General features: G+C 41.2%; 1 long non-coding RNA gene across 1 annotated transcript; it reads left to right on the top strand.

Annotated features, from left to right (window-relative positions):
* Nucleotides 1-44,518: 44,518 nt before the first annotated feature.
* Nucleotides 44,519-105,182, top strand: LOC117353475. Its single transcript, XR_004537951.1, has 2 exons — nt 44,519-44,650; nt 104,945-105,182. It is a non-coding gene; the product is annotated as an uncharacterized LOC117353475 (long non-coding RNA).
* The last annotated feature ends 38,997 nt before the right edge of the window (nt 105,183-144,179 follow it).

The following is a 144,179-nucleotide window of genomic DNA, read 5'->3' as shown; positions in this document are numbered from 1 at the left end:
GCAAATCAAAAATAACAAATTTAATAAATTTGTGTGTGTGTGAAGTGTCCAGAACTCCTGCAAACGAGCCGCTAAAGAGTTATTGTAGGGACCATCATCACACTTTCATCTCCCCTGTTATTCTGTGAATATATTTATGGAATCATGGTCTCAGTTTGTAGAATACTGACTATGGGCAGTTTCATGCGTAACTGCAAATTAGTAACCCTAATACAGATTGTGATGCAATAATAGAACATTATTTATGTCTCTGGGGCATACATAGTAATGACAAGAAATACATGCACATACATATAAAGCATACATATAAAGCTCATTGTTATGTAAATCCTGTGGTTATTTTACCATTCTGGAAGGATTGGGCTGAAAATCTGTGGCCTAAGATTTCTGGGCCACATCTTAAAGAGGCTAGGCCAAGTTACATCAAGGAGGTACACCCACCAAGTTCCCTATAAGCACAAAACCTCACAAGAGGTTCCCTCCCAATCCATGTCCCCCAATCTGAAGACCCCCAAAGCTGAAGGGCCCTTCAAGTCTAATTTGCTCTACCTGGAAGTGACTCCTTCACCAGAAGCCTTCCCGCAGGTCATACAAGGGGATGCTGAAAAGTTCTCAGACCAATCAACCAACTTCCTAAATTCTGAGCATTATTTTGTAACTGAAGAGTGCCATCTTATTTCATTAAGTTCCAATTTGCAGAATCAAAACACTTACATTTTGACATTGTTTCAGGTCATTGATTGAATCATATCCACATCATTCTCTTCTTGGTTGGGTTGAGAACATTTCATCACCCCCTCAGAAGTCCTCCACCATCAGGACCCTTCCACCATCCTGAAGGCCTCCTCCGGCTTACCTTTCAATATCTCCAGTTCATAATTGGACCAGGTAAGAGCAATCCTCTGTCATTTCTGCTCTAGCTATGCCAGGTTTAAAATGGCATTAGCAACTCTTAGCAGTAGTCTTGAGGTACCACCGCTAGGGCTCACATTTCAGTAACATGGGTGGTTTGAAAAGTTTGTTAAAAAAGCAAGTTAAACAAAGTAGTCTCCATCGAGGGCTATACACTTAGTCCAGAGAGTTTCCAGTTTTTACATATCATAGAAAAAATAGCTTACAAAAAAAAAATATAATGGAAACGTGCTAGATTAAGTGTATAGCCCTCGATGGAGACTGCGTTGTTCAGCTTGCTTTTTTTTTCTAAACTTTTCAAACCACCCTTCTAAGTGCTAGATAAATCAAAGTGCAGTAAAAGCCTGGCTTACCACACCTTGATAATGTCCCACTACAATATTATATCTATGATAAATTTATAGTCCAAATCTTAACATATTTCAACTGTCCATACCCTGGTTTGATTTGGAAATCTATTAGGAGGGGTTGTATTTTTGTTTTTGTTATGAATACAAGTTATAATTCACAGAGTGTGCTGGGGTGGAAAGAGTGAATGGATCTAATTAATATGTAATATACTGCATCCCCTATTTTTGAAACAAAGCTATCTTAAAATGATATTTGAATTTATTAGGTTGGTTATTCACTTATCCCAGTTACTCCATAAATAATCCCTTCCTTAATTCTCAGAAATAATTAAAACAATTAAAAAGACTATCCAATTCACAATGTATTATGCAAATGAATGTCACATTTCATCATTAATCAAACCTGTTTATTGAATGCTATTGAGAACAATGTAAACTGGTTTTAGCGATGAATTTGGCTAACACTGTACAGTAGAACTTTATTTTGAAAATGTCCTAAATCCTAGAAATGACTGATGGGGGTAGCTATTAAAATGCAGGAAAAGTCAGGTCTTTCTTGTGGAATCCACTAGCCTATGGTATCTCAGCATTGCAAGGTAGTAACTCCCACAGTGCAATAAACTTCACAAGCGGCATTATTCATACTGCCTGGTAACACCAGGTGCTTAATCCATGGCCCAGTGCTTCCAGGCTATATCTTAAAGAAGCTGGGCATTAAAAGAATTTTCCCCTTTCTTCCTGAAGCCTCCTTGAACATCCTCCCAACCCTCCCAAAGACGTCCCTTGAAAACATCCTTCTTCCCAAAATCCGCCCATCACAACACCCCTGATGAGATACTACTATGAATTATTTCTATAGTGTTACTAGGCGTACGCAGTTTTGTAGACATTATATGCAGGTACTATCTCTGTCCCTAGCGGACTCACAATCTAAGTTTTTGTACTTGGAGCAATGGAGTGCCAAGTGACAGGTCGCAAGGAGTCTACAGTGGGTACTTTAGGGTGAGGGGGTTATGACTTAAAAACAACTTGATAAAGTGGGCTTTTAGTCTGGACTTGAATACTGCCAGGTACATGGCTTGACGTACCGACTCAGGCAGTCTGTTCCAGGTGTACGGAGCTCCCCGTTCCCCTGAATACAGCCTCTCTCCCATAACCTCCCATGACCCTATCTATTCAATTATTTGGTGTCTAGAGGTTCCAGGGTAGGAGTGATCCCCAATCTCTTCCCCCCCCTACCAAGACTAGGCTCAAAATGGCACTTGCAACTTCCTAGTGGTAGTCTTGCAGTACCTCAAGGGTTCAAGCTCTTACCAAGGTCTGTTTTATGATTCCCTCTGTGAGAAATTCCCTAACCCCTAATTGTACCATTTGTCTGTTTTGATTAGACTGTAAGCTCTATCGAGAAGGGATTGTCTCTTACATGTGTAATGTACAATGCTGCATATGTCTGCCAGCACTACAGAAATGTCAAGTAGCAGTAGGCCAAGCTGTTGAATAAGGGATTTTTTAAATTTCCAGTCCCTTTAAAATGTCCAGCTTCTTTACGGTTCACCAGCTTTGAACCAGCATTATTTTTTTCAGGAATAATACAGTTTGCAGTGTTCACGATTAAAGCTGCATGATTAAATTTTCATATTAATAAGGTTTTTCATGTTTCTCAAGTTTATTTAAAAAATTGATTAAATCATTTTTCAAAGCGATGTACAATAAAAAAATCAGGATACAAACAACACTCAAATCACACCAGGCATGGAAAGTACTAGGCGTACATAAGGTGGGTGGTACTACAATAAATTAAAGGAAAAGAGACACATAGGGCTCCTTTTACGAAGGTGCGCTAGAGGTTTTAGCGCACGCACCGGATTAGCACACGCTATAGTGCACGCTAGCCGAAATTCTACCACCTGCTCAAAAGGAGGCGGTTGCGGCTAGCGTGCGTGGCAATTTAGCGTGCGCTATTCCGCGTGTTAAGGCCCTAGCGCGCCTTTGTAAAAGGAGCCCATAGAAGGTTAGAACAATAGGGAAAGTAATTGTTTTTAATTAAGTTTCTTTTAAGAAGGAAGTAGCCTCAAAAGGTTTCAAGATTCAAATGTGTCCTTATAAAGTCAACATTTTTGTGATCCTTTCAACCCGTTAAGTGTTTTTTCTTCCCTAATATAGGATGGCAGCGAGGTCCATATTTGTGGAGCTATGACAAAGAAGATTGTATTTCTCTGTGTGTTAATAAATCTCAAAGATGGGATCTATTAGGAGCGTAAGGGATCAAGTATCTTTCTAGAAATACAGGGGCTTTGACTGTTAGTATTTTGTAAGTTAATGCTATTTTATGAGAGATTCTGGGCTCCTTTTATCAAGCTGCGGTAGGCGGTTAACGCGCGGAATACCGCACGTTCAACCGCCTGCCGCGCTAGTCGCTAACGCCTCCATTGACGAGGCGTTAGTTTTTTGGTGTGCCGCAGGGGTTAGCGGGTGATGAAATGTTTGACGCGCTAACCTCCGTAGCGCACCTTGATAAAAGGTGTGTTATAGGTAACCAATGTGCTTTCTGTAGGAGTGCTGTAACTTGATCAAATTTTTTACTCTTTGTGATTATTTGGATACTTTGCATCATTATTATTGACATGGTTATGGTAATATACGAGAGCACATTATTATCGTTTAATACATGTTACAGGGCAATAATATGCGTCATTGTTGTTATGTAGCTTAATAATTACTCCCTTGTCAGTCTAAAGCTAGACTCCCATATGCGATTCTTTTTTTACTAGAAAACAAATTATTCAGGGTGATCTGAATAATTCAACTCTGAACCCCAGATGTATCTTTATGTATACCGTCAAATTATTAGACTACGAACTGTAATATTCAAATGGAAAAACTGATAACAAATAATAAGGTCAATATTCAAAATGGGGGTCTTTTACTAAGGCGCGCTAAATGCTAATGCATCCATAGAATATAATGGGTGCATTAGCATTTAGTATACGCTAAATCAGCTAGCACACTTTAGTAAAAGACCCCCAGTATTTGATGCAGTTAACTTTGGAGTTAACCACGACAATCATTTGGGTTGAACAATGCCAATACTGAGCGTTATCCAGAAAATCTGATCTATTTATGGCAGATAACATATTCATTTATGCATAAAAACCACATGTTTGCAGGTCCCACTCAAAGGGCTCCTCTTACTAAACCGCGATAGAGCTTTTCACCGTGGGCCGGTGAGGTAAATGCTTCGATGCTCATTCAGTTCCTATGCATGTCGGAACCTTTACCTCACCGGCCCGCGGTAAGAAGCCTGCGTAAGTTGGCCAACAATATTCTTAAAGATATCCAGATAACAGATCCAGATCTCTTTAAGCAGTAACTGCCCACGGAATATTTTCGCTCATTTTATGTTTTTCAACTGTATTCCAGATAAGAAAATGGAAGCTATTAAAAAAATTTACACCGTGTGGCTCCAAATGCATAAAAGCAATAAACTCATACCTTATATATTTTCACATCTAATTTGCATGTTTCAGTTAAGAAGAAAGCTGCACATTCTACTGTAGATTTAAGTAGCTTTATGCATTTTGGACCTCTTTTAATAAGGTGCGCTAACCGATTAGCGAACGCTAATCGATTTAGCGCGCACTAACCGCTAACGCGTGCATGTTAATCTATGGACGCCGTTAGCGGTTAGCGCATGCAAATTCGATTTGCGCACCTTAGTAAAAGAGGGGGTTTGGTCGTTAATAGAAAGGTTTCCTTTTCTTTTTGCTTATGTAAATAAGTGCTGGTTGTTCTTAAATGACTTCTCTATCACCTTTCATAGGTATGATACAAGAAAGGGAAGATGGAGAAAGCAGAGAACACGGTTCATATAGTGACACTTAACAGCTCAAGTCAGGAGATAAGCCTAGAAAGTAGGACTTCTCTGAATGACCCCCCCCCCCCCCCCAATATATCTATTTTCATTCTTTAAATACTGACCTTACTGTATATCTCAGGGCCTTCAATAACATACTTTTGTTTTTGCCCTTTTCATTTTTAAAAAGGATACATTAGGCTAATTTTCTGTTCTTCACAATTTATCTGTGCTGACTTGGAAGAGTGTTGAGTGGGAGAAGGTTTCATTGTCCGCTACTGCCTTATGGCTGCTCAACACCCACCACTCCTGCCTCATCTCAAAGAAAAGCAAATAGGTTTATTAAATAGCTGTCAGACCAAATGATCCTGTACAGAGAACAAACGCAGGGGAAATTGGATTAGAGGCAGAGGACATGCCACACTAAGCAAGCCTACAGATTTACAACCTTTTCTGTACACTTACACAAGTTGTTCTTAAGGCGGTTGCAAGAGATTTGACTGGGGGCCGAGTAGACGAGCAGGAAAAATGTTCTGGATTACACACCGACTTTTCACCTGTAGTGTGAAGAATTCAAACATCCATAAACACGGGAGCCAGAAATGAAATTAAATCACAGGAACCGTTAAAAGTTGTATGAAAAAATAGTTTTACTCGTATAACTTTGCATCAGCTCCTTGAAAGATTTTTTTTTATTTTTTTTAAGTGTTAGAATGTTGTTTCACTCTGGAAATCAAACTGAATGTTTCTGACCTATCCACAAATGAAATGAATAAAAATTAAGCCATATTTTAAAAAGAAAACCTGAAGGGGGTGGGGTTATTCTGTAAATATATTCTTATTGAATCCTAGAGTGACTCATACTGGTAGTGACATGATCTGGTGTTAGTGTCACCTCAGCCCGGGCAAGATCTAGGCATTCTGCCAGCTTAGGGAACCTGGAAAATGTACACAGCAGTCCCAGTCAATCACATAATAAAGAGTTATTGAAACTGAATAGATAAGCACAAGCCTAAGTCACTTAATAAACAGCTCAGTTCATAAGAGTTGAATGAGAATGTCAGGCTCTTCTAATCTTCCAGAGTCAGACTGAAGAACAAGGCAAAAAAAGCATGTCTGACTTTACAGTTAGGCAAAATTTACCATCTGTTCTGGGTATGTGTCTGAGATAGAGAGTTGCGCAGGGACAGAAATCCCACCCATCCCCACCCGTCCCCGCCAGGATCCTCTCCGTCCCCACCCGTCCCCGCCAGGATCCTTTCCGTCCCCATCAATCCCCGTCAGGATCCTCTCCATCCCCACCCATCCCCGCCTGTCCCCATATAAAGCAGCAATTACTTCTGACAGGATCATCAATTCCACAGTTTCTTTTGTGTTTGCGCTGCTGTTTTCCTTGTGGAATCTCTTTGATGGAACCCTTTTTTTGTTTTCTGTTCAGGTAATTAACTTATAAACCCCCTCTTTTACTAAGGCTGACGTGTCCATTATATTATATGGACGAACCCTGCTTCCAAAGCCTTCCATCCCCGTGGGAGTCCCATTGGCCAGAGGGGGGTCCTCGTGGGAGTCCCATGGTTAGGGGGGATTTCCGCAGGACCCCTGCGGGACCCGCGGGATTCTCACAATCCCCGTTCCCGTGCAGACCTCTAGTCTGAGATAGTAGCACATGATCCTGGTAGGCGAGGCAGGTGGACAGGGTGGACAAGGCTGCTCAGTATAAATAGCCCTAACCTCGTGGCTCATACACTAGCACTGTGGGGTCATTCTGTAACTCGGTGCCTCCATTTGGGTGCATAGATGCAGCACACAGTGTGTATTCTATCACAGTATCTGTGCGCACAGATTCCATGATAAAATACTAGCATTAATCGATAGAAACATGTGTGGATTTAGTCGTGCCTACTTACGCCAGGTCTGTGGCAAGCGGACAGGTGTGCACTCAAGTACAGCCCTTAAGAGCATAACTTACAGTAGTGTGAATGTAGTGTGAGCTAGTGGAAGATATGACCATGCTCCACCTTTGTGTACAGCCCCTTTCATTTACGTGCTAAGGCGATTGTGCAAGTATGTTATAGAATACTGCTGAGTGCACAGCTTAAACTTCCTGTATGTCTATAGTATTTGCACATAAGTTCTGGTCTTTTATATTATATACTCACTAATAGTGCCTAACTTTAGGCACTTTGTCAAAGAATGAAAGGGTGGGCCTGTAGCATGTTACATCCATGTTATAATACTAATGTGTTGACATTGGTATGTCTATGTTTAGATGTGCCCTCTTACACCATGTCATTGGTAGGTTAAGTTGGCATGCCTAAGTGCACCATGTGACATATACAATTTGTACAGTAGTATTGTATAAACTATGCGTGTAACAGGGAGTCATGCCCATGGCCCCCCATGCCTGTCCAAATGTACACCCCCCACTGAAGTTAGGAACTAAGGCCACGAGTCTATAAACAGTACCTAAAAACATAGGGGCTGAGGAACGTGGCACTTATCTCTTGTCAATCTTAAGTTAGGCATTGTTTATAGAACTGCACCTAAATTTAGGCACTTGCTATTTATGTCAGGGTTTCTTTGACCTAAATACGGGTGCCAAAGCCCAGTTTGGGTGCCTACATGCAAACCAAGCCCAAGATCTGAACCTAATCATGCCCATTTTCTGGTAGGCACCTACTTGAAAGTCACCCAATTAATTTTAATTTTTGCCAATTATGAGCTGCTAATTGCTCATTATCGATGTTAGGTTAAACACTGTTGTTTCTCCCCAGCTATTAATAAAAAAATGTCTCAACATTAATGTGTAATAATGCTAATATCCAAACTAAAAATCATATTTGCTACATTGAAGGTAAATGGAATCTATTCAACATTGTACTTGGTAAATTTGAATGTTCCATCTTGAATACATATGCACCCTCTGTTAATGGACTAATCCATCTCATTGAAGAATTGAAACTAAAAGATATATGGAAAATCCACCATCCCAAGTCAGAAGAGTTTACATTTTGTTCCACTGTACATAAATCATTTTCAAGACCTGATATGTTCTTAATTTCTAAGAACTTTGGCCTGGATTCTCTGTAGGGCGCTGATATTAGTGGCCACCTATAAAGCAACCACCGATCGTATGTCAATCACTCAAAGAGAACAAGGAGCACTAAGAAAATTACCTTGAGACAATTTCAAGGTCTACTTGGCTTATTGTGTTTTGCTACAAGGGTTATCCCCATTGAGAGGGGTTCTCCAGGAGACTGGCTAGAGCCACAGTAGGGATGTGCAAACTGCACCACCACATTAGGGTGACAGGCCCCATTGGGGAGGACCTGAAGGTATGGGAAAGTTTTCCATTAGGATTTAATGGGTTTGCATTTTGGCAGGAATTACCTGTGGAGAATGACACTTTGGAACTGTTCACAGATGCTTCGGGGGGGGGGGGCATTGGGGGGTTGGAATCTATTTTAAAGTTGCATGGTGTAATGGGAAGTGGCTCTGATTGTGTTCTGAGGCAGATGCGACTACAAATATTACCTTCTTGGAACTGTTTCCAATTATGGCCACATTCCACATCTGGGGTGCACATAGTGACATAATGGTAGTGGAAGTTCTGAACAATCTGTACTCAAAATACACTTCCCATAATTAATTTGGTAAGGGAGATTGTTTTACAATCACTTTATTGTTTTACAATCGGGGCACAATATATACCAGGAGTCAGAAATATTATAATGGATGCTCTTTCTTGTTCAAAGATGGAAGCGTTCCAAGCATTGGCCCCAGAGGCGGAGCCAACACCTACCCCAATCCTGGAAGCTGTATGGAGATTTGCCCCCCCCCCCAAAGTATGGGATATGATGTTGTCCTCGCTTGCACACCAGACTAGAAAAAAAGATATATTCAATTGTTATATGATTATAAGAGAGCCTCTCACGTGACAGGTTTGATGAACATTTTTCATGTTAGCTCTGTTATACAGTTCATAATATGAAGCAAAGGGCAGGGGGTTGCAGCATTACTCTCTAGTATTAGCTTATTTGCTAAGGCTCTAGGCCTACCGAATCCTATACAACACTGCTGCTACACGCATGTTGAGGGAGTGGAACCAAATGAGCAGGCCCTTGGCAGACCAGAGACAAACCATCACACAAGAGTACCTGGGGTGCCTCTGGGAGGTTTCCTCCTTTTCGAGGACATGTCCAGGGGTCTGGACAGCTTTTCAAAACCTGGCACTTTGTCCGGGTTTTGAGAAGCTTCCCTCAAAATCGCATTGGAAAGGGGCGTCCGCGCAGGTGCGGATGCAACGCGGTGATGTCACGCGCAAGCAAGCGTGCGTGTGACATCATTGTATCACATCCGCACCTGCGTGGATGACATCTGGGGCGGGGCTGGGGGCAGAAAGGGGCGTGCCACCGGCAGAACAGGGCAGGCCTGGGGGTGTGGCAATGGGTCCAGATTTTCCTTTGGGAAAGTGTTACATCGGGTCTGTTTCAATGACCATGAGGTTTTCCTCTTTTGATGCACTTTCTCTCTAGCCTTCCATGGAGCCATGGGGGGGGGGGGGCAGGGGGAGCTTGTCTCTTGTTTCAAGCATGCTGACCCTCTCAGGGTTTAGCCCTGTGTGATGTCTTAATAGTAAATGATCACTTAAAAGTCTTCATTCAAAAATCCATAACAGATCAATTGGCCAAGGGGGCTACAATTTGGCTTAAAGCCTAGGAGGATGATTTAGCCTGTCTTGTGTGCAACTTTTAGGCATACATGATACACAGACTGGCAGAACCCTCTCTCATGCTAATTTGCAAAGATAAAACTCTGCTTACAGAGTTTCAATTTTCAAGAATTCTGCAATGATGCCTTGAAAGTTTAGGGCTGCAATTGATAATATTTAGACTACATTCTTTCAGAATATGGGCAGCCACCACAGCAGCAGCCCAGGGGCTCAGTAGAGAGCAAATCATGGCCCTAGGATGATAAAAGTCTAATGCATTCAAAAGATATATCAGACCTGAGCCATCAGTGAATGGCTAGGCATTCCCATCAATCTACTGTACATATGTATTTCAGGTATTCAGGGGAAGCAGAGGCACTTATGGATCTGTGACCACTCATTTGTACATTGGGCACAGAGAAGACCACAATCAAGGCTATTGGGAGAAAATTTGGGACTACCAGGGACAAGATATTGGTGGTATGATGGATGGGCCTCAGGGGGATAGTGTGGGACCAATTAATGCCATCAATTCTTTGGACATTGTGGAGCCATCCAGTTCCACATGCCTTGATAATATATTTGGGGAGGGGGGGAATGATATCACTTCCATTAATAGAGATTTATTGGTTAAGAAAATTCAGAATAATCTTTTAGCCCTAACAAGCATTCTTCCTAAGACTTTGATAGCATGATCTCACATCATCTCTAGAAGAATATGGAAGGGGGTAGGTGCAAGATCCCAGAGTGCCATTGAAAAAGTAAGAAAAAAGATAAATAAGTGGATGCAAAAGTTTATGGAAAAGATCAGGAGTTCATTCATTTTGCCCAGGTCTATACAGGTAGGATATTTTTTTTTTTTTTCAGTTCAATAAAATTTATTGGTATTTTTTGTGTAAAAACAAAAACAAACAATATAACTTCAACAGCAAAAAACATCTGAAATTACATCCGTCGTCTGTGTATAAAAAGCAATATTATGAGACAGGTAAGACATCCAATACAGCAATTTACATTCAAGCAATAACAAAATAGTATTGTACAAGAGAATAAGGTATAGCAAAGGTGATTAAGTAATAAGGGGCTGAATAGAGTTGTATATATTGTTAATAAAAGCAAATTATGAGCAAAGAGGCAATAGGTCATATTATTCATCCATAGAACACAGCTGCAAAACAGGATCCCAGATATTGTGGAAATGGCGCATGGAGCCCATCTTTTGTGCATAAAGAGATTCATATTTAACAATAAGGGAAACATTAGCCCACCAGGCTGCATGTGACACAGCAGTTAAATTCTTCCAATTAGAAAAAATGATCCGAAGGGCCATCAATAAGAGGGCTCGCAATAGTAAACCCTCAGGGATTGTGAGTGAAGATTTAAGTGCATAAGTTCCCATAATTAGTATAGCAAAGGAGAAGCCCTCAGTAATATGGAGTATCCCACATATATCTGACCATACCAATCTCCAAAAGTTTTGCAGCATCGGGCAGTCGAATAGCATGTGTCTCAAAGTTCCATCATGCATATTACAAGACCAGCATAATTTAGGTTTGCACGCATCTATTTTCGCTAATCTGCAGGGCGTCCAATAGGCCCTATTAAGTAGAAAATAAGCAGATTGAAGCATGGAAGAGGAATGTATCGCTTTACCAGCCGACACCCATAATTGTGCCCAATCATCCTCGTCGATAATAATGGAGAGCTCTCTATGCCATACTTCTCTTGTAGCCAGATCCGGTGTATACTTATATCTCTGAATTAGTTTATACCATTTAGAGGCTTCCTTATCCGACGCTGCAATAGAATCACATTGAACTAGATAGGTGGGTAAAGCTATATTGAGAACATTAGCTACCATAGCCTTTTTAATACAGTGAGTCAGTTGAAGCCACCTAAAAAATTGAGTGGGAGGTAAATTGTGCGTTCTGAATATTGTTTCAAATGAATACCAAGTTTTACCATCATACAATTGTGAGACACTCCATATACCAAGATTCTGCCATAATCTCCAGGACACCATTTTGTGCTGAATCTTGAATCTGGGGTTATTCCATAATGGAGCATTCAAGGATGAAGCCCATGGAAGCTCAGTTAAATTGTCTAGGGTTCTAATTGCTGTGAGAGTAGAGTGTATCACAGGGTGTTGTTCTAGTTCTGATTATCCATGCATAGCTGGAGCATATTTTAGGAATAGAGGGTTATCATTCATTTCAAGTGATACCCATAGAGGGGCACGATCAGGTAAGGGTGAAACAGACCACATCACGCTTTGTCGTAATATGAAAGCCAAATGGTAATCATAAATACTAGGGAAGTTCACTCCACCATTCGATTTAATACATTTGAGTTTTTGGATACTGATTCTGGGAGTTTTACCATTCCACAGGAAGGAAATCAAAGTGTTTTCAATTTTCTTATAATCTTGTTTCGCCAGCAGACAGGGAAGCATAGATAAAGTGTAATTAATAATTGGAACAAGCATCATTTTAATTGTATCTAGATGACCCCACCATGTAAGTTTGAGAGGCGACCATTGGGATGTTAGCCGTTTGATCTTAGTCATCAGATGTTCAATATTATACGTCACCGTCTCCTCTAATGTTGGCCCAAAGAAAACTCCCAGGTATTTAAATTTGAGAGGGGACCATGTAAATCCGAAACGTATTATATCGTCTTTCAGTTCTGGGCAGTTTTTCTATGCAAGCTGATGTAATTTGGGGGGAGGAGCCAGCAAACTAAAAACCGCGAATAATCGAAACCGCGATTGCTGAAACCATGAATACGGAGGGAGAAGTGTACTCTAAATCTCTCATTTCAAACTACAATAAATATTTTTTTCTTTGCTGAATATCTCTTAAATATTTGTTTTATGTGGAATTTACTATTTGATTTTTTTTTGCTCTATTTCACTTCCAGGACCAAAAAGGTTTATTAGATATTTATATACCGCTTAGCAAGGTTACCTATGTGGTTTACAATCAGGTAGTCAAGCATTTTCCCTATCTTTCCCAGTGGGCTCACAATCTATGTAATGTAGATGTATCAACACACACAATATTAATGGGAATTATAAATATATAAGTCTAAATTCTCTTATTATAATAAATACCTTCTTCAAGAAAGAGAAAATATAATATTCTAAAACACACAAGTATAAATATTAAGTTAGTAGTGGTCAGTGAAAGCCATTCTGGACTGCAAGGCATGAAGAGCACGGGACTCTGCCAGTTCTGGCTTAAATCCATCATAGCACTCCTCCCTTCCTACCACTATAACTTTTAAAGACTCAAAGAAGCTGAAAATAGAGCTTTAAAAATATGTAAGTAGAAGAGTACTTATCTCTGCTGATGTACTTTGCTGTCATAAAGCCCCGGCTTCTGCTTCAAGTCCAATTTAGTGCTCAGTGTTCCTCTATCACTCTCAACAATGTCCACACGAAAAAAAAAAAATTAAAAAAAAAAAATATATAAGAAAAAAATCACAATCCAATCCAATCCATTAGACAAAATCCATACGATATTCTGTTAGTTCTTCTACTTTCTCAACTTCCTCGACACAGTATTGTAGTCCAATACTTTTTTAACACAATATGTGTTTCCCCTTCAGCTTTTTCAAGAGGAAGATTAGCTCAGCACTCTGGAAGAAGCAGCCCTATATCAATAAACTTTCAAAACTCACACACTGCTTTTAAATACTTTAAAAATTATTAAAACTTACTTCTTATGATTGTATTGGACTGGTATTGACAGACTACATAAAACATTAATACGAGAGCAACTTCATTCTGCTACTCTTTTGGAGCATTGTCACATTCAAAGAATCCCACCTAGATTCTTGAATAATTCAGCCTATGTTGATAGATGGAATTGAGTTATTACTCAATGCTCGCTTGATTTGATGCTTTTGACAGTGGATATTTTGGAAGAAACTATTGGAGAACTTGCTAAAGAACTTGAGTTTAAATTGGGTGCATTGCAAGAAATTGAAGACGGGGAAGAATATGACAAACATTATGCTGAGCATGTGCAGCAGATGGAATACTATAAACAGGGTATTCGGGCTCAGAAAATTGCTAAGTTCCATTGAGATGATTTAGATTATACTAAAGGGTATGTTTACCCATGGATGGACCGTCATAGAAAATCCCGTAGAAACCGACCTAATAATAAAAAGATCAATTTTATTAATTCATTGAGTGAATCATCGGTTGATGAAATAGGAAGTAAAACTCGATCCACTCGAAGCAGAAGCCGGGGCTTTATGACAGCAAAGTACATCAGCAGAGATAAGTACTCTTCTACTTACATATTTTTAAAGCTCTATTTTCAGCTTCTTTGAGTCTTTAAAAGTTATAGTGGTAGGAAGGGAGGCGTGCTATGATGGATTTAAGCCAGAACTGGTAGAGTCCCGTGCTCATGCCTTGCAGTCCAGAATGGCTTTCACTGACCACTACTAACTTAATATTTGTACTTGTAGTGTTTTAGAATATTATATTTTCTTTTTCTTGAAGAAGGTATGAAGATGCATCACCCACAAAGGGACTTAGGGGTCCTTTTCCTAAGGTGCACTAAAGGATTTAGTACACACTAACAATTAGCACACACTAAAGCCCATATTCTATAAATAGTGGCTTATGTTAGGCACCATTTCACCCCCTTTTATCAAGCTGCACTAGAGGCTAAGAAGTAAGTGCTTCGACGTTCATAGGAATTCTATGAGCACTGGAGCATTTACTGAGCTGGCCTGCACTAAAAACCTCTAGCGCAGCTTGATAAAAGGTAATATTAAGTGGAAAATGCCATTTAAAGATGATCATAATCTTATTTTTTTTAAAGTAGGCACCTACCGGTGCTTCGAAAAATGGTGCCTGTATCACGGCTACAGAGATGCTTTATGATGCCTAACACCACTGTAGGCATGGCTAACACCGGAAGTGGCATTAGGCATCGTAAAGTGCCTTCATAGCCGCAAATTCATGTGTAAAGGTAGGCACTGAAAATGTAGGCCTTTAAAATCCTGGCCTACCTTTTGCAAAGCTGCAATTCTATAAACATCACCAATGAGTGATTTGACACGCAATCAGTGGCAGTCTTTTAGGTGGCTGCTGCCGGCACTGTTTATGAATCTGGCCCTAAATGCTAAAAAGCCTATTGTATACCTTTGGATTTAGCACCCCCTAAATCCATTAGCACACCTTAATAAAAGGACCCCTTATTCACCTAAATAAACAGATACCACGTTTGCTTGTAGTGACCTTCAGTTCTGACTATATTTACTCCTGATAAAATATGAGATTTTTCTGGCAGGCGTGAGGTTGCATGTGTGCATTTCAAGCTATGAATTATGGGCATTCTTTTTACGGTTTATAGTTTATTATTATTTGTAACCCACCCTTAGACAGAGCAGGCAACATGCATAATAAAAATATTCCACACTAAAACACTAGGTGCTATGGGCTGAGGGGCCCTATGTTGGGCAACAGTGACATAGTGAAGCCGCACACCGTGTGGGAGAAGGCAATGGTAAAAAACATTCCTGTACTCTGCTGTCAGAGGTTGGTAGCTGATTCAGTGGCATAATCTATCCATTTATTTATTGGAATTTATTAACTGACTTTCTCCCCCTTTTATGAAGCCATGCTAGGCTTCTTTATCACCAGATGTGGCAGTAAAAGCTCCATACCACTGCGGCTGGTGATAAAAGAGGGACTTTAAGAAGAGATTCACTGATACTTCAGCATGCTGCCTTGCAATAGTCCAGCATGGTTTCCAAATACACATTTATAAATCTTCATGCTCTTTTTTTTTTATTACAAAAAAAAAAACCAACAACAAAAAAACTCAGAAACAAAATCCAAACAAAACAGCAACAGAAGTGCTCCATTTCAGTGCAATCTCACTGTAACATAATACAAGATCCAAGATTTTTGTATGTCTTTGGGAATTTTTTTTGCATCTTATATTCTCTTGTAAAGTTTGTAATTTCAATTGTTGTCTTGTGCTTTCATCCCGCCAGGGGTGGATAATATGATAACCTCACTTCCAGCTATGGTCAAAACACTACTTCTAGTAGCTTACTGAGGATTATAGATACTTTTTCATCCTCCATATCTAGCATCCACAATTTAAGAGGATACTCATAACATCCCATTCCATGCAAGAAACAGTACACAAGATGGGACCCACTGGCATTGATGCGGCGTCAAAACTTGATCAGCACTTTGCTATATACGCCTGGGTCCTATCTGCTGATTCATGATTACTTTAATGAATCAGCTAAACAAATGAAAAGGGATTAATTATTTTTACTCATATTTCACCTCTCCTCTTATATCACTTTTTGTTCATTCTCTCTTTTTCTATTTTTATAGTCATAGTTTTTGAAACAAATATATAAATTCTTTTAATTTCAATGCTAATATTTTACATAGTAGGTTTAATAAAACAAATTAAAGACCTCTTTTATGAAGCCGATTAGTAACTGCCCAAAAACCTATAGGGATTTAGAACTAGATGCACTAAAGTCAGCGATCGTCGCTAAATCTCAGACATCAGCGATCCATAAAAACATAGAAACTGACGGCAGAAAAGGGCCACGGCTCATCTAGTCTGCCCACACTAATGACCCACCCCCTAACTTCCTCCGTGAAGAGATCCCACTTTCCAATCCCATTTTTTCTTAAAATCTGGCATGCTTCTGGCCTCAATTACCTGTAGTGGAAGACTATTCCAGCGATCAACCACCCTTTCGGTGAAGAAATATTTTCTGGTGTCACCATGAAATTTCCCACCCCTGAGTTTCAACGGATGCCCTCTTGTAGCCATGGGACCTTTAAGGAAAAAAATATCTTCTTCCACCTCGATACGGACCGTGACATATTTGAACGTCTCGATCATGTCTCCCCTCTCTCTGCGTTCCTCGAGTGAGTATAGCTAAACCTCAGACATCAGACATCAGGCCTTAGGCCACGCCCTGTATATCACATGGGATACAGAGGGAGGAGCCTAAGGCCTGATTGGCTCAGACACCTAAGGCCCCTCCCAAGGCCCCAAGGGGAGGGGCCTTAGGTGTCTGAGCCAATCAGGGCCTTAGGATCCTCCCTGTGCATCACATGGTACACTGGAGAGGGGAAGACCCATCATTTTTGACAGGCAGGACTGAGAGCTGAAGGGACTGTGCTTTCCTCCAGCTTCCAATATTTAACAAAGGTTTGGGGAGGGGGGTTCAGGGAGTGAGGAGTATGGGGGAGCATCCTGTGGCAGGAAGGAGTGGGCATCCTTCCTGCTTTTTTTCGGAAAGAAGGGGAGGGTAGGAGATGGTTGGGTGGGTTGGTGGTGCAGGGGGTCCAGACCAGGTGGGGGCATGGCATGGCATGGCATGGCATGGAGTATTTGGCCAGGCAGGAGGGAGTAGGCATCCCTCCTTCCATTTTTGCTGTTGTGAGGTGGGGGGGTCGCGGTGTCGGTTCATGGGGGGGGGTCGTTGGGAAGGGTCATCAGTGCGGGGGACTTTTTTCTTTTTTTTAATGGGGCAGATTGTGTGTGTGTGTAACACATGCACATCCGTGCCATTAAGAAAAATAAACCCTAACAGCAGTGTCAATTTCTCACTGAGTGATTGATCTTTCAAGTTTGCATGCAAATGATTTGTACCGCCTTGCAAATCATTTGCATACAAACTTGGTAGTGCATCGATCGCTTGTCCAGAATCGGCCATCAGCGATTCATTGTTATCTTTAGTGCATTCAGGCCTTAAAGGGCTTTGGGCTTTTGCTGTGCAGTTTTATAAAAGGAGGGGAGGGGTGGTGGTGTTAAAATGACACAAATTGAAATACCCCAAATTTTAAAGGTGTTCATACTTGTGCATAGTTTTATGCTCTGAAATCGACATTTGGCAAAATATGCTCTTTGACGTAACCATTTTTTTTTTTTTTTGCAGTGGTAAAGGGGGGAAAAGCAGTTTACTTGTTTTGTTTAGTAATTTTGTAAGACAATGGTGGTGTAAGAACAAAAAAAAAAAAATTGCCATTGGCAGAGACATATCTTTTAGGATATTTTTTTGAGAGCTAAGAACATGGATAAATACAGGCTCTCAAATAAGATTAGTAGTTGTGGATTAACACAAACTAATTTTAGTTGGACTTTATGCTTATCTATTAACATTCTCTCACTAGGCTGCCTTTTCAAAGTTTTAAAGACTCTGTCCACTTCCAGTTACAACAACAAAGTCAGTCAGTTAAGGAAGCAGATAAAGGATGAAAAGATGGCTCGAGGACCTGAAAACATTCTTCCATAAGGTCAAGAGCATGCAACTTGAAGAATGCAATATAATCATGACTGAGCAATAAAACTGGCAGCAATTAAGCAGACAATGTGGTTAATAAATTGTAACGAATCTTGTGTTTCGTGTTTGTATGGATGAGGGCGAAGGTTCTGCCCAGGCAGTTCTTCTAGCAAATACCCACGGTATCTGGCTGCTCTAGAGACATTTCTCCTTAGGCATAAATACCGGGTGCTCAGCTGAGCGCTCACGTCACAGGAAACAGAAAAATTATTGATTTGAACTAGGTACCTCGCCTACAGCGCTGAGAGTTTGGTATGACTTTGGACATTCATTACATTTATACTTACGTGCATCATGTCCTTCTGTTTTATTTAGGACAAGCTTAAATGGAAGATTGTTAGCGGGTTCTCTGAGGAAGCCAGTGCGGCGAAACGCGTCAGGACCCAGCCAGACTAACGCTAGCAGCAATCTCCAGCTAAGTCATCATTTTTGAATCATTTATAGCCGGAAGTCACTTTAAAGCTTTGCAAGTCATTAACGATTAAAAATTTAGAATCAATTCATTAAGAGCTTCAAACAACCTTTTACAGTAACCATGGTGCAATGATAGATACCATAAGAGTTCGGGTAGGGGTTTCTCCCCCGCTTTGAGTTCTTAATTTCCATCTTGGATTCTGAGCACCGTCCAGGGTTAAAAGTGTTTTGAAGTATTTTTTAGTTCCTCTATCAGTTCATTAGTTGCTCTAGAGATAAGACATTAGAAATATTCTTGTGCAGCTCTTGAATGGAGCACTTAAGTCAAACTCTCTTTCTTATAGGGCTCCTGTTACTAAGCTGCGGTAGCGGTTTTAGCGCACGCTTAGCACGCGCTAAATTGCCACGTGCGCTAGATGCTAACGCCAGCATTGAGACGGCATTAGTTCTAGCTGCGTAGCGCAGGTTTAGCACGCACTAAAATTCTGCATGCGCTATAATCGCTATCACAGCTTAGTAAAAGGAGCCCATAGTATGTAGGCAGTCTGCCTGTTTAAAATATATAATGAAGGTTGACAGCTTTGATAGAAGTGTCATGCAACGTGTAATATTTCCTGATCTGGTTTTTTTTTTTTTTTTTTTTTTTTTTTTTTAAAAGCATGTTTAATTTATATTAATACAGAGGCTTATCAGAAAACCGATAGCTTTAGCAGATAAATATGATTGTTGGTAGGAATTCCATTTTTATTAAGCTACCGTATTTGCCGGCGTATAAGACGACTTTTCAGTACCTTAAAATCCTCCCCAAAGTCGGGGGTCGTCTTATACGCCGGGTACTGTTTACATGCCCTTACTTTACATGCCCTAACATCTCCTTCCTTACCTCCTTACGGTGCTTACGGTACTAGTAAACCTGCCGGGACATCAGCGGGGCCATGGCGGGACATCAGTGTGACAAGGGTGCCAGCTCCTTCATCCTGCGCAGCGGGAAGCAGCGGCGCTCTGGCCCCACCCCTTTTCTCTTTACTACGTCTCTCGCACATGCGGCCGTGTGTGGAGTCTAGCCCTTAAGGAAGTTGCGGGGGCGAACAGGAGGCTTTTGAAGGCTTTTAAAGGGAAACTGTCATGCCAGCAAACTTGCTAGGGACTTGCCCGGCACTTGCTCTCTCCCTCTATGTGTTATCTTCCTTCTATCATTGACAGTTTCAGTTTGGTTAACAGTTTAGAAAACAAATAGCATGGCAGCTCCCATGGGTTTATTGTTCTATTCAGCTTTAGTGAATTAATTAAAATTGTTGAAATAAATTCTGATGTTCTTTTAAGTTTTATTTGTTGTGCAGAAAGTGTGCGGAAGAAGGGGTAGTCTTATATGGCGAGTATATAACAAACTCTATATTTTAACTGTAAAAGTTGGGGGGTCGTCTTATACGCCCAGTTGTCTTATACGCCGGCAAATACGATAGTTTTTCTTTACCTTTGGTCCCAAACTCAGTACACTTAAAATCATTCCATGTAAATTCTTGTATTTAGAAAAGTTTTTTGCGGAACGGTACTTATCAACCTTAGCAAAATCAATCAATCAATCAATCAAATAAAATCCAATTCCCTATGCTAAAAAATGGTCCAGATAGAAGAGAATTCCAGTCTCTCTCCGGATGATCTGTATCACAGACCCAAAGTGAATGGAAAAAAGAGACACCAGCACTTGAAACTGAAAACCCATCTGAACGATACTTAATCTCCTTTATCCTCTCTTCTCGCCCTTTCCCTTCCTCCCTTCTGCCTATCTCCCCTCTTTTTCACTCCCTTTCCTCTCCCTCTTACCTATCCACCTCCTCTCTCTCCGTCCTCTTTCTCTCCCCTCTTACCTCTCTTTACAGTCACCTTGAGCCTATATAGGTATGATCGACACACAAATAGAAGATTAGATTATATTGATTGCCTATATGTAAAGCAGTTGTGAAAAATTATTTCCAGTGCTCATTCAGACCGCAATTACGGTATATCTTACTGCACAATATTAAAATGCTTCTGGAAATAAAAATGCCCTTGATTTTATTTCTTTTTTATTCTTTTTCAAATTCACAATGTAAGAACATTACATTATAAGAAGATAAGAATTGCCACTGCTGAGTCAGACCAGTGGTCCATCATGCCCAGCAGTCCGCTCACGCGGCGACCCTCTGGTCTAAGACCAGCACCCTAACTGAGACTAGCCCTACCAGCGCACGTTCTTGTTCAGCAGAAACTTGTCTAACTTTGTCTTGAATCCTTGGAGGGTGTTTTCCCCTATAACAGCCTCTGGAAGAGTGTTCCAGCTTTCCACCACTCTCTGGGTGAAGAAGAACTTCCTTATGTTCATACGGAATCTATCCCCTTTCAACTTTAGAGAGTGCCTTCTCGTTCTCTCTACCTTGGAGAGGGTGAACAACCTGTCCTTGTCTACTAAGTCTATCCCCTTCAGTACCTTGAATGTTTTGATCATGTCCCCTCTCAATCTCCTCTGTTCGAGGGAGAAGAGGCCCTATAAACAAAGAATAATAATAATAATAATAATTGTATTTCTTATATACCGCTATACCCTAAGTTCGAAGCGGTTTACAGTGAGAGTCGTGTCAGGAGAGAGTACAGTGTTAACAATAGGATACAGGATAATACAAATGAGTAGGTACTGGGGTGTTTACAATGGTACAAGATGTTAACAAGAGAGCAGTTACAGGATGTTTATGATATGATACAGGATACTACAAAGAGAGCAGGTACAGGGGTGTTACAATAAGATACAAGATAGAAACAAGGGAACAGTTGTCGGATGTACAGGACCCGATACAATACAATATAATAAGATATGATACAATATGAGCAATTACAAGAGATCAATGCTGTTTACAGTTAGATATCTACAGTGTGCGTGAGAGAGGTACAGCTTAAGGGAAAGGGGGGGGGGACTTTCGGAGAGGATTATAACTGGTGGGGGGGGGAGAGATTGGGTGGAGTTGAAGAGATGGGTCTTCAGAGATTTTCTGAAGTCAGCGTATGATGTGGCTTCGAGTATTGGTTTTGCTAGCCATGTATTCAATTGGGCTGCCTGGAAAGAAAGCATTCTGTTTAGGTACTTCTTGTAGTGACATGATTTCAGGGGTGGGTAAGTAAAGAGGTTTGTTCTGCGGGAGGTCTTTTTTGGGCAGGAGGTGAGGAATTGGGACGCTAGGTAAGATGGTAGCATCCCGAATATCGCTTTAAAGCTGATGCAGGCAAACTTGAAAAGTATTCTGGATTCAACAGATAACCAGTGGAGTGTTTGGAGATATGGAGAGATGGAGAGATGTGTTCCCATTTCTTGAGTCCGAAGATGAGACGGACGGCGGTGTTTTGGATTAATCTTAGTTTGTGGAGGGACTTTTTGTATGCTCCCAAAAATATGATGTTGCAGTAGTCCAGGGTACTCAGGATGGAGGCTTGTACTAATAGACGAAAGGATGATAGGTCGAAAATTTTTTTGATGGTGCGAAGTTTCCAGAGGGTAGAGATACATTTTTTGAACATTAGGTCAGTGTGTTTATCTAGTGTTAGGTGTCTGACAAGGGTAACCCCTAGTATTTTAATAGATTGATCAATTTCGTAGTCTTTACCATTCACGTGAATCTTGTTGTCTTTTATCTGCTTGTTGGGAGAGGCTAGGAAAAATTTGTTTTTTTCTGTGTTCAGTTTGAGTTTGTAGGCCTTCATCCAAAATTCTATATGATTTAGGATATTGGATAGGTGAATGATGAAATTCGGTGAAATATCGGATAATGGAAGCAAGACGGTGATATCGTCAGCGTAAATGTGGAAGGTGAGGTTTAAGCTCTGTAATAGGTGTCCCAGTGAGATGAGGTAGATATTGAAGAGGGTCGGTGAGAGCGGGGAGCCTTGGGGGAGTCCGCAGTTGTTGTTCCAGCTGAAGGAGAGATTATCATCTTTGAGTACTTGATAGGACCTGAGTTCGAGAAATCCCCGGAACCAGGTAAGAGTTTTTCCTGAGATGCCTATTGCCTCCAAGCAGTTCAGCATGATGGAGTGGTCAACTAGGTCAAAGGCGCTGCTTAGATCCAGTTGGAGGATCAAAACATTGGAGCCTTGACTGAGAAGGGAGTGTAGGAAGTTTAGCAGAGAGGCCATTATAGTTTCGGTGCTGAAGCCGGGTCTGAAACCGGATTGGTTGGTATGTAGTAAATTGAATTTGTCTAAGTGGTTGTTTAGGTCAGCATTTACCAGGCCTTCCATTAATTTGGAAGCCAGAGGGATGTTTGCAACGGGTCTGTAGTTTGATATGTTGTTGGTTGCTTTCGTTTTTGTTCTTTTTTATAGGGGTAATAATAATTTGGCCTAGGTCTTCTGGGAATTTCCCAATGGATAATTGTAGGTTGATCCAGGTTAGAAAGTTGGTTTTGAAGTTAATGGGGGCAGATTTCATCACGTTAGGGGGGCAGGGGTCTAATTTGCAGTAAGATTTTGTATATTTATTGTAATATTTGTTGAACGTTAGCCAGTCAGTTTCCTTGAAGTTGATCCAGCTCATGTCGGCTTTAGAGGAGTGGTCAGGGTCCTGGAGGATGGTGTAGTTCCAGTGGGCGTCTTGTGTGTTTGGGAGGGCAAGCCTTGATTTAGATATTTTTGAGTTGAAGTAATCGGCTAGGTCGTGTGCAGTGATCATGGAATCTTCTACTGGGTTTGTATAGGGGTGGGTGTCGAATAGGTCGTTGACTAGTTTGAATAGTTTACTACTGTTTAAGGAGGTGTTGCCTATAATGTTGGCGTAGAAGGTTTTTTCTTTTTGGAGATAGTGTTTTTGTAGTTAGCTAGTTTTTGACGCCAGGCGTCTCTGGATTCTGGTGTACCTAACTTGGTCCACTTCCTTTCTAGTCTTCTTAATTTTCTCTTTATTCCAAGGAGCTCTGAGTCGAACCAGCCCGATAGGTTTCTAGGTCTTCACAATTACATCAAATATCTTAGTCCACATCCTGGGGATCATAGACTGTGTAACTAAGAGCCTCTTTTATGAAGTCAATTAGCATAGGCCACTGCAGTAACTGTCCTGAAGCCCATAGGGATTTAAAGGGCTTTGGGTCTTTTGCCATGTGGCACTCACTAAGAACATAAGAATAGTCTTACTGGGTCAGACCAATAATAATAATAATAATAACAGTTTATATACCACAATACCGTTAAGCCCAGTAACCTGTTCTCATGGTGGCCAATCCAGGTCACTAGTACCTGGCCAAAGCCCAAGGTGTAGCAATATTCCATGCTACCAATACAAGGCAAGCAATGGCTTCCCCTGCGTCTTTCTCAATAACTTTTCCAAACCTTTCTTAAAACCAGCTACGCTATCTGCTCTTACCACATCCTCTGGCAACGCATTCCACAGTTTAACTATTCTCTGAGCGAAAAAAAAAAAATTCCTCCAATTGGTTTTAAAAGTATTTCCTTGTAACTTCATCAAGTGTCCCCTAGTCTTTGTAATTTTTGACGGAGTGAAAAATCGATCCACTTGTATCCGTTCTACTCCACTCAGGATTTTGTAGACTTCAATCATATCTCCCCTCAGCTGTGTCTTTTCCAAGCTGAAGAGCCCTAACCGTTTTAGCCTTTCCTCATATGAAAGGGGATCCATCCCCTTTAGCGTGGCTTTGTAAAGGAGGCCCAAAGTTACCAAATATCATAAGAAAAGAGAGAGAGAATAAAAATTAGGCAAAATAAGCATATGAAATTATACAAAGCTGTGGTAGCAATTCTTTCTGGCAAAGGTGATGCAGTCCATTGAACTCCTATGGGCTACGTTGCATTTGCCACTCCAGGACTTGCTACTGTAGCTTTCTAAAAGGGGCCCTAAATTCTAAAACTCCAATTACCTCCAACACTGAAAATATCTCAGAAACATTTCTCTGAAGAATGGGTTTAAGAGAGTTTTCTAACTGTAATGGGTCTAAAAAAACCCCTAAAGTTATCACTCCCATATGTGATCAAGCATTTACATGGGGGGGGGGGAGTGGCACCCACAGCCAAGACTTGAGGCTTTAAAATTATACAAAAGCTTCTCTCTCCTTATATCTGACATTCAACATCAGAATTTGTTTCTAAGAAACAATACATTTTCTTCACAATTACATCAAATTCTTGTGAATCACCAATATATCCCAGCAGTTCAATGAAATTTACAGCAATTAAAAGTAACTGGTTATAGCCAGAAATTACAAGAACAACTAACATAAGCAACACAAAAATTCCTTAAATCCATTAGTATTTATAACATATCTTTCAAATAAATAAGTTTTAGGGGCTTTAAGAAAAATCGTATAAGAAGAGATATATGTCAATTGTATTGGTAGAGCATTCCGTCATTTTGGTGCCAAATATGGAAAGGTCACAGAATGTTTTATATTTAACTCCTCTAGGACTTAGAAATCTCAGTCTTTGGGCTCCTTTTGCAAAGCTATGGTAGAGCTTACTACCAAAGGCTAGCAAGGTAAATGCTCCGATGCTCATAGGAATTCTACACTATGAGCATTGGAGCATTTACCTCGCTGGCCCCCAATAGAAACCTCTACCGCAGCTTTGTAAAAGCCAGTGTTAGTTTTTTTTATTTCCAGTATATGGAAAAGCCGTCTGGACCCCCGGACAAGTCCTCAAAAGGAGGACATGTCCGGGGAAATCCAGATGTCTGGTAAACCTAGGGGTAAGGGCTCCTACGGTAATTCTTTTTAATGACTGCTTGCTAATGCAAACAGCCAAAAATAAAACAAATAGGAAAAGGCCTTTTTGACAGCCATGTCATCAGTGACGCTTCACCGACAGGAGAAAGCCACGAAGCAGCCTGTTTAGCGCTGTGGTTGCCGACGCTACTGGAGGGAGGTTTGCTGCTCTCGCTGGGAGGGTCGGAAGTGTTCACTTGGGGGGGAGGGGAGAGATAGGAGGGTCAGTGGGGGTTCAGCTGGGAGGGGAGAGAAGCGGTCTGCCTCGGTGCTCCAAGGCCTGGCGCCATTACCTTCTTCGGGCAGCAGCAGCGTTTACAATTCGCTGCTGTTGCTGGCTTCAGGCCTTCCTCTTTGCCGGGTCCTGCCTACTTCCTGTTTTCATGAAGATAGCACCCAACAAAGAGGAAGGCCTGAAGCGGGCAACAGCAGTGAATTGTGAATGCTGCTGCTGCCCGATGAAATTCAGGATACCAGGCCCTGGGTGACAGAAGGAGGAAAGGGAGCAGAGGGGGAGAGAATTGGGGAGAGTGTTGCTGTACCCAACTGGAGGGAATGAAAGGAGATGCCAGGGCTTGGAGGGAAGAAGAGACACCAGGGCATGGAGGGAAGGAGGAAGGTATGCCAGATCAAGGGAAAAGGAAAGGGGAAAGGAAGGAGGAGATGTCAGAGCATGGAAGGGGAAGGGGAGATGGAAGAAAAGGAAAGGAGAGAGATGCCGGGAATCAGGGAAGGGATGATGCCAGACCGTGGGGTGGAAAGGAAAGAAAGGAGAAGAGAGAGACGTCAGAGCATAGGGGAGGGGGTGGTGACAGAGAGAGAAAAACGGAGAGGTGACAGAGTTGAAATCAATCATGTACAAAGGAGAGAAGGGGTACGGGATAGATAGTTTATGGAAGAAGCATAGAAAGAGGGAAGATGCCATATAGAAGAGAGAGAGAGAGAGGGTGGACACTGGATAGAAAGAGCACAGAAGGCAGTGAATGGAAGGGGTAAAATAGAGGGTAAACAGTAGATGGAAGGGGTAGAGAGAGGGAAACAGACACTGAATGGAAGTGTGGAGGAGAGGAGGGGCAGCTGCTGAATGGAAGTGTGAGGGAAAGGGGGACCAGATGCTGGAAGGAAGTGGGGAGAAGAAAGAAAAAAAGGGCACATGCAGGATTGAGGGAAGAGGATAGAGTTAGTTACTGGAAGGGGTGAGGGAAAGAGGTGTCAAGCTAAGGTTAGACACAGTAAAAGAGGGAAATTGAGAATTGAATAGTAAAAAAGAATTTAGACAGAGGCAGAAAATAAATTGAGAAGGAAGACCAGGGAAGAACAGGAGGAAGGGAGTGGAGAGAGAGATGCCAGAGCAGGGGGGAAGGAGAGAAGACAGATACCAGACCAATGGGGGTGAAAGGAGAGATGGAAGGGGGAGGCATACAGTTTCTGGAAGGGGCATAGAAGGAGAGAAGATGCCATATAGGGGCAGAGAGATGGCAGGAAGGAAGGAAGAGAGTAACAAGAAGATGAGGAAAGCAGAAACCAGAGAAGACAAAGGTGGGAACAAAAATTTTCTATTTATTTATTGCTTTAGGAGACATGTGTCACTGTTTCTGTGGTGTTGCATTGTATGCAGAGTCTAGCTTCTTGCTGGTTCAATTTAACCTTTGTCTATGTATTTCTATTTTATCCCCCCTTTTACAAAACTGTGGAGCGTTTTTTAGCACCAGCCATGGTGGTAGCAGCTCTGATGCTCAGAATTCTATGAGTGTCAGAGCTGTTACCACCGTGGCTAAAATCCACACTACAGTTTTGTAATAGGGGGAGGGGTAAGTTTGTGATGACATTCCATATTAGGCGAAGGTGTTTTCTGTGTTCTGTGTGTTCGAAAGACATGGTTTTCTGTTAGGACTAACTGCAGGATTGATCTGTACTAGTCTGGCTTGTTTAGTTTTACAATGGGTGTATTGCTGTTGTACTTCTCACTGCAGTATGTAAGATGCTGCCTTTTCCTAGGTACTCATGTGTGACATGTGGCTTGTTACTAAAAATCATGTTTTTCATACAGATGGGGAGGGGGTGCCATAAAATAATGGGCCCCGGGTGTCACACATGCTAGGTACGCCACTAGATAGTACCTTTTTCCCAGTTCATTAGCAAATGTGTAAACCTGGCCTAGCATTGCTGTTCAATCCAATATGAATTTATTATTATTTAAAAGATATATACTGCCTAAAATCTAGACAGTATACAAAACAACATACACAATAAATAAGAACAATACAACAATTACACATAAACTATTCTACATCCTCTGTTACTAATATGCTAATTTCGTTCACATAAATGCATTAACAAATAGTTGCATCTTCAGGAATTTCTTGAAACTAGCTCTGGAATTACCTAATTGTAACTGTCCTGTCAGTGCGATCCAGAATTTCACCCCTACTATTGAAAACTTTGAATTCCTGACCCTAGTATGCATCACATTTCTCTCTTTCATCAATGACAATTTCATATCATGTGTTGATCTCAATTCCCTTCTTGGATAATACAGTTCCAACAATTCTCGAAATCATCCGGGGGCTGTATGATATAAAACCTAATGTACTATCACTAGTACTTTATATTGAACTTTTTGTTCTACAGGAAGCCAATATAGCTGCTTCAGAATTGATATAATATGAGCCATCCATGAAGCATCCACAATCAATCTTGCTGCAGAATTCATCAATGCAATGCCCTACTTTTCAATTTCGCCACTCCCAAATAAAGTGCATTCCAATAATCTATCCTTTCTTTTTTTATATATATATATTCTTTATTCATTTTCAAAATTACATTAAGTGTAAAATATATTCATTCACAGTAACAATAAATATATCACTTATAAACATTCATTGGTACATTATATAAATTTTTATCCCTTCCCCTTTCCCATCCCTCCCATCCATATCTTCCATTATTATATAATATATGTAATAATAAAAATACCCCCCTCCTTATATCCTGAACTGATAATTAACAGGGAAATAATTTTACTTAATCCTTACAATATTTTGTTAATGGTTTCCACACATCCTGAAATTTCTTAAAGTATCCCCTTTGTAAAGCAATAAAGACATAATCTATCCTTCCTAATATTAGTGCTTGAATCACAGTATGAAAATCATATGGCATTAACATTGACTTCAACCTATACAACATAAGCAACTGTGCATATCCCAATTGTATAGTTTTCAAGACTTGTCCCATTGATAATACTGAATCCAACCAAACTCTCAACACCAACATCTCTTTTATCAGGTATAATAATGAAACCCCCAATACATTTATATACTCCAAATCTCTCTTCTCCTTATCATTCCCCACAATCATCACTTCCGTTTTGTTCACATTCAACTGCAATCCATGCAAGGACATCCATCTCACAATATTATCCATCTACTGTAGATATTCAAACACTTCTCTACTCTTTTATCATCCTTGTTCACAGGGAAAAAATATAACTCTTCGGCATCTAATCCCTATTGCACCTTCAATTTCTGAAAAACCTCACCTATATCTGTCATACAAATATTAAAAATAAGGCAGAGAGAACAGATCTTACTGTTACTGATTTGAACATTGTACCATCACTTCTTACTCGAAAAGATCTTCCACATAAATAGGATGAAAATCAATCAAACACTTCCTTACCTAAACCAACTGGTAGAGCTGCTGCCTCTCCACCCAGAGGTTGTGAGATCAAACCCCAGTGCAGCTACTTGTAACCCTGGGCAAGTCACTTAATCCTCCAGGCCCACCACTTTGGATGCCAAAGCCAACAAAAAAGGTGGCATACAAGTCCCCATTCCCCTTTCCCCTTTTATTATAAGCTGCTTCAAAATGCAAAAACATGTGGTCAGAATGCTCCCATATTCATATTACAGCAAGTTCTTGCAGTCTTTTCCTTCCAAAAGAAAAACAAACAAACAAACCAAGAAAGCTGTGCACACCACTTCTGGGGCACTGCTCTGGAAAGCACCGCTTTTGAAAACCACTCACAAAACACAAAAGAAAAATCCCAAACTCAGTCCAATAGAGTCCTTGAAACCCCCAACAGTTCAGACACCCAATATCTTATTACTTTGCTTTGCACAGTCCTTAGCATCATATCAAACAGTTTCTTATAGCCTCCCTTTCTAGGCTGTAAGCCAGCGCTCCAGGTGCTGCTGGAGAGTTGTTGAGTTTGTGTGGTAGTATTTGGAAAATAAAACCCGCAGACCCACCTAATAGCAACATTCTCTCCCATAACTCTTTAGCTGTTGGTCTTCAACCACCCCCTGAAAATGCCTTCAGAAATGTTCTGGTAACAGTTCCTTTAAGTGGCCTCCAGCCAGTCCTTCAGCCTCTCAAAAGTCTCTGGTAAACTCACGTATCTTGCATAGTACAACCTCATCAATGCAAAAAACTTGCCTTTTTTCTTCAGCTGACTTCCTTGTCCTCAGGCTGTGTGTTGTTTATATCTGTTATCATTTACACCCCCATGGGTACTTCCATGCTTGCCTCAGAGCTTTGACTCAAACTCTCAGTAGTATTGTCATCATCTCTTCTGGAAGCTCTGGCTATGTTCCTCTCAGCCATGAGGAGTCCCTGTGTTTTTCTCTCTCCCTCTCTCCAATGTTCCCTCATATATAAAGTATGTAAGCCCTGTCAGAGGCTTCTGGGCTGAGAGAGAGTGTTTTGGGCTCTATGGCATATATTCTGTATAGTGCGCCTAACTTTAGGCGTCTGATTTAAGTGGTATACTGTGTTTTTATTATCCTTTTAATGATGGTATACTTTGCGTTAATTATGTTAAAGCTTACAGTCCTGAAACAATGATAACAAATCAGTAAAAACCACCTTTTTATATATAACATCATAGGGACGTCTATCTGGCGTCTATATGGGGTTTTTGGGAACGGAACGGAATGCAGGAAGTGGTTGGAGACGCTGACTCCTGGCAGTTGGTGACTTCCTCCACAAGAAAATGCAGAGGACCTAACTCTGTCTCTTTTTCCCCCATACAGGACAGCTCAACATCGACACCTCATATCGCCCTGAGGAACAGATATCAGCTGCTACAGAAAGGTCCGGAGAAAGAGCTACAAGTAGTTGTTCAGCAGACGGTTCCAACTCCGGAATCAACAGTACAGCCCACCCCTAAGAAGCGCAGAGTGGTGGTCATCGGAGATTCGCTGCTGAGGGGCACCGAGGGACCAATCTGCAGACCAGACCTACAATCAAGAGAGGTCTGCTGTTTGCCAGGGGCCAAGATCCGGGATGTCACTGCTTGCATTGACAGACTCATCAAGCCCCGAGACCACTTCCTCATGGTTCTAATCCACGTCGGAACCAACGACACCGCAAGGAGCAGCCCGGACAGCATACCTGAAGACTTCAGGGCCCTGGGGGAGAAGCTGAGGAGGATGGATGCGCAGGTAGTCTTCTCCTCGATTCTCCCAGTGAGGGGCAAGGGCAGAGCCAGAGAGGATCGAATACAAAGGGCGAACGACTGGCTGCGAGGATGGTGCAAGGAGATGAACTTCGGGTTTCTGCACCATGGAGAAGCATTGCAAGGACTACAGGGACACGACGGGCTACACCTAACCAGAAGAGGGAAGAATGTCCTTGGACACTGCCTAGCCCGCCTACTCCACAGGGCTTGAAGTAGGCCGCTGTCTAGGCCTACCTCGAAATGGAGACTCCACACACTATATACTGGTTTCAATAGGTATATATTTATTAACAAATCAGTAACAGCTTACAAGAACAAATGATTCAGCATATAATGTAACAGATGTGATCCTCAGACCTGAGGGTCCTCTGATGTCTGTTCTGATTACTTCTGCTTATAGGCCTGGTTTTATACATTTCTTGGTGTTCAATACCACGTTAGCCTAAATCACATGGTACATCTTTATTGGTTATTTTTCTTATACGTCAATACATAAGTAGATTCATTTATTGGCTTATCTATTTGTGTCATCTTATACGTCTGTTCAGTTTGCCGTAAGGCCTAACCTTTTCCTGCAAATGCCTTTTTCCCTTTACCATATATGCAATTCCGAGTCTAAAATTCCTTCTCTGCTGTGGTAACACATGATATATCTTGCTAAATAATGTTCCTGAGTACTCTGTTTTTCTGACCATGAGCTGTGTTCCTCTTTGCATAATATCCGGCCAGGTGCCATGCATCGGTATTGAAGTCTTGTTTCTTACAAGTTTTTGCTTACCATAGCTAACTCAGAAACAGAATATTTCTCAATCACTATAGGCCAGCTGGCAAGTGGGTTATGAAATATCTTTCACAGTTAATATACTGATTTATTAGAGCAAGAGGGAGGGGAGGGAGTTTTTCTCTTGTGAGGTCTGGTTACTTCACCTTTATCCAAAGGACTTATCCTGCTTCACCTGTATCCCACCAGGACTTCTTCTTCTTCGTCTCATCCTCTTTTCCCTCTCATCCCCTCTTCAAAGCCCCTTCAGGTGGCTTTGACATCCGGATATTCGGTCAGAAGGTAGATTGTGTCAGTGATCATACAGCACAGGCCTAGGGCCACGTACTTGAAATTGTATATGGTAAAAATGAAAAGGACAAGTGCCCACCCATACTATACTAACCCGGAACAGAACAGCATAACATGTCACAATAAAATTATTAATACAATGTGATAATATGCGATCAATAATTAGGATAATATGCAACGGAAAAGTCAGGTAGGCATGACTGCAGAGCTTATACTAGTGTGTTAGAAACATTAGAATAAAGTACTGACGTGGTGGTGGCTCTTGGGAGGGGAAATCAGCTATTGGTGCCTCATAGGGAGGTACATCAAAATCAGCCAAGTCAAGATTATCAAAAATGTTGTGGATGGGTCTGTATAGGGGTCTCTATTTCAACATTTGGGATAGTTCGAGCAACTAGGCATCTGCAGGGGTTCATAATTTAATCTGATACGTTTTAATATATTCTCCTTTTATGGCTTCATCCTGTTATGAGCATACTACATCCAAAAGGGATGGAGGGATAAATTAACAAGTTAGATTATTTCCATGCTCTTCCAAAATAGCTGGGATCAGTGCAGACTCGACTGGGTCCAGACGCCAGGGGTGAAAGTCCAGGTAACCACATCAAATTTTACGTCATCATCCTTCAGCTGGGCTCATTACTTCTTCTTCACTGCACTTCTCTTCAGCTTAGCAGCAAGAAAGGGGATGGAAAGAATCTGACTGGAAGGGAAAATAACTAGGGAGCTATTGTGGGAGTCAAAACAGGATGAAAATGCATAAAGTCACAATCAAGAAAAACACACAAATCTTGCAATAGGGCTGTTAGAAATAATTATCAACACATGAAAAAATATATATATACTAATACTGCATGAGTCCATAAAAGAGTTAAAGTGCAAATTAATAAGTCCATAATTAAAGCTGTAGAAGTTCAAGGTCATAAAGGTCATCCTGTCTTTGGTAGCAACAGTCAGGAAGTCTTTGCTGGTAAGTCTAGGCGCTTTCTCTGGTAGCACGATCCTTCCTTTGGGGCTCATCCGTCATCAGGGTTTCATACGGCTGAAAATTTTTCATCGATGATATTTCAAATAGCATTAGTCCATAATTATGTAAATAAGTCATTAATTAATTAAAAGGGTGTAAACACGGATTCTCATGTAGCATACAGCTTCCTCTGATATGGCAATTGTCTTTGTGAAGTGATACACAATTAATAAGGCAGAAATATCTGTACTGTATATATCATCTAACTTGTTTCCAACAATACCCGAGCAATATTACTAACAGGATAGGTACAGCGTTAAAAGATGGCATACAAAAGAAAACAAAAACTTATCTGCTTTAATTCAAATAGACTAAGGTCTAATATATGTAATGGCTGAATTATATTTGTCAGCCTAAGGGAGTTATAGTTACAATGGCATATGATGTTCAAAGGACAGGAGTAATATGCTAAACATAAATATGAATTAGCAAAGAGTCAAACCCAAGCAAAAGGATGGCTAAGCTATAGCCTTAGACATATTAACACATAGGTTATATTGAAACATACTAAAATAAAGATGATAAACCCTAAAAATTAAAATAAAATAGGATTTATGGGAGAAATGTCCTTCCCATGGGATTCTATCGAATCATGGGTTCAATTTTGTTTGACTCACTAATATTGACTTTCACTAATATTCAATCAGCAAAAAGACCTAAACTAAAATATTTTTGAATTCCAATCAATAGGACTAGACATTTCCTTCAGCAACTTATTAGAAAAGTTCTTAAGCAACAGTTAGAACCATTTTTTTAAATAAAGCCAAACACTGATTGTATTGTATTAAACCAGAAAGTATTCCTGCGTGTATCAGAGAATATATAAGAAAAAGAGGAACAATAGTTTTTCCTTTTATATTGCTAATTATATTGAGTACTCATAAATGGAAATCTAGCAAAGTCATAGTTGTTTAGCGCATAATATATTTCATTAAAGGAAAAAAAAACCAAACAGAACAATACACATTGCTTAAAGCTAGACAAATAATTTTCCTAACAAGAAGTGAACAACCTTTAATGGGTTAACATGTTGAAACACTCAAAACCTTGGCTTAGGACTTAAGAAAATAAAAAGCAGAAGTTATTCTCACTTCGATATGTTAGCACAACATTAATTAATATTACCATTCGGGATAGAAGCGGATCATAAGAACCCTATGCAATATGTTCAAGTTATTGTAGAGACATGAATAATGAAAAAACAAAAAGAAAATAGCAACTAATAATTTCAAGTTAAAGAAATAGAGCACTACATTTCCCAGTGTCCTTAAACATAGACACATCAACCAGGAAGTAGCTCGGTATGTTTGTGTAACGGAAAAAGAGGAAGAAGAAGCATAACTCATTTCTTAAACTTTGATCACAGACAAAGAATAAGGTTTGAAATCGTTGTGGTGAGTAGTGAAAAATTAAATCTTCTTTCGTTATATTGGTAATTATAGTGAGCGCTCATAAATGGAAATCCACTCGTATTTCCATAAACACTGAAGTTGACACATGTCATAATACAACAAATAATAACTCATGTACTGGAAAACAGACCGACATAAAAATTAATTTATTTCCTATTTAGAGTATTAGCATTAGGTGTTCTCTTCGAGTGTACTGTAGTTTTTCCTAACTCTAGAAAACAAATGATCGTTAGTAATGGGAAACGCCCATAATAAAAATCCCAGACCTAGAAAGACAAAGGGTGCGTTTATTTATACATTGCCAGTTATCATACTTAATGCCTGTCAGTTATTTGGTTAGACATAATCACTTGTCATGTATACTTCCTATCTACGTACACTATCTTTCTATGAACTTCAATAATCTGCTTATATATTCACTTCATTGCCAATCTAACATAACACTTTCTATTGACTTCCGGTATATGTCTCTTATCCCTTCTTTCCAATACTGTTTGTCTTTATAAATATAAAAACAATAGTGATCTCAAATCTTTTCTGTAATTTTGTTCTTCTCTTTCTCAAAAACAATCCTTTATAATCCAGCAAACTTATATGAAATAAATAATTGTTTTAATGAAAGCTTATGGTAACATTGAAACACAGTTAAAATATATACTTCCCCTTTCAGTCTCATTCAATCTCATCCCCCTCACCCCCCCAGTTTTTTTTTTTTTTTCCTGGTTCGTGACCACAAAAGAACAGGAAACAAGAACCACGAGAGCAATGCTTTCGCTTTCCCATAAAGTGCCATATATTATACAGGCCAGTACACAAGCGGCAGCTAAAATGTAAAGCAAACAGCATAAACGGAAGAACAAAGGAAGCCATCAGACAGCATGACAAGCTGAAAATATTACAGTAAAACGCAGACTCAGAGCTGTACTAAGGCTAGAAGACCCTCTCTTGTCAGTAGCAAAAAAAAAATGAACCCATAAAAGCAGAACTAATAAGCCAAAACCCATACAAAATAGTGACCACACATGATAATACCACTTACACTAATAAAATCCAGGAAGACAACATATCAAGCGTAAATAAAGAAAGCTTGGCAAGGCAAGATGGTATGTCAGGGAAAGCAACGTCATAAGCAAGCAGTATGGTGACATCATAAGGGGCTAGGTAACACAAAGCACAATGTAGAGAAGAGGTGTATACTTTCGGCTCAACAATGGTAGGAAATATGGGGGCAGAAGGAGGAACAGGATTGTCTAAGCAACGGCTTAACAGAAGATCGGTGAAAAACCAACGGCAGATGGAATCAAGAGGGAACAGACAAGAGAAAGAAAAACTAGGGCTAGAGGCACAAGACAAATAATCATGGCTAGCACTGGCAGCCAGAGAAGAATAAAACAGGGGGATTCCTAATGTCAGCAAGAGTAGCGGGAGAAATCAGACATAATGGGCATGCCTGTTCAAGATGTGGTTTCCCGAGACAGGAACACTGCAGTTTTCCCTGACTCTAGGAAACAAAATAGTCATTAGTAAAAAGAAAGAAACGTAGGTGGCAATATTAAAATCCTGGACCTATAAAGACAAAAAGGGTTTTTTTTTTTGTTTGTTTGTTTTTATTTTTTTTTTCCTTGCATTGTCACCTTGTCTATTAATTGGACATATATTTATTTCTTGTGCAAATACAGTTTCTGCTTTCTTCGTGCATTATCTTTCTCTGATCTCCAGTAATCTGTTTATAGTGTATGCGAAATCCGTCTGTGATCAAAAAACAAAAATAATGTCACCTTTATTCACCCCCCTCTTCACAGCTGTTGAAATGGAGCTCAACAGTTGTGAAATAACCTAAGAGATAGCAAATGGTGTGGTTAGTTTGGCAAGCCCCCACAGTCCACCTCTCTGGGCAGCCCACCCCTCTGGGTGGTCAATAATATACAAATCTACAGGGAGAGATTGTGATGGTAACAGGAACGGAGGAGCTTGTTTGTAGGTCAGACTAATAATGTATGTGTAAGAGGGGTTTATAGCCAGGGGGCGCTTCCCCTCTGGATTCCCTTTAGAGGCTTATTAGACTACAGGAATAGATAAGAAATTAGGATGCGGAGCAGATCACCAGTGAGACGCTGACACAGGAGGTTAGTGTATGAGTCAGTGTCTGGTTGTGATCACAGACGAACAACGATGTGTGTCCCTGAACCCCTGTAGGTCATGTGCAATGACCCGGGGAAAAGATACCAGGACTCTCATGGAGAAGAGAGGCTGAGAAAGATAGATTTGAAGACATATATTTCATGGGCGTTCAGTAGAGATTACTGGCATAAAGACCGCCCTCAAAAATATGCCTGAACACCAAGTATGCACCAGCCGGTACCAGGAGGAAAATTTAGGAAGAACGAGATAAAAGAAGTCAGGCATCAGTTCCCCAACACTTATGATAATGAAGGTTCACAAAGATGCATGCTGACAGAAAATGAATATATATAGATAACAGTAATAGGTCAGATTTAGAGATTATTTACCAAAGAGATATATACAGGTGACTGATTTCACATGGCACCAACGACGCGGATGCAGAGAAACATCAAAATGTAAGACAGTGGATTCATAGAAGCATCAAAATACAATATCACTATACAATGTAATATTACAAAATGGTTAACCTGTGGACAGAAAAATGGAAGGCCAGGCGTTATCCGAGCAGAGGAAAGAATTCAACCAGCAATTGAATCAGTGTCTGTACCAAGGAAAGAGTTTGGAGAAGAAGTAAACATAAGATTTACACAGAGATAAAGTAATAACGGCCGTAAATATTGCTCCACTATATATGCTATCCTGGCTTCTTTTCTCACCAGTCTTTATGCTATGCTGGCTACTCTAGCACCAGTCCTTATGCTATGCTGGCTACTCTAGCACCAGTCCTTATGCTATGCTGGCTACTCTAACACCAGTCCTTATACTACGCTGGCTACTCTAACGCCAGTCCTTATACTACGCTGGCTACTCTAACGCAAGTCCTTATACTACGCTGGTTACTCTAACGCCAGTCCTTATACTACGCTGGCTACTCTAACGCCAGTCCTTATACTACGCTGGCTACTCTAACGCCAGTCCTTATACTACGCTGCGTTACCCCCTAGTTCTTGTTTTCACTAACTGTAGTGTGAAGGACCAATAGGACAATTGAGGATGGGAACCCGGTCCCGGGCAAGGCAATGCAGAAAAACCGCTCCAGGGTCCGGGACCATCCAAATTTGACACCAGTGAGTCCTACGTAAAAACAAAAAGGAAAAAAAAAATTAGTGCTGAAAAAGAAAATAGTGTATGAGGCAGAACATATTCAATTGCTGGTGAAAAAAGGAAATGAAGGAGAAGTGCGGCATAAAAAGGGGGAACAAGATAAAGAAGGCAACACAGCAACTCTGTAAAATAAGGAAGTTCAGTTGAAAACAATGCATAAGTACAGAAATAAAACCCAGAATCAAACTTTTGGCCAAAAGTAATGGAGAGGCAATCTGACAAGCAGATTTTAGGCCTGCAATCCAGTGAGGTCGCTTAAGGCTCGTGTCCTACACAGTCGTGGGTCACCATTGAAGTAGGCCGCTGTCTAGGCCTACCTCAAAATGGAGACTCCACACACTATATACTGGTTTCAATAGGTATATATTTATTAACAAATCAGTAACAGCTTACAAGAACAAATGATTCAGCATATAATGTAACAGATGTGATCCTCAGGCCTGAGGGTCCTCTGATGTCTGTTCTGATTACTTCTGCTTATAGGCCTGGTTTTATACATTTCTTGGTGTTCAATACCACGTTAGCCTAAATCACATGGTACATCTTTATTGGTTATTTTTCTTATACGTCAATACATAAGTAGATTCATTTATTGGCTTATCTATTTGTGTCATCTTATACGTCTGTTCAGTTTGCCGTAAGGCCTAACCTTTTCCTGCAAATGCCCTTTTCCCTTTACCATATATGCAATTCCGAGTCTAAAATTCCTTCTCTGCTGTGGTAACACATGATATATCTTGCTAAATAATGTTCCTGAGTACTCTGTTTTTCTGACCATGAGCTGTGTTCCTCTTTGCATAATATCCGGCCAGGTGCCATGCATCGGAATTGAAGTCTTGTTTCTTACAAGTTTTTGCTTACCATAGCTAACTCAGAAACAGAATATTTCTCAATCACTATAGGCCAGCTGGCAAGTGGGTTATGAAATATCTTTCACAGTTAATATACTGATTTATTAGAGCAAGAGGGAGGGGAGGGAGTTTTTCTCTTGTGAGGTCTGGTTACTTCACCTTTATCCAAAGGACTTATCCTGCTTCACCTGTAGCCCACCAGGACTTCTTCTTCTTTGTCTCATCCTCTTTTCCCTCTCAGGCTTTAAACTAGGTAAGTCAAGGGAGGGTACAGGCACAAACAACATACCAGGCGAACTAAAATGCCAATACATTTATGAGGCTGAGGAAAGTAGACACCGAAATTCTGGGTCAGGGGTGAGTGCACACACTTTTGAGTCAGGAGTAGGGTCACATCATATTTATGGGTCACATTGTAATTCCGGGTCTAGGGGGAGTACACACTATAGTTCTGGGTATATGGGGAGTACACATTGTGGTTCTGAGCCTCAGGAAAGCACAAATAACACAAACAATGCTAAAGGTGTTCAAATAGCTCAAACAGGAATATCCCCACTGAGACATAACAAAAATATAACATGGAGGGCTATGTACGTCAACGCACACATTTTAGGAAACAAGATCCTGGAATTGGAAACAGAAATAAGGAATGCCGACCTGGATGTGGTGGCGATATCCGAAACCTGGCTCACAGACTCCCACGGGTGAGACATGGTCATACCGGGTTACAACTTGCTTCGACAGGACAGAGATGGTAGGAAGGGAGGGGCTGTAGCATTATATACTAAAGATGACATTAAGGTCACGAGAATCTCAGATGTCCAGTATACTGGGGAATCCCTTTGGGTTAATTTGGCCAGAGGGAAGGACAAATGCTTGTATCTTGGCGTAATTTACAGACCCCCAAGACAACAGGATGACCTGGATATGGAAATAATCGAAGATATAGAAAATATCACCTTGCGTGGGGACACAGTATTGCTAGGTGACTTCAACATGCCTGATGTGGATTGGGTTACACTTACCTCTGCTTCCGGCAGCAGCAGGAGGCTATTAAACTCTATGAAAGGAGCAAGCCTCAGGCAACTGGTGTTGGAACCGACAAGGGATCAGGCAATACTGGACCTGATACTTACCAATGGAGAAAGTGTCACAGAGGTCTCGGTGGGCGACACATTGGCCTCCAGTGACCACAACATGGTATGGTTCAATATCAGGAAAGGTTTCAATAAATCTACTACACTAACCAATGTCCTCAAATTCAAGGACACAAATTTCAAAGAAATGGGAGACTTCGTTCACCAGGCGCTACAAAGCCAAGAAGAAACCGATAACGTGGAAGACATGTGGTCGACTTTGAAAGCATCATTCAAGAAGCAACAAACCGCTATGTAAAATCAGTAAGTAAACGGCGAAGGAACAATAAGCCACAGTGGTTTACTGCGGAGATCTCAGACCTGATCAAGGAGAAGAAAAAAGCATTCATCTCTTACAAACAATCAGGGAAGCAGGACTCTAGAGCAGACTACCTGGCCAAATCAAAAGCCGTCAAAACAGCAGTCAGGGAGGCTAAATTCCTCATGGAGGAGTCTCTAGCAAAGAACATCCAGAAGGGAGATAAATCCTTCTTCAGGTATATCAGTGATAGAAGAAAAAACTCAGACGGGATTGTACATCTTAGGAAACCAGACGGAGACTATGTGGAAAAGGATTCAGAAAAAGCCCAGCTATTAAATGAATACTTCTGCTCAGTCTTCACCCGAGAAGCGCCAGGGCTCGACCCTCAGCTACAGACAAGGGTTGGCTCAGTTGACCCGTTTAGTAACTTTGAGTTTACGCCCAGCAGTGTCTACGGTGAGCTGTCAAAGCTCAAGGTTAACAAAGCAATGGGGCCGGACAACCTGCACCCCAGGGTGCTTAGGGAGCTGAGTGATGTCTTGGCGGAGCCACTGTCCGCGCTCTTCAACCTCTCCCTTAGTACAGGCAGCGTCCCGTTGGACTGGAGGACGGCTAACGTCATTCCACTCCACAAGAAAGGCTCAAAGATGGAGACAGCAAACTACAGACCAGTGAGTCTAACATCGATAGTGAGCAAACTAATGGAAACTCTAATCAAACACCAATTAGATAAGATCCTGGATGAGGAGAATCTATGGGATCCCCGACAACATGGATTTACTAAGGGGAGATCCTGCCAATCCAACCTGATCAGCTTCTTTGGCTGGGTAACGGGGAAGCTGGATATTGGGGAGTCCCTGGACATCGTGTACCTGGACTTTAGCAAAGCATTCGATAGCGTACCACACCGCAGGTTACTGAGCAAGATGAGTTCTATAGGATTAGGTAACACATTGACGAAATGGGTTGGGAGCTGGCTTGGAGGTAGGCTCCAAAGGGTGGTGGTGAACGGCACCCCCTCCGAAATGACGGAGGTGATTAGTGGAGTACCACAGGGCTCAGTCTTGGGCCCAATCCTATTCAATATCTTTATAAGAGACTTGGCAGAAGGGCTTCGAGGTAAAATAACATTATTCGCCGATGACGCCAAACTGAGTAATGTAGTGGGCAAATGCACAACAGACGAAGATTCAGTGCCCGACAACATGATGCACGACCTACTCCTACTGGAGCGATGGTCTAGGACATGGCAACTCAACTTCAATGCCAAAAAATGCAAAGTTATGCACCTGGGCAGCCAGAATCCATGCAAGTCTTATACCCTTAATGGCGAGATCCTAGCAAAAACGGTAGCAGAACGAGACTTGGGGGTAATCGTCAGTGAGGACATGAAGTCTGCCAATCAAGTGGAGCAGGCTTCGTCCAAGGCAAGACAAATCATGGGCTGCATACGAAGGGGTTTCGTCAGTCGTAAGGCGGAAGTCATTATGCCATTGTATAGATCCATGGTGAGGCCCCACCTGGAATACTGTGTGCAATTCTGGAGGCCGCATTATCGCAAGGATGTGCTGAGACTGGAGTCGGTGCAAAGAATGGCCACCCGGATGGTCTTGGGACTCAAAGATCTACCATACGAAAAACGGCTTGACAAATTACAGCTATACTCGCTCGAGAAGCGCAGAGAGAGGGGGGACATGATCGAGACATTCAAGTATCTTACGGGCCGCATCGAGGCGGAGGAAGATATCTTCTTTTTCAAGGGTCCCACGACAACAAGAGGGCATCCGTTGAAAATCAGGGGCGGGAAACTACGAGATGACACCAGGAAATTCTTTTTCACTGAAAGAGTGGTTGATCGCTGGAATAGTCTTCCACTACAGGTGATTGAGGCCAGCAGCGTGCCTGATTTTAAGGCCAAATGGGATCGGCACATGGGATCTATTCACAGGGCAAAGGTAGGGGAGGGACATTAAGGTGGGCAGACTAGATGGGCCGTGGGCCCTTATCTGCCGTCTATTTCTATGTGTGCCTAATAGATGCCTAAGATACGCTTAGTGCATAAGAGACATCTAAACGATGCCAAAACAATGCCTAAATAAAGCTGATTGCCACTGCGCTACAAGGACGTCCATAGCACGCCTACAGTTTGGCGCACTTTACAGAATCTAGGCCTATATCTCCCCCTCTAAAAATCAGGGAAATAACTTCTGTAATAGGTTTTGTCTCTTGTGTGCCTGGTGTCTCCTTGTTTCTCTTGGTTCACTTTTGAGAGGTACTGTCTGGGGTAACAATCTGTTTGCAAGGATAGTAGGCTGATCTGCTAGTACCTTGCTTTGAATCTCTATCCAAGCCTGTCTCAAATTCAGTGGTTGTGTGACACCAGGCATCTAGATTAATATGGTAGGAAGACATTTATTTTTTGCCTATATTATAAAAACATGCAGGTATCTATGTGTATTTATAAAGTGCTAGTATAAATCATGCAAAAAACTGAGCCTAGATTGAAGGTATGGACATTATGCCTACTCAAGAGCAGGCATAAATATGTGTACATACAATACATAGAGTACAAGGTGTTGTGCATATCTTGAAAAATGGAAGCATAAATTGTGACTCTACCCAGTCTCTCCTCATATGACTTTTAGTGTAACCTCCTACCATTTTTGTCACCTTTCTCTGGACCACTTCAGATCTTCTTATGTCCTATGCCAGATGTGGTCTTCAAAATTGAACATAATATTTCAAGTGGAGCCTCACCAACGACCTGTACAGGGGCATAAACACATTTCTTCTACTGGTTATGCCTCTCTCTATACAGCCTAGCATCCTTCTGGCAACAGCCACCACCTTGTCACACTGTTTTTTGACGTTAGATCTTCAGACATTATCACCCCAAGGTCCCTCTTCCCATCCGTGCATATCAGCTTCTCACCTTCCATCACATACGGCTCCTTTCGATTTCTAATCCCCAAATGCATTACTCTGTATTTCTTTGCATTGAATTTTAGTTGCCAGATATTAGACTATTCCTCTAACTTTTGCAGATCATTCTTCATGTTTTCCACTCCCTCCTTAGTGTCTACTCTGTTACAAATCTTGGTATCATCTGCAAAAAGGCAATCCTTTCCTTCTAACCCTTCGGCAATGTCACTCACAAACATATTGAACAGGATCGGCTCCAACACCGTTCCTTGAGGGTCTCCACTACTCACCTTTCCTTCCTCCGATCAAATTCTACTAACCAGCCTCTGGTGTCTGTTCGTCAAGCAGTTTCTAATCCAGTTCACCACTTTGGGTCCTAATTTCGACTCATCAAATTTGTTCAAGTGCCTCCTTTGAGGAACCATATCAAAGGCTTTGCTGAAATCTAAGCAAATTACATCTAGCATATGTCTTTGGTCTAATTCTCTGGTCACCTAATCAAAAAATTCAATCAGATTAATTTGGCATGATTTACCTTTCGTAAAACCATGTTGCCTCAGATCCTGTAACCCATTTGATTCTAGGAATTTCACTATCCTTTCTTTCAGTAACGCTTCCATTGTTTTTTCATAAACTGAAGTGAGGCTTATTGGTCTTAGTTTCCCACCTCATCTCTGTAAACATTTTTGAGTGCCCTCTGGATGGGTCCCAAAGTGACGGTCTGGGTCAGGAACTGGTTGAGTGGAAGGTGACAGAGGGTAATGGTCAACAGAGATTGCTCCGAGGAAAGGGATGTTACCAGTGGTATGCCTCAAGGTTCTGTTTTTAGGCCTGTTCTTTTTAACATTTTTATAAATGATATTGCTGAAGGGTTGTAGGGCAAGGTTTACCTCTTTATGGATGATACCAAAATCTGCAATAGAGTATGCACCCCGGATGATGTAAATAACATGAAAAAAGACCTAGCAAAACTTGAAGAATAGTCTGAAATTTGGCAGCTAAAATTTAATGCTAAGAAATGCAAGGTAATGCATTTGGGCTGCAAAAACCCAAGGGAACAGTACAGTTTAGGGGGTGAAGAACTTATGTGCATGACAGAATAGCGGGACTTGGGTGTGATTATATGTGATAATCTTAAGGTGACTGAACAGGTTGAAAAGGTGACGGTGAAAGCTAGAAGGATGCTAGGGTGCATAGGAAGATGTATAGCCAGTAGAAAAAAGGAGGTATTGATGCCCCTATATAAGACTCTGGAGAGACCTCATTTAGAATATTTGTGTACAATTTTGAAGACTGTATTTCAAAAAGATGTAAAAGGGATGGAGTCGGTCCAGAGGAAAGCTAATAAAATGGTACATGGTCTTCATCATAAGGTATATGGGGACAGACTTAAAGATCTCAATATTGTCATAGGGAACCCCCTGTGAAGGCAAAGGGATCCTTACAGTGCCCCAGAACTGATGAGCAAAGTAGGGAATTGTCCCAGGAGAAAACAGTAGATAAGACTAAAATTCCTCCTAGGGCACTGCCAAGAAAGAAAATGTCTTTGACTCCTCATGCCTGTTTACCCTTTTCTAAGCAGCAAGTGAAAAGCAAGATAACAGGACTACAAATCCCATCAGGCCAAGGGCAGAGAATTCCTAAAGCCAGGTCTGGAACAGCTCTAGTGCCTAGCAAATCCAGAACTAGTTTGAGCCAGCTCAACAAGCACCTGAGCTCAGAATTAGCCAGAACTAAGGGCACACCTGCACTCCAGCACAGGCAGTTAGCCACTGAGAGGGAAAAGGGTGGGGCTCCTAGTTGCAGGCAGCCATACATTGAGCCACACAGAAGGGAGCTAGATCTTCTCTGCCAGGAAACAGAAATACACCAGAGTCTCATACTCTAGAAGGGCAGGTAGGACTTCAAGATTGGGAGGATTTTGTTGAGGACTCATTCATAAATGAAGATGATATAGAAATGAATGAAGCTCAGAGTATGGAAGAAATGAGTGAGGATTTTTCATACGTTATGACCTTGATTTAATGGCATGGGGCTGAGGAACAGTAGAAAAAGTTTGGAATTTATCAAAGGGAAATTATTGATGAAGATTCCGGACTAGATAGGCTGTATTATTTAAAGCCTTTGGGTGAAAGAGATTTTTTTTCACTTGTTGCATGGAACTGACAGGGAAAAACTGCACAGCCTAAATCCAAGCAGGACTGAGTTTTGTTTTTCTGTAACGCTGCTTGGGGGCAGTGCATGAAAATTGGTTACTTAAAGCAGTGATTCCCAACCCTGTCCTGGAGGAACACCAGGCCAATCGGGTTTTCAGGCTATCCCTAATGAATATGCATGAGAGAGATTTGCATATGATGGAAGTGATAGGCATGCAAATTTGCTTCATGCATATTCATTAGGGCTAGCCTGAAAACCCAATTGGCCTGGTGTTCCTCCAGGACAGGGATGGGAACCACTGACTTAAAGCACTGCTGGCCACAGGACACTGGGGAACTCATTCAAAATCTAGTGGGATCTTAGTTGGGATTTTTGTATACCAAAATCTACAGGGCGGGTAAAGATCCCAACACCTCTGGGGGTATTTTAGCTAAGAAAACCCCAAGTGAAAAGACTTGTAAGAAATCTTAGCAGAAGTTGTTTGAACAAGCCAGGTGGCAAACAGTGGCTGGGCTAGAAGGGCCTAGCCCAGTGTGGCAGGTGTAGGTCTGAGAGCCTCTGAGAAGGGCATTCAAATGCTGACATAGAAGCCAGTGGATGGCAACAAGCCAAATAAAGGAAACAAATGGATGTTTTTTTGTTCTGTATTTTTGTGCCAGGACTATTGTTTGCATGTATTTTGGAACTCATTTTGAATTGCTACTAACTTGCGTTAAATGCACCAAGTCTGGTGGGAAATAAAGATTTCTTTTGTGGCACACAAGTGTTTTGCACTACCGTATTTTCACGCATATAACATGCGCGTTATACACGATTTTTACAAACCGTGCATAACCTTGCGCGCTATAGGCGTGAGCGCGTTTTACAACGTTTTTTCTACATAGTTCCCCCCCTGACATCCAATTCACCCCGCAGGACCGCTCGCACTACCCCCCCTGACGTCCGATTCACGCCCCCCCCCGCAGGACCATTCGCACCCCCACAGCCTTCCCCCCCCCCCATCATGGAGAAGCTCCTACCGTTCTCCTGCTGCTTCCTCTGCCGGCGGTCCCGGGCCTTCTGTAAGCCCTGCTCTGAAATGCTTCCTCTTCCGGCGGTCCCGGCCCTTCTGTGAGCCCTGCGTCTGCACTGCTTCCTCTTCCGATGGTCCCGTCCTTTCTCTGACGTCAGAGAAAGGGCAGGACCGCCGGAAGAGGAAGCCTCTTGTTTATTTCTGTGTTATAGAATTTTTTGGACCCTTGTTTGTTTACAAAAGTTAGATAGACCAAAGTCTAATACAGTGGTTCCCAAACCTGTCCTAGGGGACCCCCAGCCAGTCAGGTTTTCAAGATATCCCTAATGAATTTGCATGAGAGAGATTTGCAAATAATGGAAGTGACAGGTATGCAAATCTCTCTCATGCATATTCATTAGGGATATCTTGAAAACCTTACTGGCTGGGGGTCCCCCAGGACAGGTTTGGGAACCACTGGTCTAATAGATGCTGGCACTGTCATCTTGAAATAGGGACACTGGATCACCTGTTATTTTGTTGTCTCTTAATACTCAACTTTGGAAGTCTATATGGGGTAAAATTAATAGGATATTGGAAACTTCTATCCCAATGTCGTATGACATTGTTTTATTTGGGACTTTATTACAACCTAAAAGTCCAGTTAATGCAAGCAAGAACAGATTACTTTTTATTATGACAGGGGTAGCTATGCAGTTAATCACAAAAAATTGGAAAAACTGGGACAGACTGAACTTCAGTTTTTGGTGGGTAACCCTGTGCCAATTTTACAGATCTAAGTGAATGAATTTGGAACTGGGACATTATAAAAAATTTAAAGAGACTTGGGGGTCCATTAATGGAATTGTAAAAACGGATCACTAGTATAAGCCTTTAATTTTTAAAGGAGTTTCACATACATCCAGGGAGGGTGGGAGGGAGGGAAGGGGGGTGAAATGTACTTATTATTTGTTAGCTATAAGTGCTGTTTATTGTACCAATTGTTTGTATATTCTATTGCACTTTGTATTTGATTTAAAAAATAAAGAATTTTTTAAAAAAAAACACCACAGATCGGGTGTCAATCACACAATGGCACTGTTTATAGAATCGCGCCTTTGGGAAAGGTAGATACCGGAAATGTAGGCCATGGTTTTAACGTGAATCATGCCTATAGAGGTGCTTTATAGTGCCTAACGCCATTTCTGGCATTAGCGATGTCTACAGTGGCATTAGACATTGTAAAGCACCTCCATAGGCTTAGGGCTCCTTTTATCAAGGTGCGCTATGGGGGTTAGCGCGTCGGACATTTCATCACGCGCTAACCCCCGTGGCAAGCCACAATGCTAACGCCTCATCAATGGAGGCGTTAGCGGCTAGCGCGGCAGGTGATTTAACGTGTGGTATTCTGTGCGTTAAACCCCTACTGCGCCTTGATAAAAGGACCCCTTAATGCAGGTGCCTTGAGGTGTGTTGTTTTTTTTTTTTAATGCTTTTAAATGGCATTTTATACTTAGATGCCTAAATTAAGGCTCCGTTTATAGATTATGGGCCATAACTATTTACATGACTGCTCAGTTATAAAACTGCCCTTTTAGGCACACGAGTTTAGAAGAAAAGAGGAGCCTTAAAAATCTAAGTAAGGTTTATATAACTTTAGATGCTTCAATTGCTTTTAATTTTTGATTTATGATGACAGAGCAGTAGGAAATACCCAGAAGATGACTTAATTTTTCTATATGTTTTTCAAACTTAAACCATTTCCATTAATTTATCTGGCATTTCATTGTCCTAAACCTTCCCCCCTTTGCCAGCACATACCAAGGTATAGCTTTGCAGGTTTGTTTACAACTACAGTCTGTGATATTTTTAAACCACTCAACTGGAGTGAAAATCTATCAGGTGAAGAAAAAAAGAAAGAAAATCATATCACATGTGCACTCCTCTTTAGTTTCTGTTGGAAGCAATTACATTATTGTAAAAGCACTTATATAATGAACAGAAGGAAGTTGAAGGATAGGCATGACCCCCTTGGAAAAGCAATTAGATATGCTACACTCCTCTGCTTACAACCCAACTCCTATCACACCTCCCCCTTACAATACAATGCTGATTATTCTTGTACATTTTTCCCATTGGAAAAAAATATCTGGTTTGCAGTGTACCTTAACAATTGTTGATATATTAACATGCAAACTCCAAAGGAGCAGATATATATTAAATACTAGCTGATTACCCGGCGTTACCCGGATATTTATTTATCCCAAAATGTCCCACCCCCCCATGTTACCCCCCCCCCACATGTCCCAACCCCCTACCCTCCACATGTCCCAAAGGAATGTCCCTCTCTATGGGGCTGAACTTAGACTTAAACGGCATCGGGAGTGTCGGTATTCATCTCTGTGAGCCTGAAAACTATGGGTTGGACATTAATATCTGTCGCTTTTGATAATTTTAACATATCACCCTCTTCCCACCCCCACAGTATTTTACCCCGTCCCACCTGCACAATATTTTTCCCCAGATAGTAAGTCATATGTGTACCAAGTTTGGTTGAAATCTCTCCATGCGTTTCAGAGTTATGGTGAGTATTCATCTGTGAGCCCGAAAACACTATGGGGTAGATACTAAAATCTGTCATTTTCAATCATTTTTACATATCCCCCCCTTCCCACCCCCACAGTGTTTGTCCTCAGATAGTAAGTAATGTGTATGTCAAGTTTGGTTGAAATCTGTCCATGCATTGAAGAGTTATGCTGGAACATACATACATACACACACACACATATATTCAAATTATAATGTGAAATATTTAAAAAAATGAATACAATACAACTAACGCAAAACTTGATTATAAACAACATTTGTAGTTTCACCTCCAGGAGCAAGAACATATAAAATCTTGGGTGAACCCACCCTTGAGCAAGCAACATAGAGTTGTGGGCCGCGAGACCCCCAGAACATATCACCCCAGGTAGTGAGGGATCTGCATACCAAGTTTCGTTCAAATCGGTCAAGCCGTTTTTGAATTACTGTGAGAATGGCAGCTTTTTACATTTTTTTCCATTGACATGAATGGGTGAAATCTGATTTTCTGTTTGTAGCTCCGCCCACGTGTGCAAGTGGGCCGCGAGACCCCCAGAACATATCACCCCAGGTAGTGAGGGATCTGCATACCAAGTTTTGTTCAAATCGGTCAAGCCGTTGTTGAATTACTGTGAGAATGGTAGCTTTGTACATTTTTTCCATTGACATGAATGGGTGAAATCTGATTTTCTGTTTGAAGCTCCACCCACGTGTGCAGGTGGGCTGCGAGACCCCCAGAACATATCACCCCAGGTAGTGAGGGATCTGCATACCAAGTTTTGTTCAAATCGGTCAAGCCGTTGTTGAATTACTGTGAGAATGGTAGCTTTTTACATTTTTTCCATTGACATGAATGGGTGAAAACTGATTTTCTGTTTGTAGCTCCGCCCACGTGTGCAGGTGGGCCGCGAGACCCCCAGAACATATCATCCCAGGTAGTGAGGGATCTGCATACCAAGTTTCGTTCAAATCGGTCAAGCCGTTTTTGCGTGATCGCGGCACATACACACATACATACACACATACATACCTCCGATTTTATACATATATATATATATATATAGATTAGAGTATGGATGGATTTCTTGATTGTGGCATAGTCAGATGCGGATCTGGATAATGGTGTCTCTGTCTGGATTCCTTTTATGTCTTCTCAGCTGAATTCAATTTGATCTAGACAAAAGTATTAATTTATGGGTTTGGCCTGGACATACTTGGTTCATTATGACTTAGAATTCTCATATATGCTAACATAGGGATCAACATTTAGCATTCTTTAACCAGGAAGAATAACTACCTGATTAAATCATGCTGACTTGGTCTGGTGCTGATTTTTTTTTTTTTAGCAGCACTTAACTAGAGAGTGTCACTGAACATTATGGAGAGTGCCATAGCACACTCCGGTTAATGCCAGGTCAGTCTGGTGGCAGAGCCGGGGGAAATTGCCAATGCTTGGATAACTATCTGCAATCCAGTTTTTCTACTAGTAAATTCAAGCAAGTTCATGCTAAGAAAATTATTTAGAAGATTAAAATTTGTAGAGACCGATGACTAGTGGTAGAAATCTGGAATGCTCTTCCAGAGGCTGTTAAAGGGGAAAGCACCATCCAGGGATTTAAGAAAGGGTTAGATAAGTTCCTGCTGAACCAGAACGTACACAGGTAAGGCTATACTCAAATAGAACACTGGTCTTTGACCTAAAGGCCGTCACGTGAGTGAACTGCTGGGCACGATAGACCACTGGTCTAACCCAGCAGAGGCAATTCTTATATTCTTATGTAAATTCATATCGCCAGTGAAGTGTTTGGAGCTGAGGTGGGTGGTATCACTGAGGTCTAAGAAGAGTGCTTGGATTTACTACTACTGAAGTAGAAAAACTGGATTGTGTATGTTTGGACACAACTTCTAAGTTGTTTTGAAGAGCTGACACGGTAGATCTGTGGATAACTATCTGGCCATATCAAGCAGTCCTAACTACAGTAGCTTGGATAGCTATCTGGGTGGTGGCATTGAATATTGGTGGCACTCGGCTATCTTCTGGGAGCTGCTGAAGATCCATATATTCAGTATCAGCAGCGCATTTTTTTTTTTAGCAAAAAAAGGCGCACTCATTCTTCAGGAGTGGGGCTATCACTGAGGGACCCACCCCACAGTAGACTGGCCCCCTACAACCAGCTACAGAATCCATGAAGAAGAAGGATTGAGTGTACAGAATTGGATCTCTTTTATTAATACTTGGGGACCATTGGTCATTTTTATGAAGCAATGGAAAATATGCCAGTACTCAGTAGCCCTGAACACCACCTAAAAAAAAAAAGTCCCAAGTACCAGATCATGGCAGATATTCTTTTGGTTTCTTTTAAAATAAATCTTTATTGATTTTTAAGACCAACAAAAGTGCATAACCGTATATATACATTAATCAGCAAGTTAAACACTTATAATCATCATCAATAACACTGCATAAAGAATAAATCCCCCCCCTTTTCTTCCATTGCATAGTAACATAGTAGATGACGGCAGATAACGCCCGAATGGTCCATCCAGTCTGCCCAACCTGATTCAATTTAATTTTTTTTTACTTTTTCTTCTTAGCTATTTCTGGGCAAGAATCCAAAGCTCTACCCAGTACTGTGCTTGGGTTCCAACTGCCGAAATCTCCATTAAAACCTACTCCAGCCCTTCTACACCCTTCCAGCCATTGAAGTCCTCCCCAGCCCATCCTCCACCAAATGGCCATATACAGACACAGACCGTGCAAGTCTGCCCAGTACTGGCCTTAGTTCAATTTAATTAAGGATTAAGACAAAGCAAATAAATACCCCCCTCCCTCCCTGGATGTGTGTAGAAATAAACAAAAATTAAAGACAAAAGCCAACTATAATGAAGTAACAAAAGACGTCAATGGGCTCCAAACCAGTTTAAATAAATTGCTATGCCCCAACATGTCGGCATTCATTTTCTCATACCTATATCTTGAGCATAAATTTGCCCACCAAAAAGGAAAATTGAGGTGATTATAATTTTTCCAATTACAAGTTACCATCTGCATGGCTATCCCGGTCATAATTAGGAAAAGCTGGCATTTATAGCGGTCCATGGGAGGGCTTAACACAGACCACGTTTCATTTAGATTGAAGGTGAAGGTCTTAGTTCCACTGAATTTATAATCTTGTCATATGGGCAATCTCAAAAAATGAAGGCGATGCATGTTCTTTCTCCGTATCTTCCCTGCAACCCTATGAGCTAACTTTTGTACATTTTTTTCATTAAATTTATATGAATTACAATTTAATTAAAAAAAATTTTCATACACAGTGATTGGATGGTGGGTCTCACTATAGGGACTTGGGTCCTTGGCGTGATTACAGAATTCTGAGTGTATGTTAACTCTCACATAATGTGTTTTTTTTTTGTTGTTGTTGTTTTATTTTTAACTAAACCTTAAGTTTGTATACTGCATCATCTCCACAATCGTAGAGCTCGCACTGTTTAAAGGGTATAGTATGGAGAAGGAACTCCAATGAGGGTTATAGAACAGTATAGAGAAAGCTTAGAGGGATTTAGTATAACAAAGAGGAGGAAATATTATATTTTTGAGAATAGCCAAGTTTTCAGATGTTTTCAGAAAAGTTGGTGTGCGCCCAGATTCTGAAGTTGGGTAGAAAGGTTATTCCAGAGCTCTGTGATTCTGAAGGAGAGGGATGTCCCTAGTTTTCCTGGATGGGATATGCCTTTTAATGAGGGGAAGGATAGTTTGAATTTTTGGGTGGATCTGGTGATGTTAGGATTCGAGGAATTCCAAGATAGTGGGATAAGGGGAGGAAGGATGCCGTGTAGGATCTTGAAAGTTAGGCAAGTGCATTTAAAGTGGACCCTAGAGACTACTGGAAGTCGGTGAAGTTTGGACAGGAGTGGGGAGACATGGTCAAATTTACTTTTAATCTTTATTCATTTTTAAACTCACAATAAGTGTAACATAAAATACATACATTTTATACTTTAACATCACTTAATATATCTTCAAATTCTAACTTGCGTCAGTTATCCCCCTCCCTTATACCCAACAATTATTCATAAGCGAAAGAAATCATAAAATATTCCCAACCCCACCCGATTTCTAAGGTTTAAGATCATCTTTAGAGTTTGCTTTAGAGATCTTTTATTATTTTTGTTTGAAGCACTTTGATCTCTATTTTCATTATATTGCATTTTTAGCAATCTCCCTTAAATTTATTTTGACTGTATTTGAAATGTAGGCCAGCAAAACATCTATCTTGCTTTTTCAAATATGGATATGTTTGTGCTCAGTGCGTCTATCTTTTTCAACCATTAAAAAAAAAAAAAAAAAAACACAAAAGAAAAACACACAGGACAAGCCATTGGGATGTAGGAAGGGCCAGAATTCTTAGACATGCCTTCATCCTTCCAGTGGTCATATGGTAAGTTTGGGCACCTTTTTGGCACTTATTTGTTGTTAGAAAAAAGTCTAGCCCCAGATATTCAAATTGTGCCCTGGACATATTCGTAAATATTCAATTATGGGAGAAAAACATCCCAAGTCGTAAGGCTGCCCTAGTCCTGCCCACACCACACCTCTAACAAATCCCCCTTGAGATTTAGACGAACTAAAGATGAACAGCATAGGTTTCAAAAATAGCAAATTGGAAGGGTTTGGTGAGGAAAAACGTCCATCTCTCCCTTTATGCTACTTTTTGGATGTTTATCTTTTTTGAAAACGAGCCCCGTAGTTTGCTGCTTACCTCAACACAATAAGCATTAGCATAACTTAATAGACAGCGTAGAATATAAGCAGAGATGGAAAAGAATAACAGGAGTTAGAAAATAAGGGTGATTAACTAAAGGAGAATTGTAATGACGTCATCAAAGGTGTTGGGAAATGATTTCACCCGGGATAGGAGTGGATAAGCAAGTTCTACCAGAGCATGTGCAGCTGGTGTTACTTCTGTGTGTGTGACTAGCTAGCTAGTTCCTTCTTCCATTCAAGGCTTAGGAGAAAAACCATACTTTTACCTGCTTCCTGAAGTAGAGATAGTATTGCATTAAGTGTAGTCCTTCCAGTTGTGCACACCAGTGAGAAAGGGTACTCCAGTGAAGGTTCATTGACACGTGTCACAATAAGTATGTTCTTTGGAGAGGGCGTGGTTGGAGATATTCCATGAGAAGACCTTAGCAATCTTGGAGGTATGTAGAGGGAGAAGGTGTTGTTCAAGTACTCTGGATTGGCAAAACAAAGGGCTCCTTTTACTAAGGTGCGCTAGCGTTTTTAGCGCGCGCACAAGATTAGCGTGTACTATAGCGCGCGCTAGCCGAAAAATTACCACCTGCTTAAAAGGAGGCGGTAGCGGCTAGCGTGCTCTATTCCACGCGTTAAGGCCCTAACGCACCTTTGTAAAAGGAGCCCAAAGTTTTTCATATTCTGTATTAATATTTGTATGATAAATGAATATGGTTATTTTAATGATTTATTTCTGAAATTGCCTATTATTGTGCACTGTGAAATATCTTATAAAATGGTGATGCCACCGTATAATAGAGCTGATACTATCTTGCTATAGTTTATCACATGTGCTCCTAGTTCATTCATTAATGAGGCTGAGATAGGAATTGTATAACAGGACGCATTAAAAAAAATTTGAAGAATGTGTCTATTTAATATTTTTATTTAATCACCTTTATAAAATAAATTAACAGCAAATTACTAAAAATGTGCTTTTATAAAATAAGCCCAGAGAGCATTTGCAGTACTGAATATACTTTGAGAGATGGGACTTAATATACCACCTTTCTATGGCTACAATCAAAGCTGTTTATGGTACTTATTTTGTATCGGACAACAGAGTGTTAAGTAACTTGTCCAGCCACAAGGAGCTGTAGTGGGAATCAAACCTAGTTCTGTAGATTTTTAGGCCACTGCACTAACCACTAGGGCTATTTCTTCATTCCACTATCAATATATAAGTATGTACATTTATATAGGCATGCAAATATAGGGGAAAATTAAAAAAAAACACCTTTCTCTGGGTAAAAGAGGCGCGCTCTCTATATAACGACCTTCTAAATGACCTCCTAAATATGATATTTTCATATGATTTTGATCTAGAATCTTCTTTCGTTATATTCTTGTGGCCTGCAGGAGAAAATACAACCTGCACTTGGCAGGAGGGGTTAACACTGTTCGATCAATGTGATCACAGAGTAAAACTCAGCTGCTATTGATTCCCTGCTTGTACTGATTGCCCTTCTCAGGTCAAAATAGAGACCCATCTCATTGTTTAGTAAATACAGTATTCTGTTCACTACATCAATTACCCTGACCCTGGGGGCTCTGAAAGCCTCTCTGCTCTCCCATTTACAGTGACAGCTGTCATGCTAATGAATCCACACTGACATTATAATTAAACTATAACACAAAGTAAGGTCTCCTGCCTCTCTATTTCAAACTCACAGGCACCATAAGCTAAGCTTCATGTTCAGTAAGATAGGGTGCAGTACTGCGCTATTTGACAGGCTCACAGAATGCACTGTTGTATCGGCTGAAGGAGAAAAAAAAGCTTGTTAACAGATGAAGTAGCAATTTTGTTTTTCTTGAAATGGACAAAATCATATTTAGGTTATTTACTGGCACTTCACTTGTATTCCTTGATTGCCCTGTCTGTCACGTTTTTATTTCAAATCAGGTGTATTATCCTTAAAATACGGGTTGGATTGGATTGGATTTATTGTTTGATTTACCACTATTGACATATAAGTAATGGTGTACAATAAAAAATCTTATTAAAATACAATACAGTCACTTCACAAAATCTATAACCCCCCCAATAAAACAATAGTTCAAATAAACAGAACCAAGTCAATCATTGCTAAACCTGTAGTTACAACAGCTTACAAAATGACAATTATAACAAACCATCGAAGAATTTGTCATATTTGGTGTATTGTGTAGGAAAGGCTGAGAGGGATTTCAGGTACATTGCTCCCATGATGGGCTAACTGGATTGAAGGGAAAGGGGATACTCGAACTTCTAGGTTATTACAGGAGGAAATGAAAAAGTAACATAGTAAATGAAGGCAGATAAAGACCTGAATGGTCCATCCAGTCTGCCCGACCATACATTATTTATAAATTGATGATTTAGGGCTCCTTTTACTAAGGTGCGTTAGGGCATTAACATGCGGAATAGCGCGCACTAGACCTTAACGCCAGCATTGAGCTGGCATTAGTTCTAGCCGCATAGCGCACGGTGTAGCATGTGGTAATATCCTGCGTGCGCTAAAAACACTAGCGTACCTTACTAAAAGGAGCCCTTAATTTTTTAATTGTTCTTATTCTTAGCTATTTCTGGGCCAGAAACCCAGAGCTCTGTCTGGTTCTGTGCTTAGGTTCCATCTACTGGTGTCTCCGTCAAAGCTCACTTCAGCCCATCTAAACCATCTCAGCCGTCAAAATCCTCCCCAGCCCATCATCCAATGGAATGGCCATACGGAATACAGCACAAACACTACAAAATCTTGACTTCATACGAGAGTGATGAGAAAGTATAATAAGAAAAGTCCTAGAGTGAGTGGTAATATTTGATATTGTAGTGGTCTACAAAATGATTTAAAATCTACATCTCAGAAACTGGAAGTTGATGTTTAACTCTTAACATAACTCTCTGAATTTATGGGCCTTATTTGAAAATGATCTACTGTTTTCCTCTTTATCTGCCTATGAAAAATATTTTTAGTAAATAAGGAAGGCTTTTTATCTTTCTGGGAATTACCTCAAATAATTATCCAAATGCTGGTAATGTGAGAAGGATTTAATTAAATGAACATAGGTTTTAATGTCTAAATTACCATCTCATAAATTCAAATTAAGCAAAGTTGATGTAAGGGAGGGTTAGGCCATATTTATTTTTAGTCTTTTTTTTATATTTGGCTAAGATGTACGTAATGGGGGGAGAGCTTAGCTACATTAGGCCCAATATTTTACCCCAGGTTATGACTATAAGGATCTTACCCCCCCCCCCCCCCCTTATCAAGCTGTGCTAGAGGTTTTTAGTGTGGGACAGCGAGGTAAGTGCTCCCACACTCATAGGAATTCTATGAGTGTTGGAATATTTACCACACCAGCCTTAGCTAAAAACTTCTAGTGCAGCTTGATTAAAGGGGCCTTTAGTGTATATGAAAATGGATAAGATGGTTAAACTGTACAATTTTTTGTTAAACAATCCATGGATTTTCCATAATAAAAGCCAGTTAGCAGGCAATCTAAGCAAAACAAGACTTATATTATCCGCTGAGGGGGGAAGAGAAATTGGACATGTTCTCTTTGAAATAAAAAGAAATGATTTCTGTTGACTTCTTTATTAATACTAAATATGTGAGAGGCCCCACTTTGTGGTTTTTAAAAGCCCCTGTCTTTGAGGCAGATGGGGTTTGTAGGTCCCTTGTGTAATCTTTCTTGCCTGAAATTTTCTGACACCCCCTTGGCTCTTCAATTACCTTTGCGGCCTGTCAAGACTCCAGCATCTCAAATTCACTTAGTTGGTGTTTGGGTCTCTGCCAAGGGCCAGCCTTTGCTCCTAATGACAGGCAGCTGAGGGGACACTGAGAGGGGTTGAATTCAATTTGTAGCCCCTCTAAACGGATTAAGAGAGCAGGGTCTTTTATTTTCTCCAAACTTTGCCATGGGCAGCATGAATGATGGCCAAAGGATGAGCTGTCAGTGTCGACAGAAGCTTAGAAACAAAAATAAAAAAGGAACAAAGTGGTCCAGCTGATTGTCAGAAAGTGATCTGCTGAGTGAATTGTTAGGGTGACAATGTTTTGTTTGCAGAGTGTCACTTTTTCTTTCTCTTTCTTGCTCTCCATATGGATTGGAACTATAATGGGCTCCAGTTCAGACCAGACAAGTGTCAGTCAGGTTATTCCCTAGATGTTGTTGTTCATGCCCATTTTCTAGCTATGTTTGAGGTTTGAAGAAAATAGTTCATTTCTAATAATGCTTTCTGGCACAACTTCGCATTTTCTCGGCAGGAAAACTGAAGCTTTGATTTCATTCTACTCTTGAACATATAAAATAATCCTGTCAACAAAACATTATTACTCTTCTGTATGAGTGACCATGAGAAATCAGTACTGACAGAATTATGGTCTCACAGAACAATCAATGGCTCAGTTTCACTTTTTTTTTCTTCCCCAAACTGGAACAATTTGTTTTCTTCATTCTGTACATGTAAATGAAGTCCCTAGCATATGTAAGGGTGGTTTGAAAAGTTTGGTAAAAAAGCAAGTTAAACAACGTAGTCTCCATCGAGGGCTTTACATTTAATCCAGCCAGTTTTTTTCATAACGTAGGAAAAAGAGCTTACGAAAAAAACTGGAAACTCACTGGACTTTTTTTTTTATTATTATCAAACTTTTCAAACCACCCTCGTATGTTTTATGAGAGAGTATTGGGGAGAGTCAATCATGGACATAAGAACCTAAGAACATAAGAATTGCCGCTGTTGGGTCAGACCAGTGGTCCATTGTGCCCAGCAGTCCGCTCATGCGTCGGCCCTTGGTCAAAGACCAGCGCCCTAACTGAGACTAACCCTACCTGCATACTTTCTGGCTCAGCAGGAACTTGTCTTAACTTTGTCTTGAATCCCTGGAGGGTGTTTTCCCCTACGACAGACTCCGGAAGAGCGTTCTAGTTTTCTACCACTCTGAGTGAAGAAGAACTTTCTTAACATTCGTACGGAATCTATCCCCTTTCAATTTTAGAGAGTGCCCTTTCGTTCTCCTTACTTTGGAAAGGGTGAACAACCTGTCCTTATCTACTAAGTCTATTCCCTTCAGTACCTTGAATGCTTCGATCATGTCCCCTCTCAATCTCCTCTGTTCGAGGGAGACATGTATACTTTGTAAATTCAGCTTGATATACCAAAGTTATGTTAGCCTCTGGAGGGAAGATATTAGAAAAAAAAGACAGAAACAATTGAAATAAACAGGTATTCAGGATATATTAACAGTAACAAAGATATCTTCATTATCCTGAAAAACGTATTTGCAGTGCACTATTGATGCTTGTCCACTTTTCTGTTAACCTACTGTCTGACTGAAATAGCTCATAAACACTCACACTATCCACATGAAATCATAGGAAAAAGACGGTAACAGGAAACATACAAAAAGCCATTTCTAATAGGACCCCCGTACCAATGAAGGAATAGCAAGGCATAAATCACAGTGCATTGCTTTATACTTCTAATACTTCAAAAATCTTTTATGTTTGCAGTCTATTTTCTCCTTCATCATGCATAGGAACCTCTCCTGCCTATAACGGTGACAGGCAGCTTAAACAGCAAACCAGAGCTTGTGCTTACTCACACTTTAAACAAGCTAATGCCTGCATTTTCATGGTCTGATGTTTTACAAAAAACACTGAATAAATCAATACAAGACAGCTATGGTAAAACAGTGTGAACTGAACCCTTGTTTGATCCACTTAAGGACTTCAACTGTTTATCATCTACCTTATAGGACCTCATAATGAGAATAATAACTTTGACTCAAAATATATACAGTACAACAAAACTGCCACCTGGTAAAATTTACAGGCAAATGGCATCCTTTTACCCTGGTACTCTCCTCCCCAGCGGCCCAGCATTTTTCTACTAACTGCCAATTACACAACACCAAATCCCACAACTAGACACTTTCTCCCCACTTCCCACTCCACAACCCAGCATTCTATCCCACGTTCCCCATTCCTCAACCCAGACACTTTTTGACCTCCTTTTCCCCTATCCCCTGAATTCTCCAGCCCAGCCACACTTTTACCCCTTTTCCACTTCTAGCTTTTAGCTTGTGGTATATGTCTGGGTGGCCACTGGTCTTATCTGCCACATCTTCTTCCAATCTCCACAGCTGTAGAATCTTCCCTCTTGCTATCCTGCTCACAGACAGGGCTAGCCCAAGAGTAACTGACACCCACAGATGAACTTTCAGCCATGCCCTCCTTGGCCCCTGTCCTGCCGCGAGTCGTTGCAGTTCGGGTAGAGGGGTGATCGGCTATCGCGGTAGGAGAGATAGCCAATCTCTCCTGCTGCAATCGTTGCGGTGGTGGGTAGGCAGGTTGCCGGGGCTGCTGAACTGATCGTGGCAGCCGCAATCAGCCCAGCGGCCCCTTTTCGGCACTTATACCTGTTCCTTTTTTGACTTGGTCTAAGTCAAAACGTATAAGTACCGACTAGGCAACCTGTCTAAACTTTTAGTTATACCTGCTGTACGACTATGTCTAGGTCGGCCCACCTCCCACCCTTTCCCCTCCTCTAAAAACGGCTCTTTTTTCTCTATGCTTTTAGAGGCAGGGGAAAGGCCTAAGCTGGTTTTTAGATACATCTAAAACCAGCTTTGGTTATGGGTACTTGGACGATCAGGCTTTTTGATTGTCCAAGTACCCATTTAGGCCACTTTTTAGACGTTTTGTTTTTATTTTTATTATGAGCCCCAATGTATGTATAAACTAAGCAAAAAATATAAAATAAATCCCTCCCTTTAACTGGAAGTGTATAAGAACTGAAGTGTGGTAAAATTGAATAAACACCATACTTTCATTTTTAAAAATGTTTTATAAAAGCATAATGGACCTCAAATTTCCTACATTTCTTCAAGTTAAAGGGTAAATGGATAAATGGTCATGGAACTGATATACTGCCTTTCTGTGATACAACCAAAGTGATTTACATATTCTAAAGTTGATATAATAATTATCATTGCTTCACGTTGATGAACTTGTATATTATATTTTTGAGTTTCCTTCAAACCAGTTACATTTGAAATTATACCTTTAAACTTTAATTTAATTGTGCCTAAAGTCCTATTATACTTTTTCTCCTATTTGAGACTCTTTTAGATTGAAACCAGTGAAATAAGAATATATATACTAAGCACGAGCTCCTTATTTGGTAGCTTGACCACTAATGATAGAACTGCAAGACTGTCACGAGGAACCATTTTGAATCTGAGCCGGCAGCTTCTCCGTATATTGTTTGTAAAAACTTGACCTCTCCTTGCTTGTACCCTCTGAATATTGTTGTACATATTTATATCTTGGCTGCTTACTTGCCAAGGGGCCCTGAAAGAAAGCAGAGCTGAGATAAGTTCTAATCCACCTTTCTATGATAACATAATGTGGCACAAGTGAAAAAAACCAGGGATTTAATGCTGCTCTCACTCAGCCCTGCATGTGGCAGACACAGTCCCTTGACAGACAATGGAGGCACTTGGAAGTGCAAAGGTCCAGGGACAGGGGTTAGCAATGGCCAAATTACATATGTAACCATATACAAAATCAATTTCCAGCTATTTTTTTTTTTAATAAAAAAATTACTCTTATAAGGTATAGAATAATCCAAGAATCCACACCGAGATAGTTTGCAGAGTTGGGAATTATACCTCTTTTTTTTTTTTTTTCTTTTTAGCCTCACTTGATCCAATGCTCTTGTACAGGTATTTAAAGAATGACAAAGGGACAAATTTTCCCTGTCCCCATGGGATCTCTATCGGATAGCTTAGCTGGTCTGGAGAAAGGTTTGGACAATTTCCTGGAGGAAAAGTCCATAGTCTGTTATTGAGACAGATATGGGGGAAGCCGCTGCTTGCCCTGGATCAGTAGCATGGAATATTGCTACTCCTTGGGTTTTGGCCAGGTACTAGTGATCTGGATTGGCCACCGTGAGAATGGGCTACTGGGCATGATGGACCATTGGTCTGACCCAGTAAGGCTATTCTTATGTTTTATCCCTGCAAACTCTGTCCCATTCTTGTAAACTCTGTCCTCATCTGCACAAGCCTCGAACACTTTAAAATCCTAAGTGTTCGAGGCTTGTGCGGTTAAGACAGAGCTTGCAGGAATGGGACAGGGACATTGAGATCCCAAGGGGATCAGTAGTTGCCTGTTCTTTGCTCGATAGGTCTGCCTTGCTCTGTTTATTGTGTTTATGCTTTTGATGTTACAAGGTTTGTTTCATTGCGATGACATTTAAAAATAAAATAAAATTTAAAAAGGAAGAAAAATCCAGGGAAATGAACCCCATTTTTTTCTTGCAGTTCCAAATATTGTGGCAGAAATGTGATTGCACACAATCAAAGCAAATCTGTGTCTGAAAGAGGAAAAATAAATAGAAAATCCACATCCCTAGTCCTTTTAACTTATAACTCTCTAGTTTGAAAAGAGCCTTCAATGTAATTTCAGAGTGGGGATTGTCATACATCACTGCTCTTTCACTCTTTCCATCAGAATTATAGGATATAGCAGGTAACTGTATAAATTGGTGACAGTTACACATCATTTTTGCATGCCACTGTTAAGAGAAATTGGCGGTTAGGCGCAGGGTTGGTGTTAGACATGCTGGAGCCTAGGGCAGAAATTAAGGAGGGGGCACCCAATTCCTCTCCTCCCTGCTCTCTCCCCTGATTTCCCCACCCACCAAATGCCCACCCTTTCAGCATCTCTCCCTGCCTCTTCCTTCTCATCCCATCACATGTCCTCTCATCCATCATCCCTCTTTTCATTTAAATATCATCTGCTCCAGGAGGCCCCCATAGGGCGGCAAGTCCTTCCTTTCTCCGCACCCCATTCTGAAGCCCCCCTTCCATTTTAAAATGCAAAGGGGTCACTAGCGTGGCAGCTAGTCTCTAGTGCTGCTCACTGCTTCCTCAGCGCTGATCCGCAGCTGTGGTCTGTCCAAGCTGGAAACAGGAAGTTACATCAGAGGTAATAGATCATGACAAGAGGAACAGTGCTGATGAAGCCACGAGCAGCACTAGCGAATTGCTGCTACGCCAGGGGTGATGAGAAGGGAAGGACATCACGGATCATGGGGGCCCCCTGGAACTGTGGAGCCCAGGACAGATGCCCTGTTTGCCTCTTTCCCCTCCCCCCATTCCAGCCCTGGTTAGGTGTATAAGTATGGTATTCTATAAAGGCACATGTAACAGGTTTGGCGCATAAGTGTAGGCAGCTTTGGCGGAGCATGTGCAGGGGCACCAAATGATGCATGTACCTTACAGAATCTTGTAATTTATGGCCGCCCTTACCTCACCAGCCTCCATGTCAATGGAGCCATAACTACTTTATGGAGTGTAGATGCGAGGCTAACATTCCCGGCCTTCCTCTCCTTGTTGCTGATTGGTTAATCTGACAGGGACAGATTGCAAAACCATCTCCCTCCCAGCTAAGTAGTTTTCATGAATTCCTATGTGCTACACCCCTTAATGTGCATGCCATATTAACTTGTTTCTTCAATTTTCATTTGGGGATAGAAATCTATTCATTAATTTGAAACTTTAAACAAGGTTCAGAGGAACAGCGTGATGAAGAAGATATTGCTGTTGAATACTCCATATTAAAGCTCATTCGGGATAATTTTCTTTTCAACTGGAGAACTCCAGAATCAATTGCTGTGCATGAGGGAGCTGCATTTTCTCCACTCAGTAGCAGCAGGTCATGCTCTTTGTCCATAAACTCATCAGATTGCAAGTCAATACATTTTATTTAATTTAAGTCAGCATTCATATTCTGTTTTTAATAAAAATATTCTAGTTCAAGGCAGTTGGTAACTTAAACCAAAAACAAAATAATAAAATTGTTCAAAAATACAAGAGTGAAGTCAAATGTTATCCTACACCTTCTAACCTTTGCTAAATAATTTCAAAAATAGATAGAACCTCTTTACTCAGCTATGGAAGTGAGTCTCAGCATGGCAAATGTGATGCAGCCCATAGGAATTGAATGGGTTGCATCACAGTTACCACATGGGAATCGCTACTATAGCTTTGTAAAAGGGCCATATTGTCATCTAATATGCTAAAAAAACCAATCCAATCCAATCCACTATGCTAAAAATCAATCCTTTCTGTAGTATAGCAGAATCCCCTACCAGCCCCTAGTGTTGACAAGATATGGAAAAGTTGGTTGGGAGCAATTTCTTTAAAAGATCAAGTTTTCACCTTCTCGCAGAAGTCAAAATAATTGATTTTGAATTTTAGTTCTTCCAGCAACATATTTCACAGTTGTGGAGCTTACACTGCATAGAGGGGCTTCTCCAGAAAAGGGAATAGGTTCAAATTTGTAGCAGTTTTAGCCATCTCTAGTAAATAAATGTTAATTGCTGCTTTGATATACATATGCAGGTTGACATTCACCTGACTAGACTAAACTAAACCTTAAGTTTATATATCGAGAACGCAGCACAGTGAAGGGGAAGGGAGATCGAGTCATCCCTCTTCACTGCATTGGAGGGCAGATCGTGTTTGGTGGTTAGCCCTGCCCCCAGCAGCCGTTTCTTCACCTGGTCTGCCTTCCAGCCCTCTTAAGGGCTCAGCAGACCAGGCCATCCCCAGTGGTCAGTGTGCATGTTTTTTTCGTTTTTTTCTTTTAGTACTAACTGTTGCCAGGTATATTAGACTTGAATATTGAATGCTGGGCCATGTTTAGACACTGGTATTGACTGTCTGAGTCTTTAGCAGCCTAGAATTTATACAGGGGTCAGTTGATATTCAGTACCAGAACCTGCATATTTAACCAGGCAAAGACAGGATTGCTTTTCATGGGGTTAACTATCACTGATGCCTGCAAAACTTCCAAGTCCATGTCGACTCTGCCTCTAGACTCCTCTGACATTGCATGGATTTTACTGGAGTTGTCAGAGCCAATGTTCAGCAGAACTGCTCAGTTAAGTGTCATTGAAAATGGGTAGCTAGCTAGCTCTGCATGGTTTAAGTGATATGATAGAGGTCTATAAAATTCTGAGTGGAGTCGAAAGGGTAGATGTAAATCACTTGTTTACTCTTTCCAAAATACTAGGACTAGGGGACATGTGATAAAGCTACTAAGTAGTAGATTTTAAACAGACTGGAGAAAATATTTCTTCACAAAACGTATTTATACTCTGGAATTCATTGTTGGAGGATGTGGTGAATCAGTTAGCTTAGCAGGTTTTAAAAAAAGGTTTGAATAAATTCCTAAAATAATAAGCCATGGTAGTTCAAGGTGGTTTACAATAAGAGGAGCTGGACAGACAGCGATAAGTTACAAAATAGAATCAATGAATACAAGTACACTGAAAGCAAGTACAAATAAGAAGAGCCGGACAGTCAGCGATAAGTTACAATATAGAATCAATGAATACAAGTACACTGAAAGCAAGTATTAATAAGAAGAGTTGGACAGTCAGCGACATAGCTATGAATTCGGTATACAGAATACGAGAGATAATGAACAACAAATTCTTAGGTGACAAATTGGTTGAACAGTTTTTCGTTTTTACTAATTTTCTAAAGCCTTGATAGGAAGAGGAGAGCATGATGATGTTACCCAGCCAGTCATTCAGTTTACCTGCCTGGAAGGCTAGAGTTCAGTCCAGGAATCTTTTGTAACGGCAGGCCTTTATTGTTGGGTGTGTAAATAAGTGGATTTTACGTGAGGGCCTGATAGTGCAACCCAAATTGAAGTGGGATACAAGGTACATAGGGGCCAGACCAAAGATTGATTTGAAGCAAAGACAAGAGAATTTAAATATTACTCCAGCCTCGAGGGGCAGCCAGTGAAGTTTTTGATAATAGGGACTTATGTGTTCTCATTTTTTTTAACCGAAAATCAGATGTACTGCCGAATTTTGAATAATTCAGAGTTTTTGAAGGGTTTTCTTGAAGGATCCTAAGTAAATAATGTTGCAATAGTCCAGCAGGTGGGTATAGTAAAAAGGGTTGTCCACTGGGAGTTTAGTGCGTTTGCCCATCTCACATGACTTGTTAGTCTTGTTAATGAGGACTTTGACTGAGATTTGTATCTCCCCATTTGAATTGGTGCTCTTTTCTGTAGCTTTTGCGATAGCCTTTTTTGGGGTGTTGCATATGGGTGAGCTTGTTTTTATATGCTTTGTTAAAATAAATTTATGCTGGGTTTGGGCTAGGTTGTCACTGACGAGTCTGTAAATTAAAAGGATTAAGTGTAATGAAAGGCCATCTGGTTAGATAAGTTTTAAAAATGTTATCTAAGTCCAAGTTAAGTTTGTATTGATGAATCAGTTAATAAATGAGCTGAGGCCAAAATTTTCTCCATTAAAATGGATTAAAGTTTTTTATTTTATTGTGTCATTGTTATGAATTGCTTGAGATGAAACCAAAAATGGTATGTTATCTACCATTCCCCATGCAAAGCAAAATTCCTTACTGAATTAACTATCGCCTGCCCTTTTTCCAGCCCACACCCTAACCCAATCCTCACATCAAAACCCCACACCCTTTCTCCATACCACCACACAGCAAAAATCCTCTAGCCTGCCAAAATCCACCGCATTCCACAGCTCACTTTTTGTCCTAACCCGATCAGAACCCTCACTGCCTCATTCCTCAAACAATTTGCCCAGATACACTACTCTCCACACACCATACCTTCTTCTTTCCTATAGAAGAAAAGGATAAAGCAACATGGAGATCCAAAATCCACGAATACAAAAGAATCTCCAAGGAAAAACAACGCAACTTTTACTCCAACAAAATAGGATCCTCCACAACCAACAGCAAAGAAATCTTCAAACTAATCAACTCACTATTCGAAACTGACCACCTAAAACAACCCTTCTCCACTCAACTCATCTAACCCGAAAATAGACCTTTTAGCTTGCCAACTCTCAAGCACCACACTAAGACACACTAAACTGCATGCTCTGCTACATAGCGCCGGGAAAATGGTCTTTAGCAAGAACCGAAGTGAAAGACTTCATATACCAAAACTCACTAATAGCAACCAACAACCTACTCCTAGGAGACCTAAATCTACACCTAGATGATCAATCATCCAAACAAGTAGACAACTTTCTCTCATTTCTCAAAGCCTTATCCTTCCAAATGCTAAATCCACAAACAACTCGTGAAAAAGGCCACCAACTTGATATTGCAGCCTTCATGACCCACCAACCATCCTTAACAGAAATTCATACATCTAACGGAACATGGTCCAGATCCATCTGGTCAGACCACTACACCTACACTTTCAACATCAACTGGACCAAAAACAACAAAAAAACTATAACAAAACTCAATAAAGTAACATACACCTCACGCAAACACATCGAACCCTCCATATTCTGGTCTAAAATAGATGAAACTATTCTAAAAAAACAACCCCGAGGACTTCATCTTACATTGGGAAAGACTATGCTCCAATACCCTTGATGATTTAGCCCCACTGCAAACCAAATCCAGACCTAGCAGGAGATCAGATAAATGGTTCGACACCGAACTGCTACAACTCAAAAGACAATGTAAGCGACTAGAGAGAAAATGGAGAAAATCGAACTCAGATCATACAAAATCCGCCTGGAAAAAGATCAACAAACAATACAAATCACAATTAAAGGACAAGAGAAAAGCACACCACACCAACCTAATAGGCACTGAAACCCAAGACACCAAAAAACTATTCCAAATTCTAAAAACCCTAACCGACACCAAACCCTCCAAATCGATACTACCCCCCCCCCTCAGCCACTCTATTAGCAGAACACTTCCAAAATAAAATTACCAATGCAAGAGCTACCCTCAATGACACCTCTACCCATCCTAACGAATTCACAATTCTCTCCATAGATAGAGATTCTACTGCAGCAGATAGAATATCGTCTCAATTCCCCAACATACAATGGCCCGAATTCATCAAATACTACAAAAAATACAGCCATGCATCCTGTGACCTCAACAACTGTCCACCATATCTCCTAAAAACATCCAGCACAAAATTCCGCGCTCTTCTTCTAAACTGGATACAAATCTCGCTAATAAACGGCCACTACCCTACCAACCTCAGTGAAATCATCATCACCCCAATCCTCAAAGACCCCAAAGGACCGATAGACCAAACAGCCAACTACAGACCCATTGCCTCTATTCCACTCTACATCAAAATAATAGAAGGACTAGTTGCCAAATTCCTCTCCAATTACCTAGAAAACCATAACATACTCCATCCCACACAATCTGGCTTCAGAAACAACTTCAGCACGGAAAAACTGCTAGGATCTCTCTTGGACACAGCCAGACAACATCTCAGCACAGGAAAAAAAATGATGCTCATATAACTAGACCTTACCGCTGCATTCGATTTGGTGGACCATAACATTCTACTACAAATCCTGGATACAATAGGTATCACAGATAAAGTATACACATGGTTTGAAGGATTCCTTAAATCAAGAACCTATAGAGTAAAATCAGACAAACAAAAATCTGAACCTTGGTCAAACCCCTGCGGAGTTCCCCAAGGATCCCCTCTATCCCCGACTCTCTTCAATCTCTATACAGCCTCCCTCAGCTCTCACTTGGACAAACAAGGTATAACCTCCTACAGCTATGCCGATGACATTACCATTCTCATACCCTTCGATCAACCTGAGCTCTCCATGACGAACACAATATACCAAACACTAAATCAATAGCAACCTGGATGAAAGATCACAAACTGAAATTGAACCCAGATAAAACAAAATTAATCCTCCTAGAAAACAACAAAATACCAACCATAACCAACATTGAAATCAACGCAATCAACTACCCCATACAAAGCACCCTAAAACTGCTAGGAATAACTATCGACAGATGCTGCACCATGCAACCGCAAATCAATAAAACAATACAAAAGTCTTTCTTAGTCACGAGAAACTTAAGACAAGTTCGGAAATTCTTCGAGAAAACTCAATTCCAGCTCATAGTTCAGTCCTTAATACTAGGCCTACTTGACTACTGTAATATCCTCTACCTCCCATGCCCTACAACCATAACAAAACAACTACAAACTATCCAAAACACAGCACTAAGACTCATCTACTCATTAAAGAAACATAATCACATTACAGAAGCATATCTCCAATCACACTGGCTTCCGATCCCAGCAAGAATACAATTTAAATTCTACTGCCTACTATTTAAGACTTTATACGGAGACAGTCCAAACTACCTGAATAACCGCCTCATCCACAACACCGCAACCAGACATAGGAAAACTCACACCCCATTCTCATACCCCCCAATTAAGGAGGTCAAACGGAAAAAACTATATGAAGGCCTCCTGGCCACTCAAGCAGCCAAACTAGACAACCAAATCACCAATCTACTGACGGCATCCCTCGACTACAAGACTTTTAGAAAAGAAAAAGACCATACTCTTCAAGAAAACTCTGAAAAAAGAAATAATACCGCAAGTCTCAAACTCCACCTCTCACTAAAGCCAACTACCACAAACAAATAACCTTACCCATTTCTTACTCTTTTTGAAAATGACCAATTTTTTTTTTTTTTTTGTAAATTCTTGTTGTAATACATCTTGAATAATTCTTTTGTAATCCGCCTTGAGCTGCAAGGTAATGGCGGAATAGAAATCCCTAATGTAATGTAATGTAACTTTGCACATTTCTTCAAGTCAAAAGTTTTCAACCTTAGAACCTTCTTCCAAAACATCCCACCAAGCCCCCCTCAACCAACCATCCCCCCTCAATCTGACTCAATCCTAGCAGACATGATCTGGAACCACTTCAAAATTCCTAACTGGTTCCTATAAATACGCCAAAACCTTCTGTCACTGAAACAACTGCCCACCCGTCACTGAAACAACTGCCCACCCGTCGTCATGAGAGTAGCCCCCGCCCCCTTCAAGGCCATGCTCTATGACTGGATCTCTCAACTAATGGCAAACAGTGAATTCTCAACCAACCTTGGCCATTTCCTTATCACACCCATTGTAAAAAACTGCGAAGACCCCATATACACAACTTCCAACTACAGACTTGTAACCAACATCCCCTTCTTCACCAAACTTATGGAAGACTTCAAGTTTCAAGTTTAATAAAATTTTGATTTGATCGCAAAATCTTACTTCAGTACGATTTACAAAAAATGTTGAAAATTAGGGTGACATAAAAACGAATAACATTTTACTAAGACAATGATTTACACAACTATATATCAACCAAACACGAGGAAAAAATAAAATGGATTAAATACAATTATAAAGTAAATATAACAGGGTAGGAATTTGAAACAAAAGGAAGGGTAAAAGATTACCTGCTCGATTTTACTTATAACTCTTTCTAAAGAAAAGAAAGTCTAGGGGGAGTTTAAAATGCATATAGCTTAATTAAAAGCTTCCTTAAAATGCCAACTTTTTAATAGGTTTTTAAATTTGCCAAGTGATTTTTCATCTCTTATATTAGCTGGGAGAGAATTCCAGATTTGAGGTGCTATGACAGAAAAGATCGTATCTCTCCTGGAGTAAATGATCAACGCTGCCCTCACAAACTATCTAGAAAAATTCCCAACACTTCACGAATACCAATCTGGATTCCACTCACACTACAGCACCGAAATAGCCTTAGCCTCCATCATTGATCACATCTCACACCTACTCAATTCAGGGAAATGAGCACTAATACTCCAATTCTACCTCAGCAGTGCCTTTGACCTGGTGGACCATGACATCCTACTCAGCCGTCTTGACGACATAGGCATTTCAGGCCACGTACTTAACTGGTTCAAAGGCTTCCTAAAAAATGATCCTATCAAGACATCAGTGAACAAACCTACTCCCAAACATGGATCAACCCCTGTGGTATTCCTCAAAGCTTACCCCTATTCCCCACCCTATTCAATCTATACATATCCTCTCTAGGCCAAGAACTATCCAAGCTAAACCTCCAATCTTACATCTATGCAGATGACATCGCAATCATAATTCCCATCTCCACCCTATCAACCAAAACCAGACACTTCATCTCTTCAATCATCAACCAAGTAGAACAATGGTCCACAAATTCCAAACTAAAACTAAACCCGGAAAAAACCCAAAATATTTATGGCCTCCTCTCCGAACAATCCCACCGAACCTTCCATCAGCCTAAATGGAAGAAATTTCCCAATTGATACTACAATTAAAATCCTAGGAGTCACCTTAGATCAACATCTGACATTCGAAGCCCACACCAACATCATCAAAACATGCTTCCACTTGCTATGGAAACTACACACACTAAAACCATCCTTTGATTTTGCATCATTTAGACTGTTGGTCCAGTCACTGATCCTGAGCTCACTGGATTACTGTAACATAATCTACCTAGGGTCGCACCAAAAAAAAAAAAATCAAGAAACTGAGGCTAATCCAGAACACGGCCGTTCGACTAATCTTTAGCCTGAAAAAATCAGCACACATCACCCCATATTACAAGAAACTTCACTGGCTACCCATAGAGGCCAGAATATTCTTCAAATTCAGCTGCCTCTACTACAAGACTCTCCTCGGCACCACTCCCCACCTACCTCCTAATACACTTCATCCTACAGTACAAACTCCACTTCCCACACAGAACACTCCTATTTATATTCCCCTCCCCCAAAGGATGTCGATTCAAAAGATTCCTCAACAGGACTCTCGCCTTACAAGCAGGGATTTCGAACAACACCCTGAGCGACCTAATCCTGAATTCACTAATATGCCACACATTCAGAAAATCACTAAAAACACACTTATTCAACAAATTTGTCTGAAACTCCAAAATGGTTCGACACTTACTTCTTCTTACATGTTCCCCCTCCCACCCCCAATGCTGCCCAATCACATAACTGCCCACTTACCCCTTCCCAATTCCAACCAATGTTAACTCGCTGTTATCAGCACCTCTTATTGTACACAGTCTTGAATTGAAAGGTATGACGGAATATAAATAAAGCTATTATATTATTGTACAATCATAACCCATTCACCTCCTACACACAAACTTTCTCCCCTTCTTCTTTGACCATTACCCCTACATCCAAGTCAAATTACTCTATACTGCTTTTCATGGCTTGGCAAAGGTTAAGAGCCCCCTGTTAATGACAGTGTGCTCCACATAGCTCAGGAAAATTGTTTACTGCTATTTGGGGATCATAGGGAGTGTTATCAAGAGGTTGTTGAATATGGAAAATTAAAATGTGTTCTCTTTGTTGGAAAAGATAACAACTAAGGTCACATGACGAAAACCCATATACCAGGCTATCAGTAGTAGATAAATTAGAAACATAGAAAGATGATGGCAGAAAAGGGCTATAGCCCATCAAGTCTGCCCACACTATTTACCCACCCTCTTAAGTCTACTGACCCCCTGAAGTATAATTGTAATTATACTGTCCCTCTACTGACCCGCTCATTCAAGTCCTAGTGACCCTATCCCTTGGCATGACCTCGTAGGGATCCCACATAGGTATCCCATTTGTTCTTGAAGTCTGGGATACTGCGTACCTGTTGCTCAGAAAATATTTTCTTGAAAGCCATAGTTGAAATATCTTCTTACTTCCAGTCACTTGAAGATGCTGGAACACATAGTGCAACTGGTACCCGAAAATATTACTCATGCATGTATCCTGATAAATTAAAGGAATCATTGCTGTGCATTTATTGGCTTTCAAAGTGGTTTTTTTTCCATTTCTGAACCCATGACACTTATTATGAATGAAATTCAATTTGTAGAAACATTCCTTAAACCACTTTTTAAAAAGGAATTCTTACAAAATACTGTACATACTGCAATTCCTCCCATCTAGGTCAGACATTACTTAATCGATAAGATGTTAACTATGTGTGTTTGCAGTTCCATTTTCAGTTTGCATAATCAGTTTCATTTGATTTTCATTATGACATCACCCTGACAGGCTCCTCCTGTGCATCCTGCTAGCTTTATACTTCCTTTCCGTTACTGATAAGGAAAAGGCAAATATTTCCCTCCTGATCTTGTATTGTACAATGCTGCTTTCTCTCTCCCTTTCTGTGCTTTCCTATTGGCTTGTCTTGCTTGCTAAGTCTTGCTCGTTCCAGTAATAATAACTGTATAATTGAAACAGCTGTGAATCCTCCACAGCTGTTGTGTGTTGGTATCTATATGGGCTCAGACTAATGGCACCAGACTGCAAAAGTCAATGCACTTTCAGTATAAAGGGAGCATTGATACGTTGAGCTAGAATGCGGAATGCCTCATGTTCTCAATTTTTTTAATGAATGTATAAACAGTGAAAATAAAATAGTCTAGCAATCCGCTACGACAACATATTTAATTGGTGGTACCTAGGAAATAAATGATGATGATAATAAGAGATCCAGAGTAAACACGTACCAAAAGCAGTGTCTACAGCAGCTGAAAATGTACAACTGTTGCACTATATAAACTTTTATTGCTTTATGATGTTTATCATGCAGTTCCAAGTTTCAAAATTTAATTAAAATTTCTTATACCGCCTAATCAGCCTTCTAGGCGGTGTACAAAATCATAAAAGCAAACAATAGCTAAAATACAAATTTAACAAGTCAGGGGACGCCAAAGACTTTTGGAGACATAAAACCGTGGAGGGGCATAATAAAAAATAAAGTCCAAGTCCCTTTTTGGCCTAAGGTCTTAAACGTTGAAAGCAGAAGCAAGGAAAGTGTCCATAACCAAAACAAACGTCCTTGTTTTGATAATGGCCTGCCTCTACATTCAGCTGTTTAAACGCCCAGACAACCACTACATCTACACTTGTACCCAAACGACATCTACACTTATACACCATAATAAACCAAAAAAATGCATATGCCCAAAACGTCCAACACAAGGGCTTTTAGGTGAAGGAGGAGCCAGGCCTTTGCCTAAAAGCTGGATTTTGTAACCGGTGTCTGTCATAAACAACACTGGTTACAGAATCAACACCAACCGCCCCCCTGCCCCGGGTACCCGTGGCACCCCCCGACGACATCGGGGCAAGAGGGAGCCCAAGCCCTCCTGGCCCCGGCGACCCCCCGACTTGAACTGGCCAGGAGGGAGCCCAAGCCCTCCTGGCCCCGGCGACCCCCTTACCCCCCACCCCCCACTACAATACGGGCAGGAGGGATCTCAGGCCCTCCTGCCCTCGACACAACCCCCCTCCCCCCAACGACCGCCCCCAAACCCCCGATCAACCCCCGCCGACCCACGACCCCCCACCCCCCCTTCCCCGTACCTTCAACGTTGGCCGGACGGATGGGTGCCAAGCCCACCTGTCCGGCAGGCTAGCCGGCTCCGGAATGGCCCAGGTGTCTGAAATCCCACCCAAAGGTGGGGCCTAAGGCACCTGGGCCAATCAAAATAGGCCTGGGAGCCTTAGGCCCCTCCTGTGGGTGGGCCTTAGGCACATGGGCCCAACCCAGATCGAGTCGGAGGGGGTCGCTGGGGCCAGGAGGACTTGGGCTCCCTCCTGGCCAGATCGAGTTGGGGGGGGGTCGCCGGGGCCAGGAGGGCTTGGGCTCCCTCCTGGCCCAATCGTACTCAGCGGAGGGGTGCACGGTCGCCGAGGCAAGAGGGCTTGTGCTCCCTCTTGCCCCGATATCGTCGGGGGTGCCGCGGCTACCACAGGGCAGGAGGGCTTGGGCTCCCTCTTGCCCCGATATTGTCAAGGGTGCCGTAGCTGCCATGGGGCAGGAGGGCTTGGGCTCCCTTTTGCCCCGATATCGTCAGGGGTGCCGCAGCTGCCGCGGGGCAAGAGAGCTTGGGCTCCCTCTTGCCCCGATATCGTTTGAGGTGCCGCGGCTGACATGGGGCAGGAGGGCTTGGGCTCCCTCTTGCCCCGATATCGTTGAGAGGGGTGTTGTATCGCGGCAGGAGAGATTGGCCATCTCCCCTGTCGCAATGCGATCACTCCTCTACCCGAACTGCCACAACCCATGGCAGGAAAGATTGGGCATCTCTCCTGCTGCAGGTTGTGGGAGTTCGGGTAGAGGTTTTGGTTATACCTGCCTAAGGTTTTGGTTATATCTGCTGCACGCCTAGGTGTAGGTCGGCCCGCACACCGCCCTCCCTTTCCCCTCCTCTAAACATGCCTCTCTTCTCTCTGTGCGTTTAGAGGCAGGGGAAAGGCCTAAGCTGGTTTTAGATACATCTAAAAACCAGCTTTGGTTATGGGTACTTGGACGATCAAGCTTTTTGATCGTCCAAGTAGCCATTTAGGACACTTTTTAGACGTTGTTGTTTTTTTGATTATGAACCCCATAATGAATGGGAACAAGAGGAAAATGGGCAAGAGCTACAATTTTGAAGGTAAAAGATAACAATTTAGGGGAAAAACAGTAGGAGGGGAAGTAGAAATAAATTCATTCTAGGTCGCCATTAAAAGGGCAGTTAAATCTCAAAGGCTTCAATGAAAATAAATGTCTTTGACTTGTACAGGGGCATCAACACTTCTCTTTTTCTGCTGGTGATTCCTCTCTATGCAGCTCAGCATCCTTCTGCCTATGACCACCATTTTGTCACATTGTTTCACTGCCCTGAGATCCTCAGACACTATCATGCCAAGGCCTCGCTCCCTATCTGTTCTTAGCTTCTCACCCCAAGCATATACATCTTCTTCAGATTTTTTTCTCCCCAAGTGCATCACTCTGCATTTCTTCACATTACATTTTAACTGCCAGACATTAGACCATTCTTCCAATATTCACAGATCTCTTCTTTCTATTCCCTCCGGGGTGTCTACTCTGTTGCAAATCTTTGTGTCATCTGCAAAAAGACACACTTTCTTCTAATCCTTCAGAAATATCACTCATAAATATGTTTAACAGAAAGGACCCCAGTACGGATCCCTGAGGCACACCATTACTCACCTTTCTTTCTTCCGAGCAAATTCCATTCACCACAACTCTCTGTCATCTATCCATCAACCAATTTCTAATCCAGGTCATCACTTTGGGTCCCAACTTCAGCCCACTAGGTTTATTGATGAACCTCCTATGAGGATCCGTGTTAAAGCAAGAGACTTGTGAATGAGTCAGTTGGGCCTCTAGGTCTGTTCACTTGAAGTGACATTTTAACATTCTAAAGATCTGCTCAATGACAGAGTATGTGAAGCTTATGTTCCCTTTTATCTGCATAGATCCAGGATACTGGATTGGATCAGATACTGGTTGAGTGAGAGAAAATAATGATTAATGGAATTTATTCAAGTCAAATGATTTATGTAATAATTGAATTTAATACACTAACTTATAGTCTGCTGCTTTCAGTTACATAAAATGTACACAGCAGATTATACACGCAATCACCCAAATAAAACCCAACTTCCCACCTTCACTTATTAAAAACAGCAAAAAAACTAAACTAAAATCATCTAAAAAATATTTTATAAATGCCACGTCTTTATTTCCTTCAAGTAATCTTCAAGGCTTTTTAGCAGTCCTCTGAATAGTATATTTCATAGCCCCGAGACTGACTCTGGAAAAGAAAGTGCACTTTTTATTTCAGCCTACACGCTCAAACCTATGACAAAGCTAGATTTCTCATTCCACTGGAATGCATCAATCTTTTCAGCACATGGACTTCCAATTTAACAGATACCGGAAAATAAGGAGGTTCTATCCTCTGGGTAGCCATGAAGGCCAAACATAAAACCTTAAATAAAATCCTTACTTCCACTAGCAACCAGTGCAGAGACATGACTCTGTTACAAATCTTATTTTATTCTCTACAGTACATCTATATAAATTACAACACCAAAGGGGGGAGTGGGGGTGTGCCATCAAATTGCAGTAAAAGTTGACCATTAACCACACCTTGATACTTTTGTGGGATTCAGCAACCTGTGGGATCCTAGTACCCCAGGTTTCTGAATCCTGGGCCACAAGAATAATACTTCTTGTGCGCCACATCAAAACCAGCGTAATTCTTGTGGACTTGAAACATTGGACTATATAATCATGGCCTAATGCTCATGGCCTGCAGCTCTGAGTCTGCCCCTAATTTAACCTCTACCCTAAGGTCCTCTCAAGGTCCATCCACTCCTCAAAAGAACAGCCATACAGGGTCAGACCAATGATCTATCAAGCCCAATCTCCTATTTCTAACAGTGGCCAATCCAGGTCACAATACATAGCAGAAACCAAAATAGTAGCAATATTCCATGCTACTGACCCAGGGAAAGCAGTGGCTTTCACGGTATTGGACTTCATAATAGTTACCTTAAGTAGTCATTGGTCCAGGGAGCAATCCAGGAGAGTCCATAGAGGGGTTATATGGGGTCCGAGGAATGTTTAGATGGGAGCAATGACCAATTGCTCTTGCCCACTCTGGGTATGATCCTCTAAATGGCACCCCTAGTGGCAGTCTGACCCAACTACTGCTAAGGGGTTATTTTTCCATATAAGTAAATATTGTATCATGCTTTGGAGTCCCTAACATGATTTATGGCATATCACGTTAGGCTATTTACATACTAATGGAATGCATACTTTTGCATATCATTACTCACTGACCTGAAGCAACTCACTGTGGTATTTTATTTATAAAAGTGGCATTAGGGCTATTTAAGTCATTTTAAGGGCCAATTAATGTTACCTAAGTCCTAATGCCGCTTGATGAATCTACCCCAAGCAACTTAAAAATTCCATTAAATAAAGAGAAAAATCATTAAAGGAAATTCAGTCAATTTAAATCCACATTAAGGAGAAAGGAGACAACTAATTAAAGAAGACATTTAAAAAAAAAAATAACACTTATAGGGGTCCTTTGACTAAGGTACGCTAGCCAATTTAGCGCGCGCTAAATGCTAATACATCCATTATAGTCTATGGACACATTAGCATTTAGCGTATGCTAAATTGGCTCGTGCACCTTAGTAAAAGGACCCCATATGGAAGCAAAACAAATTGCCTTCATCCATCTAAAGATAAGAAATAAGCAATGTATCACATTCTTGTCACTTTCTGAATAAAAACAAAACAACTTCAACTGTGTTGGGTCAAGAAAGATGAATCTTTATCTGGGCAGTTTATCTTGATAGGAAATTGTACATTTATTTACAGAAAATATGTAAGAGAAAAAAAGTAGTTCCTAGCTGTAACATTTTAGATTAGCACCCTTAAGTTATTGGGGTGCACTATAACATGGCTGGACCATCACTATCATTATTTGGTATCAGATTAAAAGGGGTTAAACTTTAAAGCTATACTCGTATTGAGAATGAAGATTAGCAAACAAGTGTGATGGCTGAACATTGGAGATAGATTTAGACCAGACATGGGCAATCTACGGCCCGTAGGCCATATCCAGCCCGTTTAGTTTTTTAATCTGGCCTGCCGACCATCCGAACCCCGCCGACCGCGTGCTGGGCTGGGCAGGAGTTGGTTACCTAGGCAGGGGGGGTGGGGGGGGAGGAAGTGTGAACAAGGAGAGCAGACGCAAGCGGCCAAACGTAAATGCAGAGATGGCCCGTTCCTGCTCCCGGGTCAGGTAAGATCCAGCCGCAGTAGTGCAGTGTCAGCTAGCAGCAGACCTTTTCTCTCCTCCTCCACTGCTCCCCTGTGCCTCCACACCTTCCCTTCCCTCCCCTCATGTCCTAGCATCTCTGTCCTCTCCTTTCTTTCCCTCCCCCCATGCCTTGACATCTCTCCCTCCCATTGGTCTGGTATCTCCTTTCTCTGCCTCACTCTCTTCCTTCCACATGGTATGGCACTCTCTTTCCTCTCCTCTCCCTTTCCTGGTCTTTGTTCTCCCCCCCCTTTGTGCTCTCTTCCCTCTTTCCTGGCAGGACCCAGCAGAAAGAAAGGACTGATGCCAGCAGAGCAGCAAATTGTAAATGCTGCTACTGCCAGAAAAAAGGTTCATGATGCTGACTGCACCCAGGGTGGACTGCTCCCCCACAACAAGCCCTTTGGTATGCACTGGTGTTCTAGCTGGCTGCTTCCTCTCAGCCGTACTTTTATTCACAAAGCCATGGCCGTGGTTCCTACACGTGACCCTCAGCTAACCCAGAAGCCTTCCCACTGATGTCAGAGAGAAGGCTTCCGGGTCAGCTGCGGGCCATATGCAGAAGCCACTACTCGCAGATTTCTGAACTGTGGCTGGGAGAAAGGAGCTGGCCAGAAGAGGTAAACACCCATGGGAAGGAGGGAAGCACAAATTTGGGACACAGAACAGAGAGAAGGAAGGACGATGAGGGGCGCGTTGGGACACAGAAGGGAGGAATAGGGTCGCATTGGGACAGGAAGAGAGGTGCATTAGCACAGGAAGGGAGAAACAGGCCTTGGTTTGTAAGTACTAGTCCGACATAAGTCAGACATTCTTAACTCACGGATTGCCTGTATACTGAATCACAATTGGTATTGCTACATGTTTGAAAATTTTAACTGTCTACTGAATGTACCTATTTAGGCTCCATTCAAATTTGTATATAAAATGGGCACCAGCCACAAGGACTGAGACCATAATTGTCCTGGTGTTTATTCCATGAGGCTGCAAGTCATACCAATTTCACAACCTTATCTCTAATGTTTAGTCCACACATACAAGCTTTTAAAGGATGCTCTTTGAAAACTGTGTATAAAGAAAAGATATGCCAGTGTTGGTGGTTTGGGTGTGCCAGATATCTTAGGGGCCTTTTTTCAATGCTGTGGTAAGCACTGATGTGTGCTTACCACAAGACATGCTCTCGTATGAGAAAAGGCTAAAGAGGTTAGGGCTCTTCAGCTTGGAAAAGAGATGGCTGAGGGGAGATATGATTGAAGCCTGCAAATTCCTGAGTGGTGTTGAATGGGTACAAGTGGATTGATTTTTTTTACTCTGCCAAAAATTACAAAGACTAGGAGACACTCAATGGAATACTTTTAAAACCAATAGAAGGAAATATTTTTTCACTAAGAGAATAATAACGGTTTATATACTGCAAGGCTGTAAAGTTCTATGCGGTTTATAATAGTTAAAAATACAACAAATTGAACAAAACTAAAAAGGTTAAAGCCAAAAACTAAAAACCCTAAAAAGATCTGATTATTGAATGATAATATTCTACAAATCAGCTACCTAAGTACTTCAAAAATAGATATGTTTTTAAATTCCCCATAAGTATCAGTAAGCAATTGCTATTACAGTATCCCGTCCTGACCTGAGGAAAGGAGTTATGGTCTCTGAATTAGTAAAAAATGTATTAACATTAGTCCAATAAACAGTTTCACCTTATTTCCATTTTCTATTAATAAACAACACAGCTACAATAATACTTTATCCTAAAGCAAAAACAAATAGAATAGACAAGGTAGAGAGGGACAGATTCTTCAGACTTGCGGGGGTAACAATAACAAGAGGGCACTCGAGGAAATTGAAGGGAGACAGATTCAGAACAAATGCTAGGAAGTTCTTCTTCACTCAGAGGGTGGTGGGCGTGCTTCCAGAGGAGGTGGTAGAGCAGAGTATGATTTTTGGGGTTCAAAAAGGGATTGGACGAATTCCTGAATGAAAGGGGAATTGAGGGGTATGGTTAGAGGGATACTATACAAGGCAAAATGTAAAAGATCACTAACAGGTCTTTGACCTGGAGGGCTGCTGCGGGAGCGGGCTGCTGGTCACGATGGACCTATGGTCTGACTCAGCAGAGGCGATGCTTATGTTCTTATGTTCTTTGTTGTCTAGTTTCTGCTTTCCTCATCTTCTCATCATTCTCTTCCTTCCATCCACTGTCTGCCCTCTCTCTGCCTCTTCCATATGGCAATTGCTTTCTTTCTGTGCCTCTTCCAGAAACTGTCTGCCTTTCCCTTCCATCTCTCCCTCCCAAATTTTAGCATCTAATTCTCTCTTCCTCCTTTTCTCCCCTCAATTCTCCCCTCAGATTTGGTATCTGTCTCCTTCCTCCTTTCCTCCTCTTTCCAGGTCTGGTATCTGTCTCCTCCCCTTCACCACTGTTCTGGCATCTCTCTCTCCCCTCTCTTCCTCCTGGTCTTCCTTCTCAATTTATTTTCTGCCTCTGTCTAAATTCTTTCTTACTATTCAGCCCTCAATTTCCTTCTTTCATTGTGTCTACCTTGCCACCTCTTTCCCTCACCCCTTCCAGTATCTTTCCCTCACCCCTTCCAGTATCTAACTCTATCCTCTTCCCCCAATCCAGCATGTGCCCTTTTTTCTTTCTCCTCCCCACTTCCTTCCAGTGTCTGCTCCCCATCACCCCCTTCCATTCAATATCTGCCCCTCCCCCAAACTTCCATTCAGTGCCTGTCCACCCATTCTCTACCCCTTCTATTTACTGTTCACCCTGTCTCACCCCTTCCATCCACTGCCCTCTCTGCCCTTTCCATCCAGTGTCCTCCCTCTCTCTTCCATATGACATCTTTCCTCTTTCAATGTCCCTTCAATAAACTGTCTGTCCTATGCCCCTTCTCTCCTTTGTACATGATTCATTTCAGCTTCAGCCCTCTCCATTTTTCTGTCTACACCCTTCCCCTATTCTTTGGTATCTCTCTTCTCTTTTCCTTCCTTCCTTCTCTCTCAACCCCATGGCCTGACATCTCTCTCCTTTTCTTCTCTTCTATCTGTCCCTCCCCTTCATGCTCTAGGAACTCCTTTCCTTCCTTTCCCTCTGGTCTTGCATCTGTCTCCTTAGTTTCCCTTCTCTACCCCCATGCCATCGCATCTTTCTGCTCTCCTTCTCTTCTATCTCTCCTTCCCCCTCCATTATCTGGCATTTTCTCTTCTTCCTTTCTCTTCCTCTATACTTCCTTGCCCCTGGTCTGGCATCTGTCTCCTTCCCTTCCTACCCCATACATGGTCTGGTATCTCCTTTCCTTCCCCTCCCTCCCATGGTCTTGGCATCTCTCTTTCTTCTCCTCTCCTTTTCCTGATCTTCCTTCTCTCGCTTTCCCCAATTGGATGCATCAGCTTTTCTCTCCCCATCCTGCTCCCATTGGGTGCATCAGCATTCCCCCCTCTCATTGGTATATCAGCATCCCCCCGAAAGCATCAGCATTTCTCTCCCTCTTCCCCCCCCCCCCCCAGACTGCCTGACTACCTGGTATGGTCAGTTTTCCTTACTCACTTCCTGCCTTCTCACTGGTAAGAAACTAAACCCAGGCTGCAGGGCTCTAACACTGCGCACGTTGGCATGTTGATGTAACTTCCTGTTTCGGAGGAGAAAGGAAGCTGGTGCACACAGTGTTAAGAGCCCCCCCGGGTTTCAGGGGGCCCAGGCTGGTGTTAGGGTGGAAGCAAACAGGGCAGGGGGCCCCTTACTTCCTGAAAGTCAGCTTCCCCCTCCTACTCCCTCACTGTTCTCTCTCCTGCAACACAAGCAAACTTAACTCAGGCCATGGGGCTCTAACTGCGCATGGTGGCTTCCTTTCTTCGAAACGGAAAGTTACGTCCTGTTTCGGAGGGGAAGGGAAGGTGGTGCACATAGTGTTCGACACTCCCCCCTCCCGGTTCAGTTCTCTCTAACACTGCGCGCACTGCTTTCCCTTCGCCTCCGAAACAGAAAGTAACTTTCTGTTTTGAAGAATGGAAGCCGCCACGCGCTGTTAGATCCCCGCGGCCCGAGTTAAATTTGTTTGCATTGCAGGAGAGAGCGGTGAGGGAGTAGGAGGGGGGAAGCTGACCTTCAGGCAATCGTGGGACCCCCTCCCTGCTTGCTTCCCCCCTAATGTCAGCCCTGGGCCCCCCTGATATTTTTGGGCCCTAGGCACGTGCCTACTGGGCCTAAACTTTAATCTGGCCCTGTCTGTGAGGAATGGCTACTGGGCTTGATGGACCATTGGTCTGACCCAGTAAGGTTATTCTTATGCTGAAGCATTCTGCAGTAATTTTGGGATATGTGCATACTACCCATCAATGATATGAATCAAAATGAAAAGTGTCAATGAAAGTGTGAAATAACTCGTAAGTTTCTTGACTCCATATCATTCTCTTCTTGGTTGGGCTGAGAACTTTCAGTGACCCCTCATATAGTAATCCAAAAGTTTATTCTAAATATAGTCATTGTACATCAACATTTTATTCTGCAACCCAATAAAGTACTAGCAATATTCTGTCATTTTTAATAATAATCTGATTTTTAAAACATCTTAGGTTCACATGTAAAATGTATAGAAATTAGTGTCATATGAATTTTAAATACAAGTACAGCAAATACTGACTGCGACATCATGGCCAGTCCAAGGAGAACCTTTAGTTGTGTGCCCTTCCCCCCACCCTTCATGTCCAGCATCCCCCTTTCTCTTCACTTTCAAAGTCAAATATCTTCTTTTCCTTTTTCTCCCATGATAACCAGCATTGCTCTCCTGTATTCCCCCACCCCCCTTCCCGTGGTATTTGCATTGATTTCCTCTTTTGTGACATTACAAAATTATTGGCATTCCACTGCAAAGTACCAAGGCCTCTTAGGGCAAAGGGCAAATTTCATACCAATGTTTTCTAGAAAAAATACTATTACAATATAATTGAGAGACCACCCAGAAGTCAAGAAGATGTAGTTCCTTAGTGTTTCATTATTGTAAGGTTCCAAAGAACAAGGCTTTAAAAGACCATAGTGAGCTAAATATATTTCTATACTGACTGACTGCACAAGTCACCTCCTCTGCTGTTTCCTACCAGCTTTTCCACTCTCTACGCTATGTTACCCAGTACCTTTTCTGTCTCTTCTTCTATGTGCTTTGATATGAGACATAGAAAGCAGATATACAGGAGTAGAGAAAGCATGGCAGAGGAGGTGAAGGGGCAAAAGAAGTACCCGTTCTGTTTGTTAGCAACACACATCAAACCATCTTCTTTCTATACTGATACATCCATTTTCTCTCATGATTATACAGACATTCAAATGCTTCAAAGGTATTAATGTGGAACAAAATCTATTCCAGAGAAAGGAAAATGGTAAAACCAGAGGGCATAATTTGAGGTTAAGGGGTGGTAGATTCAAGAGTAATGCTAGGAAATTCTTTACGGAGAGGGTGGTTGATGTGTGAAATGTGCTCCCGAGGGAGGTGGTAGAGAAGAAAACTGGGACAAACAAGCATAGGATGAACACAGAGGATCTCTAATTAAAAAAATAATGGGTATACATTGAAGTAACTAAGGCCAGCACTGGGCAGACTTTCATTTGACACTTCTCCCTGATTAAGTTAGATATATATAAAGAAAATAATAAAAAAGAGGTATTTTTTTGGAAGGATAAAATGAATGGCATCAGTATGGTGCCACCAACAGAGAGTTGTGGGTATTTTCCAACTCTTCCTGTGGTCTTAGTACCAGTATGGTTTAACATTTTTGTTGTTGGTTTTCTTTTTGGTTTATTTTGGTTTGAGGGAAATAATTTAAGGTTTGGGATGGAATAGGGGAGGCTAGAGTGCCTTAAGTGTCTCCTTTGTCCTTTGTTTGTTTAACTTGTATGAAAATGCCTTAGCATAAGAACATAAGAATTGCCGCTGCTGGGTCAGGCCAGTGGTCCATTGTGCCTAGCAGTCCACTCACGCAGCGGCCCTTAGGTCAAAGACCAGTGCCCTATTTGAGTCTAGCCTTACTTGTGTATTCTCTGTTCCAATAAGAACTTATCCAACCTTGTCTTGAATCCCTGAAGGGTGCTTTCCCCTAAAACAGCCTCTGGAAGAGCGTTCCAGATTTCTACTACTCTCTGGGTGTAGAAGAGCTTCCTCACGTTTGTACGGAATCTATCCCCTTTTAACTTTACAGAGTGCCCTCTCATTCTCTCTATCTTGGAGATGGTGAACAACCTGTCTTTATCTACTAAGTCTATTCCCTTCATTATCTTGAATGTTTTGTTCATGTCCCCTCTGTCTTCTCTTCTCAAGGGAGAAGAGGCCCAGTTTCTCTATCCTCTCATTGTACGGCAACTCCCTTAACCATTTTTGTTGCTCTTCTCTGGATCCTTTCGAGTAGTACTATGTCCTTTTTCATGTACAGCAACCAGTGTTGGATGCAGTATTCCAGGTGGGAGCGTACCATGGCCCGGTATAATGGCATGATAACCTTTTCAGATCTGTTTGTGATCTTCCTTCTTAATCATTCCTAGCATTCTGTTTGCCCTTTTAGCATGGATTAGATCCATTGGTTTTCATTCATCCATCTATGCAGATTAAGTGCAGTTATTTCTGTTTTTTCCTAAGTCGGTGAAAGAATAAAAAAAATCAACTGAGGGAATGTATACTGCAATTTCCAGATGATTGACAAAATTGCTTGAGACCAAACACAGCAAAAAAATCAGATTTCTGTTGAGGAGGTCTATTGAAGTCCCAAAAGAAACTGGCGATGGTGTCTTCTTTGAAATATGGCATTGCGGTGGGGACAGAAGCAAAAATGCTTGATGTCTACTTTGTCTCTTCTATTATTATCCCAATTTGATTTAGTAACACAGAAGGTGTGACTTAAAGTTAAACTGTCCTCCCGGGCCTGTCTGTTTTGTTATTTGTTCATTCCTACTGTTGTGCTGTAGCCTAAGTTTCATTATTATGGTGCTGGCTGCTCTTTCAATAAAAATTATTAAAAAAAAAATAAAACTGAAGTCCTGAGACTTAAATCTGCAAGATTTCAGTTTGACCTACCTAAGCATGTGATGGAAAAATTTACAGAAAATCCAAAATATAGAGGTTAAAATGATCATTTATAAAAAAAAAAAAAAAAAAAAAATTGGGATATGTTCTAATAATGAGGCTTAAGAAAGTCCTAGAGAGCAAAGAAGGAGGACTACCTCCACTATTCACTTTTGGCAGAGCTGAGGGTGCAATAATTATGTATCTGCCAATAGGCTCAATACTCAGAAGAAGAGACTGCAGCTGATAATTTGACATTGATTTTCCTCCTTCCCATTTTCATATAGATTCCTTGCCCTCAGTAGTCTTCAGTGGCTCCAAAGCAGCCAGATGTGCCCCCTTTACTCATACCTCTTTGGTCACATACCCATAGCTTTTGTACAGGGAGACCGCTTACTTTTACAGCAGGGAGCTGGTGCAATGACGACAGGTGTGAATGGAGCTCTTCATCCAATCAGCCCAAACTTAGGGCTCCTTTTACTAAGGTGCGCTAGTGTTTTTAGCGCACGCGGGAAATTACCGCACGCTACACCGTGCACTACGCTTCGAGAACTAACTCTAGCTCAATGCTGGCATTAAGGTCTAGCGCACGGGACACTGTAGCGCACGCCATTCTACGCGTTAAAGCCCTAGCACACCTTAGTAAAAGGAGCCCTTAGTGACTTAGCGCAGCTCCGCCTTAGCTTGTGACTTCCCCAGCTAGCTCCCCCACTGCAGACCAGCATCTGGGTCCTGAGGTATCTGGAAACCCCTTCCTCCATTATTAAAATATCTCTTTTGCCTCCACCGGGATTGACTAGAGATATAGAAGAACCTGCTGAGGTGTTAGCGCAGCTCTCCTGTTATGTCTTTGTTACCTGGATCTCCTTGCCTCTCTCTGAATAAAGATTAATTTAAACAAAAAACAAAACACAGGACTTATATTTCTTCTGAAACTGTCACCGAGCCTATTTTCATTTTTGGGAGGAAGTACTCAAACCACTAGAGAATTAAAGAGGTGAGCTCCCCTATTTCCTGCAGCGTGAAAACAGAGCACATTTCTGAAACCTGGATGTCCTGGATAGCAGGTTTAGATCGCAATGTCCATTTTTTGTAGATTATAGATTTTCATTCCTCTGCCAAAATGGGGAATAAATTACTGTTTTTTGGATCCACTTTAGTCCCACTCAAAACACACCCAGCCCATGCCCTCTTGACTTTTGTACATTCTTCAATTTTATATGTTTATATCCCAGCTTTATAAAATGGGAACTTAGATGTTTATTCATGATCAGTGTTTAAGCCCATTACATTAACGTGTGCAAGTAAAGCCTCCTTCCCTCACATGTCCCCTATTTTCAGCCCCAGCTCCAACTCCAAACCCATTTTTACCCCCCCAGCCCCCTTCTCCCATCTTTTCCCTTTCAGCCCCAGCCCCAGCCCCCTTTTCTCACTAGCAGCATTTTCTTCCCCACCCTACTTCCCTGTGCAGTGGCAGCAGAAGCATACCCTCCCCCTCCATTTCCCTGTGCAGCAGCATTTTCCTCCCCCACCCCACTTTCCTGTGCAGCATCACCTCTTCCCTGCTCCCCTTGTCCAGCAGCATCTCTTTCCCACTCCCCTGGTCCAGCAGCACCTCTTCCGTGCTCCCCCTGCCCTTCTTCCTTGCTCCCCCGGTCCAGCAGCACCTCTTCCCTGCTCCCCCAGTCCATCTTCCCTGCTCCCCCGATCCAACAGCACCTCTTCCCTGCTCCCCCGATCCAGCAGCACCTCTTCCCTGCTCCCCCTCACTGCCTTCCAAACTTTGTCCCACCGCCCCGAAGCAAGCCTGCCTGCCTGCCATCCCCCTTTACAGTAGAACCCTCTCCCCCCACCACTATCGCTGCCATGCAGCCGACCCCACTGACCCTCCCACCGCGAGACGACCGTCAAACCTCCCAGCTCCAGTAGCGGCCGCATCACACTAAAGACGCTGCTTCGCAGCTTCCCATGCTCTGATTTCCTCTGCTGTGTCTCTGATGATATCATGAGGGAATATGCTACTGAGGTTGGAGAGCGGCCTGCGAGGTTCTTTAAAGCCGGCCACGATCGCAGGCTGCATGAAGAGGAGGATCATCAGTGGCGGCAACGGTGAGTGAGGGCGGGAGGTGTGTTCCCTGCCGAGGACGCGGACAGGGAGAGAGTTTGCCTGCGCTTCCGGTTGTGAGTGAGGGCGGGAGGAGGGGAGTGGTCAGAATGTTCCCTGCTGCTGGGTTCTAAAATGGAACACGGCCACGGATCACACAGCACAGCGGCAGGGATCACGCTGTTTTAACAGCGCATGCGCCAGTAAGCTTTTATTATATAGGATAAACATCTAAGTTTCAGGTTATAGAAGTCCAAAATGTTTGAATGGTACTTCTACAATAAGAACATAACAATTGCCATACTGGGACAGACCATCAAGCTCAGCATCCTGTTTCCAACAATGACCAACCCAGGTCCCAAGTACCTAGCTAGATCCCAAGTAATAAAACAGATTTTATGCTGCTTATCGAAGGAATAAGTAGTGGATTTCTCCAAGACATCTCAATAATGGCCTACGGACTTCTCTTTTAGGAAATTAGCCAAACCTTTTTTAAACCCTGCCTTCTCTACATTCTCCGGCAATGAATTCCAGAGTTTAATTCCACGTTGTATGAAGAAATATTTTCTCCGGTTTGTTTTAAATCTACTAGCTTCATCACATGCATCCTAGTGTTAGAATTTTGGGAAAGAGTAAACAAGTGATTCACATCTACCCTTTCCACTCCACTCAGTATTTTATAGACCTCTATCATATCACTCCTGAGCCGTCTCTTCTCCAAGCTGTAGAGCCCTAGCCACTTTAGCTTTTCCTCATAGGGAAGTCATCCCATCCTTTTTATCATTTTCTTCGCCCTTTTCTAATTCTTCCACTCCTTTACAAAGCTACTCTAGCGTTTTTAGCACCGGCTGCGGCGGTAACAGCTTGGTGCTCATTGGAATTCTATGAGCGGAGCTGTTACCACAGTAGCCAGCGCTAAAAACACTAGCGTGGTTTTGTAAAGGAGGGGGGTCAGTGACATCTTTGAGATAGGGCGACCAAAATTGCATACAGTATTTGAGGTGTAGCTGTACCATAGAGTAATACAAGGGCATTATAACATTTTTGTCTTTGTTTTCTGTTCCTTTCCCAATTATTTCTAGCATTCTATTTGCTTTTTAGGCACTGCATTACAATGCTTTAATGTGGGCTATAATAGCTTAACGCACACAAATCAAATTAATATAGGTTACTTCATAGGGTGTGGGGAAAAAGCAATAAAAATATCCACAGCTGATATTTGTGCATATATGTGCTTAGGAATCGGCGCTAAATGCTATTTCATTAAGGGTGCTCAGTCCAGAGCACCCTTTATGAAACACAGTTAGATGCCAGTTTTCTCCAATGGCTAATTTCAGTACCATTTATTGAATCTAGTCCATATTGTCTTAGCTTATGATGGTGACATGGGTAATACTGAAAATCTTGGCATATTTAATGTGAACATGTCACTTCCAGTTTCGTTATTTTCTTATAGAATGGCCTTTGGCTTCTGCTTTCCATATCGCAATATATATGCGTGAACACACGCTTATTTTCCCTATGGGAAAAGCTTAATGTTTGCTATTAGAATCGGACAAGAATTAAGAGCCACTCAGTTGTTTCTCTTGACCTTTCTGACTTCATGCAGTGCTGAAGGTTGCATGGATTTGGTATTCTTTTCTTCCTCGGATGCATTAACACTGTGTGGCCTCTCTACCTGGTAAGAACACATCAGGCCTCTTTAAATATCAAAGGCAAGATGACAGGAACAGATCAAGTGTAAGTACTTGTGGATTATGTGTCTTTCTTTAATCAACAGAAACTGAGTGGCAGTTTCATCAGAAGAAATCCTAGCTGCATAAAGTAGCTGTGACCTGAGGTGCATTAAAATACCTTGCTATTGTGATAAACAAAGCTGTAATTACTCTTGGAAAGTAGAACAAATCAGATAAATGTCAATTCAAGTTCAAAAGGAAATAGAAGTAAAGAAAATCAGTCATATTATTGATAGTCTAAGGAACTTGTGTTTGCTGGTATTCCTCCGGATTCTATAAAAGTTGCCCGAATTTGGACATGGATTCCAGATGAATAATCAAGTAAATTTACTTGTTAGAAAGGTATTCCACAAGTTACATCACTACGAAGCCTTAAAACATCTTTAGACCACAATAACTTTCACATCATAATACAGGCTACGTTGTTGCCTCAAATTTACTGCTCCAACTAACTACATGAGGGCATCTCAAACACATTTCTGAATAAAATACAGCTCTTGCAAAATATGGCAGCCATACTGATTACTGGACTAAAGGGATTTGACAGAATTACCCTACACTACATGAACTGCACATGCTGTTGGTATAATTCAGAACCAAATTCAAAATTGCTTGCATTATATTCAAGACACTGGCTGCCCAAAGTCCATCATCAATAAGCGAAAACTGTCATCTACTTCACAAAAGAGGCACCATGAGACTTAACAAGAGCAAGATCTTCCTCTATCCAACGCTAAAAAATGTCAAATCTTAAAGACATCATGAGCACATCTTTGAATACCTAGGAGCTAACATCTGGAATGACCTACCGATGGAAATTAAAACTGCACCCACTTATTGCTCATTTTGCAAATTCCTGAAAAGCTACCGTCGAGGGCTGTTCAAAAAGTATCGGACCTTAATTTTTCTTGCATAAACAAATAAAGCTAAGGAGGCGTATTTTGGTGCACATATATAGGCGACCCTAATGCAATTGCTTGAATTTTTTCCCGCCTACTGCAGACTGCCAATGAGTGAGGAAGTGTGAGTGCCATCCAATTTTCATTTTTGACAAAATGACAGAAAAAGGTGAACAACGCTATTGCATTAAATTTTGTGTAAAGCTTGGCGATTCCCAAATGTAAATGATCCACAAGATTCAATAGGCCTTCAGAGACAAGAGCAATGGGCACCACACAGATAAAGGAGTGATACAACCGCTTCAGAGATGGCCGCACATCAGTGGAAAATGAAGCACGTTCTGGTAGGCCCTCAACATCCAGAAATGAGTCCGTCATTAATCAAGTGAGGACCCTGGTGATGCAGGATTGTCAAATCACGATCATAGAACTTGCAGACGAGGCGAGCATCAGCGTTGGATCTATTCATTCTATTTTGACTGAGGATTTGGGCTTCAGGAGTTCATGCCAAAGCTGCTAACGATTGAGCAGAAGCAACTCCGTTTGGAGATCACACAGGACATGCTGGAGACTGTGAACAGTGATCCTAACTTCCTCAGCACAGTGATCACTGGCGATGAGTCCTGGGTTTATGGGTACGACCCTGAAAGGGACCAGATTTCAGTCAATAGAATGCATCATGCAGAATGTGACGGACCAGTTGCGAGCAATCTCAAAGAGGCATTTCAGCGCTGCTTCCGACAGTGGCAGAACCGATGAAAGAAGTGTGTGGCAGCCTAAGGGGACTACTTTGAAGGAGATTAGTATAAAGATTGTTGTATCTGAATACAAGTATTTTTTATGAATAAAGATTTGATATTTTTTGAACATCCCTCGTATTTCAGAAATGGGTCTTGCCCACCCCGTGATGCTCTACCTAACAATACTACCTATAATCTCAAGTTTTACTGTCCTTAATCACCCTTTGTAAACTTCTCGTAAACCTTTTTGTAAACCACTCTGAATCCAGTAGGAAATAAAATGGTATCTAAGACACCTTTAGCATAGCATAGAATAGCATGTGCGTGCAAACTAGTTAACAAAATGTTAACATCAATCATTAATTTTAATTGTTACTAACCAGAACTTACACGTGAATCTGCCTATATGCTCTTCTATAACACTGAGTGCTTAAATGATCACACATACAACTCAAAAAGGGGTATGGCCATGGAAGGGGCATGGGAAGGTCCGGGGACTTCCCAAAATTTAGGCATAGTATTATACAATGGAGTCATTTACCCACCTAACTGCCATGACATGCATGCCAGAAGATTCTTCCCTGTGTCTAACTTAGGGCACCATATACTGAATTTAGCCTATAATGTCTAGCCACTTTCCTTTCAGTTTGAGGTATCTAAATAAAAATGAATAGGTTTTTTTGTAAATGAAAAAAAAAAGTCATGTATGACAAAAGTATCTATGAGGCTCATGATCAAAATGTCCAGACATTCAAAAACCTGCTTAAGTCGTCACTTGGACGTCCTAATTGACAGGAGGTCTTAGTGCCAATTTTCTAAACCAACTTTCTGGACGTCCTTCTAAGCCTTTGTACATCTAGAGCAGTGTTCTTAAACCTTTTGACACCTATGGACTGGCGGAAATAAAATAATTATTTTGAAGACCAGCACCAGTCTGTAGACCGGCAGTTAGAGACACCGGGCTAAGTTGTGGGCCAAACCCTGCCTATCTCCACTCAATCTCCACCCCAGACCCTGCCCCCATAATAGTACTAATTGTAACACCATTTTTTCCATTCATTTTTCATATATACACACACACAATAACATAATTGTATTAACAACACAAAATGGTAACCACAAAATTAAACTACACAAAGCACACTGTATGCTTCTCAATATTCATTCCTACCAGAACACAGATAACCCCTATGCAAATACGGGACCAAAAACTAAGGGTTCCTTTTACAAAGGCATGCTAGGGCCTTAACGCGCAGAATAGCGTGCGCTAAAATGCTGCGCGCACTAGCCGCTACCGCCTCCTTTTGAGCAAGTGGTAGATTTTTGGCTAGCACACTCTAATCCGGTGTGTGCGGTAAAACCCATAGCGCACCTTTTGTAAAAAGAGCCCTAAAAGTACTAATATATACAAACAACACTAAGATACAAGACTCTGCATGCAGTATAAGCCCAGAGGAAAAGAAACAAATGCATTTCTTTCTGAACAGACAGCTGATGTAAATCAATCACTAAATTAAAAATTAAAATCATTCCCCCTACCGTTGTTGTCTCCCTCCCTCCATGCTGTGTATTGCCTTCTGGCCTGCCTCCTGGTGTTATCTTCGGGCTGGCTCCCTCTTTATAAACTGGGTTCTCAACTTTACGCACTAAGAGGTTCATAATTGAAATGGAAATACGTCTAAAAACCTGCCTAAATCAGCACTTGGACGATCAAAAAGACAGGTTGTCCAAGTGCCGATAATTGAAACGGATTTTAGACATATTTAAAAGCAGCTTAGTTCTTTTCACTGCCGCTGTGCACCCAGAGTGAAAAGGGGCATTTTTGGAGGAGTGGGCAGGGTGGGAGGTGGGCAGGATGTGGGCTGACCTACACTTAGTCGTCCAGCAGCCATAATCAAAATGTTTGACAGGTTGCCTGGACAGAACTTATACATTTTGACTTGGACAAAGTCAAAACAGGTATATGTTCCGGATTAGGCTGTTGTACTGATCGTGGCCCAGGCAACCCATCCCCCTGCCCCCGTAATGATCTCCTGCTGACACTCGCAAATCCCCCCTGCAAGCATCACGGCAGGAGGGATGCCCAGTCCCTCCTGCCAGGCACCCCTCATTCCTCACAAGTTCAGTGGCAGGAGGGATGCCCAGTCCTACCTGCTGACAACCCCATCCCACCCGCAAGTTTGCTGGCAGGAAGATGCCCAATTCTTCCTGCCGACACTCCTCTACCCACCCAAAGGTTGACCCCCCCCCAGACTCCCCAAGGCTATTTCCACTGGGCCCCCCCAAGGCTACCCCTACCTGGATCCCCACCCCCACCAGGACACCCCACCCCTACTCGTACCCCACTCTAACCTGTTTTAGGCCCATCTGGGTAGGGGTAGCCTTGGGTGGGCAACTTTGGGGAGTGGGAGGTGTCTGCAGGAGAGACTGGGCATCCCTTCTGCCACAATGCTTGCGGGGGGGGGGAGGTGTTGCGAATGTTGGCAGGAAAGATTGGGCATCTCTCCTGCCGGCGATCATTTGGGTGGATTGCAGGAGTTTTCGGCAGGAGAGACTGAGCATCTCTCCTGCTGCAATCATTCAGGGGGGGGGGGGGTGTTGCGGCGGGTGTTGGCAGGAGAGATTGGGCATTTCTTGCCGCGATTGTTTGGGGGGAGATGGTTCCATGATTCTCTAACCGGCGCTTATGACAGATGCTGGTTATAAAATCATGGTTTTAGGTGAGGGACCTGGTTCCTCCCATGCCTAAAAGGTCTTGTTTTGGGTGATTTTTTTTTTTTTTTGGGAGGGGGGGGGAATAGGGCTTAAAGGTAGATGTAGTGGTAGTCTGGGCGATTAAACGCCCGAACATAGAGGTAGGCCATTCTCAGAAAAAACACACCACATTTTGGACCTTTTTTTTGAGAATGGACATTTCCCTGCTGCCTACTTTGGGTGCTTAACGCCTTAGGCCAAAAAGGGACTTAGTTGTTTTTTTTTTTATTATGCCCCTCTTAATGTCCAAAGTGGCCATTCATACTTCTTGTGTATCATCTAGTTTCACCTCTGACAAAATTTGAAGACAATGTGAAATGTCTAATATGTGAAGGGGTGTCTAACACAAAAGGTTTTTTAAAAATATCAACAAATAGAGAGATTCTAGTAATGATTCTCTACTTGAAATGATTGGGCACCCGGAAGGGCAGTGAAGTTGTTTGTTTTTTGGCAGGTTATGTAGAACTGGGATAACTGGTGTTTTAGGGCATACATATTTCATTTCTTTTACTGACACATAGCTCTCATCATAACTTTGTTGTACTAATGTACCTGGAGGACAAAGGGATTGAGGGGTATAGATAGGAGTAGAGGTAGGTTATAGGGTTAGAGGATTAGAGGCAGTTACAAAGTTAGTCAGGGGCACTGTTCAGGCAATTAGGCCTGATGGGCCGCCGCAGGTGCGGACCGCTGGGCAAGATGGACCTCTGGTCTGCCCCAGCGGAGGCAACTTCTTATGTTCTTATGTGGTGATAATGCTTATTCAATCTATCAGTCGGGTCTTCTTGAAAAAGTTTATATGTGTGTGCGTCTTCCAGTTGTGTCATCACCTCTGCTTCATAATCAACTATAGAATGTATCACTACTGCCCCCCTTTATCTGCCCTCTTAATCACTATTCCCTTGTCCCCATGTAATTTTTTTAAGAAAAAAATTCTTCCTTTAGATAAATTTTGGGCCAATTTTGGATCTTTTATCTTGCCATTCTTTCACATCCCCGTAACACTAATGCTTTAAATGCAGGAACTACTGGATCTAATAGTATTGGTGGAGACAAGGTAGATCTTACTTGGACTCTCAAGTTATCTGTCAAACTCAATTTATTTTGGAAATAGATCTGTAATTGCTGAGAAAATCTAAACTGTTCTAGATCCACATTAAATTGAAAAAAAAGGACCTGTGGTTCTGTTTCTGCCATTGGAGCATTGAATTTCTCCACTGAGCATGCATGTGTCCTTTTTCCTACTGTTTGCAAGGGAACTTTATATGAACAGAGACATACTCTTTGATGCAGTAAGTGTAAGTGTTTTTGTCTAATTCCTATTTTGTTAGTTCTCATCCTGGGTGTGCTATGTTCTTTGCCAAAATACATTTCTTGTGGATATTTAATGACCCGAGTTCGGCAATATTTTATTGTACACTTGGCTTTTGCTTATGCGACAATTTGTTTTAGTGCTCTTTTTAAAGTTCTGGAAGTCTTTTTATTTTTCAGGTTGATGATATCCTTATGATATAAACCCAAACATAATTTAGTATGAGCTGTTTATTTTGATTTTAGCATGGTTGTTTGTATCCCCATTGTATAGGCATAAATATATATTCAGATCATTTAGCAATGGGATTTGATTCCCTTGGCTAGATATGAGTATCTATTTTTAACCTTTAGTTCCTTGTTATCATTACTTTATTGATATGTTACCTTTATTTTGGGGGGTCTTATCTCCTTTTTAATCATCTTCATAGGTTTGAGTTTTTCTCATTTTTATGCTTCTGGATTATAACAGTTTAAAAGAACTGAGTATATATATGATGGGTATGTATTCATATTCTTAAACTCATGTGCAGAGTGGAACACTTCAGTATTCTGTATGTCTTAAGACACCGTAATAGTATACACTTGGGCAAGTTCTGTAGTCTCACTCATCTATTATTTAATTATTTGATTAATTATTTAATTCATTAATTAATTTATCAGATTTTAGGTATTAATTTCTATTTGTTCTGTCTTATTATCCAAATTATATAGTTTAATTTTAGATCCCTCGGGGATTGACATATTATGATTATGGTTTGCATAGACTATTTAAGATTTGTTTCAAATTCATGTGTATTTTGATATGTAATTTCCCCCCTCCCCCTTATGTGAAACCACATTAGGCTTTTTTTAATCACCGGCTATGGCAGTATTAGCTCTGACGCTCACAGAATTCCTATGAGCGTTGGAGCGTCGGAGCTAATACCATCACAGCTGGCGATGAAAAAGCTTAATGCGACATCGTAAAAGGAGCCCTTTATGATTTGCTTCAATTTTATGTGCATTTTGATATACTTTTTTTAAATCCTATGTATCTTTTTATATATTCTTTTGGTCTTATAGTGTAGTATGTATTTGTTTATATGTAGACTCCTGAAAAGGTATCACATTGGTACAGAAACATTGGTTTGCTGAGTCAGTTTTCTACTTCTGAATTTGAATAAAATTCCCAGTATAAATACAGTATTTCTTTAGCCCTACTTTTGGTTTGACAAATTTCATTCATGTAGGGGGATTTTTCCTGTTTTTTTTTTTGTTGTTGTTGTTGTTTTTTGAGTAGTGCTATATTAGAGCATAACATGGTAATGAGGAAAGAGGTACTGGTAATACCACAGTAATCATGGTAATTCCTGTTGGGATGAGACAATCTGCATGGTATTACTGTGGACAAGGGATAAGACGCAGGGTATTACTGCTGTAATGGTAATAATGATCACAGTTTTACCATGAGTGTGGGGACTGTTAAAGCACTAAAACCTTTAGAATGCCAATGATCTCTCTGGTAACATAGTAGATGAAGGCAGATAAAGACCCAAATGGTCCATCCAGTCTGCCCAACCTGATTCAATCTAAAAAAATATATATTTTTTTTTGGGGGGGGGGTTCTTAGCTATTTCTGGGCAAGAATCGAAAGCTCTGCCCGGTACTGTTCTTAGGTTCCAACTACTGAACCTCGCTCCAGCCCATCCTCTACCAAATGGCCATATACAGACACAGACTGTGCAAGTAAGAACTGGCCTTAGTTCTTCAATATTTACTATTTTCTGATGGTCTTCTACAGATGACCAAAGAGTGCAGTCCATAAATGGACTCTTATTTTTACATGAGATTTAGAAAATGTTGAGATGTATCAAATATATATTTTTTTCTTGATGGTTAAATACATTTTTTCTTCAAGATATATGTGACTTTTTTCCTGTGTTTAAGTTAGTAGATATGTGTAGGCATGGGAATGAGATGTGGATAGGGATTATTTTCATTACTGTGTCACTGCCTATTCTATATAAGGATAGTCACAATACTGGGAACAATATATGGGATTTATAATCATTTCTTACTGTAATCATCCAGCCTAAAGTGGAAATCCTGATGACTGCCTTCCCACAGTGGTAATTAGTTTTCTTCCTCTTACCTACTGGATCTCTATCATTTCTTCTTGGGATAATGTTCTTTGGTGGTCTTGCACTCTAACATCTGCCTGTGCTTATCTCTAATCAGGTTAGCTGATAGGCATTTCCCCAGAGCAAAGGGGAGTTGCTTAATAGATTTTTTTTTTCACCAGCATCTACAAAGTAGCCTGGGATTTATCTTAATGTTCTGCCACAGTGTTAGATAAAGATCCCATCATTCATTGCTACATCAGATTCGCTTTCTAAAAAATTCTGATGAATTCTTCTCAGTATATTTAGCATTCGTGCTCCTGTTCACAACTCTAGCGTTATCTGGAATGGGTAAACATGAATCAGGATAGGGGCTGGGGAATTAAATAGTCAAAACCCATAAAAATCTTACCCCCTATTCTGTGTATGCAAAATGTTCATGCAAAGGGTGAAGGAAAATAGTCAGGAAATAAGTTCTTACGTGGCCTGGAGAAAAAGCCTCGGAACCCTGTCTATAGCAATATTTCTTGCTCAGACTAGATTGGGTAACTTCATTAGCTAACCCCTATAACAGAGGCAATACCAAATACCCCCCCCCCCCCCCCAAAAAAAAAAAATAAAATACTTTAGTGTGAGCACCTCTAGTAAAAATTGGACTTTTAACTCAATTTTCTCAAACCTTTTGCAAACATATAATAAATAATACAGTATAATGTGTGCTCAGAAACCCAGAGATAGAGGTTTAAATTTGTCCAATATGGCTTTGTCTCCAAGGAGAATCCAATTAAATTTTAATCTTGCTTCTATTGCATTACAGAAAAACTATTTTGTGTTTGAAACTTTTTATCTGCAAATTCAAAGCAAAGCAATGAGAGCGAAGATGTTTATATGTAGACTGTTTTGAAAAAAAAGTTCCTAAATATTTCTGAACACTATTCAAATCTGCTTTTCTGGATTAGACATATTGATGATATTCTGGCTATATGGACGGGTTCATTGGAAAGTCTTGGAACATGATTGAATACATGTGATCCCAAACTGCAATTTACCTTCACAATTCATTCTCAATAATTACCATTTTTGGACCTGATGACGTCCGTTACGGCATCCTGCTTAAAAGTTTTGATCGGACTTTGATACACCCTGAGGCAGCAAGTTAGTGAAACGCTGGCCATCGTCGGTGTACCGATCAACAGAGATAAGTTGAAAGTTTTTTCTTCTATCAACTATGCATAGACAGCCCTGCTTATAGTTTTCTATTTTGGGAGTACAATGGAGGTTTTTGCCAGTGAGGTTACCACCCTACCACCTTTATCCACCATTGTGGTGGTGGGAGGGCTTTTGTCTGAGGCTTTTCCTCCAGTTCAGTTGGAACTTTCTCCTTTGAACTAAAGCAGTACTGCCTACATTTATATATGACATTGTTCTTTTCTTTTTCTTGTGAAAGTGTGTTTCATTATACCATTGATTTTTCACATATCCGAGTATTTTGTGCTGGGTGTTAAGAAATGTGCCATTTCTTCTGTAGCATCAGAAAAGAAAAATGTTCAGAGGCTTTGAGGGGCATAATAAAAAAAAAAATCTGTTCCCTTTTGACCTAAGGCCCTAAACACTGAAAATAGCAGCAGGGAAAATGTCCATTCTCAAAAAAACCCGTCCAAAATGAGGTTTTTTGTAGAGAATGGCCTACCTCTACGTTTAGCAGTTTAATTGCCCAGACCACCACTATATCTAACCTTAGAACACATTATCAACCAAAAAATTGCCCAAGTCCCAAATGCCCAAAACAAGACCTTTTAGGCGAATGAGGGGCCAGTCCTTCGCCTAAAAACTGGAATCTGTAACCGGCATCTATCAAAAACAACACCAGTTACAGAATCCCCCCTGCAACGATCACGGCAGGAGAGATGCCTAATCTCTCTTGCAGCGATCCACCTCCCACCCCCGAACCCCAACAATAGCGGCAGGAGGCAGCCCAACTCTTTCTGCCGAGATGCAAGCCCCTGAACCCCCCTCCCCGAATCCCTCAAATATGGGCAGGTGGGATCCAAGGCCCTTCTATCCACTGCGCACTCCCCTCCCTGATTCCCCCCCAAGACAATACCGGAAGGAGGGAGCACAACTCCTCCTGCTGAGGCACACCCCCCCGTGACCTCCCCCACCCCAACAATACCGGTAGGAGGGAGCCCAACCCCTCCTGCCTGAAGGCAACCCCCCACCCCCCTGAAATATGAGCAGGAAGAATCCCAGGCCCTCCTGCCCACGGCGTACCCCCCGTGACCCCCTCACCTCTCCCGAACCCCTGATCACCCCACCCGAACTCCAGAACAGCCCCCATTCCCGCGACACCTCTGACACCCCCAACCCCCGACAACCCCCCTCAACTTACTTTACATTGGACGGAAGGACGGGTCCCAAGCCCGTCCTTCCGGCAGGCCCGCTATTCTCCTAATGGTGGGCCTAGGGCCTGATTGGGCCAGGCACCTAAGGCCCTGCCCATAGGAGGGGCCTTAGGCGCCTGGTCCAAACGGAATTGGTCCAGTTGCCTTAGGCCAGGGGTAGGCAATTCAGATCCTTGAGAGCCAGAGCCAGGTCAGGTTTTCAGGATATCCACAATAAATATGCATGAGATAGATTTTCATCTCAAAGAGGCAGTGCATGCAAATCCATCTCATACATATTCATTGTGGATATCCTGAAAACCTGACTTGGCTCTGGCTCTCAAGGACCGGAATTGCCTACCCCTGCCTTAGGCCCCTCCTGTCTGTCCGGCCAATGTAAAGTAAGTTGAGAGGAGTATCAGGGGTTGGGGATGTCACGGGGTTAGGGGAGTAATTCAGGAGTTCGGGGGTGATCAGGGGTTTGGGAGGGGGTTGAGCGGGGGGGGTGGGGGGAGTCATGGGGGGTGTACCATGGGAAGGAGGGCCTGGGATCCCTCCTGCCCATATTTGTGGGATTCGAGGGGGGTTCAGGGGCTCGCACCTCGGCAAGAGGGGTTGTGCTTTCTCCTGCTAGTATTGTCGGGGTTCAGGGGGAAGGTGGATCACGATCACAGCAGGAGAGATTCGGCATCTCTCCTGCTGTGATCGCAATCCCGCCCCCCCCCCCTGAACTGCCGTGAATCATTGCAGGAGAGATTGAGCATCTCTCCTGCCGCAGTTCGCAGCAGTTCGAGGTGGGATCGTGATCGCGGCAGGGGAGATGAGGCATCTTTCTTGCCGCAATCATTGCAGTGAGGGGTGGGCAGGTTGTCGAGGCTACTGAGCAGATCAGCTCAGCGGCCCCTATTCGGAACTTATACCTGTTTTGACTTGGTCTAAGTCAAAATGTATAAGTTCTGACTGGGCAACCTGTTAAAGTTTTTGGTTATACTTGCTGTACAACTAAGTCTAAGTCTAGGTCCCGCCCTTTCCCCTCCTCTAAAAACGCCTCTTTTCGCTCTAGGCATTTTAGAGGCAGGGTAAAGGCCTGGCACTTGGACAATCTGGCTTTTTGATCGTCCAAGTACCGATTTAGGTCACTTTTTGAACATTTTGTTTTTTTGATTATGACCCCCATAAAGTGTTGTGTTGTGCCAGGGGGCAATTTCCAGGCAATGTAGCAAGTTGGTGCCAAGGATTTGTCAAACCTTGTCTTATCCATTCTTATTAAATATCTATTCAGCCATGTGGCATTTTTATAAACTTCTCTAAAGTGGTGTGAATAGAGAATGGTTTGAATCTTATTTGAATGAAAAGTGTAATAACTATTTTTTAGACAAATGAAAGCTGTTCTGTAAGAAACCAAGTACAGATAAAAAATATTTTTTTAAAAAAGAATGTTTTAAAATGACATCTCTGATTATGAAAAGGTCAATATCTAAATGCATATACGAGGAGGAGGAAATATCACATTATAAAAAAACAAAAAACATTTGCTAAAAGCCTCCAGGGGAACCATGACATCATAGGAGACAAGTCTATCTAAGTAAAAACTATGGCCCTTCATTTCCAAATCAAGATGCTTTTGTGCTCCTGCTATAATCTCTCCTCCACAAGTGAAGGTTGTAAAGGCTCACTGATTTGGTACTAGTCTGGTAACAGTCTCGCTGTCTTGAGTATCCAGTATTTGTGGAGCCAGGCTGAAGATTAGCTCCTGCTTTGCCTTGTTTTTCTTCCCAGCAATTTTGCAAGAGCCACTAAAGTTGAAATGGCACCCTCCCCCCCCCCCCCCCCCCCCAGCTACCACTTTCCCATCCCCTGTTTTGCAAATCAACCCAGTCTTTGTTGAACTCATTAGATTATTTTTGCTGCAGAGCCAAACAAGCAATCCCAAGTAGTACAGACTGGAAAGGCTATAGAGATAATCTCTGTTATCAAGGAGGGTTGTCAATTTGGCATGTATAGCAACTAATTCCTTCAGTACTAGGGGAACAACCTTACATCTTAATATTGATTTTAAGAGGCAAAACGTTGCATTTTCTTACAGTGATTCCTTATTTATTTATTTATTTTTTTACTATAGAACAGATAGGCATGTGGATCCCCAGTTTTCCAAACAGAACCAGAAAGAAATGATGAAAATGTATCTATTTTGGTACCAATCACTTTAGTTTTATCTAAAATAGAGCCACATTAACAGACAAGTGGTGGCTGGGAAAATCCGTTTTCATCAAAGTGTGATTCTATGAGGAGGGATGCACAGGGGAACAATCTCCAACCAGGCATCCTAGACTCTAGGAAACAGCTATAGGTACCCATGTCTGCTACAAAGTAGAGAATGACACGGGGACAAAATTTTCCCTGCCCCATTCCCGCAAGCTCCGTCTTCATCTGCACATGCCTCAAACACTTTAAAATCATAAGTGTTTGAGGCATGTGCAGTTAAGGCTGAGCTTACAGGAATGGGGCATGGGAAGGGACAGTGACAAAACTCACGGGGACGGAACAGGGAAATTGAGTTCATGCGGGATGCAGGCTTAGAAGATAGAGGACAATGCAATTTGTGTCACCCTGCCTATTCCTTTGCTTGTAGCAAATTTTAAATCTGGAGAGACCTATGATCCCTCACATGCTGATTGCAGGTCCTTCATAAGACTCAAGGTCAACTGCTGCAGCAGGTCAAGGAAGACCTAACAGCTAAACATACATTAACAGCTGAAGATACATTAATGTCACATGTGTGACACAGAAATCTGTTTTGGTAGCTAATGAATGAAGTACATGGAAAGGCTCTCCAATTGCACTGTATAAAATGTATGTTCTTAGTTTCCTTGAGAAGCTCCTAACATATACAATTTATATACACAGCCTCCGAGTACTATCATAGTAGCTGAAACATAGAAACATGATGGCAGATAAAGGCCACATGGCCCATCCAGTCTGCCATCCACTATCCCCTCCTCTCTCTCTAAGAGATCACACATGCTATCCCACACCTTCTTGAATTCAGACACAGTCTTTGTCTCCACTACCTCTACCAGGAGACTATTTCTAGTATCTACAATCCTTACTGTAAAAAAGTATCTCCTTAGATTACTCCTGAGCCTATCATCTCTCAACTTCATCCTATGCCCTCTCATTCTAGAGCTTCCTTTCAAATGAAAGAGACTTGCTTCATGCGCATTTATACCATGTAGGTATTTAAATGTCTCCATCATATCTCCCCTCTCTCTCTTTTCCTCCAAAGTATACATATTGAGATCTTTAAGTCAATGGCCATTTTAGTAGCCTTCCTCAGAACCAACTTCATTCTGTTTATATCTTTTTGAAAGTGTGGTCTCTAGAACTATACACAATATTCTAAATTAGATCTCACCAGACTCTTATACAGAGACATCAATATCTCCTTTTTCCTACTGGATAAACATCTCCCTATGCACCCCAGCATCCTTTTAGTTTTCACCATTATCCTTTCAACCTGTTTGGCCACCTTAAGATCTTTGCATACTATCACACAAAAGTCTTGCTCCTCTTTCATGCATAAAAGTTCTTCACCCTCTAAACTGTACTGTTCCTTCTGGTTTTTGCAGCTCAAATGCATCTAAACTAATGTTCCCTTTGGTTTTTGTAGCCCAAATGCATGACCTTGCATTTCTTAGCATTAAATCTTAGCTGCCAAATTTCAGACCATTCTTCAAGCTTCGTTAGGTCATTCCTCATGTTATTCACATCATCATGGGTGTCTATTGCAGATTTTGGTATCATCTGCAAAGAGGCAAATCTTCCCTGACAGCCCTTCAGCAATATCACTTACAAAAATGTTAAAAAGAACAGGCCCAAGAATCAAACCTTGAGGCACATTACTGGTAATATACTTTTTCTCAGAGCAATCTCCATTGACCACTACCCTCTGTCGCCTTCCACTCAACCAGTTACTGACCTAGTCCATCACTTTGGGACTCATACCGAGGGCACTCAGTTTATTAGACGCCTGTGTGGAACACTTTCAAAGGCTTTGTTAAAATCTAAATATACCACATCTAGCTCACTTCCACTATCCAATTCTCTGGTTACTCAGTCAAAGAAATTGATCAGATTTGTCTAAGACCTGCCTCTGGTGAACTGTGTAAAAAAAGGAGTGTTCCACATGTTCACACACTTCCACAGGGAAACTGCAAGATTTTATAAGGAAAAATCTTACAGATATATACAATTTTGTAACTGTAATCCCGTTGATGATACTCTGCTCAAAAGAGCATATCATGATGGTATAATTTTTTTTTATTTGCATTTATAGTACACATATTTCACACAAATGAAATACAAAGAAATCATAGACCATATCAGTGGGGAAAAAAACAACTAAAATATTATAGATGAAATTTAGTTTAACAGATTAAACATCATCAAACATTTTCCTAATTTATCTATGTCCACTCACACAATATCTCAAGTGACAAAAGATAACATATATGAAAATTCAAAATACTTAATGTTCTTGAATGAATACGATTTTCTAAGAACTCCAATTGCCTATGGATCAACAAACAACTGTCTATAATAAAACCTGTAGAAACTGATTGGCAATTAACCATAGAGGAAACATTTTTTAACAGTTTGGTGTCCTTCTTACCAATTTTAGACTCCATATCATGAAACTTGTTAACCATCTGCTGAGAAAAACTACAAAGTTGTAGAATTATAATTTTTATACACTTTTCATCCTTCATATACAATTTTGTATATGTATTACAGGCCCTTCAACCTAACCACTTCTTGCCAAATATCTTTCAAAGTAATATCCTGAGGTTGATCAATTGTTTTAGTCAGGTTAGGGCAAAACATTGCTGTTGTAAAGAAGATGATGTGTAAAAATCCATAGATATCTTGCCCATAGGGACAACACCATCTTGGGAAGATGCCCCTGTGTGACCAAAAGGGGAAGGGGTGGATCTTCCTCTCTCACCTGAAGAAGCACCAGAAACAGACAATTCACCTGGAACTGAAAAAAAGGCAATTTCATATGAACATGTTTGTCCATAGGCCCATGATGGTATAATTATAAGGTTTCAAAATACTCTATTCAAAAAGTTATTCAATATGTCCAAAGGAAGGCCTACTCATTAGTGGCCATGGGAATCACCTATACAGTGGAGAAAAAAGCCTCAAAAGCCTTGCGGCAGTAATTTACAAACAGTAAAGCTGCCTCACTATTATAAAAGGCACAAAACCTCCACTTTTGATATCATCAATAGCCCGCAATATGAACCAGTCACCCCTCTTTTACTAAGCCCAACAGTACAGGCTGGTGTAGTAAATGCTCCAATGCCTATAGGAATTGAATGGGCATTGGAACATTTGCCACATGGTACTCGCCAACGTGGCTTTGTTAAAAGGGGCCTAACTGCAGAGTGTACTCGGGTATCTTACAGCAATTTTTGCATATGGGAGATGAGAGTAGGCATTAGGGTGTGTCAATTTTGGAGATGTAAATTTTAAAAAGCACTAGTGAAAAAACGGTACAATTTCATGTGGAAAATCAACAACAAGCTTTACATTTTATCTTTATGCTTATGTTTATTTTCACTTTCTATACTGTTTTCTGAAGAACAAGCCAAAGTGGTATACATAAAACTAATAAAATAAAAATTAAACTATCAACAGGGCTCATGATGTCTCTTTACCTATCAGGAATTTCTAGGAAATTATACAAAAATACACAAATTACTGAAATATGTTTTAAGTGCTCTGATAGTAATTTTTGTGGTTATTCATTGCATAATAATGCTTTTTGTGCCTCATCAATTTATACTACTTACCCCCTCCTTTACAAAGCAGTGCTAGCATTTTTAGCACCGGCCGCCATGGTAACAGCTCCGATACTCAAAGGAATTCTATGAGCATTGGACCTGTTACCACAGTGGAAGATGCTAAAAAACGCTAGCGCGGCTTTGTAAAGGAGGGGTTTATTTACTGATACTAACACATTAGTTTAATTTTCTCATTCACAGGTTTGCAACATAGCATCGTTATAGCGAAAATCTAATATTGAAAATGTCCAAAAGAAAAAGAAGACTGCAAGTTTGCATTCATTTACATCATTTGATGGAATCGGGCAGAGAATTACCTGTAGCTGAACTATCAACTGTCAGAGATCCCATTAGATATGGGTTGTATTTTAGAGACATCAATAATCAAGAGAGATAAAACTACAGCACTGATAAAATGATCAATGACCTAATGACCAGACTACTTGCTCAGTGGTTCAAAGCAAATCCAAAATTCAGTGGTTCTCTTACAGACAGCCATGGTAAGATTAAATACTTTGGGGAAAATTCTATAAACAGCGCCTAAATTTAGGCGTCAGTAGGTGTCCAGTCGCTGCCTAAGTAATTGAAAAATGCAGTCAGAAATGTCAGTGTTGAAGCACCTACCACCGCCTAAATAAAAGGTGGCTGAAATGGCCACTGGAATTGTGGCTAGGTAGCCACTTTAGGCCATGGAATGTCAAAGTAGGCATGGTCAACGCGGGAAGTGGCATTAGGTGGATTAAAGTGGCTACCCAGTTGTGATTCATGCCAAGATAGGTGGCTGAAATGTAGTTCCAGAAAACCCTGGCCTACATTTCAGCTGCTTATCTTTACCACTAGACCACAGCTGCCAATCCTGGCAGGGAAATTCCCCCACCTCCCCCATCAGCTAAGCAGCAGGGACTCCCCAAAGCCGCGATTCTGTAACCAGCACTCATGTCAGATTGCCTGTCAAACATTCTAGGGCACCTGTTTCATAATTCCAGCTTTGGGGAATCCCTGCTGCTCATCTGATGAGAGAGGGGGGGAATTTACATATACCTCAAATAATGCTGTGAACTAAAGGAAAAAATGAAATACTACACATTGAAGCAGAAGGTAGGAAAAGCCTCAGAACCCCATTAGGGAAGAACCCTTCTCTAACTAGAGAGGGTAAATAACTTAATCGGCATAAAAACCTCCTTCACTTGAATGTCAATATTAGTGCAAAACCAACAGATTTTTTCATTCACAATCCCAAAACACAGTCCCACATTTAATAGAAAATTCAACCAAGTTAAACTTATCTCAAGCTTGTTGTGGTAATGGCTCCCGTCCAAAGTGATGATGGCCAAGAGTTTCGCCTTGTGGCTGCCTCAGCAAAAGAGAGGGTGAAGCCTACAAAAACATATTAAATTGTCGTTACTTACTGAGTGACCAAGGCAGGGAACCCCTACACATTGTCCATGGCTGGAGGGATGCCCACTCCCCCCTGCCAGCACCTCCCATCAGAATGGTCTTAGGGAATGCACTAGGAAGGAGGCCTAAGATTTCGATTGGCCAAGGTGCCTAAGGCCCCTGCTATGGGAGTGCATGGGCTCAGAAATGAGGCATCAAGCTTTGCAGATACCAGTGAGGGGATAAGGTGCAGTGAGGTCTTTACAAGGGAGTGCTGAAAAGTTCTCAGCCCGACCAACCCAACCCGACCAACCAACCTGAGCTTTATTTTGCCACTTTAGCTGCCAATTTGCAGAAACAAAATTGTGTTTTGACATTAGTTTCAGATCATTGAATGAACTATATGCATGTCATTCTCTTCTTGGTTGGGCTGACAACTTTTCAGGGAGTGGTTAATGAAGAAATACTTTGTGCATATTTCAACGGACTACTTTTGTGGACTGAACTAACTTTTAAGTGAATTTTATATGAATTGAACTAGATCTCAGTGTGCCATTTGCAAAATTATTCATCTGAATATGAATAATTCCTAGTAAGCAATCTTTTTTTTTTTTTTTGAAGGCTCTCAACTATTGTGTGATATCATTTTTATTTTGCTGGTACTTAACAAGAGGATTTTCTACAAACGTAGGAACCTTTTAAAGATTACCTTTTCCCATGTCAGGAAAGAATTCCAAAAGCATGGGTTGTTTAATAGCCCCTGAGCTCTCAAAGATCCCCTATTTCGAGCCAGGGGGATAGTAGGGCCCAAATTCTGTAACCAGCGCCTAGTTATATATCTATTTCGGAGGTGCCCAACTAGATAGGTGCCTATCTAAATTGAACAACAAGTTCAATTAAGCTTTTTAATCAGCACTGATTGAAACATAGGCGCCTATCGAGGAAGCGCAATTCTGTAACAAAGCGCCTCTAAAAATTTAGGCGGCCTTCAAAAAAAATAGGCGTTATGCATGTTAGGCATGGGCATGGATACATGTTAGGAACCTTGTCGCAGAATCACTGCTCTTAAGCGTGCTTAAGCGCTCAGCTAGGCGCCTAACTTTTAATTATGGCCAGAGCTGGCCTATTTCTTGGGCGCCTCCAAAATAGGTTCCGCTCAGCATGCTTCATTAAACAGCACTCACTTTTACTTGAATCGCGCTGAACAGTGCCTAATTAGGCACCTAACTTTTGGGCGCTTCTTATAGAATTTGCCCTTAGGTGACTAGCTCTTGTTGCTTTTTATCCTCGAGCCAGAGACATAAAAATATGTCTTGTGAGAAATTCTAAAATTGCTAGTTAAGTGACTGGCAAGAAGAGAGAGAGAGAACATTTCTGCATGAATATGTGAGAGAAAGTGCGAATGAGTAAATGCCTGCATAACATTGTGAGAATCACAGAATGACAGAACAAGTGAGATAGTGTTAAGGAGTTCTATGGGGAGAATGACTGATGACATAAGAGAAGAGAAAATGCACAGTGTTTAATGATGCCTGAAAAGTGAGCAAGTAACAGGATGCAAGCAAGGAAACCAGTATGTGAAAATGGATGGAAAGTAACAATAAAACTGTGAAACATACTTGAGGTGAAAAATTTCTAAAGAGCAGAAGATAAAAAAACAGATAAGACTACAAAGTTTGAGAATACTGGACAACAAAGATTTTGCTTCTTCAATACTTTTGGGTGTATCTTACAGATTTTTGGCTGCTGATCAGAAAAATCACATTTAAAATTACGTAACAGGCTAATGCAATAAATTCTTAGCCTAATTCCTAATATAGACGTGGAGCAACATAATTAAAAAAAACCGTCTAAGTCCCTTTTTGGCCTAAGCCCTTTTGAAAGTAGAAGCGGGGAAAATGTCCATAATCATATTCTGGTTGGCCCAGGCGCCTTAGGCAGGGTTTCAGACGCCTGGGCCAATCCAGCCCCATTCTGCAGCTGGCTGGCCTGCCAGACAGGCGGTTTTGGCACCCGTCTGTCTGGCCAACATTTTACAGGTATGGGGGATGGGATTGGGGGTGGGGGGAGTCGTGGGGTCGGCGGGGGGTCACAGTTCAGGGGGGCAGTCGTTGGGGGGGGGGGGGGTTGTGTCGAAGGCGGGAGAGCCTGGGATCCCTCCTGCCCGTATTGTAGTGGGGGATAGGGGGTCCGCCTGGGCAGGAGGGCTTGGGCTCCCTCCTGCCCGATCGCGTAGGGGGGTGGGGGCGAGAGGCCAGGAGGGCTTGGGCTCCCTCCTGGCCTGATCATAATCGGGGGGTGCTGTGGGGCAAGAGGGCTTGGACTCCCTCTTTCCCCGATGCTGTCGGGGAGTCAGTGGGGCAAGAGGGCTTGGGCTCCCTTTTGCCCCAATGTTGTGTGTGGGGGTGTGATGTATCACGGCAGGAGATATGCCTCATCTCCCTTACCGTGATGCCATCACTCCTCTACCTGAACTGCCGCGACCTGCGGCAGGAGTGATGGCATCGCGGTATGGGAGATGAGGCATCTCTCCTGCCACGATCATTGCTGTAGGGGGTAGGCAGGTTGCTGGGGCCGCTGAGCTGATCGCAGCAGCCACCATCAGCTCAGCGGCCCCTTTTTCGGCACTTAGACCTGTTTTGACTTCGTATAAGTTCAAAACGTATAAGTGCCGACTAGGCAACCTGTCTAAGGTTTTGGTTATACCTGCTGCACACCTAGGTGTTGGTTGGCCCACCTCCCGCCCACCGCCCGCCTGCCCTTTCCCCTCCTCTAAACACGCCTCTTTTCTCTCTGTGCGTTTAGTGGCAGGAGAAAGGCCTAAGCTGGTTTTAGATACGTCTAAAACCAGCTTTGGTTATGGGTACTTGGACGATCAGGCTTTTTGATCGTCCAAGTAGCCATTTAGGACACTTTTTAGACATTTTTTAAAATTATTATTATGACCCCCTATTGTCCACGTTATTGTCATTTTGTGTCTAGTATTATTAATTGTACAGTGTACATTTCCCTGTTGTGTTTATTTTATTGTTTATTTTCTTGATTTTAATTATTTCCCATTCATTTTTAAAAAATCTATTGTTAACTGCTTTGTTTTGAATTTTTTGTTAAAAATGGCGGTATATCAAATAAAATAACTGTTATACCTTGATGGATATAGTGTATGCATGTCCAGGCGTACAATGATGGCAGGTTGCATAACATCCATGGAAATGATGCAGTCTGGACATACCTGGGCATGCTTATACATGGGATTGATGGATGCTGATTGAAAAGGCTATATAAAAGCAGTTCACATACAGGGATAATCTTCATTCTATGTCTGTAAGTTTGGGTGTATTTTGATGTTTCAAGGCATAGTATTGTCTATGTAAGTAACTTATTGTCTATGTAAGTAACTTACCCCCTCTTTTACGAAGGCATAGCGCAGGTTTTAGCACTGGTAGTGATGGTAACTGCTATGAGCGTCGGAGTAGTTACCGCCACTGCCGGCACTAAAACCTGTGCTATGCCTTTGTAAAAGAGGGGGTTAAATAGTAAGCCAGTTAATTATTAATTGCTATAGGATGATTTGTGACAGTAGAAATGTCTCACTGATGTCTCAACAGCTGTGAAAAAAACAAAAATTAAAGAATTCTTTCAGAAGAGCAAAGACTGTGAGCTGGACAAAAGAGTAAAGCTACTTTTTAAAATATTTATACATTTTTTATTTATTATATAAATATTTTGAAGTGAAAGAGAGAGTCCTCAGTTATCACAATTACTGCAGAGAAACCTCTGGAAAAAGGAGTTATGGATTACAATCAACCCACTAGGGTATTTTTTGTGAAAACATCCCAGGACCTCTCAATTAATGTGATAAAGCAAAAGTGTTAACGTGTTCAAGTGACAACTCAAAAACACTAAAATCACATAAACAGTTCACAGTCTTTGTTGTATCAATAAACATCAAAAAAGTCCAATATCCACTGTGATACCCAATTTTATAAACCAGAACTCGCAAAGAATGTACTTATCTTGTGGTGTTTTCAATATTGCTACCTTTTTGTCGAGTACACGCTTAAGCCTCAAAGATGTACCATGACTAGTGTGACCATATGGCTCCAGAAAAAAGGGGACGGATTGAGACATCCGGGTTTTACTTCCATTGAAAGCAATGGAAGTAAGGAGAACAGATTGAGACATCTTGGTTGCTTTCAATGGAAGTAAAACCCGGATGTCTCAATCCGTCCCCTTTTTTCTAGAGCCATATGGTCACACTAACCATGACTCAACTTGTTTAGAAAGCATATGAACTGTATTTCAGTTGCAAGATTGGTGATCAAGATAAACCATGGAGTCCTCACATTTGTTGGGCAAGATGTGCCGCCAATCTTAGATCTTGGCTCCGAGGTACTCAGAAGTCAATGACATTTGCTATTTCAATGATATGGTGAAAACAACAGGATCACTTGACAAACTGTTGCTTCTATCTGACAAATGTATCTGGTTTCTCTAGTAAAAATAAGGAATCAGTTGAATACCCCAATCTTCCTTCACCCATGAGACCAGTGCCTCATGATGAGTCTTCCAGGACCAAAACCACCAAAGAAATGGAGCTTAAACAAAACCAACAAGGAATCTGCAATGCAACAGCCAAGCACTGACATTGATTCTGATTTTGAACCATGTATGTCAGTTGAAAGAAAGTTCTGAATTGAGGGGACAAACTCAGGAGTCACCTAAGGAAAAAATTCTTCACAGAAAAACGTTTTCCTGGTGGAAATGAAGACTGTATTTGAATTCAAGGAAAACTGTGAAAAGTACATACAATCTCTTAAAGAGAAGTATATTGTATGGATGGGCATAAGGACCTTATTTGCTTTTGGAGTAAGAGAATGTTGGATATACCAAATGAGAATGTCCAGTGGTCCAGGCTAACATGATCAAAGTTTAGGGGAAGCAAATCAAAGAAACAGTAGGGAGAATCAGATTTAATGCTACCTTTTGAATATTAATGAAATGGAAAATCAGGTTTTACACTAGAGGATTGTACACTAATCATGATCACCAGTGATTTCTGAAAGAAGTTTCAAGAACTGTATGTCAATTGTATGTAGACATTCAAAGTATTATCCTAGCTTTGTAGAAACAGAAAAATATGATGGCAGATAAAGGCTAAATGGCCCATCCATAGTAACCATTATCTCTTCCTCTCCCTAAAATATCCCATATGACTGTCATACTTTATTGAATTCAGACACAGTGTCTGACTCCACCACCTCTTCTGGGAGACTGTTCCTTGCATTTACTACCTTTTTTTTGTAAAAAAAAAAAAAAAAGCATTTCTTCAGATTACTCCTGAGTTTATCACCTCTTAACTTCATCCTATGCCCTCTCATTCCAGAGCTTCCTTTCAAATGAAAGACACTCGACTCATGTACATTTATCATGACTTTTTTAAATATAAATCATCTACTGAAATCAGACTTTGTGTGGACAACCTCTCCAATATACAAGGCATCCACTTATGTTTGATTTACTACTAAATAAAGGGTGACATATGTTGTAGAAAGAGTTAAAATGTGTTTTGGCTAATTGAAATAAGTTTTATGCCTTGGAGGTTACCACTTGCTTGGCATCAAAAATAATGCACAAAAGCTTTTCAGCAACTGTCAACAGTTGCAAAAAGGTGTTAGACCACAGATAGATATGACATAACATAACCATAACATAAAATCTCACTTGTATACCGCAAATACCATTAAGTTCCATGCAGTTCACAGAGATTAGCAATAAAAATGAATTAACAATTTTTTAAGCTCCAGCAAGCTGAACAACCAATATCTAACTTCCAAAAGATTCCGTGAAAAGATGAGTCTTTAGAGCACGCTGAAACTTTTGATATGAATTTGAAAATGTAAATATGCGAGTCAGATTCCTAATCCATGAAGCTGCCTGAAAGGACAGTAAACGCTCCTGGAATTTCTTATATTGACATCCCTTTGCAGAAGGAAACAAGAATAATGAATGAGATTTCCTAGAATGTTTGGCGTTTGTAATAATGAAAGATTACATGAGATACTCTGGGAGTAGATCTGTTAATGCCTTAAAGCAAATATAGCCAAACTTAAATTTAATCCGTGCTTCAACCAGAAGCCAATGCAGTTGACGATAGAAATAGGTGACATGATCATACTTCTTCAAATCAAAAATTAAACTAGCTGTTGCATTCTGTATTATGCATAATCTTTGAAGATTTTTTTTGAGTGAACGATGTCACAGTAATCAAGCTGACTAAGGACCAATGATTGAACTAAAGGAATTAATATTGAAATATGCTCTAATAGTTTTTAATTTGCCTAAAGTATAGAAACCCTTTTGAACCAATGAATCAACCTGATTTTTCATGGTAAGAGTTCGATCTAAAATTACACCAAGAATCTTTATGGTTGGCATGATACTATACGCTTTATCATTTATGTCCATAGATGTAACATCTTCATTTAAATTTGTGATGCGAAGAAAAAATTGTTTTTTTCTGTATTAATTTTCAATTTGATTTCTACCATTCAAGATTCAATTGCCTGAAGAATCTCCACAATAGTTTGATTTATTTGAGAGAGAGAAGTATGTATAAGGATTAATACAGTGATGTCATCTGCATAGCTAAATAGTTTGATCTTGAAGTGGGATAGTCTATTACCTAAGGAGGCCAAATAGATATTAAAAAGCAATGGCGACAGAGGAGACCCTTAGGGTACTCCACAAGGGTTACTCCAATATTTTGAGAGCTCGATGTTATACCTTACTATGTATGTTCTAAACTTTAGGAAACTGCGCAGCAGTGACTCTGTTTTGCTGTAAAATATATAGTTAATTTTTAATTTTAGGAATACAATGGTGATGATTCTGTTTTGCAATTAAGTTTATTTGGCTATTAGGAAGATTAAGAAAACATGTTCACCTCCCTGTTTTTATTGTTTTAAACAGCTTATATTTTACATAGCATTGTAAAACATATTCACAGTTATATAATGAATCATTCTTCAGATTTTTATTGTATGCTCATTCCTCCAAATACACAACTTGAGTACCACCCAGTATTATAGTTACAGTTATTTTATTTAATATACTGCCATTTTTAACAAAAAAAGGTCAAATCAAAGTGGTGTACAATAAATGAAAACAGTGGGCAATATTTTAAATAAAAACATAACAAAGGGAATGTATACAAACAAGATGTCTTAAGTAGTGTGTGGGGTGGGCTAGTGAACCATAGAGAGGAGGCCCCTAAGCCACTAACCATTGCATTCATGATGAATAATATGCACCCCCCAAAACCCTACTGTACTGCCATACAAGCGGCACCTGCAACCATAAAGGCTATTGGGGTAGTAGACAGGTGGCTATAGTAGGTTTTGGGGGTGTTTGGGGGGGCTCACCTTGACCTATAAGGGAGTTGTAGTGAGATGTTTATATGGCACCCTTTTTGTGAAGTTCGCAGCAGTGCACTGTGTTGCCATGTCTGGGTGTCCAGTCCATCACTTTGCTGGCCCCTACCAGGTCCAAAAGGTCTGGTTCTAGGCGTTTTTGACTTGGATGAATTTTTGGATGCGCATGGACTATAAAGATAGACGACTTAGCGGTATGGCCGATCAAACAGGTGGACATATAATTAGAAGATTTTTGAAAAAAAGAAACATTTTGGACGTATTTTTCAGGCATGGACTCTAGACACTGCTGACTTTGGGCGACTAGTGATTTATACCCAAAACGGACTTAGACATATCTTTTGATTATGTCCCTCTAAGCATATACAGTCATCAAATGACTTCTTATACAGCATCAAATCTTCAACAAGTGCTATTGCAAATCACCAATAAGCTTGTACAAATAAAACAGTCTTCAGCTGCTTCAGAAACTTAATAACACTGGTAGCGTTCACACCTTCACAGGCAATGCATTTCATAAACGTGCTCCTTTGATATAAAACATGGACTCTTGATACGTAATTAACCTAACTTATTTAAAAGATGGAACATCCAGAAGAAATTTATCTACAGAATGCAAATTACATGAGGGTTTATAAAGCTGAAACATCGTAGTCAATGTAACAAGACTCTCCTTGTTCAAGATTTTATAGTTTAAACTTACCCCCTCTTTTACTAAGGTGCGCTAACCGATTTAGAATGCGCGCTAATAGAATTAGCGTGCGCTAAACGCTAACGCGTGCAAGTTAGTCTATGGATGCCTTAGCGTTTAGCGTGCACTAATTTAAATTGAACTGCATCATAAGCCACTAGCGTAGCAGCGACTTATGGCCCTAAGTGGGGCGGGACTGGAGTAAAAGTATCCTGAGAACCCTTGAAAAAACCGCAGTAGTGTTGATGTGCTGTGTAGAAAAAGTAAAATCAATTTTTTGATAAAGTAGAAATTGGTTACACTAAAAAGGTGGTGGAGGCAATTTGGTCAGTGATGGTAATCTTTAAACCCGTTTAACTTGGTTTTGGATTGAATATATCCTGGGATTGTATGATCCCATTCCCTATCCAAGTGGGTTACTGAGACCATTTTACTCCATCATTGTTTTTGAATATCCCTCAGTGGGATTCAGTTTGTATTGAAGTTGGAATCATTGTATATACCACAGTCTGAAAATTATCCTCTGATAAAAATCCTTCGATCCCCTAAGAACATAAGAAGTTGCCTCCGCTGAGGCAGACCAGAGGTCCATCTCGCCCAGCGGTCCGCTCTCGCGGCGGCCCATCAGGCCCACTGCCTGAACAGTGGTCTCTGACTAATTTTACCATTTATCTCTAATCCTATCCCTATAACCTTACCTCTACTCTTATCTGAACCCCTCAATCCCTTTGTCCTCCAGGTACCTGTCCAGACCTTCTTTGAAGCCCTGTAGTGTACTTCTGCTTATCACATCCTCCGGTAGCACTTTCCATGTATCCACCACCCTCTGGGTGAAAAAGAACTTCCTGGCATTTGTTCTAAACCTTTCCCCTCTCAATTTCACTGAGTACCCCCTTGTACTTGAGGTTCCCCATAGTTTGAAAAATCTGTCCCTGTCCCTCAACAATTTTAACTGAAGAAAACATTTTCTTCTTCACTGATTTCACTTGCTATTTCAAAGATCAGTCCCTAGCTCAACTTTTTTTTACCGTACAGGAAGTGGATATGGAACACTGTACCTTGTTACAAGTACATTGTTTTTCCTTCAGGAAAAAAACTCCTGACTTTGATATCCTTTTCATTATACAGTGATTACACATTACAGCGATTCCTCAGTCACTGATACTAATGAACTATGATGGCAGAGACAATATAGAAGAGATCATTAAGCCATGCAAGTTTGTGCAGGTTTTCTAAGTCAACCCGCGCGGCACTATAATGGATGATGACTTGGAAGAAAATGCAGTCTTCCGTGGAATGCATAATTCATTGTGCATTGATAGTAAATGACTAAGAAAATCACTCCTGTATAAGCAGACTGGACTATGTGCAGCATCTATGTAATAGGATGTGAACACAACTAGTGGTAAAGAGTCATATGACTGATAAATAATGCAAACAAGATTAATTCTCAAACTGATATTGAAAGAAAACATTCCTTTACAGCATGGGAGCTAAGGTGGGAAAATGAACTAGGATTTCCTTTAGTTGCTTCTTCTGGTATGAAAGCAAACGTCTTTTGCATACATGCTACAGGTCTGACTTAAGTAAGCCTTGACGACACTCTTTCCCTGGGGAGCAGACTAAAAGTATTGTTTAGAAATCTAATATATGGTTTATTTACTCAATTTCTGCTGAGCACTACAGTTCGTTCAGGCAGGCTTTACTTGCCCATTACTCTATTAATGCTCCATTACTGAAATTAGTACTGTAATTGAAGGGGGATGGGCATGGGAACTGTCTTAAAGGAGAAGGTCTCGTTTAATCCCATAATAGAGTAGACCAATAGGGCACTCATTTTATTTTCCATTTTAACAGTTTTTGAAGCACAATTCTATAATAAGATGCCATGGCATGAAATGAACAACAACAGAGAGGTCATATTGCTAAGTTAATCTATACCTATTTACATAAGAGGGCACATTTTAATGAAATGATAATAACTGCTCAACATGAGTGTTTACAGTGAAAAATAACCTGTAGTATACCTACAGTACATCAATGACATTGATCTTTTTGGATACAGACATGAATTTCCCTACTGAAACACAGAATACATATTTCCCTGTACCTGGTCCATCCTTATCCCTCTCAAAACACAGCTATACAATGCCTCCTTGCCATGCGTATGTTTTTCACTTTTAGAAGTGCATAGCTCGGCTTAATAGGATTGGAATTTGAGCACCCTCAGGCTAAATCTGAGGGCTTATAGCAGACGTGTCAAAATCTGGCCTGCGGTGTACTAGAATTTGGCCCACCAGACAAATTAAAATTTCCAAAAAATCTGGCCCACCGGTACTCCACCATGCTTTACTATGCTGTGCGATGCTGTTCTCCCGCCGCTTTCCACGTTCGATGTTCGGGTCCGCCTGCACTCTCCTGCCTGGCCCTCCCAGCAGCCTGCACTCTTCCTGGTCCTCCCAGCTGCCTTCGACTTTTGGGTCAGCCTGATCCTCCCTGCTGCCTGCACCCTGGGTCAGACAGAACCAGCAGCAGCACAAACACACAGATGCTGACACTGACACCGACACCTTAGCTTCTTGTGGATCTGGCACAGGGGCATCAGATCGGGTAAGAGGGAGATCACAAAAATTGGTGGGGGGGGCGATGCAAGGAGGCAGAGAGGTGATGTAAGGTGTGTGGAGGGGTGAGCAAGGAGGGAAAGGGGTGTTGAACTTGGGGAGGAGAGGGAAGAGAGAGATCCAGTGAGGGGACTGAGGATGAGAGGGGGGAACTGGTTGCACAGAGACAGGGAAAGAGATACTGGATATGAGAAATGAGTGGCCTGCACCCTGGTCCTCCTGGCTTATTAACTGCATATAATATACTGCTTTTCTGTGGCTACAATCAAAAGGGAAGTGGAATGGGGACTTGTATACCACCTTTTTGTGGCTTTGGCATTTACGAGCACCTTCCTCTGCCTTTGCCGTCGCCACTTGTGGTCACCTGCACCCTCCTGGCTGTTTTAGGCTTCTGTTTTTAATTGTTAATTTTGGCCCATCACAGAGTCGGTGTGGGGTTGGAGAGGTTGTAACCCTATACTTCTACTAAGACTAAGGGGTCCTTTTATTAATGTTAGCGTACCTTAATAAAAGGCCCCCTAAGTATCTTAATAAAAAAATTTGGTTGCGACTTCACCTATGTTTTAGATTTCAGCCCCTTATGTTATTGAGTTTGACACCCCTGGCTTATAACATGAAAACGCTGCCATAGAGAGCATCCTTGTGGTTTTCCTGGCCTAATTTACTGGTGCCTAACACGGACCCGTAGTGATGCCTAAGTCAAGCACACCTATTTTCCACCCCTAACCATGCCTACCTTTAAAAGGTAGACATCATTAGACAGATGCATTCAACTATTAAATTTCTCTTTTCATTTTTTTCATTGTCTCCCTTTGCCCTATTGTTGTTTTCCATTTATGTTCACTTTCCTGTACTCATTGTAGTTCTTCCCTCTCTCCTTCTTGGTTTGTTTTTTGTATGGTTTTTTTGTGAAATAATTTTTATTGAAAATTTTTTATATTACGAACATACACTCTAAACAGAACAACAGTACAAAGTCAACTGCAGACAACACAAGGACCTCCGTGTTGATCCTTCACGGAGGCCTAAAAGACCCCCCCCCCCCCCCCCCCGTATGACTAAGGCCCTCTTTTACAAAGGCATGCTAAGCGTTTTAGTGTGGATTTAGCGCATGCTAAATCAACGTGTGCGCTAACCGCTAACATGTCCATAGGATAACATGCACGCATTAGCGTTTAGTGTGTGTTTAGTGTGTGCTAAAAAGTTTAGCTCACCTTTGTAAAAGAGGGGGTAAATTTTATAGTGTACAACTCAAAAAATGGTATGGCCACAGATGGGTCATGGGCATTCCCAGAAATTAGGTGCAATGTTACAGAATAGGGTCATTTATGTGCCCAACTACCATTAAATGATCCCATTCCCATTTCTTACCAAATCTCTGGAGCAGCCTGCCTCCTCATATCAGAGCCCTTAAAAGACTTCTTAACTTTAGAAAATCTGTAAAAACCTACCTTTTTGATAAGTCACTCTCTCAATCCTTCACCAGCATCAGTAAGCAATCCTTTATGAAGAAATATTGCAACACACTGTATGTAGACTCGATATTGTAACACTGTGAATGGCATATAAATACCTAAAATAAACTGTAACCCATTCTGAGCTCTTTGGGGAGGATGGGATATAAATCTAAATAAATAAATTAGGGAGGCAAATAACCTTGTCTGTCTCAAGGGCCTACTCAAGAACCACCTATTTAAAGAAGCTTTCAACATTTGATTTTTTCACTCTTTTCATTTTTCAAATTCCTCTAAAGAACCAAGTAGCAATGTTCCCCTTCCTTTTGTTTGTTCCTTATTTGTCTTTCTTTCCTATAAAACTTGTAGTTCCAACCTAGCTTCCTTTCTGTCTCATGTTTGTTGTTCGATCTGTCAACCATTAGTATGCCATTTATTTGATGTTTCATTTAAATTATTTTACTTGTCCTGTTATTGGCGTTGTTTTTATTTTAGTCATGTTTTTGTTTTTGTTTTCCCTATTATATTTTAATTTGTATTTCGCTTAGAAATTGAATAAGCGACTCAATCAAATTTTAATAAAAACTTGAAACTTGAAAACTTTACTGGTTTATATTAATAGCAAATATTTCAATCAATAACCAGCATTCCCAAAACTTCCCAATCAATATTTCAACTTATTACTATTTAGAGAGCCTTCAGAAGTGGCACTCAAGTGGTTAATAAAATCTTACGACTGAGATATTTTCTAGTCGCTAACTTCCTCATTGGCTCAATGTTCTTTCTCCAATGTAGTGTCAATTTTTCACTTTCTTTTAAACATATATTTAACCACATATCTTGATCTGTTGTTTAATTTCCACTAGCTGTATTAGCCTTTTTAGCTGACATGCATGTTTCGCCAAGCACTGCATCAGGGCAAATATTTCTAAAAACAAAAAAACTGTCATCAAAAATCACACAAGAGGAAATGAAATAAAAAAATTTTACCATCATAAAAGCTTCATCCTCAAGCAAGATTAACTCCTTACTTATAACTATGTTCCTATTCTTCTTCATCAAGCTTGGCAATATGGTGCCAATGAGTTCAAAGCCTTTATATAAAGGGAATCTTCGATAACATAAAAAATGATGTGGCATAAATTCATAAGTCAAATCAATGACTTGACTTAGGCCCATTGGGTTCTAAAGTATGTATGTAGTTCATAAATCCATCTTTGCTTTTTAAAATCAAAAGTGTTTCAATGTCACCACCCTCCGACCTGATAATAATTTGTTCCAAAACATGCCATTGCAAATCTAATAAAGAATGGCCCATTTTTCGCAATGGGATACCAATGGCTTCAACTGTGTATGGTTTTTCAATCTGGTAAAATTTTACTAACTGTTTGAGTGCAACTTTGGACACCATTTATACAATTCCTCCCTATAAATGCTAGTTTATACATAACTAAATGGCAAATTAGGAAAGGTAATGGAATGTCTACTGTATACTACCTTTTTGTTGTTACACATTCAAAGGAGTTTACATATATATCGATACTTATTATGTACCCAGGGCAATGAAGGATTAAAGGACAAATTCTATAAGAAGTGCTCAAATGTTAGGTGCCTAATTAGGCACTGTTCAGCACGATTCAAGTAAAATTGGGTGCTGTTTAATGAATCACGCTGAGCAGAACCTATTTTGGAGGCACCCAAGAAATAAGCAAGCTCTAGGCACAACTAAATGTTAGGCACCTAGCTGAGTGCATAAGGAGGGGCCTAAGGCAACTGAGCCAATTCCAGTTGGCCCAGGCATCTAAGGCCCCTACTGTGGGCATGGTTTGAGGCGCCTGGGCCAATCAAGCCCTAAGGCCCACCATTCTGAGGATGGCAGGCCTGCTGGATGGATGGGCTTGAAACCGTCCATCCGTCCAACTTTTTTTAAGGTAAAGGGGGGTCTCGGGGGTGGGGGTTAGGTATCATGGGGTCAGCGGGTGGGGGGGTTCACGGGGCCAATTGGGGGTTAAGGGGGCGTTCGGGGGAGGGGTGCATCATGGGCAGGAGGTCTGGGATTCCTCCTGCCCATTTCTTAGTGGGGGTGGGGGGGTCGCATGGGCAGGAGGTGTTGGGCTCCTTCCTGCCCATATCAGATCAGCAGGGTGGGGTGCTCGCTGGGGCAGGAGGGCCTGGGATCCCTTCTGCCCCGATCATGTCGGGGTGTCTTGGGTCGCTGGGGCAGAGGGGTTGAGCTCCCTCATGACTGATCTTGTCGGGGGGGGGGGTCTTGGGTCGCTGGGGCAGGAGGGGTTGAGCTCCCTCATGCCCAATCTTGTCGGGGGGGTCTTGGGTCACTGGGGCAGGAGGGGTTGAGCTCCCTCATGCCCGATCTTGTCGGGGTGATGCATCGCAGCAAGAGAGATTAGCTATCTCTTCTTCTGCGATAGCGATCTGAAGTGCCGCAGTTGATGGCACTTCGGGATCGTTATCATGGCAGGGGAGATGAGCCATCTCTTTTGCCGCGATCACTGCTCAGGAGGGTGGGCAGGTTGCCGGGGCAACTGAGCTCATCACGGCAGCTGTTATCAGCTCAGTGGCCCCTTTTTCGGCACTTATACCTGTTTTGACTTGGTCTATGTCAAAACATATAAGTGTTGACTAGGCAACCTGCCTAAACTTTTGGTTATACCTGCTGTACACCTATGTATAGGTCAGCCCATCTCCCGCCCATTCCCCTCCTCTAAAAACTCCTCTTTTCGCTCCATGTGTTTAGAGGCAGGGGAAAGGCCTAACCTGGTTTTAGATACGTCTAAAACCAGCTTTGGTTATGGGTACTTGGCGATCAGGCTTTTTGATTGTCCAAGTACCCATTTAGGCCATTTTGTAGACATTTATTTTTTTATTATGAACCCTTTAGTGCGCTTTTGTAAAAGAGGGCCTAAGGGCTCCTTTTACAAAGGTGCATTAGGGCCTTAACGCGTGGAATAGTGCACACTAGCCGCTACCGCCTCCTTTTAAGCAGCCGGTAATTTTTCAGCTAGCGTGCTCTATAGCGTGCGCTAATCTTGTGCGTGCACTAAAAACGCTAGTGTACCTTAGTAAAATTAGCCCTAAGTATCAGTATGTTCTCCCATGGTATTTTTTTATTATTATTTTTAATGTCCTTATGGCAACATTAGCACATGGTCATTAATTGAAATAACAGAAAATTGGCCATTTTACTTCTATAGTAAAAATGGCCTTCGTATGGAGGAAAATCCATGTGCATGCATTCTAAGACCGCGTTTTACTGCAGCTTGGTAAAAGGACCCTTGAATATATTATTGAAGTTTAATAAAAAAAGAAAAGATCTCACTCCACAGCAGGATGGAATTTTAAAAAAAGTAAAAATGTATTTGATTTTGTATTAATATGGATTTAGCTCGACTGTGATTTAAACCAGGGGTTCTCAACCCATTTCTCGGAAGACACTAAACCAGTCAGGTTTTCAAGGTATCTCCAACAAATTTGCATAAGAAAGATTTGCTTACAATGGAGGTAGTGCATGCAAACTTCTCCCATGCACTGGCATGGTGTGTCTTGAGCACTGCATTGAGAACTTCTGTCTACTACGCAGTAGACAAGCTTTGTTAAATAAGAAATTATTGATTCAGTAACTAAATTCAGATTTCTATGTAGCTATCAACTGACCTACTAATACAATATTTCAAGTACTCAGATCTTTTAAAAGATGGACATTTATAATACAATTAAAACTATTTAAGACTGTCCAAAATGGCCTAAGTAGGTTAATAATTAATATATCCCTATCCATCTAAATTCTTGTCCAAGTGGAAATCTTGGTTTATGCAAACTATTTCTAATGGGATTGTCTAACTTGATGCTTTTTTACATTTAAACTAATCTGTTCTGACTGCGATTTGTGTTTAGGTTCAGTCTGGTGACTGTTTTTTCTTATTTTGTGCCAGTGGCAAATGCTATGAATGGGATATGTCTCTGATTAATTACTTGTCAGGAGTAGTCACACACAGTGCCATTGCATAATGACGTAGACGCTGATATTAAATTGTGAAAATACATGGAGACAGCAGGCTCTGCATTATAGGCTTTGCCAGTTTGATAAAGAAAGGTTTCCATGGCTGTTTCACAGATGCGCACTATTAATTTACTGAAAAAGATGTAGCATATCAAATGGAAAAAGATTGCAGGATTATTTAATACAAATGACCATTCCCAGCTGCTTCCTCGTGGATTACTATAACATATACTGTGAAATGGAACATCAAACTGTGCAGATGAAGCAGAAGGGATCAAGATGGTGGCCTGAAAAGTTTTGTGTTCTGTGCATCTCCAGAACCTTATTTACATTTTTAAAATTACATCTCTTACCAGGACTTAAAGTGAAAGATGCAGGAAAGGCCAAGGCTGCTCTCCTCAACTTCTGGGTTACCCCTCCCCCTCCAAAAAAAAAAGCTATAGGAGTAAATGGAAAACTTTGTGATGGTATAACCCACCAAAAGAAATACTGTAGCACAAGCACTGGAGGTGATTCCTAGCTGAAGTCCTGGAGACTTCATGGATCAATATTGCCTGTAATGACATCTTTACCCAGTGAGTGATCTTATTTAAGCTATGCCTAGGTATTGCCAGACTGCCTCAGAGCTATGAAGAGGTGTCACTGAATTTGGTCTGGATGTTGTTTCAATTTTACAAAATAGGTTAGTTCAGCCTCCGCAGTTTTTAACGAATCCTTCTCAATATGCAGGGACTTGGTAGGTGAGGAGATGAAGCTTAAAGAGAACCCAGAGAGTTCATTGGATCCAGAACACAATATGGAATTTCTTTGCCACTAGACTTTCTGAGGTCAGTTTCTTCTTTCCCTCCTCAATATATTTGCTTGGCTATCCAGATTTCCAATTTAACTATGTAATTATCTATTGTAATTCTTCCTTTAAACATCAATATTAGAAATAAGATATTCAGTACATAGTACAAATTTGGTAACTTCAGGGGAGAAAATGGGACAGTTCAAAATGAAAACCTTCCTGGAATAAAAGATAACTTGGGTCTGAAAAATAAGATGAAGATATTGCAAAATGATTTGCCTAGGGGAAAAAATATGAGAATTTTCCTGAAGCTCCAGTAATGGCTGCTGCTGATGAATTTAAACAGTATCTTACAGAAGTTTTAAAAGTTCCATTCAAGGCTTTTCATCCTAAATCTGTGATGTTGTGAGGAAAGGGGGATATTTAAATTCTCAGCAGTTGCTGGGGAGGTTTTGCAGCCCATCTGCATTTTTATCTCAGCATTCTCTGTAGGGATGCCCAGGTCCACCCTAAGCCATTTGGAGCTTTGCTCCTGCTATGCTGCATTTCTTCTGGCCATCTGCTAGCTGTCACGAGCTGTTACATTATACCTTCACAGGTTTGTGTTTTCCTTTCTCCTTTTTCTTATAGATCCACTATTCCTTCTCTTCCTGATATTAACTCTTCCCAAGCTTATTCCCCATCTCAAACTAATATATAGCTCAAGAAGATCTCATTGGCTATTTCTGCTTTCATCACTTCATCAACAATTTTGTCTTTTACCTTCTCTCAGTTCTTGAATTTCAACATGTTTCCTTTCATTCATTCATTTCCATTCTGTTTGAGTATATCTCTTCTTTATCACTGTCAACATACTTCCTCTTCTCTTCTCTGCTAGGGATATCAATCCAAATCTTGACCCTATAAATCAAATATCACTCTACCAGTGCAGGCCAAATTACAGTCTCTCTAATCTTATTTCTATTCCTATCCTTTTTTCTTCTCTCCCTTTCTCTTGTGCCCTGTGGACTGTGTAGTCTGCTTTCAACATGCTTGCCTACATTCATGACCTCTTTCTCTTTATACTCTCCATCTTCTTGCTCTAACTGAGATATGGCTTTCTCTGAGAAAAACTGCTTCAGTTGCTATTCTTTGTCATAGAGGTTGCCTTTTCTCCCACACACCTGGCCCAGTTGTCCACAGTGGTGATGTCATGCTACTACTCATACCTTCTTGTAGGTTTGAACCTCTTCTTCCACTTCAGTCTTACTGCATTTCTTCCTTTGAAGTCCTCTTCATCTGCCTGTTTGCTCCACTACATCTCCAGGTAGCTGTGATTTATCAACCCCTTGATAAATCCCTATCTTCCGTTCTGTGATACAAATGAGAAACGAATGGTATGTAAGGAATATTGATATTGAGTGAGACTGCCTTAGACACGTGGTGCTCACGAGTAAGGCCAAGTGTTTTTAACACATACTGATTGGTGATCACAGAAACACATCATCTCAGCATGCGATTAGCACGCGTCTGATTATCCAATCCACAATGAGGGGATGGGTAATCAGCTCACGAGTAAGGCCAAGTGTTTTTAACACATACTGATTGGTAAACATCATCTCAGCATGCGATTAGCACGCGTCTGATTATCCAACCCAAAAGGAGGGGATGGGTAAAAAGTACAATATAAATGGTGCTTTCCCTGAAAAAAAGGTAGGGACTTTTCCACTGCTGACGAGCTGTGTGATGACATATTGAATAAGCCTCCTGATCGTGGTCCCCCGACGGAGTGATGATGCAATAACCGGTAACGTATTGATTCAAACTCTGTACTTAATTAATGATTATGGCTAAAAATACTATATTTATGTAATAAAACTTAATTTGTATACTATTTCGAACTCCTGGTATTCTTTCCAGTGAGGAAAAGTGACTGAAGGTTTTTTTTTGAAAACCCCTTTTAAATAGTAATACATTAATTGGCGTAGTCGGCAGGATTTCTCGAAAGAAAACTTGAACGCTCTTGTGATACAGGAATGTTCAAGAAAAAAGAGAAATCCTCAAAAGAACCTATAGAGGTACCCGGCTGGACCGAGGCACCGTATAATTTGATAGCACAAGAACTAGCCAATAATCATGGATTAGCAGAGTCATGGGAAAAGGTTCTGGGAAGGGCAGAACCACTTGATCTTGTACAAGCTTTAGAAAAATGCCCCGATAAATTGGGTGATGTAGTTGCTCTGGCTCGAAGGAGCTGGGTATTAACTTCTGCATACCGTATAGTGCACATGCGGTTGCAAACAGCAGTTCAGGAACAAATTAAAGCAGAACGGGCGCAGGTGGAAGCAGAGAGGCGTTGTCTTATGCTGGAATGTAGTGGTAAGCTTTTAAGAGATAAGTTAGATCACTATCAAAAGATAGCTGTTTCTGGTTTGTCTTGTTGGGTTGTGGAGTGCAAAGTGGGTTTGTAGATACATAGATGCTAGTCCCCAAACTAGCTTGAAACATATGCATAATATTCTTGCCTCGACGGACAGCCAGTGCAGTGGTTTGTGGTGGGGGTGACATGGTCATTTTTTTTTTAATCCATATATCAAGCGGACAGCTGAGTTCTGAATGATACCCAAATAAACGATATTACAATAATCCAGGGTAGAAAGCACTAGTGATTGCACTAGTAATCTAAACGATAGTGGGTTGAAGTATTTTTTGATGGTTTTTAATCTCCATAGCATCGTGAAACATTTTGTTGCCACTATATTCGTGTGTTCAATCATAGTGAGGTTTGTGTGTCCAATGTGACTCCCAATATTTTTATTGTGTTGGTAATTGGGTAATCATGGTCTTTTATATGTAGCGTTGAATTGGCAATTTTATCCGTTGGGCTTGCAAGGAAGATTTTTGTTTTGGTTTTTTTTTCTGTGTTAAGTTTCAGTTTGAAGTTGCTTGTCCAATGTTCTATTTCGGTCATTATATGAGTAATGTATTTTGAGGTTTCATTTGTTATGCTATTCACTGGGATTAGGATGGAGATGTCGTCTGCATATATGTAATAGATCAGGTTTGGTTTTTGCAGTGGGTGTCCTAGAGAGGATATGTAAATGTTGAATAGGGTAGGTGAAAGTGGTGAACCCTGTAGGGCTTAATATGAATTGAATGTGAGTAAACCAGGTTGTGGATGTGTGGTATGGGTGAAGTGGTTGAGTTGGAGTCGGAGATCTGATTCTGTGGCAGTCTTTGGCAGGAAGAGGGGGAGGGCATCCCCTCCTTCTCCTTTGTTGTAGTGACAAGCAGGCTGACTAGTTTTCAGCACTGTTTGTAGGACCGGCTGAGAACTTTTCAGCAGCTTGTTTGATACATAGACAAATTGTCTGAAATAAGTTTTTAAGAATGATAAAATAATATTGGAAATGTTATAAAATGTTAATGTATATTCAGTGGACAGAACGAATAAGAGCTCCCTGTAAGTAGGTTTCAGGTGTGTTTGGGGAACGTACCGAAACAAAATGAAAAAGGGTAGAAATACATTTGTGTAATTATTAAAACAGACAGTCAGAAAGGCATATATTTAAAAACAAAACAAAACTAATTATTATGAAAAAGAAAGAGAGAAGGATCAAAACAAAAGGGAGGAAACAAAAAAAAAAAAAGTAATCTAGCACTTTGTAGAAAAGATTAAAATTAATAAGAAAAGCAAGGAGCAAAGTCCCATTACAGTCCTTAAAAGGACTATTATACTCCAAATGCGTCTTTAAAAAAGAAAGGCCTTCAAGCTAGTTTTAAATTTATCAAGTGATGAACTTTCTCTTATATAATTTGGTGCTGAGTTCCAGACGGTAGGGACCGTCACAGAAAAGATATTAGTATGCTTGGTGCCAATGTGTCTTAAAGAGGGAATGTCATCTTTTTACTGACTCCTGGTCGGTCGCTAATGGCCTTGCTACATGGTTAATGAGGTGGAAGTCCCATAATTGGTTAATTCATGGTAAGGAACTGTGGGGTAAAGAATTGTGGCAAGACATAGAAGAAATTGTACAGGAAACAGTGTCAGTATTTCATGTAGATGCACATATGTCTGTTGATTCAATGGAACGATTGTTTAATTCCCAAGCAGATGCTGCAGCCGCCATTTCTGTAACCACTACTAATGAAATTCCTAAGGTGGAAGAATGGTTGGAAGGTACAGCCATTTGGGCGCATCAGAAAAGTGGACATCTTGGAGAAAAAGCTACTTACAGGTGGGCTCAGGAACGAGGGATTCCTTTGACGATAGATGTGATCAAACATGTGATCGGAAAATGTCCGGTGTGTCAACATATCAAGAAACAGGAAGTACCACATACGGTAATGGGGCACATAGGCAGGGGGCGATTGCCAGCCCAGATTTGGCAAATGGATTTCATAGGACCGTTACCCGAAAGTCGTAAATGTAAATATATGTGTACTGCTGTAGATACATACTCGGGATTATTACTAGCATTCCCTTGTGCCTCTGCGTCACAATGGAGCACTCTAAGGACTTTAGATATGATTATTCAGTATTATGGTATGCCCTTACAAATACAAACTGATAATGGATCACATTTTACGGGAGGGCAGGTAAAAGAATATGCTAAGGAAAATAATATTGAATGGGTATATCACACGCCCTATTATCCCCAAGCAGCGGGATTAATTGAACGGATGAATGGACTTTTGAAGGAGGCCTTTAAAAAATTAACTACAGATGGCAAATATGGGCAATGGAGGGATAATGTATCTACATCATTACAAAAATTGAACAATCGGCCTTTAACAACGCCATTGGCTGTGGGATTAGATATGTACAGTATGAATACTTTGGTTATAAATCCTCAATCGGTAAAAGGGCATTATGGGCAATTAGCTACCCGTTCCAGTTTTGCTATAAGAGGAATTATCACTTTAGGGGGAGTAATTGATGCTGATTATCAAGGGGAGGTTAAAGTCATATTGATAAATTTAGGAGAAAAGAATGTAATAATTGCAAAGGGGGAACGAGTAGCTCAATTGTTATTGATACCGATTTATATCGTGCCAATTAGGGAAATAACCCCTCCTTCTCAGCTGACTGGAAGAAGTGACGTCGGAGGGGGATGGACAGGCAGAAGCAGTCATCGTGGAACCTTCCAGTAACAGATCCGGCTGCATTGCGGTTGATGCCGGGAGGGGGGCCATTGCCATTGCTGCAGGGTGGCCGTTGCCGTCAGCTGTTATAATGCTTTCAGGCAAAGGAATTCAGAGGACAGAGCCAGCAGCAATGTTTGGAGGGGGAGAAAGGAGCATGGAAGGGTGGTGGAGGAAGAGAAAGGGGGCAGGGTGGTATGGAAGGGTGGTGGGAAGGATGGTGGGGCAGCGTGGTATGGAAGGGTGGTGGAGGGAGAGAAAGGGGGCAGTTGCTGATGGAATTGTGTGCAGGGAAAGGGAAGGATACTGGATGGAATTGGATTGGAGGGAAAGAAAGGGGGCTGATGCTGATGGAAGTGGGGGGAATGGAGAGGAGAGAGACCATAGGGCTGTGGGAGAGGGAAGGGAAGAAGAGAGGAGAGAGATGCCAGACCATTGGAGGAGGGAATGGAAGAAGATGGATGCCAGACCAATGAGGGTTAAGGAAAGGATGGCAGGGGGAGGCATACAGTTTCTGGAAGTGGTACAGAAGGACAAAAGATGAAAGGAAGATATTGACAAGAAAATGAGGAGAGCAGAAACCAGACAAGACAAAGGTAGAAAAAAATTTCTATTTATTTATTTTTTTGCTTTAGGGGACATGCATCGCTGTTTCTGTGGTGTTGCATTGTATGCAGAGTCCAGCTTCTTGGTGGTTTTATTCAACGTTTGTCTACATATTTCTATTTTATTCCCCCTTTTACAAAACTGTAGAGCATTTTTTTAGCACAGGCCATGGCTAAAAACCATACTACAGTTTTGTAAAAGGGGGGAGAGGTTAATTTGTGATTACATATTCCATACTAGGTGAAGGTGTTTTCTGTGACCTGTTTGTATGAAAGACATGGTTTTTTGTTAGCATTGACTAGCCTTGTTTGGCGAAATGCATCAGGCATGGTTCTTGAGAGTGCCTTGAATTAACTTGATTTGAATCTCCTTATTTTCTGCCAATCTTCTTTTGTTTCATGTTGGATTCTTTGGTGGGCTGCTTGCCTTGTTGTTTCGTTGCAAGTTAACATACACGGAGTGGAACGTACTAGAGGAGTTACAGATTTGGTTGTTTATACATACATATGGGTTACAGTTGGTTGATGTAGAGTAAGGCAGTTGAGAGGCGTTGTAAATTTGGTTATTAATATAGACTTATATTTCGGATAGTATTACTGCTTTACAAATATTTGAACACTTTTATATATGCATGGAAAGGGTTCAGAGTTAAAGTCCTGGGTAAGTAGGTGGGAAGGGAAGGAAGGGGGATTTTTTCAGAGATGTTTGGGGGTTGCATAAAAGAAAAACTGCACTGGTATGCTAATCTTTGTTTGTTTTGAATTTTAAAAAAAAGAAATACAAGTGGAAATAAAAAAGTAAATAAGAAAACAGATAAATGGGGACGGGATATGGGCGAGGCGGGGCGGGACATGGGCAGGGCATGGGCGGGTTAGGGTCGGGGCAGGGCCAGGGGGGCCCAGTGTACTTGTGTGCCTAGGGGTCCTCGAAGAATTAATCCTGCCCTGATTAGGCCTGTCATTGACATTGCCCACAAGTACAATATCCAGATCTACTCATATGCAGACAACATCCAGCTACTTTGTAAGCTGGGTAGGAATCGGGCCACCCAACTCACCAGTCTACACAATTGTCTCATGGACATGAAAAACTGGATGACCCTCAACAAACTCCAACTCAATACTGCCAAAACAGAACTCCTCTGGGTCAGGAAGAAGATTTCAAGCTTTACTCGCCCATCATTGTCCTGGGAATCAACTTCTCTAACAGCAAAAGATCAGGTCTGCAGCCTTGGCATAATACTGGGTGGCCAACTATCTCTCTCTGCCCACATCTCTCAAGTAATCTCCACCTCATTTTATTATCTACATCAGCTGTGGAAGATCTGTCCTTAACTCTCTGAACCAGACTTTGCCCAGCTCCTCTACGCCTATGTGTTTTCACATATGGACTACTGCAATTCACAGTTTAATGAACTCACAGCAAAAATCCTAAACTGTCTTCAGCGGGTACAAAATGCAGCAATCTTCCTCCTAATGAATCTCGGCTTCTGTTACCCTGCCTCACTTACATTACATTCAGCCCACTGGCTACCTATCAGCAAGGGCCTTGTATTAGCCCATAAAAGCTTCCAGTGCAAAGTTCCTAGCTACTTAGCTGCCAAATCCTTTGTGCCCAACCGCTCCCTCTGCTCTGAATCAGAGAGACGATTCAGGAAGAGCCCTCCAACTGGAAATGGCATGCAAGCACTTCTACAGCCACTTTATACCCAAGCTATGGAATCAGCTGCCTGCGCAAATCAGGTCGCTGGACTCCCCGATGGTCTTCCAGAGAGCAGTGAAGACCTTCCTCTTCTGTCAACTTCCTCACTGGACTGGCCCTTCTTTAGTTTTGAAACCATTATGCATCCTATATTAACTAAGATCCCTCTTCCTAAACAATGTATTCCCCATATGTTATAGGTAAGTTCCTGCCTATGCATGCCCCTTGTGGTGCAGGTAGGTTCCCCCTGTATTCAATACTATGTACTCTACAGTATTGTACCTTATTCTCCTCTGCTTACTGCAACTGTGTATATATTCCACTGTAACCCACCATGAGCTTTCTGGGAGGATGGGATATAAATCAAAATAAAAAAAATAAAATATTCTTCCTCTCAGTATCATTCAATTACCACTAACACATTTAGGAATCTTCAGGCTATTACCCTTTGCACTCTCTCCTCCATTTTTCCATATTTCCTCTTAGTCATTATGCTATTTAAGTCTGACAATGAAACTGTATCTTCCTATTATACTATTCTTTCGTCTGTTCTAGATTTTCACTCCTCCCATTCCTTGTTCTCTAAGGTATATCAAACCCCAGCCTTGGTTGATCTCCAGAATCCACTACCTACATTCTCATGTGTGCTCCGCTGAGTGCCTATGACTAAAATCCCTTGCCCATATGGACTTCAAATTCTTGATGACCTCCTTCCAATCTGCTCTTGCACTTTCCAAACAAGACAACTTTATCCAACTGACAAAGTCTCTTATCTGTAATCCTTCCTATTTTTTTGCCACACTAAACTTCCTCCTTACAAAAAATAACTCCCACTCCTATCCTCCCTTCACTTTCTGCCCAGACTATGGTCAAGGACTTCCATGAGAAGGTTAATTTTCAGTTCCCTACCAAGCCATCTCTTTCTCCCCTTTCCCCACTTCATTCTCACAATCTTTCTTCAACCTCTGCCATCCTTTTTTCCTTTTCTAAAATCACAAATGGGAAAACAACATATCTCTCCTCCTCCTTCAAACTCACTACCTGTTCTTCTGATCCCATTCCTATCTATCTACTCATCTCTACTCTCATCCCTTCTATCTGTCATACCCTCAGTCTATCACCTTCTTCTTCTGCTGTTTCTGATGCCTTCAAGCAAGCCAATGTTAGACTACTCTTCAAAAACTTTCACTAGACCCCACTTGTCCTTCTAACTATTGTCCTACCTCTTTCCTTCCTTTTTTTCCCCAAGATACTTGAATATGCTATATTCAATGTGACTTGTTTGACTTCCAAGTTATTTTTGTTCCACTTCAGTCTGCCTTTCGCCTTTTATATTCCACAGAAACAGCCTTTGCAAAAGTATTAAGGGACCTATTCCTGTCCAAATCCAAGGGCCTTTACATAATCCTCATCCTTCTTGATATTTCACAGTTCACAGTGAAGTTTATTTCCATAAATAGATTCATTAAACTAAACTAAACTAAACCATTAGGTTTGTATACCGCACCATCTCCGCATGTGCAGAGCTCGGTACGGTTTACAGAGGATAAGAGGAAAGGAATTACAAAGAAGGGATATAGGAGAGGGACTGAGAGGATAGAGAGGGGCAGGGTACTAGAGAACGGGAGGAGATTAGATTTTTGAGAACAGCCAAGTTTTCAAGCGTTTACGGAAGGATTGGAAGGAGCTAGAATTTCTGAGCGGGGATGAGAGGTTGTTCCAGAGTTCAGTGGTTCTAAAGGGGAGGGATGTTCCAAGTTTTCCTGCGCGGGATATACCTTTTATAGATGGGAAAGATAGTTTCAGTTTTTGGGAGGGTCTAGAAGAGAGCGGGTTTGATGAATTCCAGAAGAGTGGGATAACGGGAGGAAGGACGCCATGTAGAATCTTGAAGGCTAAGCAGGCACATTTATAGAGGACTCTGGAGTATACTGGGAGCCAGTGAAGCTTGGAGAGGAGTGGGGAAACGTGATCAAACTTGCCTTTTGCGAAAATAAGCTTGGCAGCGGCGTTCTGAATTAGCTGAAGTCTATGGAGGTTTTTCTTAGTTAGGCTTATATAGATGGAGTTGCAGTAGTCTAGTCTAGAGAGGATGGTGGATTGGACGAGGATGGCGAAATGAGAATGATTGAAAGCAAGATCTTACTTTTCTTAACATATGGAGGCTAAAGAAGCATTTTTTTACCAGGGAGTTGAGGTGATCGTTGAAGGAGAGAGAGGAGTCTAAGATGATGCCTAGGACTTTGCTTGAAAACTCAAGATGAAGAGTGGGGCCGGAAGGTAGAGGGATGGAGGTGGGTAAATGATCTGAAATTGGGCCGAGCCAAAGGCGTTTGGTTTTGGACTCATTCAGTTTCATTTGTACAGATTGGGCCCAGGATTGGAGGTTCGTAATACATGTGGAGATGTTCTCAGTGAGGTTCGAGAGGTTAGCGTCGGTTTCGAGGAGGATGAGGATGTCGTCAGCATAGGAGTAGAGAGTTTCTAGGGGGGATAGATGAAGGAGTTTCAGAGAGGACATGTAGATGTTGAAAAGAATAGGAGAGAGGGTGTGAGCCTTGCGGGACTCCGCATTTCGGCTTCCAGGCGGGAGATGAGGAATCGTTAGTGTTTACGGGTGTAGGAGCGGAAGCGTAGGAATTTCGAGAACCAATCAAGGACTGTGAGCATATGCCTATTTCGGAGAGTTGGAAGATAAGGATGTCGTGGTGAACGACATCGAAGGCTGCGGAGAGGTCGAATTGAAGAAGAACAGCCGAATTTGTTTCGAGAATGGAGTTGTTGCACCTTAGAGATTAGTGAGGCCAAGAGGGATTCGGTAGCTGAAGTTGGGTCTGAAGCCGAATTGGTGGGGTTAGGAGGATAGAGAAACGTTCTAGGTAGGATGAGAGTTGGGTGGATATGATGGATTCTAATAACTTGGTTAGGAGAGGGATATTTGCTATAGGACGGTAGTTAGATGGAATGGTGGGATCAAGGTCGGCCTTTTTCAGATAGAGGGGACAGTGAAATGTGTCCCATGTCGGGGGAGAAAAGGCCCGATGTTAGGGCAGAGTTTATGAGGTCGGTGAGGGAAGCGATGGCCTGTGTAGGGATATTATCGAATAGATAGGAGGGGAAAGGATCCAAAATGCACTTGCAAGTTTTTAGTTTGTGGCAGAGTTTGGAGACTTGCGATTCAGAGACAGGCTCGAAGGCGGTCCAGGATCTGTCGGCAGGAATGGGGGTGGATACAGGTGAGGTAGGATTGAGATCAATAGAGGTCAGGGAATTGTAGGAGACTGTGGGAGGGAAGGAGCATCTTAGAGTGGTAACCTTTTCATTAAAGAAATTTGCAAGGGCATCAGTTGATAGGGATGGTGGAAGGGAAGGTGGGTCTTTTTTTGTAGTTAGGGAGCGCCAGATGTTGAACAGCACACTGATTTGGTTATTGGATCTAGAGATCTTATCTCCAAAGAAATTTTTCCTGGCTTTTTTTAGTGTTGAATTGTAACATTTAATGTTAGCCCTCCAGGTCTGTCTATCAGAGGGGGATTTAGATTTTTTCCATTTGCGCTCCAAAGCGCGACATTTCTGTTTCAATTCTCTGTGAAGAGGTAGGTACCAGGGGGCCTTTCGGGGGTAGGAGATGGTTTTGGTGGTTAATGGAGCAAGGGAGTGGTAGGTGGACTCGGAGAGGGTGGTCCAGTTGTGCCAATGTGATTCGGGGTCTATAGGTCTAGGGTTGGAGGAGAGTTTGTTGAGGAGTTTGGACCAGAATAGGTTGCTCGAGGTTTTTTTGCGGTAGGTTATGGAATGAGAGGAGTGGGATGGGGAGTCAAGATGTGACATGAAGACGGGGAGACAGGTAGTCCCTAAGAAATGATCTGACCAGGGACTTGTTCCCAGCGAGTGTCGTCGGTTGAGGTTTTGAAGGCGGTAAGATCAATGAAGGTGGTGAAGTCTAGGGTATGTCCTTTTTCGTGGGTTGGGGATGGGGTGGGTGAGGGAAAACCTAGAGAGGTAAGGAAGTTGTTGAATTCAGATGTATCATTGTTATTTGTGTCGTCGAGGTGGAGATTGATATCGCCAACGATCAGAAGTCTTTGGAATTTAAGGAAGGCATTTGTTATGGTCTCATAGACGAGATTGGAAGATTTGGTCCAAGGGGTGGGTGGTCGGTATAGTATTAGGATGCCCAATGGGTGGGTGCGGAGTTCGTCAGTGACTGAGGCAAGCAGATATTCTAGAGAAGCATGGGTGCCCGTCTCAAGGAGCTGGACGTCGAAGAAAGATTTGTAGAGGAGTGCCAGACCACCTCCTTTTCGGTTGGGTCTGGGGGAGAAGAGGCCTTGGTAGCCATGGGGGAGGAGTTCATTTTGAGTGAATAGGTCGTCTTTGGCGATCCATGATTCTGTGATGCACAGGAATCCAGGGTCAAGCTCGTCTAGAAGGTCTTTCAAGATTTGGGTCTTATTGCATGCGGATCTGGCATTGCAGTAAAGTGTCGGGACTGGGGTGAGAGAGTCTGGGACAGTGTTGCAAAGATTGGCAGGGGGCAGGGGCTTTAGAGAGTCTAGGTTGGCTTTTCGGTGGTTTTTCTTGGGAGGGGGGTTTCTGGTGCGTATCAGTGTGGGGATTCTGAGTCCGGGGCAGATGGTATTGGTGTTGGCGGGGTCAAGTAGATGGGGGGAGAGAGGTTTCAGACAGAGGGAAGGGTACAATTAACATGATCAGAGAAAAAAGAGAAGGAACACCAGGGTATCTAAATTACAATATTGAAGTATATAAACATGAAGTGTATTGAATAGTAAGATAAAGCATTAATAGATTAAATAAATTTAAATTTAATTTAAATTAGGAGTAAAATACAATAGGAAGGGGAGGCAGTGAAAAGAATTACAACACCACGAGGGTGGAATTAGTTGCAATGGGGGTGCCAGTCAAATTTCTGGAATAACATGTTGAAAGTTTCAAGTTTCAAGTTTATTAGGTTTTTTATATACCGCCTATCAAGGTTGTGTAAGCGGTTTTTACAATCAGGTACTCGAATTGAGGGGAATTGAGGAGTAAACTGTTTGTGAAAATGGTTCCAGGGGAAATTCTTGGGAGACATAATAGGTCTTAAGAAGAGTTTTAAATATTAGAAAGGACAATTCTCTCTGTAAATCTAGCAGGGCACCCTAACATAATAGCGCCAAGAAACTAGCCCTGTAACAAAATAGCCCTTGACAAAATGGCCCCTAACAAAATAGCCCTTGACAAAATAGTTCCTGTAACAAAATAGCCCTTGACATTTCTTTTCTTCCATACCTGTCATCTAGCTTCTCTCTGCATCCCTATCTGCCCTGTCTAGCATCTTTTCTTTGTCTCTCTATTCAGCATCTGCTCTCGTCGCATTCCTATCCACCTCTTTTGTAGCATTACCCTGTGCCCCATCTCTATTCTTACTCCATGCCCAGCATCTTTTATCTGTGACCTGTCCTTCCCCTCTGTCTTCTCTTTCTCCCACACTCCAAGTCCAGCATTTTTCCCTCTCTATCTCCTAACCCCCCCTTGTGGTCTCGCATAACTTCCTCTCCATCTCTGGGTCGAGCATCTCCACTGTTGCCCTTACCTAAGACCAGCCCTGAGCAACTATGTCAGCTGAGAGAAGCAGGAACAGCAGCATTGATAAAACAGTTGGGGGTGGGCCCTTTTGTCAGGGGCTCATTTGTCAGGACAAAATTGGGGGCGGGACACTAAGATGGCAGATGCTGAACAGGGACACAAAAGAGAGATGCTCATTTGTCAGGGGCTATATTGTCATGTATACTCTGGAGGAGAGAAGAGACGGGGGTGATATGATACAGACATTTAAATATTTCAAAGATATTAATAAAAACATAAAAACATGATGGCAGATAAACGCTAAATGGCCCATCCAGTCTGCCCTTCCACACCATCCACTATCTCCTCTTCTCCCTAAGAGATCCCACAAGCTTGCCCCACACTATCTTAAAAATTCAGAAACAGTCTTCATCTCCACCACCTCCACTGGGAGAGTATTCCATGCATCTACCACCTATTCTGTAAAGAAGCATTTTCTTACATTACTCCTATCACCTCTTAACTTCATCCTATGCCCTCTCCTTCCAGAGTTTTCCTTCTTTTGAAAAAGATTCTCCTCCTGTACATTAATGCCACAGATATATTTTAAACATCTCTATCATATGCCCTCTCTCCCATCTTTATAGGACTAAATCTTTTACAGAGAATGGAAATTGGTAAAACTGGAGGACCTAAATTGAGGTTGAGGGGTGGTAAACTTAAGAGTAATGTTAAGAAGTTCTTTTTCATGGAGAGGGTGGTAGATGCCTGCAATGCCCTCCTGAGGAAGGTGGAGAAGAGGAAAATGGTGACAGAATTCAGAAAAGTGCAGGATGAACACAGAGCAATTTTAACTAGAATATAAACACTTTTATGGTCTGAATCCCATAAAGGAGATGGTTTGGATAGGCTGGAGGAAGCTTCAAAGGCAACTCCAGTAGTTGGAACTTAACAGTATCTAGTATACTTCTAAGGACTATGGCCCAGAAATAAAAAAGAAAAAAGGCATTTTAATTTAATCATGAAATTATAATGCATGTGATTACAGGGCAGATTAGATGGACCATTCAGGTCTTTATCTGCTGTCATTTACTATGTTCCTATGTAAGCCCTATACAATCACACACACACACAACATGGACAGTCTCCACACTGCTGAGTGGTAAGCTGAAATAATGTTGACAAACCGGGACTATTGTCTGAAGCAATTCATTCTCATTGCAAATACAGGAGCAACCTGAAGGCTTTAGAAATGGCTCTTTGTTAAACCACTCATCATTTATGCCTTCAGAATATTAGGTACATCAGTGCTGAAAGCATTTAACTGTGCACTCAGGCTGTGGCCTGCAGCTTATCTAACCATTGGTGAGGTGGTGAAGGTTGGCCTTTGAGAAGATAACTTAATTTGTCTTTATAAAATACCAGCCGGCACAATACCTGCAGAAATCACAGGAAAAATGAACCAACATATATTTACACTTGTTTGGGAGTTGGTTTAAATATAAACATGCAAAGTATAGACATATTTTATAAACAATGTGTGCAAATTATGACTCATCTGCATTCCACCCAAATTATACCCTGGAACAAGCTTACACCTCAGTGTTGTAAAAGTATATGCCTACTAGGCATGTGCATGCAAAATATAGCTTTAGTGCATGGGAAAACCTCACACAAGGGAGCACTAAGACCACATTTTGGTGCACGGTATGCCCATGTTCGCATTTTCCCATGGACAAAATCTACAGGATAAGATCATACCTTCTGCATTACCAATTATTGAAACCTCAATGAATAATCACAATGGATACCAACCTCGTTCCCTAAGCATGACCTCATTTACACATCCCAAAACAGGCTGAAATATTGTTTAAAATTTTCAAGTACTTGCAATACAGATAATGTGGTTTATATTATTGTCTGCCCTTGAAATTTTCTTAACATTAGCATTTGCATTCCCGTCACCTGCAACTGAAAGCTAATCACCATCAATCAATAATCACACAACTCAGTTTTATTGGAAGAAATATTTGGCCGCAGCTTTATTATGTGTCTGAATATTATCTCCACTTACAATACAATCTGTGTCTAAAAACCAACAAACCCCAATACATATTTCAACCCCACCCCCCCCCCCGCCCCCCCAGGGAGCTATTCAGTGTCAAAACTAGCTCCCGTTAAGTCTTGACATTTTATAACATTCCCCCAAACATGGCCCACGATGACGCAAGGCCATGCTTCCCCTCACAGCGGTATCGCATACGAGTGTTACATTTATTTATTTAACTGCTCATTTCCCAGATCCAACTGGGCCAAACCCCATTTTCCGCCACACCCAAAGTTGTGACCACCTCCCCCCAACCCCATAAGCTCCACCAAACCTACCCAAGTCGACATATAACATGTACACCCTCCACCCCACCCCACAACACTGACACAAAACATAACACCAGCACAAATGGGAGGGAGGGAGGGATAATCTTTTCCTGAAGAGACTACTCTACTGTTCCCCTTTCCTCACAGAATTCACTCCAGCCTGCCATAACATCCAACCAATCACGTGACTGCTCCACCCCATCACCTTAGAAACCTCCCTAATCATTTTTCTTTCTTACAAGCTCTGTCTATTAACCCTTTCTTACCTCCTCTTATAAAATTGTCAATCCTTATTCTATAGACCCTTGATAATACCTCATATATTCCCCTCACTCTCTGTCCCCCCTCCCATTTTACCCACATCATCATTCAATAAATATTACCAGCCGGTGACATCAGCTCAGCTAATGTTATATCACACCAGATGAATCTGGTGTTCTTCTTTATATTGGAAAAACGAAAAGAAAAATTAAAACCCGTATAACAGAACCATCGCAGTTGTATACTGAGAAACGTGTGGTCAGCACCATTAGTCAACCATTGGGCTGAACATTCAATAAAAGATTTAAAGTTCCTTATATTTAAAACATTCAAACCATGGTAGAGAGTAGGTGACTTAAATTTCTCTCTTCTGAGAGCAGAACAAAGAGCTATATTTGAACTAAACACCATCTCTCCCTCTGTTTTTTGATTTGGAGCTTCACTGAGAGATTGGTTACCTGTATGTCCTGAGGCAGCTTTTTTAAAGCAAAACTCTGGCCATCGTCGACGGGTGGTATATCTCTTCCAGATTTATTTAGGATTGCTCTGATGAAGCATTAGTTGCTCTATCATTTTGTAGTCTCTTAATGTAGTATAAACAACTTAGGGATTCTATTGCATTGCACAAGGCTTCTATTTAGTGAAACATTATAGAGAAGGTTTTTTATGCCAGTGATTATACTAACCCCTATAAAACCTCCTTTGCATCTACAATTTTTTATATATTGTTGGGAAGGAGGAGGGGATATGAGGCTTTTTCCTACCTCGTGATAATTTTCACAATACCAAGCCGGTTAGTCAATGCTTGCTAATCCCCATTTTGTTTCTATTTAAGGTTTGCGATACTGTGTGCGAATTACTCCTTAGCATTCACGTGGCGTGTGTGTTTATTGTGCTGCAAATATTTTGAGAGTGTGGTTGTTTGTTATTCCTTTCTTATAGACATCATTTCGTTTTTATGATTTTATTCTCATTTGTTCATTCTTATTTTTATTAAAATTATTTTTAAATAAGGAATTTGTTCATTTACTTGCATTTGACATTCAGGTTTTATAACAAAAGGTACTTTTATTCAATATGTTATTCATAATTTGTTATTCATAGTTTCATTTCATAAATTTCAAATTAACCACAGTTTATCTAATATTTCTATTCATAAGCTCATTTTATAAACATTTTTATTGTCTCCACAAGGGGCTTTGACAGATACCTTAAGAACATAAGACCATAAGCATTGCCTTCGCTGGGTCAGACCCGAGGTCCATCGCGCCCAGCAGTCCGCTCACGCGGCAGCCCAACAGGTCCAGGACCTGCACAGTACTCTTCTATCTATACCCTTCTATCCCCTATTCTAGTAGGAAAATGTCCAATCCTTTCTTGAACCCCAGTACCGTACTCTGCCCTATTACGTCCTCTGGAAGCGCATTCCAGGTGTCCACCACACGTTGGGTAAAGAAGAACTTCCTAGCATTCGTTTTGAATCTGTCCCCTTTCAACGTCTCCGAATGCCCTCTTGTTCTTTTATGTTTCGAAAGTTTGAAGATATCCTTTGTTACACAATTGATGTAAAACTGACCTCGGAATGTTTTTCATGGGTGTATATTTATTTGGCTGTATTTGTAACTATCAGATTTTGGCTGAATTATCAAATGTAATTTTTCAGCCCAATATGCTTAAAGCATTATATTAAGTTTATTTAGCTTTTACATATCTCATATCATCACCTATAGCTTTAAAACATGATTTAAGATATTTTTTTATTCTTTCCGCATTCTTTTATTTATCACACATTCCTCCTTTTTTTACTTTCAACAAATTCACTTCTTCCACATTTTGAAGTCAATGTTTATTTTGTTTCTAATCAATTCACATTTTGTCTTCAATTCATATTATCGATTCTCTCCAGATATATACGGTAGATTCATCTTTAGTTTCTCATTTTCATTCTGGATTCTTATTTTTCTTACATTGAACTTCCGTTTTAATATAACACTCTTTCTTTTCAGCATGTCTTTTCTGCTGGGGTGAAGATAGTCCCCAGCCGACATAGTGGAATAGAGCACACAGATTAGTGCTTTTTAAGCATATTTAAAAATTGAAACTTATGTAATATTTAGTACTTGGTATTTAAGCAAAACACATAAATAAAACGTATGAATAAAGCATATAAATAAAGCACATTAAACTGGGTCAATGAGGAGTGCTAAGTAATGATTAAAATTTTGAAATCGTTGCCTAAGCTGTGCATATATTTCTGTTGATTAAGGGCTCCTTTTACAAAGGTGCGCTAGCATTTTTTAATGCATGCACCGGATTAGCGCGTGCTATAGCGAGTGCTAGCTGAAAATCTACCGACTGCTCAAAAGGAGGCGGTAGTGACTAGTGCACGTGGCAATTTAGCACACGCTATTCCGCGCGTTAAGGCCCTAGCGCGCCTTTGTAAAAGGAGCCCTAAAAGTGATCAAGACAAGCACATCTGATGACCTAAATAGAAGATCCTATTAGTTATACTAAAGATAATTAAGTTTTGTGGCATTCAACTGTTGGGATGCGTCTACACATGTCCTTACTTTTAGATCATTTTTGCTCACCGGTCTTTCAAATCTTACTGTGTATCGTGGAGTATAAACAAGGTTTGAGATATCTGTTATTCAATTTCACTTTTCCTTATTCTTGCACATCCAATTTCTAGTATTCTTCTTAAGATTTTAAGTTTCACCTCTAGCCTTATATTCATCATTCACACACTCTATTTGCTTCCATTCAAATTCACCATTTTTATTCACATTCCATGTTTTTCATTGTATTTTTGTACTTATAAATACACATATTTCTTTAGGACCCCTGAAGAAGGCATTGATAGCCATTTTGGGTCCACACCACTACCTTTTGATGTGTGTTGTATTGATTAATATTATCTGTACCATTTGGAATATTTGTGAAGAATATTTAAATAAACCTTGACATCAAGTACCTCATATTCACAGTTTTGTTTTTGGTTCTTTTTAGTAAAAGGACCTCTAAAGTATTCCAGTTTGCATAGTACCAATGAGTAAGCAGAAAATTGCAAGTCCTGCATAGGCAGATAGGATTGCAATTGATGAAGAAGGCAGAAACCAAATGTTATCACATTTTGGGATTAATCATTTTAAGAATATTTCAGATATATATGCAAGTATGGAGCTCATTTTCTTTTTTATTATTATTATTATTATTATTAATTAATTGCAAATTATTACAAGTAATAACACTTGTTACAGAAAAACAGATGGAAATATTTTTCAACAGGAAAAGAAAAAAATTATTTAGAAAAATGTACTTAAATCTTCCTTAGACCACAACATTAAGAGGTCTAGAAACTAGGAGAAAGATAAAAAAGAAAAAATCTTAAGAAAAAAAAGCTAGTTGACAATCCATTCCAATTAAACATTCAGCTATCTTTCCTTTCCCAGGTGAGGTTGTTAAGGTCTAAGAAAAATCTCAATCACACAAACAGCGCTATAGTGCAAAGTAAGTCAAGCTGTTTATTCACATCATTGGCATAAAAAATCTCCACCATTCTTTAAAATACTTGTTCTCAAAATGAAAAGCCAAACCCTCCATGTGCACATGTGAAAACTTATCTGATCATGCTGAGCTTCACTCAAGGAATCTTCATCTCCAACTTGGGTCACATTCCACATTGTTGCTCAATCCATAATGTATCAATCCAAACAAATCCCAACAGGGTACGACTGTATCAGCTTCTTCAGGGGAAATTCCACATAAGAAATGTACATGGACCAACTGTCAATGGCGGCTCAGAACAGCAGAACACCAACATATGAGGAAGGAAAGACTAAAATGGTTAGGGCTCTTCAGCTTAGAAAAGAGACGGCTGAGGAGAGAAATGATTGAAGTCCTGAGAACGGGTACAAGTAGATCGATTTTTCACATCGTCAAAAATTACAAAGACTAGGGGACACTCGATGAAGTTACAGGGAAATACTTTTAAAACCAATTGGAGGAAATTTTTTTTTCATTCAGAGAATAGTTAAGCTCTGGAACATGTTGCCAGAGGATGTGGTAAGAGTGGATAGCATAGCTAGTTTTAAGAAAGGTTTGGACAAGTTATTGAGAAAGACGCAGGGGAAGCCACTGCTTGCCCTGTATCAGTAGCATGGAATGGGCTACTGGGCTTGATGGACCATTGGCTATTCTTATGTAACTACCAGCTTATAAACCCCCCCCCCCTTTTTTTCAGGTTACTTTAGTCACATTCTTTTGTCTTGATGACATTATCATTAGGAGACCAAACAGAAAATCCAAAACAGGCCCCCAAAATTCACTGTGCCAACCACCCTTAAAAAATGCATGCCCTTTCAATGCGTTGATTTAAGCCCCGAGGCCAAACAGTGTTTGTTTCAAAAATCCATCACTGCTCTTTTTGATGTAGTTTTCGTTTGATACCCCCTCGACGCTGTGTGGAAGGGACCGAATCAATTACCACACATTTAAACTCATCAAATAAATGCCCCTGTTCTATGAAATGAACACCCAACCTATCCACTCCTCTCTTATGCTGAATATTATACCAATGCTCAAACTTCTGCATTTTCAGAGGGTTTGTGGTGTGTCCAATGTAATGCAATCTGAAAGGGCAACTCAACATGTATATTACATTAGTGGAAATACAGGAGGTCTTAGTTCTCAAGACTATCGTTCTGCCAAGTGATAGTTGAACAGTACTTCCTTCTGTCATAATCTCACAAACAGCACAATGTCCACATTTATAACGTCCTCCTCTTCTAAGATGTCTATTGGACCACACGTTTGAATTATATAATTGTTCCTTCAAATTACGATCATGATTAAAAGCAAGCATACACTCTTGGTCCTTGAAACAATCATAACATAGTCCAATATTTTCTAATGCTTTACCCCAATACTGAGGATACAGGTACTCGTTGACTTACGACTGTAATTGGTTCTGACTGACAGGTTACAAGTTGATTGGGACTTAAGTCGGCCTATGTTAGACTAAGGTAAGAATACTGTATTAGACAGGGTAATGACATTGTAATCATCTTAAAGTAATATTTTATCAACATTTTCTTACTTTCTAAGTCAAGCACAGCACAAACCCTTTGTGGTGAACATTCGTTGTGGCGCCTCCTCCTCTTTATATTATTACTGCTGCGTAGTGAGACTTGGGAGTGCGGGAGACTGGGGCTGCTAACAGCTGGTGGGGAAACTGTAGTAAACGCATCGTAAAGTCGAACAGTCGTAACTTGAATAGGTCGTAAGTCGACGAGTACCTTTACTGCTGAATAATGCAGAACACATGGCCTTGTTCCAATATCTACCTCCTTTTCTCTGTATTTAAGCAGTTCTTCCTTGGGATTACACAAAGCCCTTTATTTTCCTTTGTTAATCT

This window comes from Geotrypetes seraphini, chromosome 2 (genome assembly GCF_902459505.1).
Source record: "Geotrypetes seraphini chromosome 2, aGeoSer1.1, whole genome shotgun sequence".
Classification (NCBI taxonomy): Eukaryota; Metazoa; Chordata; class Amphibia; order Gymnophiona; family Dermophiidae; genus Geotrypetes; species Geotrypetes seraphini.
Note: the sequence above shows the minus strand (reverse complement) of the source record. Positions and strands in the feature narration are given on the sequence as shown.